This window comes from Anguilla anguilla, chromosome 2, assembly GCF_013347855.1.
Source record: "Anguilla anguilla isolate fAngAng1 chromosome 2, fAngAng1.pri, whole genome shotgun sequence".
Classification (NCBI taxonomy): Eukaryota; Metazoa; Chordata; class Actinopteri; order Anguilliformes; family Anguillidae; genus Anguilla; species Anguilla anguilla.
This window is the reverse complement of record NC_049202.1, coordinates 73081860-73224905: the sequence shown is the minus strand read 5'-3', so window position 1 is coordinate 73224905 and position 143046 is coordinate 73081860. Positions and strand designations below refer to the sequence as shown.

At 43.6% G+C, this 143046-nt stretch overlaps 6 protein-coding genes and 1 long non-coding RNA gene across 10 annotated transcripts in view; 5 read left to right on the top strand and 2 right to left on the bottom strand.

Annotated features, from left to right (window-relative positions):
- Positions 1–23441: 23441 nt before the first annotated feature.
- On the top strand, positions 23442–52567 carry LOC118218948 (deoxyribonuclease-2-beta-like). 2 transcript variants are annotated; one of them, XR_004763587.1, is made up of 7 exons: positions 23442–23601; positions 24230–24389; positions 28611–28689; positions 28832–28993; positions 29093–29290; positions 30995–32931; positions 52283–52567. XR_004763587.1 is itself a non-coding variant. In XM_035401731.1 (6 exons), exons 1-6 carry the CDS (start codon positions 23510–23512, stop codon positions 31489–31491), a joined length of 1188 nt encoding a protein of 395 aa, XP_035257622.1. In that variant the 5' UTR covers positions 23442–23509; the 3' UTR covers positions 31492–33206. The 2 variants fall into 2 exon arrangements, 1 of the variants encoding a protein (XP_035257622.1); XM_035401731.1 differs by lacking the exon at positions 52283–52567 and having other exon boundaries at positions 30995–33206.
- LOC118218944 (deoxyribonuclease-2-alpha-like) lies at positions 39459–51899 on the top strand. The gene is made up of 7 exons (XM_035401722.1): positions 39459–39513; positions 44849–44955; positions 45590–45749; positions 47574–47655; positions 47798–47959; positions 48058–48252; positions 49974–51899. Exons 2-7 carry the CDS (start codon positions 44855–44857, stop codon positions 51032–51034), a joined length of 1761 nt encoding a protein of 586 aa, XP_035257613.1. The 5' UTR covers positions 39459–39513; positions 44849–44854; the 3' UTR covers positions 51035–51899.
- Positions 52568–57394: 4827 nt separating the features above from the next.
- LOC118219920 (stonustoxin subunit alpha-like) lies at positions 57395–63332 on the top strand. Its single transcript, XM_035403412.1, has 3 exons — positions 57395–57447; positions 60741–60833; positions 61499–63332. Exons 2-3 carry the CDS (start codon positions 60743–60745, stop codon positions 62917–62919), a joined length of 1512 nt encoding a protein of 503 aa, XP_035259303.1. The 5' UTR covers positions 57395–57447; positions 60741–60742; the 3' UTR covers positions 62920–63332.
- Positions 63333–77672: 14340 nt separating this feature from the next.
- On the top strand, positions 77673–81759 carry LOC118221723 (stonustoxin subunit alpha-like). The gene is made up of 3 exons (XM_035407034.1): positions 77673–78061; positions 79238–79324; positions 80173–81759. The coding sequence occupies exons 2-3, from the start codon at positions 79240–79242 to the stop codon at positions 81600–81602; spliced, it is 1515 nt and encodes a 504-aa protein (XP_035262925.1). The 5' UTR covers positions 77673–78061; positions 79238–79239; the 3' UTR covers positions 81603–81759.
- Positions 81760–83624: 1865 nt separating this feature from the next.
- Positions 83625–92033, bottom strand: LOC118221722 (neoverrucotoxin subunit beta-like). Its single transcript, XM_035407033.1, has 3 exons — positions 91896–92033; positions 86794–86886; positions 83625–85735 (listed from the first exon to the last, which is right to left on the bottom strand). The coding sequence occupies exons 2-3, from the start codon at positions 86882–86884 to the stop codon at positions 84312–84314; spliced, it is 1515 nt and encodes a 504-aa protein (XP_035262924.1). The 5' UTR covers positions 86885–86886; positions 91896–92033; the 3' UTR covers positions 83625–84311.
- A 4622-nt stretch (positions 92034–96655) lies between these two features.
- LOC118221396 (E3 ubiquitin-protein ligase rnf213-alpha-like) overlaps positions 96656–143046 on the bottom strand; it is a 135884-nt gene continuing 89493 nt past the window's right edge. For all 3 annotated transcript variants that reach the window (XM_035406444.1, XM_035406442.1, XM_035406445.1), the window contains 45 exons: positions 142729–142866; positions 142211–142396; positions 139613–141068; positions 139342–139526; positions 138199–138354; positions 133116–136727; positions 132505–132635; positions 132261–132356; positions 132001–132125; positions 131380–131511; positions 130991–131040; positions 130583–130727; positions 129745–129880; positions 129388–129579; positions 126249–126379; positions 125494–125651; positions 124613–124816; positions 124014–124198; positions 123529–123649; positions 122931–123031; positions 122035–122217; positions 120753–120907; positions 120349–120451; positions 119546–119660; positions 118894–119095; positions 118174–118370; positions 117470–117595; positions 116842–116952; positions 115412–115654; positions 114199–114277; positions 113961–113995; positions 113737–113843; positions 113021–113174; positions 112002–112176; positions 111444–111538; positions 111027–111278; positions 109866–109998; positions 108179–108259; positions 107137–107317; positions 105562–105763; positions 104989–105066; positions 104160–104354; positions 103416–103505; positions 98202–98380; positions 96656–97305 (listed from right to left, as the gene is read on the bottom strand). In XM_035406444.1, the coding sequence (XP_035262335.1) occupies positions 97152–97305; positions 98202–98380; positions 103416–103505; positions 104160–104354; positions 104989–105066; positions 105562–105763; positions 107137–107317; positions 108179–108259; positions 109866–109998; positions 111027–111278; positions 111444–111538; positions 112002–112176; positions 113021–113174; positions 113737–113843; positions 113961–113995; positions 114199–114277; positions 115412–115654; positions 116842–116952; positions 117470–117595; positions 118174–118370; positions 118894–119095; positions 119546–119660; positions 120349–120451; positions 120753–120907; positions 122035–122217; positions 122931–123031; positions 123529–123649; positions 124014–124198; positions 124613–124816; positions 125494–125651; positions 126249–126379; positions 129388–129579; positions 129745–129880; positions 130583–130727; positions 130991–131040; positions 131380–131511; positions 132001–132125; positions 132261–132356; positions 132505–132635; positions 133116–136727; positions 138199–138354; positions 139342–139526; positions 139613–141068; positions 142211–142396; positions 142729–142866 (11265 nt within the window). In that variant the 3' untranslated portion in view covers positions 96656–97151. The remainder of the gene's footprint in view (positions 97306–98201; positions 98381–103415; positions 103506–104159; positions 104355–104988; positions 105067–105561; positions 105764–107136; positions 107318–108178; positions 108260–109865; positions 109999–111026; positions 111279–111443; positions 111539–112001; positions 112177–113020; positions 113175–113736; positions 113844–113960; positions 113996–114198; positions 114278–115411; positions 115655–116841; positions 116953–117469; positions 117596–118173; positions 118371–118893; positions 119096–119545; positions 119661–120348; positions 120452–120752; positions 120908–122034; positions 122218–122930; positions 123032–123528; positions 123650–124013; positions 124199–124612; positions 124817–125493; positions 125652–126248; positions 126380–129387; positions 129580–129744; positions 129881–130582; positions 130728–130990; positions 131041–131379; positions 131512–132000; positions 132126–132260; positions 132357–132504; positions 132636–133115; positions 136728–138198; positions 138355–139341; positions 139527–139612; positions 141069–142210; positions 142397–142728; positions 142867–143046) is intronic.
- On the top strand, positions 126961–142355 carry LOC118221399. The gene is made up of 3 exons (XR_004764102.1): positions 126961–127061; positions 128401–128657; positions 142268–142355. It is a non-coding gene; the product is annotated as an uncharacterized LOC118221399 (long non-coding RNA).

Below are 143046 nucleotides of genomic sequence, written 5' to 3'. Positions count from 1 at the left end.
CCTTATTAAACTCCTGCAGAGCGATCATAAGGCCTTATTAAACTCCTGCAGAGCGATCATAAGGCCTTATTAAACTCCTGCAGAGCGATCATAAGGCCTTATTAAACTCCTGCAGAGCGATCATAAGGCCTTATTAAACTCCTGCAGAGCGATCGTAAGGCCTTATTAAACTCCTGCAGAGTGATCATAAGGCCTTATTAAACTCCTGCAGAGCGATCATAAGGCCTTATTAAACTCCTGTAGAGCGATCATAAGGCCTTATTAAACTCCTGCAGAGCGATCATAAGGCATTATTAAACTCCTGCAGAGCGATCATAAGGCCTTATTAAACTCCTGCAGAGCGATCATAAGGCCTTATTAAACTCCTGCAGAGCGATCATAAGGCCTTATTAAACTCCTGCAGAGCGATCATAAGGCCTTATTAAACTCCTGTAGAGCGATCATAAGGCCTTATTAAACTCCTGCAGAGCGATCATAAGGCCTTATTAAACTCCTGCAGAGCGACCGTAAGGCCTTATTAAACTCCTGCAGAGCGATCATAAGGCCTTATTAAACTCCTGCAGAGTGATCATAAGGCCTTATTAACCCTCCTGTTCTGTTCATTTTTTACGTACAGCAAAAATGTTCCCGGGTCAATCCCCATGCAGGGGGGGTTTGCAAATACATGAAATGAACAATTTTCATTTAAAATGTTGATTACACTAATTAAGGCCAGTAGAAGAAGTTTCATACTGAAAAAATAATTTTAAGTATTTTTCCTAGATTTTCAAACTTTAAAAAGGGTCAATTTGACCCGCAACATAACAGGAGGGTTAAACTCCTGTAGAGCGATCATAAGGCCTTATTAAACTCCTGCAGAGCGATCATAAGGCCTTATTAAACTCCTGCAGAGCGATCATAAGGCCTTATTAAACTCCTGTAGAGCGATCATAAGGCCTTATTAAACTCCTGCAGAGCGATCATAAGGCCTTATTAAACTCCTGCAGAGTGATCATAAGGCCTTATTAAACACCTGCAGAGCGATCATAAGGCCTTATTAAACTCCTGCAGAGCGATCATAAGGCCTTATTAAACTCCTGCAGAGCGATCATAAGGCCTTATTAAACTCCCGCAGAGCGATCATAAGGCCTTATTAAACTCCTGCAGAGCGATCGTAAGGCCTTATTAAACTCCTGCAGAGCGATCATAAGGCCTTATTAAACTCCTGCAGAGCGATCATAAGGCCTTATTAAACTCCTGCAGAGCGATCGTAAGGCCTTATTAAACTCCTGCAGAGCGATCATAAGGCCTTATTAAACTCCTGCAGAGCGATCATAAGGCCTTATTAAACTCCTGCAGAGCGATCATAAGGCTTTATTAAACTCCTGCAGAGCGATCATAAGGCCTTATTTAACTCCTGCAGAGCGATCATAAGGCCTTATTAAACTCCTGCAGAGCGATCATAAGGCTTATTAAACTCCTGCAGAGCGATCATAAGGCCTTATTAAACTCCTGCAGAGCGATCATAAGGCCTTATTAAACTCCTGCAGAGCGATCATAAGGCCTTATTAAACTCCTGCAGAGCGATCATAAGGCATTATTAAACTCCTGCAGAGCGATCATAAGGCCTTATTAAACTCCTGCAGAGCGATCATAAGGCCTTATTAAACTCCTGCAGAGCGATCATAAGGCCTTATTAAACTCCTGCAGAGCGATCATAAGGCCTTATTAAACTCCTGCAGAGCGATCATAAGGCCTTATTAAACTCCCGCAGAGCGATCATAAGGCCTTATTAAACTCCTGCAGAGCGATCATAAGGCCTTATTAATCTCCTGCAGAGCGATCGTAAGGCTTTATTAAACACCTCGTTTTGGGATATCGGCATGTACCTCCAGTGAACCAGAAGTCTGCGGAGAAACAGGACTGGGCAGCATTTGGACACACGAGCATGAGAATGGAACTGGGTAGAGCTGGCCTGAAACAGGACTAATACAAATGAAGGCTGAGTATTATAATAAAACTGTGTCTGACTGGCCTAAAATTAAAATAAATAAATAGGGGGGTGATGTAAAATATGAATTGTTGGAATGTCTCCTCAAATGCATAATTTGCTCAACCTAAGTAGTTCTTTGAGTTAAATTATTTGGAGGGGCAAGCTTCCATCCCAGGAATGAAATCAACGCCGGCCACCAGTCAAACGCTGGTAAATTTTGATTGTTATTATAACACCCAGAAACACCCAGTTAGCCCCGCCCACTGAAAGCCTGGCGTTTAGCCAAGAGGGAAAGGAAGCCAATTTTTCCACAGGCCTCTCTCTCTCTCTTTTTTTTTTTTTTAATTTCGTGCAAGAATCGTTTTAAATTATTTCTCAGCTGTTTGTCAATGCAATAAAGCATTAAAACAACACATCACTGTACCGTACTCTTCGATGCGTGATCTGAACTGTGTTGGTAAATAGTCTGTCACATAAATGCAGTGTTTTGTGTTTTAAAGCAAAAATAAACAGTGAGAGTGATTCTGTTGGACTGCTGTTTTGTATTTTAGAGTCAGGTCTGAATCCACTGCAGTCACGTCCTGTCAGTCCCCCCCCCCCACCTTAAGGGACCCCCCTTTAGGATGCAGATGCTGGCACTCTGTAAAAATATATCCCAAGTTCCCTGCTAATTGGGCCTGGTGCTGTACTGATTAAAACACAATTAACAGGTGGCTTGACCCCCCCACCCCACCCCCCCAGATCCCTGCACAATTAGTCTCCCCTCTGATTTACAGCCTGGGGGGGCAGGCTGTAAATCTGAGGGGAGACTGCCCCCCCCCCCCCCCCCCCCCCCCAAAAAAAAAGAACACAACACAGCCAGTAACTTTCCTCACATGGTGAGGGAATATGGGGGGAGGGGGTGCACAGAGAGAAATGAATGAGAGTAGGAGAGAGAGAGGGAGTAAGATAGAGAGAAAGAAAGAGTGAGAGAGGCTTTTTGACTTAAAAAGAGAGATTGGAGAGAGAGAGAGGGAAGAGAACGAGGGAGAGACGCAGTGGCTAAGAATGAATGAATGAATAAATGGTTGGATGCTAACAGCAGCTCCAGGTTGTTGTTATTATTAGCAGCAGCAGTAGCAGTGCTGTACAGGCAGCTGCACTGTCAGTTTAACTGGCTGCCTGACAGCACACAGGCCTGGGCTGGCAGCAGGTGAAAGGTCACAGGTCAGGAGAGACCAATCAGGGCAGAGGCAGCGTAATGCAGGAGGGAAACGGCCAGTTTCACAACCGTAAATAAAACCAGGGGAAGTATCGCTGGTGTTCTTGTAAAATGCACGGATGTGGCTCTGGTCTTCGGGCTCTGGCCTCTGGGCTCTGGCCTTTGGGCTCTGGTTTCTGGGCTCTGGTGTTGAGTCGAGGTCAGTGGGTTAATTCCTCCCTGTAACAGCCAGGATACCGTTCCCACTGGTCATTATAGAGTATAATCATACAGCAGTGTGAGAGGGAAAAAGGATTTATTTTACTTGGATTTCTGAAACATTCAGTAGAGCCCATTAATTTTGTGGTTATAGAGGGCTCCTGTGATTGGTGGATGAGCTGAGAGCTTTGGCAAGTGGGTGTAGAGAGCTCCTGTGATTGGTTGATGAGTTCAGTGTTTTTTGGCGTGTGGATATGGAGAGCTCCTGTGATTGGTGGATGAGCTGAGAGCTTTGGCAAGTGGGTGAAGAGAGCTCCTGTGATTGGTTGATGAGTTCAGTGTTTTTTGGCATGTGGGTACGGAGAGCTCCTGTGACTGGTGGATGAGCTGAGAGCTTTGGCAAGTGGGTGTAGAGAGCTCCTGTGATTGGTGGATGAGCTGAGTCTTTTGACATATGGGTATAGAGAGCTCCTGTGATTGGTGGATGACCTGAGTGTTTTGACGTGGGTATGGAGAGCTCCTGTGATTGGTGGATGAGCTGCAAACAGACTTTTTTTTAAATCTTCTTTTTAATCCAGTTTCTTTTACCCATAATTATTTTATGCTCATTCGGAATCTGAGTATTCATGATCCCATCCCATTGCCGAGGAGTGTCCCTTGCGATTTGGGAGAAGGGCATCGCTTTGAGACGGAGGACATCTACGTACGACTTGAATCTCTGCTCAAGTCAGTTCTTTTAATCCTGGCCAGGATTACCAATTTTGCTTGTTTGAGATGGCAGGTATGCCATCCCGCCAAATTACGCCTTGGCGAGGCAGCATACCCTTTACGTGTGCAGCACCGAGAGTTCGGCACTTTTCAGGGTTTGTTATACTTCATGAATAGCTGCTCTTACATGAGCATGAAGCGGCATTTCTGATTTTAATTTGCAAAAAATGCAAATTAAGCTTGATCCAAATGTTAGTGTTTCAGAGTTTGCCTAGCTTTCATCTGTATTCGCAAATTGCCGATTTCCATTAATACCAGTCCCACCAACCTGGGAACCCACATTCTGAAGTTGTATTAATTCACACGAATGCGAATATAGCCTAGCAGGTGCTATTTAAGCTCCGCCCTTTTCCTCTCGCCGTTGCCTGGGGGCTGTAGCTTTAGGAATTAGTAATAATGCAGTAATTAAATTCAACTTTAATTGCACGGCCTGTTTTACAAACACAGTCACAAAGGTGCTTTGCCGGAAACGGAATGTGGGAAGACTTATGCGAAACCGAGCGTCTGCTTTCCCTTTCATTCTGTCACCATGGCAACCAGTCGACAATAAATATTTACCAGTGACAGCCCCTGAGTTTTACCAGTGAGGCAAAGTTACACATCAATATATATATATATATACTTTTTTTTTTTCCAAAGCCCTCGAGTTTCTACATTTCAGCAGAAGACCCTGGGGGGGGTTCTCAACTGCTTTCCCCAGAAACCTAAAAGTGAACAATGAATGAGATGCTTGTCCTGCAGTCCCACTGCAGAGGACCTACAGTCTCTACCTGCCTCCGCCCTCCCACACACTTTACGTTCCACAAAAACTGTAAACAAAAGATATACTGAAGCAATACGGGTTAAGTACCTTTGCACAAGGGTACAACAGCAGTGTCCTCCCTGGGAATCAAACCTGTGACCTTCCAGTTACAGGACCAACTCCTTGCCCATTATAGTATTGCTTATTATTAGATTGGGTTTGGTTAGTACTGAATCTAAGCAGGGCTGAGATTGTTTAGTACTGAATCTAAGCAGGGCTGGGCTTAATTAGTCCTGAAGCTAAGCAGGGCAGTGCTTGGTTAGTACTGAAGCTAAACAGGGCTGGGCTTGGTACTGAATCTAAGCAGGGCTGGGCTTAGTTAGTACTGAATCTAAGCAGGGCTGGGCTTGGTTAGTATTGAATCTAAGCAGGGCTGGGCTTGGTTAGTACTGAATCTAAGCAGGGCTGGGCTTGGTTAAATCTGAATATAAGCAGGTCTGGGGTTGGTTAAATCTGACAATAAACTGGGCTAAAAATTGGAAAGGGGTCCTGGTCAAGTTCCCCATAATGGCTGAGTATCTATATCTGGCAACCTAACTTTTATTTTCCCCTTCATGTGATTGGCTACACAGTGCCCTGGCAGACCTTACATTCATTGATTACGCAGGCCAATTTTTGGAGTGGTCAATCTGCTATTACTTTGACAAGACAGACCAACTCGTACAAAACTACTGTGCATCACTGGACCTCTGTGTCGGTTTGAGTGCATACGTAACTGTGTGTTTGTGTGCATGAGCATGTACAGTTTTAATGTGTGTAACTGTGCCCTGGGTGGGCGGGAATGTATATGGTCAGTTCTGTAATTAGGGCTAAATACCTTCACTCAGATTCTAACAGACAGCAGAAGTACATCTGGTGTCCATGCGTTTTAATTACTCCTTATGCTCTGCGCCCCCCCCCCCCCCCCACCCCCCGTTCCCACTTCCCTGCCCCGTGCACACATCTATATTAACACAGTGTGCTGGCGCTTCATTAGAATGGAGCCACAGTGCCCTCCGCAGGCCAAACTGAGAACTGCAGCCAGAGCTCTGGGATCAGGACATCGTTGATCCGCATGGCTACAGATCTCACGTTTGCACGTTTTTCTTAGTGAAAGGAGTACATTTTCGTAAGTTTGATTATTTATTTTTATTTATTTATTTTTTTGTTAGTCACTAATCCTACAGGAATCAGTAGGATTTCTTTCAGACAGGGTGTCGCGGGGACAGATGGTCTGTGTGCACAGATGTACTGTGTTTATGTACGTATGTGTTTATGTACGTATGTGTTTATGTGGAGCTCCAGGCTCTGTGCTCTTGCCCTTTGGAGAGTTTCAGGATGGCTGACTTTGGGCTTCACCTAAAAATCAGCAACCAGTACGCAGACCCAAGAACCCAGGTGAGGTGAGCTACCTGTGTAATCAGCTGCTTTAATGTCTCAATTAAGTGCTGAGTCCCAAAAAAAACCAGCAGACCCTGCGGCTCTCCGGGACCAGGGCTGGGGACCCCAGCAGACCCTGCCGCTCTCCGGGACCAGGGCCGGGGACCCCAGCAGACCCTGCGGCTGTCACGATTCCACCGCTATTTTTCCAACCGTTATTTCACTCCTCTCCTTTCCGTCAGACCGACTCGCAGTTGTATGGCGAGCGTGGAGGCTACAAAAAAAAAAAAAATCATCGGTGTATACTTAAAGAAAAAAAATCTGGCTGTCTGTTGTCTCGTCTCTCCCTTTCCTCTTTGAAAAGGTCACTCCAGAAGCTGGGAGCATTGCGACCGCTGAGGTGATGGAAATCCGTTGGTCTGTAAAGCAAGAGAGGCTCGAGGAGAGATCGGGAATCGGGAATATCGTTGGGAGCGGGTGGGCGGCTGCCTGACCAGCGAATCATATTCTATTTTTATTTTTTATTTTATTATTTTTTTATTATTATTGTGGACGTCGCGGAACGCTAATCCGGCAGAAAGCCGCCAGGGCTTCCGGAATTTAAAGAACAGAGTTCCGACAGGGCCACAGGGGAAGCCCCCGCAGCCCCTGACTGAGAAACAAGCGAGACAGGAAAAGGATATTGAGGTTTGTTTGTGCGCGAGCAGAGCGAGGTGCGCACGCGCTCAGTGGTGGTCTGAAGCACAGGAAGCGGTCGATCCTCGCTCGAGCAGCCGGTGTGGAAAGGCGGCAGGGACGCACCGGGTTTATTTGGGCTGCGCCAGGCTCCTGTGTGACAGGGAGAATAAAGGAGCTGGACTGTGTGACAGGGAGAATGTAGGCGCTGGACTGTGTGACAGGGAGAATGAAGGCGCTGGACTGTGTGACAGGGAGAATGAAGGCGCTGGACTGTGTGACAGGGAGAATGAAGGCGCTAGACTGTGTGACAGGGAGAATGAAGGCGCTGGACTGTGTGACAGGGAGAATGAAGGCGCTAGACTGTGTGACAGGGAGAATGAAGGCTCTGGGCTGTGTGACAGGGAGAATGAAGGCGCTGGACTGTGTGACAGGGAGAATGAAGGCGCTGGACTGTGTGACAGGGAGAATGAAGGCGCTGGACTGTGTGACAGGGAGAATGAAGGCGCTGGACTGTGTGACAGGGAGAATGAAGGCGCTGGACTGTGTGACAGGGAGAATGAAGGCGCTGGACTGTGTGACAGGGAGAATGAAGGCGCTGGACTGTGTGACAGGGAGAATGAAGGCGCTGGACTGTGTGACAGGGAGAATAACGGCGCTGGACTGTATGAGGTGCGAGGGGAGGGCATGTGTGTTTGAGCAAAGCTCTTGAAACCGCAAGTGCAGGTATGAGTGATATTTGATGACAGCTCTTTTTATTTTTATTATTATTATTATTATTATTATTATTATTATTATTATTATCATTTTATGATCAAGGGCAGAGAGAAAAGTGACCTTATTCTCTGGGGCGTGAGCAATCAAACTGCAACAGGGCGTTGTCTTTGACCATGAGGGATGAATTAGGCTTCTTTTGCTTCTTTGGCAGTCTTTCTCATTCATTCGGTGATTGCCGAACTTGGTGATGGCGGGGTGGCAGGGTTTTCACAAGGTCATTGCCGTGGTAACCTACCATGTTAGACCACAGAGACATTTCTGAGCCCAAGGAAAAAGGATGTGCCACTGTTTCGCAGGGCGGGGGGGGCACACTTCCCGTGACTCTCCAGGAACAGGGAACTGGGGGGTCACTGCGGCCGTAGAGGGAAAGTGGAGAAGGAGGGGTGCGTGATATTAAATAGGGGATCCAAGCTTGTGCAGGGGGAGATTCTGGATTTTGCACACAGAAAAAGTGCTGTAAACACACATGATTTTCCATTCACAATGCAAGAAAGCAAAGAAACACAGACTCCCATTATCTCCTCACCAGGTCCTTGTGCTGTCATTTTTTGCGGTAGCAACCATGTGAGAACCTTCCGGAATGTGTACAGACCAAGGCCAGGATCGCCCTTAGGCAGACAAGGGAAAACCGTATCCTGTGTGCAGGAAGGGTGAATGGATTAATGGATCTGTGAATGGGTATTCACCATAAACTGCAGGGAGGGAGAATGGCTTAATGGATCTATGAATGGGTATTCAGCATAACCTACAGATAGGGTGAATGGCTTAATGGATTTATAAATGGGTATTCAGCATAAACTGCAGATAGGGTGAATGGTTTAATGGATATATAAATGTGTATTCAGCAACCACAATTGCAAATTGCTCTGGTACTCCCATTAAATTCGAGCACCCTAATGTAAACTCAACCGTTTTAAAAACTCATTTGTGCCAACCTCAATTAAAATTTTAAATAATGTTGCTTGAGGGTGCAGGTGTTGTGCGATAGCTTCATGGTGTTCTTATCACTGGTTGTGTAATATGTGCAGTATGTGTAATTTGTAGTTGTGATTTGCTTATGTTGTTTGTTTTTTTATTATTACTTCTATGGAGGCAGCTATATGTGTGCAGCATTTGAGTCCAAGACAGATTTCCCCACGGGGACAATGAAGTATATTGTATTGTATTGTATTGTGTTGTGTTGTATTGTGTTGTGTTGTACTGTATTGTATTGTATTGTATTGTATTTGGAACTCTGGTGCCACCAGAGTTCCAGATCACCAGAGCCCCAGTGGTAACTACCCTATGCGTATGGTGGCCAGGTTTGGTCAAGTCTTCCCCCACAAGTTGTGTTGGTCGCTCTTTATAAGAGCGTCTGCTGAATGCCTGTAATGCCAAATATTTCTCAAGACTTGATGAAATAAATAGCTGTCATTGAAATAGCCCCAAAACATTTAGGCGAAACCCACAGGAAATCTTATTTTCTCTAAGCTCTGTTTTGCCAGGAAACGAATTTTGCCGACCGGCCAGGCTGCCAGGATCCACCCCCGTGCGTTTGCGTAGCGATGACTGTGGGCCAGAAGAACAGAACGCCGTTAACCTCAGGGCCCCGCCCTCGAGCGCCTGACGTCATCGAGAAGCCAACAAAGGTGCTTTCAGTGAGGGCTGGTGAAACCAGCCAGTCCCCCCCAAAAATAGACCTCTATCAGGGATTACGTTTTCCTTGGGTCTGCTTGTGCCAAAACCTCCGCCCACACTTCCTCCACCTCGACCCCCCCCCCCCCCCAAAACAAAATGAGCCCACGGCTGTAGAAAAGGCCGTGTCTTTGCTCTGGATGTCCTGTCCCCTTACTGTTCCCCAAAAATACACGGTCGTCCCTTCTGATTACCCTCGTTTCCTCAGTGCCACGAAGCTGTGCCAAGGGTCGAAGGTCACGGGGTCCTCAGCTCTCTGATTGGTGGAGAGGTGCAGGAGGGCGGGGCAGAGGTGAGTTTTCTGCTCAGATGCACCCTAAGGGCAGTAGAACAGGGTCGGTCCTGCCTGTCAATCATTACAATATTCGATATCTACGCCACTCAATAAAATCAAGCAAAACAACAGAAGAAGACAAAGTTTATTGTGTGATAACCGCTCACTGGGTTTTTTTTTTTTAACTCTCTCTTAACAGTCTGTTAAGATCCCCTCCAGGATCTTATTTTCTTTTAAAGATACATTATTTTAGACTCTTTTCTTTTTTTTTTTTTTTTTTAGAAATGAATGTACGTAATTATTTGCTCTGTTTTACCTTATTTCTTTCATTAATATACTGTACTGTATAAAATAAGTTATTCATTTGTCGATGGCATGGGTCCCCCACCCCATCCCCCTTAATGTACTAACTCTAAGGGGCTCGTTCTGGGTCTCCTACATTTTGGGAGCAGTTTGAATGCCCAGAGCTGGTCTGCCATTTGCATCCCACCCCCACCCTTGAATAAAAACACAAAAACACTTCATGATCACGAGGGCATTATGCCGGCCACCTAAAGTCTGTCTGTTAAAGCGGGTGTGTCGTGGCCACACCTACAAAACCTGAACACACTTCCGATAGAAGAAAAGAAAGACTCATTTTTTTTTTTTTTTTTTTTTTCTTCTGTCAGCTTCCTGGCAATCGTGCAGTAATGGCCATCTGAGTAAGCGTCCTTCGGCGACAGGCTGATTTTGGCCGGGATTCAATCCGACTGCAGAACTTCAGCCATGCTATAAACGTCCTTAACTTTGAGTGACAGGCATAAAAAAAAGGAAAAGTTCCACGTCCTTTTCTCAGGGGCGTTTACCCAATGCTGGGAGGTCAGAGTTCACCAAACTGTGTGATGAATGGGGAGAACTCCACCGGTGTTACCTGCCCCACTGTCACTGTGGCCCTGGCCACATTTAGTAAAACAAAACAAACAACTAAACTAAATAATTTGATTTCATAAATATATATATATATATATATTTATGAAATCAAATTATTTACGTTTAGTTGTTTGTTTGGTTTTACTAAATATATATATATATATATAAATCTGTACTTTTTTAAAAAGTTCTACCTACATTCCTGCATGTGCACATATGTACATACGCGAGCATACACACACGCACGCACACACACACACACACACACACACACTACACAAGCGCTTATTGCATGCACATGATTGTGTCATAATTACAGCCGAAGGGGATGTTATAACAGCACGCGTTCAGGGTCTTAACGCTCATTCCACGCGGAGTCAAACCCCTTGTTCTGCAGCTGTTTTTGGACGGCCTACAGACGCCGAGTAAAACCCGCAACCCCGTGACCTGAGGACACCGGAGAGACAGGCGGCCGCTTAGATGCCCGTGTAGAAGTCCCCCCCTGCAGGCTGTGAGGTGGCCACCCTCATGCCTTACTGACGTCCACAGCTCGGTTTATTGAGTGTGTGGAGGGGTCCTGACACAGATCTCCCATGAGCCTCTGCTGTGCTTTTCTTCTATCAAGCGATTGGCCGCTTGAGTGAATAACTGCGGGTGGACAATGGGGTGGGACTACATTACCCAAATGTCTCTGCTGTGCGTTTGTGGATGTCTGTGTGTGGAGGGGACCTGACACAGATCTCCCATGAGCCTCTGCTGTGCTTTTCTTCTATCAAGCGATTGGCCGCTTGAGTGAATAACTGCGGGTGGACAATGGGGTGGGACTACATTACCCAAATGTCTCTGCTGTGCGTTTGTGGATGTCTGTGTGTGGAGGGGACCTGACACAGATCTCCCATGAGCCCCTGCTGTGCTTTTCTTCTATCAAGCGATTGCTGCTTGAGTGAATAACTGCGGGTGGACAATGGGGTGGGACTACATCACCCAGATGTATTTACTGTGTGTCTGTGGATGTCTTCCTAATAAAAAAAACATTCTTAAATCAATAAAGTTTTATTTTAGTCAGATGAGTACATCATACAAATGAATTCAAGTGTTCGACTGGTTTCATTCCAAATGTGCTCCAAATGACATGTTCAGACATCTCCAAATAATTCTCCTCCAGGCTGCGTTCTTGAAGGAAAAACTAATTTCACTCGTTTTTATTTGTAAGTCAATGTTAAACACAAATTTCAGTTGACTCTAAGACTAAGCCTCTGCCCTTGACTCTGCCCCTTCTAAGCAGGCCTCAGCAGGTACTAAAAAGTACATAAGAATGCTTTAGTAGAAAGTAAATACTTTGAGGACACAGTAGTTAGGAGCAGTTAGGAACGGCCCAGGGTTCTGCATGACAAATAAAAAAATACGAGATGAAATATGTTGTCATGTAGACAAGGTAAAAAGCAGGAAAAATGAATAAGGGGCTGCCTGGTGCACCCTGGGAAGGTTTATCCGCTATGTTGCATTGCTGGAATGAGGCTTCGTCTTATAGAACGGGCCCACACATATGGAGGGTGTGTGTGTGTGTGTGTGTGTGTGTGTGTGTGCGTGCAGGTATGTGTTTGTGTGTGTGTGTGTGTCTGTGAGAGTGCATGTGTGTGTTTGTGTGCATGCGTGTAGGTGCGTGTGCTTGTGTGTGTGTGAGTGTGTGTACACATGTATGTGTGTGTGTGTGCGTGTGTATGTGCCGGCAGCCATACCACCATGCACTCTGCTCGTGCCGACTGGCTGAAGCTAAGCAAGTGTGGGCTTGGTTAGTACTTGGATGGGAGACTACCAGGGAATACTGAGTTGCTGCTAGAAGTGGTGTTGTTGGGCCAGCAGGGGGCAATCTTCCCTCTGGTCAAATAAACCCCAATGCCCCAGTGCAGTGATGAGGACACTGTGCTGTAGGAGATGCTGTCTTTCGGATGAGACGTTAAACCAAGGTCCTGACTCACTGTGGTCATTAAAGATCCCATGACACTATTTGCAAAGAGTAGGGGGTTCCCCGGCGTCCTGGCTAAATCCCAGATCTGGCTCTCGCAAAAACTCATCCCCTGATTTAATTGGCTAAAAAATGTTCTCTCCCTCCAGTGGGTTAGGTTTAGACTCCTCTGTTAAATCCAAGTGCATTACTCACACGCATTGGCACATAACTGCAGATTACACTCTGGTCAAATCCAAGGGCATTTCACTTATAGAACATTGTATTAACACAAGATACTCGACATGTGGATTTTAAAATTGCTGTTGCCTTTTTATTTTTGTTTTACATCAGACAGCCCATATTCATCTCAGTTTCTCTCTCCCCATCTTTCTCTATCACTGTCTCTCTCTCTGTCTCACTGTCTCGCTGTCTGTCTCTCTCTCTCTTCTTCGTCCTCTTCCACTCTTTTCTCTCTCCCTCTCTCCCTCTCTCTTCATGTCTCTCTTTCTCTCTTTCTCTCTCTCTCTCTTTCTCTATCTGTCTCTCTCTCCCTCCCTCCCTCTCTCTCTGTCTTTCTCTCTCTCCTTCCTATCTTCTTCTTTCTCTCTCTCTCCCTCCCTACCTCCCTCTCACTCTCTCTCTCTCTATCCCCCTCTCTCCCTATCTTCATCCCTCTCTCACTTCCCCCCCCCCCCCCCCCCTTCTCTCATACATATTCAGTTCAATTCAATCGTCCCTTACTGGCAGGACAACCTGGGTACCGTTGCCAAAGCAATATACAGAAATTGTAAATAACACAACACCAGGCTAGTCTGTCTTTCCCTGAAACACTCCAGCCCATCCTTTACAAGCATAATCAGCGAGAGGAAGAGGAACGACGTTCCCTGCGCGTTGGTACGCAGTCTGACAGGCACAAGCAGCGCTCATCCTAACCGGTGAAATGGTGGATTTCCTTTGCTGGAATATTACAGACGCCAAGTCCCCAGGGGCAGTTACCCTAATTCTCCTTCTGTGTGTCTGTCCAGACGGGATGCACTCCGAGGGGCTTAGCCCAGGCTGTCCCGGGCAGTATTGTCCACACGCTGACCGGTAATTCAATTCCTCTGCAATGGTGTCACAGGCTGTGTCTACTCACAGAGCAACTTTTCTGAGCTCTCCCTTAGCTTTCAGCCGTGGATGAATAGTTATTCCTTTACATTCATCCTTTTAAATAGCAGCATTTATACTGCGTATATGACACAAATAATAAGAAGCACGTGAGTTTTAGTCTGTCAGCCACCTAAATTAAGAAAGCAAATCCAAAGCCATTCTGGTGTTTGTTAGTTTGGTCTATGTATCTGTGCCCACATAGCTCAGTCTGACCGCGAAAATGTACATTCAAGGTCTCAAACTGTGTTTTTAAAACTGCGATCACCTGCTTCACTTTGGTACGCTTGAGCCGAAGGGACACTTTTTCCTTTCACGATCAAACGGAGCGCTCATCTACCAAAGTCACGCACGCGCTACGCAATGGCGCCATCTTCAGTCTGCTCATGGGAACAGCGGAACCGTGTTTCAGAGCTGAGGCCAATACCGTACAACAGGGGTCATCAAATCCGGCCCTTAAAAACCGGAATCCGCCCCGCCCCTGGTTTTCTTTCCTCCCGGTTAAGTAACTGACCAATTAGCGCTACCGATTGGCCAGACTGTCCTCCCACCTGTCTCCCGATTGGCCAGACTGTCCTCCCACCTGTCTCCCGATTGGCCAGACTGTCCTCCCATCTGTCTCCCAGGTAAAGGGAGTACAGTCAATTCAGGAATTAAAATTAAGTGCACTTATATTCAGTTCTCTAAACTGCACTATACTGTAACATACCATTTGGTGATCTGCCCTTTTTCTGCTACTCTGTAAAGCATCTTTGTGACAGTTTTCTGTAAAAATGCGCTAAACAAATAAAATTGATTTGATTTCATTTGATTTTAGGATTAACTGCAGTGACTCTCTTCCACCTTTACCTGGGAACTTCACAGTAAGCCTCCTGCTGCTCCCGCCTCCACTTTCAGACACAATAGCAGCTGCCCCGCCCTCTGACCCTAAGCTGGGAGTGTGATGTCATGCTTTAGAAACTAAACTTGTAGTTCTGGAATTGTAGGTTTGATTCTCTGCTGGATCTCTGCGGTTGTGTCTTTTGTTTGAGGTCCTTAACGAATTTCATGATTTTTCTTTTTGACACTGGCTGTATTGCTCCTGACTCAGACCTTGTGAATAGCTACTTTTTTGACTACTTTTACTTTAGACTCACCCCTGACTTAACCCTGGATTGGCTGTTTTTCAGACAACTTGGAAATAAATGTCTTATCTTGATTAGAAAAGCCAAATCCAGCTATTACATAACATCTTTATCCAGAAGTACAGGGGATCCATCACAATTCTGGAAAACCGTGAAATCATTCATTCATAGTATCCATAGGCTGGTAGATGTAGATTTATGGCTTTTGGATGTAGGGCTAAGGCTGAGGGATGTAGAGCTAGGAGTGATGGATGTTGAGCTAAGAGTGAGGGATGTAGAGCTAAGGCTGATGGATGTAGGGCTAAGAGTGATGGATGTAGGGCTAAAGCTGATGGATGTAGGGCTAAGGCTGATGGATGTAGAGCTAAGAGTGATGGATGTAGAGCTGAGACTGAGATGCTATCTCAGGGCCAATGTACTGGAGTTCTGTCTCTATAGTTCATACTATAGTAGCATAAGTGACTTTCTGTGAATGGAAGCATTATTCATTATTGTAGCTGAGCAGCACGTACTTGAATATTTACCAGAGATTCCAGAAAATCTGCATCAAGAGAGGTTTGAGTGCAAGAAGTCAAGGTGGGTGGTAGGGTTAGGCCGTAAAATATTAAGCCAAACACCGGACCGGACCGGCAATACCAAATTCTACCACTAGGCATCGAACGTGACTCAGCCGCTCCTGAGTGGAACAGAATGGGAGCCCATCAGAATCAGAATCAGAATCAGAATCGAATTTATTGCCAAGTACATTTACACATACGAGGAATTTGCTTTGGTCAACACACCGAGGCAGCCATCTGCGGCGCCAACTTATTAGATGAGAAATGAGAGAACAGGAGGAAGGAGGAGGAAGAAAAACAGTCCTTTCAATGAAACGAGAGGGCACTCGTTTCATTGAAACGAAGAAAAACCTCAGCACATAGCAACATCATAAAAACATTACAAACATTACAAACATTACAACAAAAACTCGAAGACTTGCACATGTGGCAGGGGGTAGGGTGTCGGGGAGGGGAAGTGTCGCAGCACAGACACTGGGGGGAGCGCGCAGCCGCTCAGGCGCAGCGCATCAACCCTCAGCCGACTGCACTGTAACGGGGGAGGGAGGGGGGGTGGGAGCCAAGAAGGCGTTGAGTAGGAGGTGGTGTGTGTGTTATCTTCATGTGCGTGTGTGTGTAAGTCCATGGACTTCATCTCCACCACAGTCTCAACATTGTCTCTGCCGTCTGATACTGATGACGAGGACACGGCCGTTGCCGTGGAGATGACCTCGAAGAGTCCTGATCCAGAGACAAAGTTCCATAGGAGCAGGGAGGTGGGGGTAGGGCCGAGCATCTGGCTGCATAACAATCCAGGAGAGTGGAGAGATATCAGCCTTCCAAGGCCGATGTGGGGGAGCCAATGAGGATAAGGATTGTTTTGGGTTCAGGCAGACTTCTGCATTTTTCGTCTACCTTTAGTCCTGTGGTTCTCTCAGCGTTGTTCCAATCATCCGAATTAGTGGCCCATTTCAGTGAGCCGAACCGACAACTTCTCCAAGTTGGTATCCGTCATGCGAATTTGCGATCCAATCGCATCCAGTTTGCGATTGAGCTCACAAATCGCTTGAGTCTGAGTGTTGACAGCCCTGCCCGTTCCCTCAATGGCGGGCAGCTTCCCAATTAGTGCTGCCAACGCCTTCGGCATTTTGCGATAAATCAGGATGCTGCCAGCTCCAAACAGCAGAAAGCCTGTTATCATAATTCCAATCAAGTAAACGTCTTCAACATCCTCAACGGAAAGGATCGACAGGCACACGACCCTCCACTCGTTCCAGGAGTCTATCGTGTATCCGGCTGCAAACGTTCCGTCAGGGCAAGAGGGCTCTCCCTGACCCGTTCTTCTCGTCGAGAAAATACTATCAATTGCGTTGAGAGACCAGTTGATCAGATCCATGCTTTTAGGTTTCGGAGAGAAATGCAGAGAGAGGCTCCGGATAGTTCAGACAGACGCAGCACAAGACAAGAGAGCAGCAAGCAGGGGCAGATAAGGGCAGGGAGGGAGCAGAGGAAAAAGCGTCCGCCTTCGTTGAGAGCAGGAATGAGAGTGTAGCGGCTTTACCGTTGTCAAGCAAAACTCTGGTTGGTAGTTCTATTTGGACCGTTGTTATGCAAAAACTCTGGTTGGTAGTTCTATTTGCACCGTTGTTAAACAAAAACCTCTGGTCGTTAATTCTATGAAAACAATGATGCTATCAAGAAAAATAGTTCCTTCTCGTTTTATACCATACAATTAGCACCAATTTTGGTCATTTTTGTCATTACATTATTTAATAAAACTGCATGAAACCATAAGTCAATCAAATTAATCTTCCTAGCACTGTCTTGCTTTTTAAATGGTGTGGCCGTGCAGTGTATACATAACGTCTTTCTAAGACCCTCTGAAACGGGTTTTGAATGCCAGCTAGCTTTATGATAGGTTCAACGTCACTTGTCACCTAGCCAATATTAAAATTCTTGGTTTTAGGTCAGAATGGTCTCACGGCATGCTTGTTATCCCGGCTAGCTAGCTAGCTAGCTAACTATTGAATTGTATTCAAAACAGCGATTACTATAAACGCTATCGTTCACAAACATACGAATGAAAATGCGTCCGTAGCCATGAGTTAAATGCGTAACGCGTATTCTACTGTCCAAATAAGGGACGGTTCCGATTTGTAAAGCTAGCAACAGTAACTAGAAATGTGATTCAACGTTGCCATCAATTTTTTTGATTTTATTTCAACATTAAATCAGATTATATGAAGTAACTCAGTACTTGAGTAGTCTTTTCACGAGATACTTTCTTACTCTTACTCAAGTAATTATTTGGATGACTACTTTTACTTCTACTTGAGTCATTATTATTTTAAAGTAACAATACTTTTACTTGAGTACAGGTTTTGGCTACCCTACCCACCTCTGAATACAAGTTTGATTTAGCGCCGTCAGCACAGGTTGCTGATGTAGGCTACTTTTTAATTTGCCAGTAGGCTACGTCTCATACTGACAAATGCCGATTCAGTCGGTTCGCATAAAATCAAACCGGTTTAAGCTCGTGCAGCAGACCGGACCGGCAAAACCAACCCAACCCTAGTGGGTGGGGCTTTATGCCCATGATAAAAACCAGTTAGGCTGGTTTAACATTATAGCTCAAGGAAATGTCTGCAAATTCCCCTTCCCAAAAGTTCTTCTGAAAAATGTTAAAATGCAACCGCCAGAAACTCATACGGGTGTCTTACGACACCACCCCCTCAGTCTTAAGCTTATTTAAACAGGCACCGATTCTTCTGTAAGTCAAAGCCATCCAGAGGAACAGACAATTTCATCTGAGGTCAGTCATCTGAGGACACAGGTCAGTTGTTTCAACTTCTGTCATATACTCACTGAAAATGCACTTTCATGTGCTTGTTCTTGTGTGCATGTGCTGGTTCGTGTGCTTTTGGTGTGTGTTTGTCTGCCCGTGTTCCATGGGTAACATTTCTGAATACAAATTTTTAATTACAGGGGAAGCTTACTTAAAAATGAAATTAACTATGTTTCCACTTACCCGGGGTGCTATCGATCTGTTCAGATAGGTTCACTGGGATTTGATGAGTTTTCTAGATATTCGCTGCAGGTGATTGTTATACAATGGACTTCAATGGGATGAGATTTTTGTGGCCTCAAAGGGCTACAACCTTATAAGCAATCTTTTCCATTAACATAAAGGTGGTTCATGTTATGCTACTCCGGCTCTGTTTGATCTTTTGACCAAGAGTCATGGTGAGTATCTGATACGGGTCAACTTATATCTATTTGTCTCTCTCTCTCTCTCTCCCTCCCAACCTCCCTCTCCCTTCCTCCTCTCTCTCTCTCTCTCTCTCCCATCCTTTATTATCAGTTGATGTCAGATAATAAACATCAAGAATGACAATCAAAAAATGACAATCAAAATGTATTAATTTCAACCATCTCAGGCAATGTAATTCATTCACAGTCTCTAGCCTTTAAAGGGGAATTGCACTTTAATAACTCTAATGCTTCTCATGACTGATATTGTTCTTATAATGAATGTGTCGCCCTTAATTTTTCGATTAGTTATTTCATTTTAAATATCTAATGTTAGAAAGAAAGACCTTTTTTTACAGCGCAAGTCCACATAGTAGTACGGTTTCCGTTTTTTTCTTCTTCAATTTTGTTTCGCGGCAAAATCGAGAAGAAGCGAAGCAAAACATTCTGTTAACTTAGCGTTGAAATTGAACAAACTAACGTTCTTTTGTTTGGTGCGATATTGGTGTAATAATGAGCTGCATTGTACCTGGTTACATTACATTACATTACATTACAGGCATTTGGCAGATGCTCTTATCCGGAGCGACGTACAGCAAAGTGTATAACCATAACCAGGAACAAGTATGACGAAAACCCTAGAGAGAAGTACCGGTCCAAGTGCAGGGAACTACCACATAGTTCAACTTGGACCCTGAAGGTTAAACTGATTAACACTAACACAACGAGAACGGCAACAACGTAATCTATGGAAAAAATACAAGCAGTAGTTAAGACCGTTAATGCACCTAAGTCACCTACAAAACAGCTGCCTAGTTACAACCCTAAGCTTACAGTCATTTACAGGGGGGTAGGGAGGGATGGGGAGAGGTGCAGCCTGAAGAGGTGAGTCTTCAGTCGTTGTTTGAAATGGGTCAGTGTCTCAGCTGTTCTGACCTCCACGGGGAGATCATTCCACCATCGTGGGGCCAGAACAGACAGGAGACGTGTTCTGGAAGTGCAGGTGCGAAGAGGGGGAGGTGCCAGGCGTCCTGAGGTAGCAGCGGAGGGATCTGGCTGGCACGTAGGGTTTGAATATCTTGTGGAGGTATGCTGGGGCTGATCCCTTGACTGCCTGGTATGCTAAGACCAATGTTTTAAATTTGATGCGAGCTATAACAGGCAGCCAGTGGAGGGTAGTGAGCAGGGGAGTGACGTGGGAGTGTCTGGGGAGGTTGAAGACCAGACGAGCCACAGCATTCTGAATGAGTTGCAGGGGTCTGGTGGCAGATGCCGGTAGTCCAGCCAGAAGAGAGTTGCAGTAGTCCAGGCAGGATAGAACCATTGCTTGGACCAGGAACTGGGTTGAGTAGGTGGTGAGAAAGGGGCGGATTCTCCGGATGTTATACAGGAAAAATCGGCATGCCCGGCTTACTGCTGCGATGTTCTTGGAGAGGGACAGCCTGTTGTCCATCACCACTCCGAGATTCTTGGCACACGGTGATGATGTCACTAAGGTGTCCCCTAAGGAAATGGAAAAGTCGAGGAGGGAAGAGGATAGAGCAGGAATAAAGATTAGCTCCGTCTTTCCCGGGTTGAGCTTCAGGTGGTGATTGTCCATCCAGCTCTGGATGTCCCTCAGGCAAGCGGAGATGCGGGCAGGGACCTGTGTGTCCGATGGGGAGAAGGAGAGAAAGAGTTGCGTGTCGTCGGCATAGGAGTGATGGGACAAGCCATGGGCGGATATTACAGGGCCAAGGGATCTGGTGTATAAGGAGAAGAGATGGGGACCGAGGACTGAGCCCTGGGGAACTCGAGGGGACGGGGTGGTGATACCTTACCCGCCCAGGCAACCTGGAAGGAACGGTCAGAGAGGTAAGACTCAATCCAGTCAAGGACTGTGCCGCAGATCCCTGTTGCTGCCAGGGAGGACAGGAGGATAGAGTGCTCCAAAGTGTCAAATGCAGCGGAGAGGTCTAGAAGAATCAGGACAGAGGAGAGGGAGGCTGCTCGTGTGGCATGGAGTGACTCACTGACCGAGAGGAGTGCAGTCTCGGTTGAGTGGCCAGGCCTGAAGTCAGACTGGTGGGGGTCAAGCAGGTTGTTCTGAGAGAAGAAAGCAGAGAGTTGGTTAGATGCAGCACGTTCAAGTGTTTTGGATAGGAAAGGGAGGAGAGATACAGGGCGGTAGTTCTGAATGACTGAAGGATCTAGTGTGGGTTTCTTCAGCAGCGGGGTGATGTGGGACCTCTTGAAGGATGAGGGGAAACATCCAGAAGATAGGGAGGAGTTCACGAGGGAGGTGACAAAAGGGAGGATGTCTGGTGTGATTGCCTGGAGGAGAGATGAGGGGATAGGGTCGAGGGCGCAGGTGGTAGGGCGGTGGGTGAGCAGAAGCTGGGAAACTTCAGTCTGAGAGGAGAGAAAATGTGGAAAAACAGGGGGCGGAGGGCACGGAGGGGGCAGTGGGGGCAGAGGGCGCGGAGGGCACAGAGGGGGCGGAGAGCACAGAGGGGGCAGAGAGCGCGGAGGGGACAAAGGAGCTGCGGATGTCTGCAATCTTTTCGTCAAAGAATGCTGCAAAGTCATCTGCAGTGAAGACTGGGGTGGAGGAGGTGGCACACTGAGGAGAGAAGAGAAAATAGAGAAAAGTTGATGAGGGTTAGAAATGGAGTTATGAGTTTTAGTTTGGTAGAATTTTTCCTTAGCAGCAGTGACAGCAGAAGAAAACTCTGTCAGGAGAGACTGATAGGCTGAGAGGTCAGATGGGTCCCTGGATTTGGCCCACTTCCTCTCAGCAGCACGGAGGCTGGCCCTGGAGGTGCGTAGGATGTCAGACATCCATGGACTGGGAGGGGATGAACGTGCTGGCCTAGGGACAAAGGGGCATAGGGAGTCGAGTGCTGAGGAGAGAGATGAAGTTAGGGTGGAGGATGCAGAGTTAGTGGGGAGCTTGGAAAATGATTGAAGAGGGGGGAGGGAAGCAGTCACTCTGGGAGCAAGAGAAGAGGGTGATAGGGAGCGGAGGTTACGGCGGACAGTGACAGTGGGGGTGGGAGGAGGAGAGGGAGGATGTTGAGAGAGGGGGAGGGAGAAGGAGATTAAGTGATGGTCAGACGTATGCAGGGGGGTAACCGTGAGATTGGAGCTGGAGCAGGTCCTCAGGAAGATCAGGTCTAGGAGGTTGCCTGCCTTGTGGGTTGGGGGAGAGTGTTGTAGGGAGAGGTCGAAGGAGTGGAGTAGTGGTAGGAAGGCAGCAGACTGGGAGGCCTCTAGGTGGATGTTAAAATCTCCCAGGGGGATCAGCGGGGTGCCGTCCTCAGGGAAGGAGCTGAGCAGGGTGTCTAGCTCATCCAGGAAGCTTCCCAGGGGCACCGGGGGACGATAAATAACAATAATATAGAGGTTAGCAGGGTAGGTGATAGAGACAGGATGGAATTCAAAAGTGGATATAGACAGGTCAGGGAGGGGGAGAACAGAGAATTTCCAGGTGGGGGAGATCAGTAGACCAGTACCACCACGGCCAGATCACCGGGGGGTGTGGGAGAAGGAGTAGGAGGACGAGAGGGCAGCAGGAGTGGCAGAGTTGTCTGGTGTGATCCAGGTTTCTGTGAGGGCAAGGCACTGCAGGGATAGGAGGGAGACATAGGCGGAGATGAAGTCTGCCTTGCGCGTAGCAGACTGGCAGTTCCATAACCCCCCTGTGACCGTGAAGTTCTCACAGGGGGTCAGCGGGGGTAGCAGAGGTTAGAGGGGTTCCGTTGTCGAGGGGGGCCACGTCGCTGGAAGCGCCTTCTGAGGGGGAGAGCACAGACTGGAATGGGGAGCTGGCTCATAAACTAGGAGGGAGCGAAGCTAGCGTCGCTCCGAGTGTACCTAATTAGCAACTGAAAACCTGAGTCAAATAACACGCTGATTACACAGGTTCACAGTCTGTAATAGTGCAATAATCGCAATCTATCAATTCTAAGAATCAAAGTGGTAGATAGAAGCCTAACACAACCTAAAAACAAAGAAACCTAACACAACCTAAAAACAAAGAACAGTTGCCACACAGGGAAAAGTTTAAATCTAACGCGGTATGTAATTAGCAAATGAACGCAGATACTAATCCAACTCTAGCAGGACGGATTTCGGCAGTTCTACGCACCTGGACGAATTATACACTTACTACCTAAACGGTTGTTATAATGCCCCTGTTAAACTTGCCTTGAAAGCACATTTTCATAGTTTTCCACGCGATGCAACTTTGTGCCAGACATGGCTGGATGTAATCAGACACCCCAACATAACAGCCGAAGAAGTTCCCAAACGAGGACTAATGCAGCGACCACTTGAAGCCACCGACTACCAAGGCGACCGTCTGAAGCCTGGAGCTGTACCCACCGTTTTCCCATCGTTGGTCGAACCGCTCGAGGTAGGTACTAAGCGGGCTGGCTAACGCTATCGCGTCTGTTTGTGATACATAGGGTGTCTACGGTAACAGTTAGACAGCTTGCTGGCTGTTGCCACCATCCATTTATTTTGTCCTCAGACATTTTCAGTTTCGCTAGCTAGTAATCATACAACACTATTTCTACGACCAACCTAATGTTATTGTCTGCAGGTACGCCCACATCAGAAGTCGCGCAATGATATGCATCCTCGAGTTCGACACTAAACTGCCTGGGTCTACTTCCTGCATTTGTAGGAAAACAACAAAACAGTAAAATATTAACAAAATGAAATAACTAATCGAAAAATTAAAGGCGACACATTCATTAGAAGGACAATATTAGTCGTGAGAAGCAGAAGTGTTATAAAGTGCAATTCCCCTTTAACTGAAAACTGTCTTTAATGGTCTAGTTTTAAATTGCAAAATGAAAATGAACCACATTGATGTGTTGCTGTTATTATTCCTGGTGTGTTTCAGGAAGTCATGTGGAGGGTGGTCCTCACAGTCAGTGTACTGTGCTGGGGTTCCGAGGGCCAAATCGTCTGCAGAGATGAAAATGGCGATGAGGTGGACTGGTTAGTGAGGTCTTTAAATTATGGCAACAGCAACAAAAAAAACCTTTATGAAGATTTGGTTAGACCTGTGGTGCAGTATTTCACATTTTGTCTACTGATTTTCCATGGATTCCAGTAATAGAGAGATGGTACTACAGCAGTGCCATCATATTTTAAAGGTTACTGCTATGGCACTTGTGTTTGATGAGCCAGTATACAGCAGAGACTGACAGGAGAGACTTGGGGGTGGGGGGGTGACAGGGTGCTCATGGTTCTGCTCCACCTCTGTCCCTCAGTTTCTCATGGGTTAATGATGAGTTTTCCTTTTTTGAAAAAAAAGAGGAGTGGGCAGTCTGCTTCTCTCAGTCTGTCAGAAAGCTGGGAGGAATGAGAGAGCAGAGGATGGATAGACCTGGAGGAATGAGAGAATAGAGGAGACACAGGAGAGATAGATCTGATTTTCAGTAAGATATGTCATCGTGGTGCGTTTTATCACTTTTTCAAAGGCAGAAACAGTTAGATAAAGTTAAAGGGAACTGAAAGTTTTACCTACGGGTTTTTTTTCCTTTGATGGGTGGTTTGCATATCAAGAATCGTCATGCTGTCTGATGAATGTTTTTTTTTTTCTAATCTGAATGTTCATCATCAGGTATATCTTATACAAAGTGCCCAATAAGACCAACACAGACCTTAATGGTTTAAAGTATGTCTACATTAATTCCACTACATCCAAATGGCTTGACCTCATCAATGATCGTGAAGGTGTCCTGGCAAACACCCTGCGGCCTCTCCTTACTCACCAAAATCATGTGAGAATAATTTTATGATTGTGTTTTCTCTGTCTGTTTTTCAGAAAATATTCACATTAACTGATTAACAGATATGATGGGCTGGTGCTACTAATGAGGCCTCACACACACACACACACTCACGCACACACACGCACACAAACACTCACGCACACACACGCGCATGCACACGCACACACACACAAACACTCACGCACACACACGCGCATGCACATGCACACACACACAAACACTCACGCACACACACGCGCATGCACATGCACACACACACAAACACTCACGCACACACACGCGCATGCACATGCACACACACACATACACACACACACACACGTGCATGCACATGCACACACACAAACACTCACGCACACACACGTGCATGCACATGCACCCACACACGCACGCTAGGGTTGGTACCAAATACAAATACCATATTCAGCAACACTCATATAATGTGTTCTCTCCGAATGTTTTCTCCTCCCGAATTTGCCCAATATTATTTGGATTCGGATCTTTTTCCCTATCTCTTTGATGCGATTCGCTCAGAAGTCAGAACCAAGTTTCTCAATTAGACACAATTACACCTGCAGAGAGTGAAAGTTTCCTTTAACACTGCATAGGCCAAAGCGAGGCCATCACTGCTTTGGGAACTTAAAATGACTCCCAACGTCATAAATGCTATATCTTCCTTCGCCCATGGCCGTTGGCATGCTGTTCAGAAACTGAATAACCAGTGCTTTGATACGAGTTTCCCATTCATCCCTTTAGGGTGGGGTTGAATAATTGTGGACGCTGTAGCAATATAAATAATAGGCTAAGAACTCGGCCACCGATATTCTTTTCAGGTTTTATCCGAAACTGAGATTTAATTGCGTTAAATGTAACTGCATGAAATGTAACCGATTTGCGTGCGTACAGTCCCAGCAAACCACCAAAGCTGCGCATTGTCTGTGGAATTGATAAGAAGAGAATGATGGTCAATTTGGCGTGTGAAAGCGCACGCCAAAGAGAAGGGAGGGAGAAATGTGCTGAATTCCTTACGACCAAAACATTTTTGTAATGTATTTCTTTAACTACTTGCCAATCGATTCCCATTTTGTGTTTTGCACATTTTAGCGGCTTTCTCAGTGATTCCATAATTTGCCTCAATACATTTCCCCTTAGCCTAAATAACAAAGCCACTATAATTTATAAATACAAACGTTGACATTTTTTTCCGCTTTTTATTTCAGACTCATCTAAAAAGAGGTCAATAGTAGTGTTCGCGAACGATTCTTTCAAAAGAACGATTCTTTTAAAAGAACGAAACTTTTGAGTGAACGAACTGAACTGAATCACTTCCTGAAACGATCCGTTCATTTCTCAGTCACTTCAGTTGAGCTCTCAGTAAATTGCGAGCAAACGTGTACTGGTCGTTCACTGACTGACTATCGTTCGCAGACTATAGGCTTGTTTGAGATTACCTTTCGGCTCGCTTCGAAAACAGGCGAGAGTAGCCGATTGCAGTCGGGGGAGGAGTCAAAAATCGGACACTTCTTGGTTGATTAGCCTGCTCGCCTCGTCTAGTAATGGTAGATATCGCGTTCGCGAAGAGCTAGAAATACTATAACACTCACTACAAATTGATGTGAATCAAGTCTTCATTTATTATTATTATTATTATTATTATTATTATTATTATTATTATTGGATACAGGAGTTTGTGTACCAAGAGCTTCTTCTAATTACTTTCTCGTTATATTTTATTCAGAGGGTTTTATACAGTTATTTCGATATAAACTCCATTGCAGAGATGTTTATTAAGACAGCATTTATGAGGAATGTGTAAAGCGTTCAATTGTGAGTGTCAGTATTCTGATAAAAAAAATCATTTGGTGTCTGTCTGATAGTTCGTGAAGTTTATCTTGGAATAATGATGGCTAAAATATATCTCATATACTTCCTTGTGGGTGGTGGCAGCTTTTCTGAGCCAATAGGCGCTTCGCGCAAACCAGAAGCAAGTCGTTTCCCATCATGCATGAAGTTGTGCAGTCGGTGGAGAGCAACTGCGTCGCCTAGCCCTGAAAACTCCGAGCGCCTCGCTCCCGTGAGATTTCCGCGGCTCGCGCAGTCGGATTTCCAGAGCAAATCGGACAACGTTCTAACCGTCATACAATGCGCTTGGCAAGGCGGTGGTCAAAACTGCGCATGCCTAGCTAATCTCAAACAAGCCTTATCAGTTCACTGATTCGTTCACTGAACGTACTAGGGATGTGACGGTACACTGAACTGATGGTACGGTTTTAACATATAGTTAACATGTATTAACATATAGTTCATTGTTTGTTAAACACAGCTTTAAAAAGCGAATGACCTGCTGTTAAACCGCATTATTATCGATGTCATTGTAAAACCATGACTTTAATGCTTTAATATATCAACAATAGCTGTGCCTGTGATTATAATGGTAAAAATGAGAGATTTTTTGGCATTTTATACGGCCTTGGGTTAAACCCTTCACACTTTCGACTTTAGCCATGCCCACTCTCGGTTTTATCTGAATACAAATAGAAATGCAAAATTTTTTGGTTGAACAAATACAGAAACAAATACAAATCATGGCATCTCCCTCCACCCCTAATGCACATACACACACACATGCATGCGCACACACACACACTACCAGTAACACAAAACAAATTCTCTCTTAAAACACATATACCCTGCCACTCTGTACCACACTCTCTCTTTCCCTGCATCAACACTATTTTTAGTTTAATTAGGGGTCCAACAGCAAAACCGCTGGAACCCTATTGTTTTTCTTAGGATTATTATTATTATTATTATTGTTATTATTATTGTTATTATTATTATTATTATTGCTTCCATTTCACCTCAAATAACCGTGATTTGGTATGAATTGCTCAAAATAACCAAAACAAACCTGGTAGGTTTGTTGGGATGGCTGAACTCTTCGATCCTTTAAAGTACAGAATGGGACGGATTGAGCAACTGGTGTCACTGAAGGGCGTGTGGAAATATTTTAGATGTTCAGGAGTCTGGCCCCTGTACCCCATTTGCCATAAAAGTTGGTGAACAGGCCTCTCTTCTTGTGAGGAACAAATTTGCCTCTAGGACCCATAAAGTCTTCATATTGGATTTTCTGTCATTTAGATGTGTTTTTGAAAACACAAAATACTTTTCCTCCTACAAAAATTGACCGATATGCACGAAATTTGGTATTGTGGCTCATATACTGTTATACATTAATAAATATTCGAGCACTTATGTCAAAATATGACTGAATGATAAAGGAAATTTCAGTGGGCATAGCTTTTCACAAAAATGCTAATAAATGCCAAAACCATTTGTCATAAAGTTTGAAACTTGATTTGTACACTGACAGTAATCTCAAGACTACAGTCATAAGGTTTTAGTCCAGTATAATCATATCATGGCACTATAGAGGTCCAAATATAAAAAAAATAAAATCTCTGCATAGATTTGCTACAATGACAAAAGCCCTCATTAAGAACATAGGTACCTGCGTATTGGATTTACTCATCTAAACTTCTGAGTTATTCCATAACCGCTTGGCTGATTCTTATGAAACTGAAACCATATTACTAGAAGGTGGCACCCAGTAACCCAATATCAAATTTTCTGGCAATTGGCCAATTTGTGATGCTATAATAGTCTGTAAAAACTGCGATTATTAAACAATCATAACTCCTGCAATTTTTTTACTTTGAGGCTTGACAATGTCAGAAGTCCCTCCTCGCAAAACTGCTAGTAGTTCCAAAACTGACATAAAGTTATGAAATGTGTTATGTGTAAACATGTTATGTGTATTGATAGTTTAAGACTCCAGCCCCAGAGGCTTAATCAAACCACATGGTGGCGTTATGCTGAGGATGCTGCTTGGATCTTGGGAATCACTGCTTGCAGCTGTATTTCTCTTCATTTTTCTTTTTCTATTTTTTAAGGCCCGTGAGGGTTTCCTTCCCAGTTTTTCAGTGTTTTATCATTTGTATCAAATCAGCTAAAGATAAACCTAATACAAAACACACAACACAAATATGCTAGATCTTATCTCCCACATACATAGCACAGGCTTCGCTGTCCTCTCTCTAAAGTTGATAATGAAAATATTTTGTCATTGGAAGTTGCTGGGAGACGGGATCCATTAAATTAATAAACTACTGTTATTTGGATTTTCTTTTCCTTCCAAATCATTCATAGACATCAGACTTTGGATTTATTTCCTATAACGATCAGCCTCCAAACAAGACCGCATCCCAGGATTTTGGCCACAGTAAAGGTAGGTAGAGAAAGCATCATCCTATTCGATTTTAAAACAGAATTCTCATAGTTTTCAAATGGAGAGGGTAGTCATTTGCATGAACCTGATTCAGAAGATCTGCTATTTGTTGAAATACTGGCTAACTGTTCATATTCCCTAGGGGTTGTGATGATGAATAAAGCAACTGGGGTCTGGCTGCTACACAGCACACCACAGTTCCCCAACAACACAAAACAAGGCATATTCTGGCCTACATCTGGAACAAGAAATGCGCAGATATTTATCTGTGTAACATTTAACTACAGCCAATTTAACAAAATAGGTAATGTGCTCAGTTAAGTCTTCATATGAAGAATGTATCATAAGTCTTTACACTGGTTGAATTGAATGTTAAATATCTCCCATGTTTTACTGTTTTCAGGTGAACACCTCCTGAACATCAAAGCTTTCCCATTTGATGCTTACATTCCAAATAACTTTCATAAAGTGCTCCAAGATGTTGCAAATAAAAACAAAACAAAACAAAGAGTCATCAAACCTTTCCTGGCCCAGGTGTTGACATCATTGGATGGCCAAGAGTTCATAAGTTTTGCTAAATACAGCTCAAAATCATACAATGGTGAGATTTCTGCATGTTGTTTAAAATGCCTAAAGTAGTCAATAAAATATTATTGTGCAAGGTTTAATATACACTACATGGCCAAATGGTATGTGGACACCTGACATCCAACATCTCATCCAAAGTTATAGGCATTAATATATAGTTGGCCCACCCTTTGCAGCTATAACAACCTTTACTCTTCTGAGATGGCTTTATCCTAGATCTTGGTGCACTGCAGGGATTTGCTTCCATTCAGCCTTTGTGAGCATTTGTGAGGTCAGGCACTGATTTGGCGATTTGGCCTGGCTCGCAGTTGGCTTTCCAATTGATCACAAAGGTGTTGAACGGGGGTTGAGGTCAGGGCTCCGCGCAGGCTAGACACGTTCTTCCACACCATTCTCAACAAAACCGTTTCTATATGGACCTCGCTGTGGGCCTGGGGGTATTGTCATGTTAAAACAGGAAAACTGAAAACAGGCCAACCCCAAACTGTTGGGGAAGCACGGAATCGTATAGAAGGTTACTGTATGCTGTATTTACCTCACTGGAACTAAGGGGTGGGTGTGGATACAGAGCCTGTGGGGTGGGATCAGGTTACAGCGCAACGTTTGTAACTAGCTAGCTACTGCGATGGTGGAGGTGAAGAAGCACAAGTACAATGAAGTGAAACAACAAGCCGACAGGGCTCCTTCAAAAACCAGAGTCAACCTTGGAATTGCTTTTCTGTGATGGTGACAGCTATCAAGAAATGAAAATGGTATAAAAATGCATATAAAATATGAAAACAGAGGTAGGTTGGTGATGTTGAGAATGGAGGAGGAGACATTCTTGGTTGTAAACACAGAACCACAGCAAGACTGAACATTCTGCATAGTATGCCTTTAAGGTTTAAAATGTTACAGTTACAATGTTGTTTTTTGTTCAGAAAGCTTTCCTTGGCTATGGCAATGCCAGAACAGCAATATCCCATGTGTTTAGGTGTGAGTGTCTGTGTACCTTCCTTTGATGAGTGCTCACATTTAAAATCGGCTGAAGATTCATTCTGTGATTGCTTTTGGGTGTTGTGAGGGTAACTGAAGTTAGATGTGTCTAGGATTCAACACTCTAATTTACTTTACTTTATTCCATTTATTTTTACAGGGACAGTGCACATTAATAAACATTTCTGTAAATGTGCCAGTTTAGCCAACAGGGCTAATTTTCAACTGTAGTCCCTGGGCAGGTACATTAAAAACAACAAATACTAAACACAAATTCAGACATAATACAGACACTTTGGTGTGTAATTAGGAGGTCTCTAGTCTCAACGTTGGCCTGCTGCACTTTCAGAGTTTCTCCACTGAAACCAAAGATGCTGATTTCAGTTACACACCCTGATCGTTTCTGACAAAGGTGCACTGAATAGGCTATGAATGAATAAGGTACCTACCACACTGTTAAGTCCAACCACGGAATAAAGAACTCTGTCTTAAAGGGGATGTATCCAACAAAACTCAGTCTTAAGTCCAAACACTTAAGAACTCATTGAGATACTAACCCATTCCAGATAGACAATATGGCACTGAAACAATGTCGTCAAAACTTTTTTTTCATCTTGCTTCCATTAATTTCTTCACTTCTTTCTGCTAATTTTCTGGATCTTTTTTTTTGCTGTTTGTTTGTTTGTTTGTTTTAGTCGATTGTAACTGTGCTCTGTATGTTGTGTTTTTACTCATGTTGCAGTCGAAGATCTTTATCCTCTTATTGCCAAGAACCTGAACAGTAACCTGACTGCCCAGACCTGGAGGGGAAACGCGGAAGATAAGGAGTCAGACTTCCCTGAAGAGGGGACGGGAGACTGTTCAGAGGGGACCGGTAACTGTATGGAAGAGGGGAGGAGGGAAGACAGTCTGGAGGAGGGGAGGGGAGACTGTTCAGTGGGGACAGGAGACTGTCCAGACAGATGGAGAGTCTCCACTATTCTTGAAATAAAGATGATGCGTAACATGGACCAGGAGGTTTCATGGAGCAGTGGCCGAGATCATTCCAAGTGGTGTGTGTCTGTGGATCAGAATAGGCCATGGACCTGTATTGCTGATTTGAACAGAGCAGAAACGCAACACAAGAGGCCGGGGGGCGCTCTATGTATTAACATGACAGGTTTATGGGAGAAGTTCACAGGTTTCATTAAGAATCAAACGGAAAAAAAAAGTGAATGTGAAATTCTGTCACATTTCTGAAGCTAACAGTTCAACCCAAGTGGGTATTATTATAATTTTATTGATACTACTGCCAGCAATACTTATCGTTTATGTACTTGATTGAAACTTTTATCAGTTATTTTTGATTTTTTAGAAGAAAAAAAGACAATAAATAATAATAATAACAATTGCTTTATTCTCTTATATAACTCTATTCTTTCTTCAGCAGCAACAGCAGCAATGTTTTAATTCACTATTCCAGGCTCTGTAATATCTCACTGACAAAAACAAATGTTGAATAAATGAATAAAGTAAACAATATTCTATGCAGCAGAAGACTAAAATAACTTCAAACAAATATAATGTAGGACCTATAAAACTGTCGTCCTGGACTGGAGTAAAAGGTGGCCGAACAGCACTCGAGAGCGTTTTTTTGTGTCTCGTGAAGTGGGGTTGTTCCCTAAATATGGAGGGCATTTGGACATTCCAAATTAGGGTGGGACAGAGAGAGTGATCTGTATCTGGATGTCTTGTCGGGATAATGAAAAATGCACGATGTATACGGGGTCAGACAGAGAAAGCGGCGAGAGTATTTTGGCCACATTTCTAGGAGCAAAATAATCTGATGGTGTTAGTATTCTGAGGTTAATAACTGTGGACTTGTTTTTCTGATAACGAGCGTAACGTTGGTGAGGTTGAGACGGCCATGTCATTTTGGTTCTGCACCTAGGGTGGTGGCGCTGCAGCCGATTTGCTCAAGCAGTTAAAACACAGCACTGCTTCGTGCTTATGACCTGCTTGTGAGTGTTTCATTAGAGAGCTGGTATTACCTCCCTAACGCGCGACAACCGTTTGACATAAATTGCATTCAGATTTATTTTCTTACACTTTTTTTTTTTTTTTTTTAAAGTGAGCACACTTTGGGGCGTTTTAACCAGTCCGTCAAGACTGGATCGCACAGAGTGTAAGGAGTAAACGAACAATGGAAATAGCTTAATCGAATGTCATCAGCAAGAAATGTATTATTGGCTAATTGCTGTTTTTTTTTAAAAAAAATAGAAATCTTTTTATGGAAATGTTTAGTTTTTATGATCAAATCTTTTTTTTACACCTTTCAGTTTATTTTAAAATAAATTAATATGGGCATAATGAATACTGTGGTGTAGATACCGATGGCAGCACTGTTTTTCCCAGGAACTTATTGGTAATTTGGTTTGAAACCTATTGCCACTCTTAGCCTGTTGTTTATGGGATATAATGAATGGGGATCTGTAAGTCATGTACTGTCACTGTTAGCCTGTTGTTTATGGGATATAATGAATGGGGATCTGTAAGTCCTGTACCGTGACCGTTAGCCATTTTTTTCAACTAAGTGAAGTCTTACTGTGAGAGGAACCAAATGTAAATATATACGATAAGGTTCCATTAGCTGACATGAGTTAATGTACTAACTAACCTGAACAAAAAGAACAAACTGAGGTATGTTTTTTAAACATGAACAAACGATTAATTTGCATTTTATCAAATCCTTTAGCATTCTCTGCCTTGTTTGCTCATTGTCATTGAAGTATGATTTCTTTGCCTTTTTCGCTTTCTGGTTCATTACAGGAAATACTCAAGGAACTGTTTCCTGTTCATTAGCCTTAGCCAGCATGTTATCTTGTTTATTGCTATAAGTATTAAATGTGTCCATATTTGTTCTCAGAGACTTATCCAATGATTGTTTATTAATAAACCATTAAGTTTTCACCTCATCTGAATCTTCCTTTCTAACTCTTTTGCAGCTTCACACATACAGTACTTATAGCTTGGCTTCTAAAAAACCACCATAGTTAGATTGTATTGACAGGACAGTGAGGATTGAGTAAAAATGTTTATGTTCTGAATCCAGCAGTTTTAATGGCTTACTTCTCACCTATCCAGCATGTAAAATATACTATTTTGATTTAAATTGGTCATTATTATTAAAGATATTAATTATCAATTAAATTGCCAAATTTTGCTGAAAGGCAGGGTAACCTGTTGGAACAACCTTCATCAAAATGTACAACTCTCAGATTAAAATGAAGAAATTTATTAGGTGCCGAGAAAAAATATTCAACACCTAATCTAAATGACAAATGAAACGGATAAAGGACAATACCACATAATAGCTTGCTTCTCCCAAATACTCCCAAGAAAAAAACAAATCAAAGTTGAAAAACCAAAAGACAGCTGAACGTTCCAAAATGTGAAGGATGAAAATTTGATTGGGCTGTTTTTCATGGTGGGCAGCATGGGTTTCCCTTGGGTACTCCGATTTCCTCCAAGTCCAAAGCTAAATGGAGACTCTAAATTGCCCATAGGTGTGAGTGTATGAGTGAATGATGGATGTGCCCTGCAATAGATTGGGGGCCTGTCCGGGGTGCAATCCTGCCTCTTGTCCAATGCACGCTGGGACAGGCTCCAGCACCCCCCCGCAACCCAGGATAAGCAGGTATAGATAATGGATGGATGGATGAATGTTTTATATGGTTTGGGTTTGGGTTTGGGTTAGTTCCAGTTACTCTGGATGAAACGTTAGATGTGAGGTGTCCACATACTTTTGGCCATGTAGTGCTTGTACGTATCAAGAAAGAGTCATCTCTTATAAATATGGCTTGATGAAAAGCATATGGCTGGATGGAAAGTTGGATTTTACTATTAGACTGTGGTTATGCATGCAGCTTCATCCCTTTTAAGAAAGTGGACTGGTGGACTGGACTATTGGAATTCTTTCAAATGTACCCAAGGTATACACCAAGCTTGGTAAATTGGGCAGCAGTGTAGTATAATGGGTTGCAGGTTCAATTCCCTCATAGGACACTGCTGTTGTATACTTGAGCACAGTACTTACGCTGAATTGCTTCAGTATATGCTTCAATTTTTATTTTTATTTTTTTTTAGTATCAATGACAGCGTTTGCTAAATTCCTGTAACATAATGCAATACTATTCTTTCTATGCAAGCACAGACATGCACCTTGGGCAAGGAATGACAGATGTAGATGTACTTCCTCATTTGAATACCCGTAAACCTTTCCCACACTTCTTTGAAGGAAACTTGTTGATTAAACACAGAAGTATTTGAAAAGAATCATTGGTATGGATTACATGCTTCTCTTATCAAATACTTCCCTGTGTTTAATTTTTTAAGTTTTACATGTATTTTATATCACCATGTGGAAATGTCTTTCTTTTCTTTTTAATGTGAAACTTTACTTCTGCTGGCATCTTGGCCAGGACTCCCTGGTGGAAGATATATGGCATCTCAAAGGGACCAAATAAAGGATACATTAAATAAAAACAAATAACTAAATAAACAAATAAACATGTCAGAGATACAAAAACTAGCATGTAGCACCACAGGGTTTGAACATGTGGAAAAGCAAGTACAAGACTGAAGTACTGCCAAGAAGAGAAGGGTATTGATGCAAGGTGCTGTACTGCTGATATACAGTGAACCTCCCTAAGACCCAGGAGGAAATGAGGCACTGGTTAAATTAGAGAGATTTAAATTAGAACGGCATGTTGGGAAGAGTGAGAGCAGTTTTTGAAAATATTTGTTTATGAAGACTAGATAAAGCCATTGATAAAACTGATTAGGTTTATTTTGCAGATGCTTTTATCCAAAGCGACAGTTTGACCTTATCTTTTCATCAAAATATGCTTAGTGTAGCACATGGAATTCCTTTTATAACCTGATGCATTAGGCTTTCCATTGTGATGGAGGTTTTTTGAGCACACTGTTACTGAAAAACCTGAATGAGAGTGAAAAGTTTGACAAGCACCCTAGTGCTGTCAAAAAATATTAGAAGTTCGAAAACTATTCGAAAATCTTTTTTTTTTTTTTTTTTTTAAGTTCGAACCTAAATTTGAGCATTCGAATATTAGTTTTGGCCCCGCGTTTTGGATTCCGCGTTTTGTAATTAACATAAATATACAGGCTTTAATTTCATGCGCGAATCATGTTCATGCACGCAAAGTTCATTTCCTGTGCTAACGTTACGTCCTCTGTCACATCAAAAATATTGAATACTAACGGTGGAAATGGCAGCAGCATCGGAGGAGTTGGTCCCACTAGCTGGTTGTAGAAGCCCTGTTTGGGAATTTTTCGGCTTCTTGGCCATAAATGGTGAGGTCAAGGACAAGGAAAGAGTTACGTGCAAGCTTTGCAGAGCAAGTCTGGTGTATCCGTTTGAATCGTTTTTGTGTTAAGAAATAAACAAGGATTTCCTATAAACAATCATTTCCCTATTATTGTGATTAATAAATGCCGAGTTGTAGCAAATTACATCCACGAGAAAGTGCTTTATTCATTTGCGCATTAGGCTACAGAAACTGCAGGGGGCTCATTTATAAAATGAACTTAAGTGCACGTCAAATGAAGACCTGACGTAGAGCCACAACCGTTTCCACCGTCAAATCGAGTCATGTTGAAATTTTATAAATCACTATTGCGACGTGATTTTCTACATTCACGCCACACAGTTGATCCAAAATACGTTTTATAAATGAGGCCCCAGATGTAGTAACCTAGTATGAAAGTTCCCCGATGTCCCCTATTCTACTGCCCGCTTCTGGAAAATAATGTGCAGGCCAGTTTAAAGGGAGCGTCACGTGCATATTGCGCCCGACAATAAACAGCTTGTTTTTGTGAAGTATAGGCAAATGATATTCGAATATATTTAAACGCTAACTAATTACAAAAGCTAATATTCGAACTCAATTTCGTGGCACTTTTGACAGCCTTAAAGCATCCACGTTAGCCACTATATCACCCCTTTCACAGTTATTGCTTCTCTGTCTATGCCAGACTTCACATCTTATCTTGCCAATCTTGCTGCAGCTGTAAAAAAAAAAAAAAGGCCAAAACGATGCTGGGATATATAGCCAAAAGTATTGAGTATAAATCTAAGGAAATTATGCTTATCTTATACATTTGTTAGACCACACTGTGTGTACAGTTCTGGGGACCGTACTACAAGAAAGATATAGAGGCTCTGGGAAAGGTTCAAAGAAGAGCAACCAAAGTGATTCCTGGTATGAAAGATAAAAGCTATGAGCAAAGACTTAAGATGCTTAACCTCTGCAAGCTTAGTAAAAGGAGTCTTAGGGGTGATTTGATTGAGGCTTTTAAATTAATAAAGGGGATCAACAAAGTGCACTACAAGAGATTTTTCAGGTTGAGTTCTGTTAATAAAATGGTAAATTCTGTACAGACATTAGGAAGAATTTATTCAGCATTATTGAGCATTGTTGGGATAAATGGTCTGTTCTTTTCATTATGTTGTTAAACCTGTCCAAATTGAAATATTGTGTGTCTTTTTCCCAGCTATATTCTACATCCAGATGCTAATTATACTGATGGTGGTACCCTCTGGAAATCCACAAAACAAATATTCTTCATTTACCAATTCTCTCTTTTTGACTAAGCCCTGTATTTCAGTCAAATGCTGTCCTTTTGGAGAGCTCCCTCATTCCCCATCTTCCACCATGGTCAGAAGACATCTCTTCAGACTATACAGTACCTGGACTAACTAACTATCACCACTCTGCAGGGCACTCCCAATCTGGGATCATTTTTTATCACTTAAATCCACCTCTTTCATGCTACACATGTACCTCCTGTCCCACGTTCATGTTATATGTACCTCCATCCAGCACTTACTGTACTTTGTATCATAAGCCGCGTTTCCACCGCAGGAACTTTACCCCGGAACTAGGAACCTTTTGAGGAACTCAGTGCGTTTCCACCGCAGGAACTAGGGTCTAAATTTAGTTCCGGAGGCTTAATTTTACCCCCCAAAAAGTTCCTGCTCGGGGGGTAGTACTTTCCGAAAGTACAGGAACCTTTTGGGTGGAGCTTGCAGCGCTGAACATTTCTTATTGATCGAGTACTCGCAGCATTTTTTGTGTTTGTTTTCAGCCACCATGTTTAAAAATATGCAGCTGCAAACCAATTTATTTTCATAATAACTTCAAATCAAACTTGTATGTTATGCGGCGCAGTAGCCTAGTTTTGGTTATAGCCTGCCAACATCTTGGAATTATAACGTGTGCTCTTCTGTTCTTTTTTTGCTTTAGTATTCGTTGTATAAAATGCTAAGCATTCGTGCTGGGACAGCATATTACGTAGGCTACCAAAACATTAAAATGGATTAATTCGGTTGCTGAATATTTTCTTCCGGATTTTCTTTGTTAGCCCGTTGTAATTGACTCAAAACGTTTGATACAGTTATGTGAGGTATGCGGTAGTTCTGCGTAATTAACATTGGTGATACAGTAAAAGCAAACTGGAAATCACCTTCCGCACTTTTTGTCAGGGTAAAATAACAGGTTAATTCTAGTAATCGTCCCTTTAGCTTTTTCAGACTGCCGTAATTTTACTCCATTTTACTGCCATTCTTCAATTCCACGAAAAGACCAGGAAGACTATGGACTAATTTATGGTGCATGGTTCGCATCTGGAGGGCACACTTCGCTGCTCGGTTAGCAGTAACTTCGAAGGAAAGCAAACGGTAGCTGTACCACTACTAATTAAAATTTTCACGCAAGTCCGAGTTTTCGTTCTATTCTTGTCATTTTGCGATTAGCCTATATGGAATTGACAATGAGAAAGTAATCAAACAGCAAATTGTTTACAACGTGTGCATGTTTTCTGCTGTTGTTGCCAGTTATATTGGAAATGTGAATGCATTCTGTCGCTTCGGATGTCAAGACATGAAAGCGAATGTTCGCATAAAAACAATATGCCCAAACGGCTGCAGAAGAATATTTCAATTCCAAATGATTAAATCGATAAAAATCAATAAGTACAAAAGTAACCATATACAGTCATTGTTGGTAGCCCGTTGTATATAAGTGGAATAAACCCCTCCGGGCTGTCCCGGTTATTAGAAAATAATGTAGGCTACTTCAGTGGTAGTATGGGGTTACAGAAAAAATCATAGGACAGATGGACCGACGACAACGTCGCTTTTTCATACGTCAGTGGGTTAATTTGCCTAATCTTCGCGGTACTTTAGACCGCGGTGGAAACGCAGACAACCATGGGCTGAAGGAACCTTTTAGTTCCTTGAAAAGTAGTTCCTGGGACTAAAAGTTCCGGGTAATTTTGGTGGAAACGCGGCTATAGTCTTGATGTTGTAGCTTGTCATGCCTCTTAGTTTGCTAAGCTTACAGTCAATTAGACTACAGGGAGGTAGGAAGGGATGGGGAGAGGTGCAGCCTGAAGTGGTGAGTCTTCAGTTGTCGCTTGAAGGTGGTCAGGGTCTCACAGCTGTTCTGCCCTCCACGGGAAGGTCATTCCACCATTGTGGGGCCAGAACAGACAGGAGACGTGATGTCTCAGCCAATGTCATTTAAAAATAAAACATGAATAAATGTTTCGTCAGGAAAGTGTTTATAATTTATTTCTCTGGATAAGACAAAAGTGAGCCTTATATGACATGCATATTTACTAAAACGGGATTTTAAGGACCTTGTCGGACAAGCAAGGATTAATTAGATAAGCATTAACATTCTTCAATAAACATTTCCATCAAACATGTCTATGAAACATATACATCCTGCTTCAACAAGCTATTTTCTTTTTGCAATCCTTTTCTGTTATCCTTACAGGCAGAGCCGGCCGGAGGCGGAAGCGAACTAAGCGGTATTAATTCCCTAATGAACTAATTCCCTATCGCAAAACCATCAGTAGTAATTTCAATCGGAACGACAACGGAATATTTCTTAAGAAAGTAATGCAATTTGACATCATGTTGTAAACCCCCCCCCCCCCCCCCCCTTTATGCCCATGGGAAAAACCGGTTAGGCTGGTTTAACATTATAGCTCAAGGAAATGTCTGAAAATTTCCAAAAGTTCTTATGAAAAATGTAAAAATGTAACCGCAGAATTTGGCCAGAAACTCATACGGGTGTCTTACGACACCACCCCCTCAGTCTTAAGACTATTTAAACAGGCACCGATTCTTCTGCAAATCAAAGCCATCCAGAGGAACAGAGAATTTCATCTGAGGTCAGTCATCTGAGGACACAGGTCAGTTGTTTCAACTTCTGTCATATACTCACTGAAAATGCACTTTCATGTGCTTGTTCTTGTGTGCATGTGCTGGTTCGTGTGCTTTTGGTGTGTTTTTGTCTGCCCGTGTTCCATGGGTAACATTTCTGAATACAAATTTTTAATTACAGGGGAAGCTTACTTAAAAATGAAATTAACTATGTTTCCACTTACCCGGGGTGCTATCGATCTGTTCAGATAGGTTCACTGGGATTTGATGAGTTTTCTAGATATTCGCTGCAGCTGATTGTTATACAATGGACTTCAATGGGATGAGATTTTTGTGGCCTCAAAGGGCTACAACCTTATAAGCAATCTTTTCCATTAACATAAAGGTGGTTCATGTTATGCTACTCCGGCTCTGTTTGATCACCAAGAGTCATGGTGAGTATCTGATACGGGTCAACTTATATCTATTTGTCTCTCTCTCTCTCTCTCTCTCCCTCCCAACCTCCCTCTCCCTTCCTCCTCTCTCTCTCTCTCTCTCCCATCCTTTATTATCAGTTGATGTCAGATAATAAACATCGAGAATGACAATCAAAAAATGACAATCAAAATGTATTAATTTCAACCATCTCAGGCAATGTAATTCATTCACAGTCTCTAGCCTTTAAAGGGGAATTGCACTTTAATAACTCTAATGCTTCTCATGACTGATATTGTTCTTATAATGAATGTGTCGCCCTTAATTTTTCGATTAGTTATTTCATTTTAAATATCTAATGTTAGAAAGAAAGACCTTTTTTTTACAGCGCAAGTCCACATAGTAGTACGGTTTCCGTTTTTTTCTTCTTCAATTTCGTTTCGCGGCAAAATCGAGAAGAAGCGAAGCAAAACATTCTAACTTAGTGTTGAAATTGAACAAACTAACGTTCTTTTGTTTGGTGCGATATTGGTGTAATAATGAGCTGCATTGTACCTGGTTACATTACATTACATTACATTACATTACGGGCATTTGGCAGATGCTCTTATCCGGAGCGACGTACAGCAAAGTGTATAACCATAACCAGGAACAAGTATGACGAAAACCCTAGAAAGAAGTACCGGTCCAAGTGCAGGGAACTACCGCATAGTTCAACTTGGACCCTGAAGGTTAAACTGATTAACACTAACACAACGAGAACGGCAACAACGCAATCTATGGAAAAAATACAAGCAGTAGTTAAGACCGTTAATGCACCTAAGTCACCTACAAAACAGCTGCCTAGTTACAACCCTAAGCTTACAGTCATTTACAGGGGGGTAGGGAGGGATGGGGAGAGGTGCAGCCTGAAGAGGTGAGTCTTCAGTCGTTGTTTGAAATGGGTCAGTGTCTCAGCTGTTCTGACCTCCACGGGGAGGTCATTCCACCATCGTGGGGCCAGAACAGACAGGAGACGTGTTCTGGAAGTGCAGGTGCGAAGAGGGGGAGGTGCCAGGCGTCCTGAGGTAGCAGAACGGAGGGATCTGGCTGGCATGTAGGGTTTGAATATCTTGTGGAGGTATGCTGGGGCTGATCCCTTGACTGCCTGGTATGCTAGGACCAATGTTTTAAATTTGATGCGAGCTATAACAGGCAGCCAGTGGAGGGTAGTGAGCAGGGGAGTGACGTGGGAGTGTCTGGGGAGGTTGAAGACCAGATGAGCCACAGCATTCTGAATGAGTTGCAGGGGTCTGGTGGCAGATGCCGGTAGTCCAGCCAGAAGAGAGTTGCAGTAGTCCAGGCAGGATAGAACCATTGCTTGGACCAGGAGCTGGGTTGAGTAGGTGGTGAGAAAGGGGCGGATTCTCCGGATGTTATACAGGAAAAATCGGCATGCCCGGCTTACTGCTGCAATGTTCTTGGAGAGGGACAGCCTGTTGTCCATCACCACTCCGAGATTCTTGGCACAGGGTGATGATGTCACTAAGGTGTCCCCTAGGGAAATGGAAAAGTCGAGGAGGGGAGAGGATAGAGCAGGAATAAAGATTAGCTCCGTCTTTCCCGGGTTGAGCTTCAGGTGGTGATTGTCCATCCAGCTCTGGATGTCCCTCAGGCAAGCGGAGATGCGGGCAGGGACCTGTGTGTCCGATGGGGAGAAGGAGAGAAAGAGTTGCGTGTCGTCGGCATAGGAGTGATGGCACAAGCCATGGGCAGATATTACAGGGCCAAGGGATCTGGTGTATAAGGAGAAGAGAAGGGGACCGAGGACTGAGCCCTGGGGAACTCGAGGGGACGGGGTGGTGATACCTTACCCGCCCAGGCAACCTGGAAGGAACGGTCAGAGAGGTAAGACTCAATCCAGTCAAGGACTGTGCCGCAGATCCCTGTTGCTGCCAGGGAGGACAGGAGGATAGAGTGCTCCAAAGTGTCAAATGCAGCGGAGAGGTCTAGAAGAATCAGGACAGAGGAGAGGGAGGCTGCTCGTGTGGCATGGAGTGACTCACTGACCGAGAGGAGTGCAGTCTCGGTCGAGTGGCCAGGCCTGAAGCCAGACTGGTGGGGGTCAAGCAGGTTGTTCTGAGAGAAGAAAGCAGAGAGTTGGTTAGATGCAGCACGTTCAAGTGTTTTGGATAGGAAAGGGAGGAGAGATACCGGGCGGTAGTTCTGAATGACTGAAGGATCTATTGTGGGTTTCTTCAGCAGCGGGGTGATGTGGGCCCTCTTGAAGGATGAGGGGAAACATCCAGAAGATAGGGAGGAGTTCATGAGGGAGGTGACAAAAGGGAGGATGTCTGGTGTGATTGCCTGGAGGAGAGATGAGGGGATAGGGTCGAGGGCGCAGGTGGTAGGGCGGTGGGTGAGCAGAAGCTGGGAAACTTCAGAGTCTGTGAGGAGAGAAAATGTGGAGAAACAGGGGGCGGAGGGCGCAGAGGGCGCGGAGGGGGCAGTGGGCGCAGAGGGCGCGGAGGGCGCAGAGGGCGCGGAGGGCACAGAGGGGGCGGAGAGCGCGGAGGGGGCAAAGGAGCTGCGGATGTCTGCAATCTTTTCGTCAAAGAATGCTGCAAAGTCATCTGCAGTGAAGGAAGACTGGGGTGGAGGAGGTGGCACGCTGAGGAGAGAAGAGAAAATAGAGAAAAGTTGATAAGGGTTAGAAATGGAGTTATGAATTTTAGTTTGGTAGAATTTTGCCTTAGCGGCAGTGACAGCAGAAGAAAACTCTGTCAGGAGAGACTGATAGGCTGAGAGGTCAGATGGGTCCCTGGATTTGGCCCACTTCCTCTCAGCAGCGCGGAGGCTGGCCCTGGAGGTGCATAGGATGTCAGACATCCATGGACTGGGAGGGGATGAACGTGCTGGCCTAGGGACAAAGGGGCATAGGGAGTCGAGTGCTGAGGAGAGAGATGAAGTTAGGGTGGAGGATGCAGAGTTAGTGGGGAGCTTGGAAAATGATTGAAGAGGGGGGAGGGAAGCAGTCACTCTGGGAGCAAGAGAAGAGGGTGATAGGGAGCGGAGGTTACGGCGGACAGTGACAGTGGGGGAGGGAGGAGGAAAGGGAGGATGTGGAGAGAGGGGGAGGGAGAAGGAGATTAAGTGATGGTCAGACGTATGCAGGGGGGTAACCGTGAGATTGGAGCTGGAGCAGGTCCTCAGGAAGATCAGGTCTAGGAGGTTGCCTGCCTTGTGGGTTGGGGGAGAGTGTTGTAGGGAGAGGTCGAAGGAGTGGAGTAGTGGTAGGAAGGCAGCAGACTGGGAGGCCTCTAGGTGGATGTTAAAATCTCCCAGGGGGATCAGCGGGGTGCCGTCCTCAGGGAAGGAGCTGAGCAGGGTGTCTAGCTCATCCAGGAAGCTTCCCAGGGGCCCCGGGGGACGATAAATAACAATAATATAGAGGTTAGCAGGGTAGGTGATAGAGACAGGATGGAATTCAAAAGTGGATATAGACAGGTCAGGGAGGGGGAGAACAGAGAATTTCCAGGTGTGGGAGATCAGTAGACTAGTACCACCACCACGGCCAGATCACCGGGGGGTGTGGGAGAAGGAGTAGGAGGACGAGAGGGCAGCAGGAGTGGCAGAGTTGTCTGGAGTGATCCAGGTTTCTGTGAGGGCAAGGCACTGCAGGGATAGGAGGGAGACATAGGCGGAGATGAAGTCTGCCTTGCGCGTAGCAGACTGGCAGTTCCATAACCCCCCTGTGACCGTGAAGTTCTCACAGGGGGTCAGCGGGGGGTAGCAGAGGTTAGAGGGGTTCCGTTGTCGAGGGGGGCCACGTCGCTGGAAGCGCCTTCTGAGGGGGAGAGCACAGACTGGAATGGGGAGCTGGCTCATAAACTAGGAGGGAGCGATGCTAGCGTTGCTCCGAGTGTACCTAATTAGCAACTGAAAACCTGAGTCAAATAACGCGCTGATTACACAGGTTCACAGCCTGTAATAGTGCAATAATCGCAATCTATCAATTCTACGAATCAAAAGTGGTAGATAGAAACCTAACACAACCTAAAAACAAAGAAACCTAACACAACCTAAAAACAAAGAACAGTTACCACACAGTTAAAAGTTTAAATCTAACGCGGTATGTAACTAGCAAATGAACGCAGATACTAATCCAACTCTAGCAGGACGGATTTCGGCAGCTCTACGCACCTGGACGAATTATACACTTACTACCTAAACGGTTGTTATAATGCCCCTGTTAAACTTGCCTTGAAAGCACATTTTCATAGTTTTCCACGCGATGCAACTTTGTGCCAGACATGGCTGGATGTAATCAGACACCCCAACATAACAGCCGAAGAAGTTCGCAAACGTAATGCAGCGACCACTTGAAGCCATCGGCTACCAAGGCGACCGTCTGAAGCCTGGAGCTGTACCCACCGTTTTCCCATCGTTGGTCGAACCGCTCGAGGTAGGTACTAAGCGGGCTGGCTCACGCTATCGCGTCTGTTTGTGATACATAGGATGTCTACGGTAACAGTTAAACACCTTGCTGGCTGTTGTTATAAGGTTGCCACCATCCATTTATTTCGTCCTCAGACATTTTCAGTTTCGCTAGCTAGTAATCATACAACACTATTTTTACGACCAACCTAATGTTATTGTCTGCAGGTACGCCCACATCAGAAGTCGCGCAATGATATGCATCCTCGAGTTCGACACTAAACTGCCTGGGTCTACTTCCTGCATTTGTAGGAAAACAACAAAACAGTAAAATATTAACAAAATGAAATAACTAATCGAAAAATTAAAGGCGACACATTCATTAGAAGGACAATATCAGTCGTGAGAAGCAGAAGTGTTATAAAGTGCAGTTCCCCTTTAACTGAAAACTGTCTTTAACGTTCTAGTTTTAAATTGCAAAATGAAAATGAACCACATTGATGTGTTGCTGTTATTATTCCTGGTGTGTTTCAGGAAGTCATGTGGAGGGTGGTCCTCACCGTCAGTGTCCTGTGCTGGGGCTCTGAGGGCCAAACTCTGCAGACTGTCTGCAGAGATAAAAAAGGCAATAAGGTGGACTGGTGAGTGAAGTCTTTAAATTATGGCAATAGCAACAAAAAAAAAACCTTTATGAAGATTTGGTTAGACCTGTGGTGCAGTATTTCACATTTTGTCTACTGATTTTCCATGGATTCCAGTAATAGAGAGATGGTACTACAGCAGTGCCATCATATTTTAAAGGTTACTGCTATGGCACTTGTGTTTGATGAGCCAGTATACAGTAGAGACTGACAGGAGAGACGGGGGGGGGGGGGGGGGGGGTGACAGGGTGCTCATGGTTCTGCTCCACCTCAGTCCCTCAGTTTCTCATGGGTTAATAATGAGTTTTCCTTTTTTGAAAAAAAAAGAGGAGTGGGCAGTCTGCTTCTCTCAGTCTGTCAGAAAGCTGGGAGGAATGAGAGAGCAGAGGATGGATAGATCTGGAGGAATGACAGAATAGAGGTGACACAGGAGAGATAGATCTGACTTTTCAGTAAGATATGTCATCGTGGTGCATTTTATCACTTTGTTCAAAGGCAGAAACAGTCAGATAAAGTTAAAGGGAACTGAAAGTTTTACCTACAGGTTTTTTTTTCCTTTGATGGGTGGTTTGCATATCAAGAAAATGCTCTTTGATGAATGTTTTTTTTCTAATCTCTGAATGTTCATCATCAGGTATGTCTTATACAATGTGCCCAAACTGAACAATGCAGGCCTTAGTGGTTTGGAGTATTTCTACATTGATTCTGCTAAATCTGAATGGCTTGACCCCATCAATGATCGTGAAGGTGTCCTGGCAAACACCCTGCAGCCTCTTCTTACTCACCAAACTCCTGTGAGAATAATTTTATGATTGTGTTTTTTCTGTCTGTTTTTCAGAAAAGATTCACATTAACTGATGAACAGATATGATGGGCTGGTACTACTAATGAGGATCACACACACACACACACACACACTACCAGTAACACAAAACAAATTCTCTCTTAAAACACATACACCCTGCCACTCTCTACCACACTCTCTCTTTCCCTGCATCAACACTATTTTTAGTTTAATTAGGGGTCCAACAGCAAAGCTGCTGGAACCATATTGTTTTTCTTAGGATTATTATTATTATTATTATTATTATTATTATTATTATTATTGCTTCTCTTTCACCTCAAATAACCGTGATTTGGTATGAATTGCTCAGAATAACCTAACCAAACCTAGTATGTTTGTTGGGATGGCTGAACTCTTTGATCCTTTAAAGTACAGAATAGGATTGATTGAGCAACTGGTGCCACTGAAGGGCATGTGGAAATATTTTAGATGTTCAGGAGTCTGGCCCCTGTACCCCATTTGCCATAAAAGTTGGTGAACAGGCCTCTCTTCTCATGAGGAGCAAATTTGCCTCTTGGACCCATAAAGTCTTCATATTGGATTTTCTGTCATTTAGATGTGTTTTTGAAAACACAAAAAACTTTTCCTCCTACTAAAATTGACCGATATTACCGAAATTTGGTATTGTGGCGCACATACTGTTATACATTAATAATTATTTAAGCACTTATGTCGAAATATGGCTGAATGATAAATTAAATTTCAGTGGGCATAGCTTTTCACAAAAATGCTAATAAATTCCAAAACTATTTGACATAAAGTTTAAAACTTGATATGTACACTGACAGTTATCTCAAGACTACAGTCATAAGGTTTTAGCCCAGTATAATCATATTATGGCACTATAGAGGTCCAAATATAAAAAAGAAATAAAATCTCTGCATAGATTTGCTACAATGACAAAAGCCCTCATTAAGAACATAGGTATCTGCGTATTGAATTTACTCATCTAAACTTCTATAACCGCTTGGCTGATTCTTATGAAACTGAAACCATATTACTAGAAGGTGGCACCCAATAACCCAATATCAAAATGTATGGCAATTGGCCAATTTGTGATGCTATAATAGTCTGTTAAAATTGCAATTATTAAACAATCATAACTCCTGCAATTTTTTTACCTTGAGGCTTGACAATGTCAGAAGTCCCTCCTCGCAAAACTGCTAGTAGTTCCTAAACTGGCATAAAGTTATGAAATGTGTTATGTGTAAACATGTTATGTGTATTGATAGTTAGGTCAAGACTCCAGCCCCAGAGGCTTAATCAAACCACATGGTGGAGTTATATAAATATAAATATGAATATTCCACAATTCATTGTTGCATCAGGCAGGTGCCTAAGTTGGTGCCATGGTCCACAATTGGAACATATATCTATATAATATTTGTCCAACATCATAGTCTTGGTGTTTGCCAACTGTTGCTGATGCTGCTTGGACCTTGGGAATCACTGCTTGCAGCTGCATTTCTCTTCATTTTTCTTTTGGGATGATATTTTTTAAGGCCTGTGAGGGTTTCCTTCCCAATTTTTCAGTGTTTTATCATTTGTATCAAATCAGCTAAAGATAAACCTAATCTAAAACACACAACACAAATATGCTAGATCTTATCTCCCACATACATAGCACAGGCTTCGCTGTTCTCTCTCTGAAGTTGATAATGAAAATATTTTGTCTTTGGAAGTTGTGAAAATGTTGTGAAAATGGGAAACGGGATCCATTAAATTAATAAACTACTGTTATTTGGATTTTCTTTTCCTTCCAAATTATTCGTAGACATCAGACTTTGGATTTATTTCCTATAATGATCAGCCTCCAGAGAAGACCGGGGTATCCCAGGCTTTTGGCCACAGTAAAGGTAGGTAGAGAAAGCGTCATCCTATTCTATTTTGAAACAGAATTCTCATAATTTTCAAATGGAGAAGGTAGTCATTTGCATGAACCTGATTCAGAAGATCTGCTGTTTGTGGAAATACTGGCTAACTGTTCATATTCCCTAGGGGTTGTGATGATGGATAAAACTACTGGAGTCTGGCTGCTACACAGCACACCAAAGTTCCCCTACGACAGAACAGAAGGCATATTCTGGCCTGAATCTGGAACAAGAAATGCTCAGATATTTATCTGTGTAACATTTGCCTACAGCCAATTTGACCAAATAGGTAATGTGTCAGTTAAGTCTTCATATGGAGAATGTATTATAAGTCTTTACACTGGTTGAATTGAATGTTAAATATCTCCCATGTTTTACTGTTTATAGGTGAACACCTCCTGTACATCAGAGCCTTCCCATTTGATGCTTACATTCCAAATAACTTTCATACAGTGCTCCACCGTGTTGTAAATAAAGAAGACATCAATCCAAACCAAAGACCTTTCCTGGCCCAGGTGTTGACATCATCAGCTGGTCAAACGTTCAGAAGTTTTGCTAAATACAGCTCAAGTTCATGCAATGGTGAGATTTCTGCATGTTATTTAAAATGCCTAACCTAAAGTAGTCCATAAAATATTATTGTGCAAGGTTAAATATACACTACATTGCCAAATGGTATGTGGACACCTGACATCCAACATCTCATCCAAAGTTATAGGCATTAATATGTGGTTGGTCCACCCTTTGCAGCTATAACAACCTCTACTCTTCTGAGATGGCTTTATACTAGATCTTGGTGCACTGCAGGGATTTGCTTCCATTCAGCCTTTGTGAGCATTTGTGAGGTCAGGCACTGATTTGGCGATTTGGCCTGGCTTGCAGTTGGCTTTCCAATTGATCACAAAGGTGTTGGATGGGGTTGGGGGTTGAGGTCAGGGCTGTGCGCAGGCTAGACACGTTCTTCCACACCACTCTCAACAAAACCGTTTCTATATGGACCTCGCTTTGGGCCTGGGGGTATTGTCATGTTAAAACAGGAAAACTGAAAGCAGGCCAACCCCAAACTGTTGGGGAAGCACGGAATTGTCTAGAAGGTTACTGTATGCTGTAGCATTAAGATTTACCTCACTGGAACTAAGGGGTGGGTGTGGCTACAGAGCCTGTGGGGTGGGATCAGGTTTCAGTGCAACGTTTGTAACTAGCTAGCTACTGCGATGGTGGAGGTGAAGAAGCACAAGTACAGTGAAGTGAAACAACAAGCCGACAGGGCTCCTTCAAAAACCAGAGTCAACCTTGGAATTGCTTTTCTGTGATGGTGACAGCTATCAAGAAATGAAAATGGTATGAAAATGCATATAAAATATGAAAACAGAGGTGGGTGGGTGATGTTGAGAATGGAGGTGGAGACAATCTTGGTTGTAAACACAGAACCACAGTAAGACTAAACATTCTGCACAGTATGCCTTTAAGGTTTAAAATGTTACAGTTACAATGTTGTTTTTTGTTCAGAAAGCTTTCCTTGGCTATGGCAATGCCAGAACAGCAATATCCCATGTGTTTAGGTGTGACTGTCTGTGTACCTTCCTTTGATGAGTGCTCACATTTAAAATCAGCCGAAGATTCATTCTGTGATTGCTTTTTGGTGTTGTGAGCGTAACTGAAGTTTGATGTGTCTAGGATTCAACACTTTAATTTACTTTACTTTATTCACTTTATTTTTACAGGGACAGTAATTAATAAACATTTCTGTAAATGTGCCAGTTTAGCCAGCATGGCTAATTTTCAACTGTAGTCCCTGGGCAGGTACATTAAAAACAACAAATACAAAATACAAATTCAGACATAATACAGACACTTTGGTGTGTAATTAGGAGGTCTCTAGTCTCAACGTTGGCCTGCTGCACTTTCAGAGTTTCTCCACTGAAACCAAAGATGCTGATTTCAGCTACACACCCTGATCGTTTCTGACAAAGTTGCACTGAATAGGCTATGAATGAATAAGGTACCTACCACGCAGTGTTAAGTCCACCCAGTGAATCAAAATCTCTGTCTTAAAGGGGATGTATCCAACCCAACTCAGTCTTAAGTCCAAACACTTAAGATTAAGATTGAGATACTAACCCATTCCAGACAGACAATATGGCACTCAAACAATGTTGTCAACTTTTTTTTCATCTTGCTTCCATTAATTTCTTCACTTCTTTCTGCTAATTTTCTGGATCTTTTTTTTTGTTGTTGTTTGTTTGTTTGTTTTAGTTGATTGTAACTGTGCTCTGTATGTTGTGTTTTTACTCATGTTGCAGTCGAAGATCTTTATCCTCTTATTGCCGAGAACCTGAACAGTGACCTGGCTGCCCAGACCTGGAGGGGAAAAGCAGAAGATAAGGAGTCAGACTTCCCTGAAGAGGGGAGTGTAGGCTGTTCAGAGGGGAGGGTAGGCTGTTCAGAGGGGAGGGTAGGCTGTTCAGAGGGGATGGGAGACTGTTCAGAGGGGAGGGTAGGCTGTTCAGAGGGGATGGGAGACTGTTCAGAGGGGATGGTAGGCTGTTCAGAGGGAAGGGTAGGCTGTTCAGAGGGAAGGGTAGGCTGTTCAGAGGGGACGGTAGGCTGTTCAGAGGGGAGGGTAGGCTGTTCAGAGGGGAGGGGAGGCTGTTCAGAGGGGAGGGTAGGCTGTTCAGAGGGGACGGGAGACTGTTCAGAGGGGAGGGTAGGCTGTTCAGAGGGGACGGTAGGCTGTTCAGAGGGGAGGGTAGGCTGTTCAGAGGGGAGGGTAGGCTGTTCAGAGGGGAGGGTAGGCTGTTCAGAGGGGAGGGTAGGCTGTTCAGAGGGGACGGGAGACTGTTCAGAGGGGAGGGTAGGCTGTTCAGAGGGGAGGGTAGGCTTTTCAGAGGGGACAGGAGACTGTTCAGAGGGGAGGGTAGGCTGTTCAGAGGGGACAGGAGACTGTCCAGACAGATGGAGAGTTTCCACTATTCTTGAAATAAAGATGATGCGTAACATGGACCAGGAGGTTTCATGGAGCAGTGGCCAAGATCATTCTAAGTGGTGTGTGACTGAGGATCAGAATAAGCCATGGACCTGTATTGCTGATTTGAACAGAGAAAAAACGCAGTACAAGAGGCCGGGGGGGGCTCTATGTATTGATAGCAGAGATTTATGGCAGACGTTTACGGATTTCATTAAGAATAAAAAAATTAAAAAAGTAGTTCAATTCTGTCACATTTCTGAAGCCAACAGTTCAACCCAAGTGGGTATTATTATAATTTTATTGATACTACTGCCATCAATACTTATCGTTTATGTACTTTATCGATACTTTTATCAGTTCTTTTTTATTTTTTTTAAGAAAAAAGACAATAAATAATAATAATAACAATTGCTTTATTCACTTGTATAACAATATTCTTTCCTCAGCAGCAACAGCAACAATGTTTTAATTCACTATTCCAGGCTCTGTAATATCTCACCGACAAAAAACAAATGTTAAATAAATGAATAAAGTAAACAATATTCTATACAGCAGAAGACTGTAATAACAAATATAATGTAGGACCTATAAAACTGTCGTCCTGGACTGGAGTAAAAGGTAGCCGAACAACACTTGAGAGCATTTTTGTGCGTTTCGTTCCCTAAACATGGAGGGCATTTGGACATTCCAAATTAGGGTGGGACAGAGAGAGTGATCTGTATCTGGATGTCTTGTCGGAATAATGAAAAATGCACGATGTATACGGGGTCAGACAGAGAAAGCGGCGAGAGTATGTTGGCCATATTTCTAGGAGCAAAATAATCTGATGGTGTTAGTATTCTGACGTTAATAACTGTGGACTTGTTTTTCCGATAACGAGCGTAACGTTAACGAGGTTGAGACGGCCATGTTATTTTGGTTCTGCACCTAGGGTGGTGGCGCTGCAGCCGATTTGCTCAAGCAGTTAAAACACAGCACTGCTTCGTGCTTATGACCTGCTTGTGAGTGTTTCATTAGAGAGCTGGTATTACCTCCCTAACACGCTACAACCGTTTGACATAAATTGCATTCAGCTTTATTTTCTTACACTTTTTTTTTTTTTTTTTTTTTTTTTTTTTTTTTTTAAGTGAGCACACTTTGGGGCGTTTTAACCAGTCCGTCAAGACTGGATCGCACAGAGTGTAAGGAGTGAACAAACAATGGAAATAGCTTAATCGAATGTCATCAGCAAGAAATGTATTATTGGCTAACTGCTGTTTTTTTTTTTTGTTTTGTTTTAATAGAAATCTCTTTATGGAAATATTTAGTTTTTACAATTAAATCTTTTTTTTTTACACCTTTCAGTTATGTTAAAATAAATTAATGTGGGCATAATGAATACTGTGGTGTAGATACCGATGGCAGCACTGTTTTTCCCAGGAACTTATTGGTATTTTGGTTTGAAACCTATTGCCACTGTTAGCCTGTTGTTTATGGGATATAATGAATGGGGATCTGTAAGTCATGTACTGTGACTGTTAGCCATTTCTTTAACTAAGTGAAGTCTTACTGTGAGAGGAACCAAAGGTAAATATATACGATAAGGTTCCATTAGCTAGCATGAGTTAATGTACTAACTAACCTGAACAAAAAGAACAAACTGAGGTATTGACAAGATGTTTTTTTAAACATGAACAAACTATTAATTTGTATTTTATCAAATCCTTTAGCATTCTCTGCCTTGTTTGCTCATTGTCATTGAAGTATGATTTGTTTGCTTTTTTCGCTTTTGGTTCATTCCAGGAAATACCCAAGGAACTGTTTCCTGTTCATTAGCCTTAGCCAGCATGTTATCTTGTTTAATGCTATAAGTATTAAATGTGTCCATATTTGTTCTCAGAGACTTATCCAATGATTGTTTTATTAATAAACCGTTAAGTTTTCACCTCATCTGAATCTTCCTTTCTAACTCCTTTGCAGCTTCACACATACAGTACTTATAACTTGGCTTCTAAGAAACCACCATAGCTAGTTTGTATTGACAGGACAGTGAGGATTGAGTAAAATATGTTTATGTTCTGAATCCAGCAGTTTTAATGGCTAACTTCTCACCTATCCAGCATGTAAAATATACTATTTTGATTAAAATTGGTCATTATTATTAAAGATATTAATTATCAATTAAATCACCAAATTTTGCTGAAAGGCAGGGTAACCTGTTGGAACAACCTTTATCAAAATGTACAACTCTCAGATTAAAGTGAAGAAATTTATTATGTGCCGAGAACAAATATTCAACATCTAATCTAAATGACAAATGAAACGGATAAAGGACAATACCACATAATAGCTTGCTTCTCCCAAATACTCCCAAGAAAAAAACAAATCAAAGTTGAAAAACCAAAAGACAGCTGAACGTTCCAAAATGTGAAGGATGAAAATTTGATTGGGCTGTTTTTCATGGTGGGCAGCATGGGTTTCCCTTGGGTACTCCGATTTCCTCCAAGTCCAAAGCTAAATGGAGACTCTAAATTGTTCATAGGTATGAGTGTGTGAGTGAATGGTGCGTGTGCCCTGCAATAGATTGGCGGCCTGTCCAGGGTGCAATCCTGCCTCTTGTCCAATGCACGCTGGGACAGGCTCCAGCACCCCCCGCAACCCAGGATAAGCGGGTATAGGTAATGGATGGATGGATGGATGTTTTATATGGTTTGGGTTAGGGTTTGGGTTAGTTCCAGTTACTCTGGATGAAACGTTAGATGTGAGGTGTCCACATACTTTTGGCCATGTAGTGCTTGTACGTATCAAGAAAGAGTCATCTCTTATAAATATGGCTTGATGAAAAGCATATGGCTGGATGGAAAGTTGGATTTTACTATTAGACTGTGGTGATGCATGCAGCTTCATCCCTTTTAAGAAAGTGGACTGGTGGACTGGACTAGTGGAATTCTTTCAAATGTACCCAAGGTATACACCAAGCTTGGTAAATTGGGCAGCAGTGTAGTATAATGGGTTGCAGGTTCAATTCCCTCATAGGACACTGCTGTTGTATACTTGAGCACAGTACTTACACTGAATTGCTTCAGTATATACTTCAATTTTTTATTTTTTTTAGTATCAATAACAGCGTATGCTAAATTCCTGTAACATAATGGAATACCATTCTTTCTATGTAAGCACAGACGTGGGATGTGGCAGGACAGGTGTGGGTGGTCTCTGGTATGGGTTACATGCTTCTCTTATCAAATACTTCCCTGTGTTTAATTTTTTAAGTTTTACATTATTTATTTTATATCACCATGTGAAAATGTCTTTCTTTTCTTTTTTAACGTGAAACTTTACTTCTGCTGGCATCTTGGCCAGGACTCCCTGGTGGAAGATATATGGCATCTCAAAGGGACAAAATAAAGGATACATTAAATAAAAACAAATAAACAAATAAACATGTCAGAGATACAAAAACTAGCATGTAGCACCACAGGGTTTGAACATGTGGAAAAGCAAGTACAAGACTGAAGTACTGCCAAGAAGAGAAGGGTATTGATGCAAGGTGCTGTACTGCTGATATACAGTGAACCTCCCTAAGACCCAGGAGGAAATGAGGCACAGGTTAAATTAGAGAGATTTAAATTAGAACGGCATGTTGGGAAGAGTGAGAGCAGTTTTTGAAAATATTTGTTTATGAAGACTAGATAAAGCCATTGATAAAACTGATTAGGTTTATTTTGCAGATGCTTTTATCCAAAGCGACAGTTTGACCTTATCTTTTCATCAAAATATGCTTAGTGTAGCACATGGAATTCCTTTTATAACCTGATGCATTAAGCTTTCCATTGTGATGGAAGTTTTTTGAGCACACTGTTACTGAAAAACCTGAATGAGAGTGAAAAGTTTGACAAGCACCCTAGTGCTGTCAAAAAATATTAGAAGTTCGAAAACTATTCGAAAATCTTTTTTTTTTTTTTTTTAAGTTCGAACCTAATTTTGAGCATTCGAATATTAGTTTTGGTCCCGCGTTTTGGATTCCGCGTTTTGTAATTAACATAAATATACAGGCTTTAATTTCATGCGCGAATCATGTTCATGCACGCAAAGTTCATTTCCTGTGCTAACGTTACGTCCTCTGTCACATCAAAAATATTGAAAACTAACGGTGGAAATGGCAGCAGCATCGGAGGAGTTGGTCCCACTAGCTGGTTGTAGAAGCCCTGTTTGGGAATTTTTCGGCTTCTTGGCCATAAATGGTGAGGTCAAGGACAAGGAAAGAGTTACGTGCAAGCTTTGCAGAGCAAGTCTGGTGTATCCGTTTGAATCGTTTTTGTGTTAAGAAATAAACAAGGATTTCCTATAAACAATCATTTCCCTATTATTGTGATTAATAAATGCCGAGTTGTAGCAAATTACATCCACGAGAAAGTGCTTTATTCATTTGCGCATTAGGCTACAGAAACTGCAGGGGGCTCATTTATAAAATGAACTTGCGTGCACGTCAAATGAAGACCTGACGTAGAGCCACAACCGTTTCCACCGTCAAGTCGAGTCATGTTGAAATTTTATAAATCACTATTGCGACGTGATTTTCTACATTCACGCCACACAGTTGATCCAAAATACGTTTTATAAATGAGGCCCCAGATGTAGTAACCTAGTATGAAAGTTCCCCGATGTCCCCTATTCTACTGCCCGCTTCTGGAAAATAATGTGCAGGCCAGTTTAAAGGGAGCGTCACGTGCATATTGCGCCCGACAATAAACAGCTTAATTTTGTGAATTATAGGCAAATGATATTCGAATATATTTAAACGCTAACTAATTACAAAAGCTAATATTCGAACTCAATTTCGTGGCACTTTTGACAGCCTTAAAGCATCCACGTTAGCCACTATATCACCCCTTTCACAGTTATTGCTTCTCTGTCTATGCCAGACTTCACATCTTATCTTGCCAATCTTGCTGCAGCTGTAAAAAATAAAAAATAAAAAAAAGGCCAAAACGATGCTGGGATATATAGCCAAAAGTATTGAGTATAAATCTAAGGAAATTATGCTTATCTTATACATTTGTTAGACCACACTGTGTGTACAGTAGGATAATATGATTATTATCCTACAGTTAGGATAATATGATTATGTTAGTGTATCTGGCAGGATTGTTTTTGTCTGATTAGATGTGATTAGATGTGATTCCAGTGCTAGTTTGTACTTGGTAGGATTCTTGCTTGCTGAACAAGCTTACTCTACAGGGTTGGAGTCCTGATCGATGTGGTCACTTCTGGCACTACGATCCTTACTTCACTCTAGTGTTTCTTTTGCACCTCTACATCATGAACCTATGCATTTGTTGTAAGTCGCTCTGGATAAGAGCGTCTGCTAAATGCCTATAATGTAATGTAATGTACAGTTCTGGGGACTGTACTACAAGAAAGATATAGAGGCTCTGGGAAAGGTTCAAAGAAGAGCAACCAAAGTGATTCCTGGTATGAAAGATAAAAGCTATGAGCAAAGACTTAAGATGCTTAACCTCTGCAAGCTTAGTAAAAGGAGTCTTAGGGGTGATTTGATTGAGGCTTTTAAATTAATAAAGGGGATCAACAAAGTGCACTACAAGAGATTTTTCAGGTTGAGTTCTGTTAATAAAATGGTAAATTCTGTACAGACATTAGGAAGAATTTATTCAGCATTATTGAGCATTGTTGGGATAAATGGTCTGTTCTTTTCATTATGTTGTTAAACCTATCCAAATTGAAATATTGTGTGTCTTTTTCCCAGCTATATTCTGCATCCAGATGCTAATTATACTGATGGTGGTACCCTCTGGAAATCCACAAAACAAATATTCTTCATTTACCAATTCTCTCTTTTTGACTAAGCCCTGTATTTCAAACAAATGCTGTCCTTTTGGAGAGCTCCCTCATTCCCCATCTTCCACCATCGTCAGAAGACATCTCTTCAGACAATACAGTACCTGGACTAACTAACTATCACCACTCTGCAGGGCACTCCCAATCTGGGATCATTTTTTATCATGCTACACATGTACCTCCTGTCCCATGTTCATGTTATATGTACCTCCATCCAGCACTTATTGTCCTTTGTATCATAGTCTTGATGTTGTATCTTGTCATGCCTCTTAGTTTTCTGAGCTTACAGTCAATTAGACTACAGGGAGGTAGGAAGGGATGGGGAGAGGTGCAGCCTGAAGTGGTGAGTCTTCAGTTGTCGCTTGAAGGTGGTCAGGGTCTCAGCTGTTCTGACCTCCACGGGAAGGTCATTCCATCATGGGGCCAGAACAGACAGGAGACCTGATGTCTCAGCCAATGTCATGTAAAAATAAATCATGAATAAATGTTTGGTCAGGAAAGTGTTTGTAATTTTTTTCTCTGGATAAGACAAAAGTGAGCCTTATAGGGCATGCATATTTACAAAAACAGGATTTTAAGGACCTTGTCGGACAAGCAAGGATTAATTAAGAATATGTTTATTTTCTGAATCCAGCAGTTCCAACAGTCAACGCTCTTGTTAAAATGTCAACAATATTGTCAACAGATTCAAACAAAGTTGAGGCGGTTGGGGCTTTATGCCCATTGGAAAAACCGGTTAGGCTGGTTTAACGTTATAGCTCAAGGAAATGTCTGAAAATTGCCCTTCCCAAAAGTTCTTATGAAAAATGTAAAAATGTAACCGCAGAATTTGGCCAGAAACTCATATGGGTGTCTTACGACACCACCCCCTCAGTCTTAAGACTATTTAAACAGGCACCGATTCTTCTGTAAACCAAAGCCATCCAGAGGAACAGACAATTTTATCTGAAGTCAGTCATCTGAGGACACAGGTCAGTTGTTTCAGCTTCTGTCATATATTGAAAATGCACTTTCATGCATATGTGTTTATGCGTGCACATGCACAAGTGCTATTGGTAACATTTATGAATATTGTTTATTGTTTATTTATTTGGATCCCCATTAGCTGCCACTAAGGTAAGAGGTACTCTTCCTGGGGTCCACACACAACAAAAACATAACATATAATATAGTGACAATAACTTTAACTAATCCATTATTATTACTCATTACTCATTAAAGGGGCAGTTCACTAGAAAATAAAATTAAGCTGTTTCAGCTTACATGGGGTGTTATCGATCCATTCAAGATTCTTTCGAATTTTATAGATATCCGTTGCAACTCATTCTGATACAATGGACCTCAAAGAGCCAAAAATATACATTTGAAAAACTCAACAGCAACATCGCTTTCAAAATATAATATCCAACAGTTCAAATTTAATATTTATTCAGTAAATTAATTTTATATTCATTCATATTCTTAAAGCATGTAATGCTCTCCGTTCCCTGCACGTAGCTTAAATTTCCGAAATGGATTTGCTGCTGTCCCATTCTGCAAATGCTCTTTTACTGTTGATGCCTCAGCTATTTCTGCCAAACAGTACAGCCCATCTGGCCTTAACCTCCATAAGGAGCATCTCCATTTCACACTCTGTGAAGTTTCTCTCTTTTGCTTTGCAGTCTGCCAGAATTTCCTGGTACACTGTTGAATTAATTGTGCCATTGATCTAAAATAGTGCCCCAGGACCACTGCCAGCAAAACATCTCCAAAATATCAATGACCCACCTTCATATTTGACCGTGGGTATGAGGTGCTTCTCCTGTATGCATTCCTCTTTTGCCACCAAACATGTTGATGGTGTGTATGGCCAAAACGTTCAATTTTGGTCTCATCTGACAATAGCACTCTCTTCCAGTCATAATTCCAATGAGGTTTGGCAAGCTCCAGATTCTTGGTTTTGTTTATTGTGCTCTGAAATGTTCTGAGTAAGGACCCACACGCAGACCAGGGAAATCCAAAAAACGTTGTCTTTAATCAGTCCGAGGTTCGAAGCCAGGTAATCAGAGAGAGGACGGTGCCGAATCGAGTTTCCAAAAGAATAGTGAAAAGACAGGCAAAAAATCAAAAACCAGGAGATCAGAATGGCAAAGGTACAAAGGGACAGGCAAAAGAGAAGTCAAGGCAAAGCGAAGGTCAAACCAGAAGCAAACAAAACCAAAAGGGGCAGGCAAACTCGAAGTCGGGCAAAGGGGTGTCGCAGGAATCTCGATAGACAAAGGCTTACTAACAATTGGCACAATGAATTCAATCAACGTTCTGACGCTGAACTGGTGGAAAAGACTGACATTTATACACTGGGGAAGGTAACAATCAAGGAGGGGTTAAGTGAGTGAGAGAGGAGTAACAAACAACATCCAGGTGAAGAACATTAGGATAACTAATAAAATGACAGGGGACTGACAAAACGCGGACTGGAATCACATAGACAACAATGATAATAGACGGCCTGGGTTAAGCAGGTAAAACGCGTGCAGAGAGAGAGGTGCAGTCAGAGCAAGAGACAGGTGCAGGCAATTGCAGAACTCAGCGTTAGAGCAGGCTAGAAAGAAAAGGGGCGGAGCTACAGTGCAGCATGGAAAAGGGGAGACTGGTTAATGTATTAGTATAGTGATCTAAACTATCAAAAACCCAAAACTAGTGTGTGTTAGTCCATTAGTAATATTCACATGTTAGTATATTAGTGAGGTTAGTACTTTACAATCTATAAGTTAGTAGGGATTAGTAGAAATGAGTAAAACTAGAAATAAGCAGGAAGCAAGTAAAGCGAGACTGGAAAGAAGGGGGGAAACCACGAAAACCCGGAACCACCCGAATAGTGAAATCACACAAGTACAGGGGAGTGAAGCAGCTCAGGGAACACAGACACAGAGACAGTACTGGGGAGACAAGTGACCGGGAATACAGACTACAACAGTGCTCAGTAAGGTGTGTCTTCCTGCCACCCTTCCAAAGAAGGGTGGCACATTGGTATGGAGGTGCCATTAATTAGTTGGTATGGAGGTGCCATTTTATGTTTTTTTTAGACTTGTTGACTGCAAGAAACAAACCAATCTTTGCAATTCTTAAACAGCGATCCTTGGGTTATTAATGGCCTCCCTCACCATCTTCCTCACCATCCGTGGGGACAACATGCACTTGCTTCCTCTTCCTGGCAAATTTGCAACCATTCCATATGTTTTACACCTTTTTATTATTGCCCTTACAGTGCTAAGTGGTATGTTTAACCGTTTATGTCTTTTTTGTACCCATTACCAGAGTTGTGACGGTAAATTACCATCGATCTCTTCTGAATTGACAGTTATTTGGCTTTTCCCATGCTGATGGATGACAAAGGGATTTTGTATGCTTGTTACCTCATTTTTATTCTCTACTGAAACTGGAAGTGATGGAATGACACAATATAGTTCCTTTAGACTGAGATGAACTAAATGAAGTAAAATTGTATTGCCAATTTCATTTTGTTTGGTTTTACTTACAATAATTGTTAGGGGTGCCAATAATTATGTTACCTATGGTTTTCAGAAAAAATTAGATTACTTAATAAAAAAACATTGAAGCATGAGAGTAAATGTATTTAAATAAAAGTATATAGTTTTCTCATATGTTTGAACATAACATATAGATTATTATCTGTGTCATTTAACCTGGCATACAATTAAAGATACCCTTTTCTACTCATTTTATTTATTTTATTTATTATTTTTTGTTTTGCTCATTGCAGCCTTTTTTCTTCATTTTTATTAAGGGTGCCAGTAATTCTGGAGCCCACTGTATAAAGCTAAGGTGAAGTGGTGAACTATTATTTATTATATTGTTAGTTAGTAAACTTAAGCATATTTAGAATATGTAGTTTGACACTGTTTTAAGTGCTGCTCGCTTCAATTAAAATATGAATGATTCATCATCATATTTGCTTATCTCTGTGGATGTATCATTGCACATGGAACTTGATGGAATAACCAAAACAAATTCTCAATCATTATTTTTAGATGCCACATTAGTTGTTTTATAGTTCAGAATATAATGAACAATGTTTGGCAATGTAGGAGTCTCAATGCTCTAGGCTACAACATGCATTTCTTTGCTCACAGTAATGTGTTGTAAGTCAAGTTTTCACATAGGGGGTGGTGGGAGGTTATGCCTAGGTCCAACAGTAATGCTTAGCTGTTCCTGCATTGCATAAAAAAGCCTCATTCTGAGAAGGTTGCATTCTTGTTGACAGCCATGAATTCTGAGGCTATTGAAACTGCAGCCCTCGGACGCCCCCTGCACCCTGGCATGCTGTATGACTGTCGCAGTGACACCTTTATCCCAGGTAATGTACCTGCTAAACACACCTGTATCACAGGTAATGTACCTGTTAAACACACCTTTATCACAGGTAATCTATCTGTTAAACACACCTTTATCCCAGGTAATGTACCTGTGAAACACACCTTTATCCCTGGTAATGTACACATTAAACACACCTTTATCACAGGTAATGTACCTGCTAAACACACCTTTATCACAGGTAATGTACCTGTTAAACACACCTTTATCACAGGTAATGTACCTGCTAAACACACCTTTATCACAGGTAATCTATCTGTTAAACACAACTTTATCACAGGTAATGTACCTGTTAAACACAAACCTATTCCCTGTAATGTACCTTTTAAGGACACCTTTATCACAGGTAATGTACAACTGAAATCAGGGTCAGCCTCACATTACCAAATACCTCCAATTTGACCATCCCAGGCTTGTTTATTAAAATATTAATATATACTGTACTCTGGATATTTATTATTCATTATTACTATTATTATTTATTATTAACCTTCGGTATGGACTTATTGTACATCGTTTGGATAAAAGTGTCTGGCAAATAAATGTAATGTAATGTAATGTACTATTATTCCTCTAAATATGTACTTCAGGTGCTTAAATAGTAATGAGAATGTTAATTATAAACTAAAGAACTTTCTTCTGGTTTAGGAGTCTCTCTGTGGGATCAAGCAGCTATCAAAAAAGATATGAATGTGGAACCACAGCCCAACACGTATTTTAATTATGTTGCGTCCGACTCGATCACTGAGAAGACCAACCTGATGGACGTGAGTGCCTCCCTCAAAGCCAGCTTCCTGTTGGGGCTGGTGGAGGTGGAAGGGTCAGCCACTTACCTGAAGGACACCAAGTCCTCCATGCGACAATGCAGGGTCACGATGCAATACAAACAGACGACTGAGCTCAGGCACCTGACTATGACCCAACTGGGACATGTGACGTACCCCAAAGTGTTTGACCAGAAGACTGCTACCCATGTGGTCACAGCGGTGCTGTACGGGGCTGAGGCCTTCATGGTCTTCGATCAGATGTCTTCTGATGAGAAAGACAAGCAAGATATTCAGGGGAACATGGACGTGATGATTAAGAAGATCCCTACTATTGAGATCAGTGGTAAAGGGAAAGTGGTCCTGACAGACGAGGAGAAGAAGAAGGTGGAGAATTTCAACTGCACGTTCCACGGTGATGTTACTCTGGAACAGAACCCCTCCAACTACGAGGAGGCCGTGCTGGTGTACAAAGAGCTTCCGAAGCTGCTGGGGGCGGATGGGAGTAAAGCTGTGCCTGTGAGGGTCTGGCTCTATCCTCTGAAGAACCTGAACTCCAAAGCAGCCCAGCTGGTGAGAGAGATCTGCACGGAGCTGGTGACACGTTTGGAAGCAGTGATGGGCCAGTTGCATGAAGCTGAAATGAGAGCCAACGACTCCATCAAACGGTGTCTGGCTATCAAGGCCACTGATGTAACAGACAAGCTGTACAAATTCCAAGACAAACGGACCGTTTACACTGAGACCCTTCTGCAGAATATAAGTAAGGTTCTGCCAGCTATCCGGGAGGGTACAGTGGAGGAACAGAAGCTGGTCAACATCCTGAAGTTCCATGAAGAATCATCTTTCACTCATGACAAAATGAAAAAATGGCTTGATGACAAAGAGTCTGAAATAGGGGTCTTGGAAAGTTACATCAGTCTTCTGGAAAACATTCCAATTGTGCTACCCGGGCCTGAGCTGAACAAAGTTCTCTTTGATCCCAGAAACAAAACTGTCTACATCTTCACCTTCACCTCACTGCAGTATGAGGAACCGTACCTCTCAAACCTCCACGAATGCCTGACTTCAACAAAGTTCAAGAAAATGGAGGAGATCTCTGTGGCTCGTGACCTCAGCTTCAAAGAGGAGGCCCTGCCGTGGTTCAGTGACCCAGCGATCTCTCAGAGAATGAGAACGTTTGTGACGGCATTTGTGGGGTGGAAGAAGCTACCCAACTTCTTCATTAGTTACGTTCCAGACACCTCATTCCATGGAGCTTCTCTTTTTACATATGACGAAGGGCAACTGGCAAAAAGGGTATGAAGGGGGAGCTTGCAGGGTGGGGCTGCAGAGGATGCACAAGAGAGGTGGAATGGAACATTCAAGACACACTGGCTACTCAGGAAGAGAAGAAGAAAAGTAACAGAAAATAAGAAAGCTGGCATGGATAGATTTGCCTCTCGCTCTCTCTCTCTCTCTCTCTCTCGCTGCTTGTTTGTTTCGTGCTCTCTCTTCCTCTCTCTCCCTCACACACACATTCCCTAACATGATTTTGTTGAATAATCAAAGATTAAATTTTGTAATCACAGTTAAGTTTGATAATCAGATCTTTCTCTGAACTGTGTTTAATGTCTGAATATTTTTATGTAATTTTTTGTTTTGATTATACATCATAATAATCATAATAACAATAGTTACCATAGTAATATATTGCTGAATGCTGATTTCTTTGATTGTTTCATGTTCAATATTGATTAATGTTTTGTGTTGAATATTGATTCATGTGATTGATTAATGTGTAAATCAGTTTATACTGATGTTGCAAAATGACAATAAAACTTTTAAACATTAATATTCATGTAATATCATTACTTTTAATGTCAATATTTAACACTTTAAGTCTCAGACTTGGGCTTCACATGTGATATTATAACTGTGCAGTCACTCAGCACTGCGTGAAAAACAGTTTCTGGAAGATATTTGACCCGTTAAATTTGGGTGTATCAGTCATGAGCCGTAGTCTCCCCCTGTCAACACGTGTATTCCCAGAAACCTCTGCGCGCTCCCGGACCATGTCTGATTGGCCCACACAGGAATTTCACGGCGTGTCCTGAGACGTTGGACGGTCACGTCTGGTCATTTATGTACGCCAAGTGTCTGGACAGTAACACCAACGTGCACAAAATGATCTCCCTTTCCTGCCATGGAACTGTGGTTTCCAACATTCACGCGTGCCGCACACAGCAGGGAATGAGTCTGCTTCCGGAATGGTGTCCAGCCCCGTAAATGCACCTTAAACCGTGCATCATGTGAAAACGTCAAGAGTATAAAAAGTTCCAATTCCCTGTTCAATTATTCCATTCAAAACATAAATGAGGGGCGGCACAGGCGGTGCAGTGTTGACAACACTGTCGCCTCACAGCAAGAAGGTCGAGGGTTCGAATCCCAGCTGGGGACTTTCTGTGTGGAGTTTGCACATTCTCCCCCATGTTCACGTGGGTCTCCTCCCACAGTCCAAAGACATGCAGGGTTAGGGTAATTGGAGAGCCTAACCTGCCCTTAGGTATGAGTGTATGAGTGAATGGTGTGTGTGCCCTGCGATGGAATTAGGGACCTGCCCATAGTGCATTCCTGCCTCTCACCCACTGCATGCTGGGATAGTCTCCAGCACCCCCCCACCCCCCCACCCAAAATAAGCAGGTTAGATAATGGATGGATGGATGGTTGATCAAATATGGGAAAAGTCAGGAAGGAAAGAGTACATGGATGGAAGTTTAAATGCTACGAAAAGCATGTCATTCAGCCAGTGGTCCTCAGTCCTGGCCTTGGCGAGAAATTGATCAAATAATTATGGCATAATTATGGTTTCACTGACCTGTGCAGCTGCTCTGGGACAGATGTTAGTTTCAGTGTCCAGATGTGTCCTAGTATTATTTCATAAAAATCATAATCGGGTGATAGTCCGGGATATTTACAGTAGCCTCACTCACCAGATGAAGTAACCTTAGTTAGGGCTCCATGATACTGCTGTTAGCTTTGGGACCCAGACAAACATAATTTCCAGTTGATTATTCTTAGCACAGAAACATTGTTTACAAGATTCCCAGATGAGTAGCACCTTTACCTACTAGGACAAGAAGGTCTTAGTGTCAGAGAACTATTACATGAATGTCTGGCATCAGTAGATAGTCTTTCTCTTCGCCTTGGTGCCCATTTCATTACATTACAGGCATTTAGCAGACGCTCTTGTCCAGAGCGACTTACACAACTTTTTTTTACATAGCACTTTACATTTGTATGGATATATACTGAAGCAATGCAGGTTAAGTACCTTGCTCAAGGGTACAACGGCAGTGTCCTTACCCGGGAATCGAACCTGCGACCTTTCGGTTACAAGCGCAGTTCCTTATCCACTGTGCCACACTCCGTCCTGCATATCCTGCATATTTCAGCATATCCTAGTCTATCAACATGTGTGCAAACCCGTGTTTGCGCAAACTGTTTTGAAGTTCATGGAATCAGATGAACTTGTCTTCTTCCCCCGAAAACAAATCTAAATAAACTTGCTTTCCTCCCTGCAACCATGTCTAAATCCTTACACAACCATATAAAGCAGGATTGTCCAATCTCATTCAAAAAGGGCCGATGTGGGTGCAGATGTTTGTTTTAGCCCAGCACTAAGACACCTGATCATACTTAAAGTCTTGATTGTAGGCCATGATTAGTTGAATCATAATTTTTTTTATTTAACTTTTTTGTGCAAGTTAAATAACTGCTCTCATTTTTAGTGTGGGCATTTCCCGTTGATTCAAACAAAACCTATTATGACCCTGTACAGCATTAAAAAATATTGCAACAAGTCCATGGTATTAAGCGATCAAACAGAATTTCACTTGCAACATCACTGTCAATCATCATCTGTGCTTAATCTGTGGCAATTACTTTATCAACTCAGTTTATTGAGGTTGTGCAAAATGGAATAATTGTTTGAAATGGGGCTTGACAAAGAGGCTATTGCAACCTCTATCTGGTGGAGGACTGAAGTACCATGTGAGAAAACAGAGGGGAGAGAAACTGGTGGCCCTGTTCATTCAATGCACCATATTGCAGTGAGGAAATCTGGCCAATAGGTGTCACTGTAAGCTCACATGCTGCACCGCGTATATGGCGCAACACTGCATATGGCACGGTCTCGTATTCTGTAGCTGATGTATACACGACATCATTTATGCAGGCTTTTAGATGTGTCTGCCATTTTTTTTCTATTCAGGGAAAAAAACAGACAAAAGTTTTTTTGTATAGAATGTGAACCTTCATCTGAGATGTTAGTTGAAAAGAGCAGAAAAGAACTGAAGAAACATACTTTCACTCTTCTACAATTTCTCCTTTTTTTACCAGCCACCCAGGCTACCAGTTATTTGGCAAAGAAATGCACTGGGATGAGAGACTCTAGATGACGTCACAGTGATGTCATAGCAAAAGACTGCAGAAATGGACTTGAGCCTCATCTCTGCTCACCTCTCGAACCCGTGAATCTTGGGATCAGGTGGACACGTCTCCGACGACGGGTGTTCTCTGGTCGGGCGCCTGTCACTGGTGAGGCCCAGACATTTTGGTTCCGCCTGTTTCTTTATTAAACAAACAGACGGGACCTCCGAGCCCAAATCTTCCATAAACCGCACGGATGGACGGGTGAGTGACATCTGCAGCACCACGGGGCCACACCTGCGCAAGAAAGGAAAAGCAGAAATGGAGGAAAGAAAAGCTCGAGGAGAAACTGTCCCGTCTGTCCCGTGTGGTTTAAAGGGCACGGAAAAACCCTGCAGACACCCAAAACGCAGATACCATAAAAGATAAGAGCCAAAACGCAGATACCCTAAAAGATAAGAGCCAAAACGCAGATACCCTAAAAGATAAGAGCCAAAACGCAGATACCCTAAAAGATAAGAGCCAAAATGCAGATACCCTAAAAGATAAGAGCCAAAACGCAGATACCCTAAAAGATAAGAGCCAAAACGCAGACACCCTAAAAGATAAGAGCCAAAACGCCCAGTAAAACACACATTATGAAAATTCAAACATTTGTCAGGTGTTTACGTTGTTCATTGATCATAATATTTACAAAGCCTTTGGTAACATTAGGAGATTGAAAGAGGAAGCACTTCATTTGAATGAAAAGTGGAAAACAACATGTCAAGCTCCCTTGCTAGATTTTTTAAGATAATGCGCCTGATTTGTTTTCCGTGTGTGTCATCATTGTTCTGTGGCCAATTGACACTCTGGAATATCAAAAAAGTTACTGTGCACGGTAAAAAAATAAATAAAACAAATGAATAAATAAATAAATAAATAAATAAAAAGTAGCACTGGCAGAAGCTGGTTATGTCGAGTCCCCCTCACCCTCAAGACGCATTCAAACGTGCACAATGCACCATTAGGCCCAGATATTTTACAGTTAGACTATGAACATGCGCACACTGCAACATTAGGCCTAGATATTTTACAGTTAGACTATGAACATGCGCACACTGCACCATTAGGCCTAGATATTTTACAGTTAGACTACGAACATGCGCACACTGCACCATTAGGCCTAGATATTTTACAGTTAGACTATGAACATGCGCACACTGCACCATTAGGCCTAGATATTTTACAGTTAGACTATGAACATGCGCACACTGCACCATTAGGCCTAGATATTTTACAGTTAGTCTACGAACATGCACACACTGCACCATTAGGCCTAGATATTTTACAGTTAGTCTATGAACATGCGCACACTGCACCATTAGGCCTAGATATTTTACAGTTAGACTACGAACATGCGCACACTGCACCATTAGGCCTAGATATTTTACAGTTAGACTACGAACATGCGCACACTGCACCATTAGGCCTAGATATTTTACAGTTAGACTACGAACATGCGCACACTGCACCATTAGGCCTAGATATTTTACAGTTAGTCTATGCCTTGGGTTGTACGGCTCAGCCCAGGCAGTGTTCAGCTGCAGCCGGGTCAAACCATTAACAAACAGTCACTGAAACAAAGAGCTTAGCTGGCTAGGCCGATACCATGCTTAGGCCTCCCCAACACATCAGACAGAAAAGAACAAAATAGAAGCATAATTGGGCACAGCATTGGGCACTCACTTGCAGCAGGCTAAGCTATGTGTAAGCCTATGTTGAGGGAATATATTGATCTAATATATTCTTTTATATAGCATTTCTTAGGCCAGGCATTTTATTCTGATCAAGTGTCAGGCCTGGCCTGAGGACCTCTCCTCACTCAAGGGCATACGTCACTCGTGGGTAATGTTCTTTTGCCAGTTAGATAAGACCTGACAGCCAGTCAAGAGGCGAAATAAAATACAAATCGTGTGCTAACTTACTGACACCTGAAGACCCATCACAACACCTGTTGTGTGTATCGAAAATCCAAACGTAGTATGTGCTAAGGAATGTGTATAGATTTAAACACCTAATTCCATTTAAATATATTTAGTTATTGATCCAATCATCTGTTTTTATAAGAGATTCTTTGTTATGCAAAGCAAGCATTGTGGAATGTAGAGAGTGTCAGCGCACCCCAAGATTGTTGTGCATATGACAGATTGTTATGTAAACACGGCACGATTATCAGTTGCTGTCTCTGAAACAATGGCCACTATAGCTGACTCTTAAACTACGTCAAAGGTAACTATCCATCTGCGCATGCACTTCCCGTCAGAACGGCAAAAGAACACGCCCTTATCCTTGAATGTATCAACTGTGAAATTCGGGGGGGACGGGTTTACAGCACTTCGGCAGAGAGGGGGGATCCATGTCTAGGATTCCACTCAGACTGTTTATTGTGGATCCATAATAAATGCTGTTGAACTTCGGAATGCCTTCCAAAAGTTCATTATCAATAAAAGTACGTTATTAATTTACAGATGTGTTAATCATTATCTTGTACACATTTATGCATAGTCATTATTGATGTATGTTTTTTAATGCCTTTTCATTCATTACACTTTGTGCAGTAGGCCTCACACCCTGTGCTGTGGGCCTTACACTCTGTGCGGCGGGCCTTTGGAGAATGCAGGATATAATGGTCTAAATGTTGCCTGAGGGCCTGGAGCTGCACCTGCCCTCAAGGCCAGTGTACAGCCTGGTACTGTTTACCTTGTCATAGGTCACCATGAAAGAAGATGTAGATCTTCAATGTCAATTTGGGAAAAACATGTTTTTGTCAGAAAGGTATGCGACAGGAGGGAGCCCGCTGTACGATGGTCAAGGTTGTTAGTGAAGACGTCTTTGTTAGAAAATTTGAAAATGTGGAAGGAGAAATGTGGAAGGAAGGCTGAGAGGAGTTCAGGGTCACTATATATCATTATCATTTATATTTATCATACCACTAATTACATTTCTGCACCAGGTAGTAAATTGTAGTATCAGTGCATGTCATGTGCAAGATAGGTAAAGTCAGATCAGAGTAAGTGGTGTAGTGGTGCCTGGAGAAGTGGGTATACTCTTAATTTATGCCCCAATTTTTTTTTTTTTTTTTAAAGCAGCCCGTCCAGCAAAGGATAAACGCCCTGTGTTATAAACAGTGACATGTAAGACTACTCTTGCATATTTATTTCACCCAAAAATTGGCCAGTAGTATTTGGACATTGTCACTTAACTTCTGCTGCTTGACTTCAGGGAGTATCATTATGAAATTAACATTAGCCGCAGAAGAGGTGCAATACTGGCCCACAAACTTTAGGGTGAGACAACTACATAATTATGCATTTTGAGTGAACTATTCCTTATTCCTTAGTCCATCCACACATGAAAATTGGACAACTATTCTCTCACCTTGCAAGTAGTCTATGGGCCAGTAGTTTCTTTCGTGAACTGTCTCTTGGAACAGTTGATTTGCAACAGATAGTGTAGGCCAGAGTGTGCCACCATTATAAAATTAACATTATTTGTCAAGGGGCAGTTTGCAAATACAGTCCCCTCCAGAAGTATTGGAACAGCAAGGCCAATTCCTTTGGGGTTGAGATAAAAAGATGAACATGAGACAAGAGTTTCAGCTTTTATTTCCTGGTATTTACACCTAGATGTGTTAAACTACTTAGAACATAGCACCTTTGGTATCAGACCACTCAATTTTTAGGTGAGCAAAAGTATTGGAACAGAGAGTATTTAAGTAAATGAAAGCAAATAACACTTAATATTTGGTACAGTTGGCATATCTCTTGCTTGTAATAAGTGCATCAAGCCTGCGACCCATTGACATCACCAAACTGTTGCATTCTTCTTTTGTGATGCTTTTCCTGGCTTTTACTGCAGCCTCTTTCAGTTGTTGTTTGTTTCGGGGGGTTTTTCCCTTCAATCTCCTCTTCAGGAGGTGAAATGCATGCTCAATTGGGTTAAGGTCTGGTGATTGACTTGGCCTGTCTAAAACCTTCCACTTTTTCTCCCTAATGAAGTCCTTTGTTGTGTTGGCAGTGTGTTTTGGGTCATTGTCTTGCTGCATGATGAAGTTCCTCCCAATTAGTTTGGACGCATTTCTTCCTAAGTTGGCAGACAGAATGTTTCTGTAGACTTCTGAATTCATCCTGCTGCTACCATCATGAGTTACATCATCAATAAAGATTAGTGAGCCCACTCCAGAAGCAGCCATGCAAGCCCAAGCCATGACACTTCCTCCACCGTGCTTCACAGATGAGCTTATATGTTTTGGATCATGAGCAGATCCCTTCTTTCTCCACACTTCTGTCTTTCCATCACTTTGGTAGAGGTTAATCTTGGTCTCAGCAGTCCATAAAACTTTGTTCCAGAACTTTTGTGGCTCATCTCTGTACTTCTTTGCAAATTGTAATCTTGTCTTCCGATTCTTACTACTGATGAGTGGTTTGCATCTTGTGGTATAGCCTCTATATTGCTGCTCTCTAAGTCTTCTTCGAACGGTTGATTGAGATACCTTCACCCCTGTCCTGTGGAGATTGTTTGTGATGTCACTGACTGATGTTTTGAGGTTTTTCTTCACAGCTTTCACAATGTTTCTGTCATCAACTGCTGTTGTTTTCCTTGGTCGACCTGTTCGATATCTGTTTCTCAGTACGCCAGCGGTATCTTTCTTTTTCAGGACATTCCAAGTTGTCGTACAAGCTATCCCCAATGCTTGTGCAATGGCTCTGATCGATTTCCCCTCTTTTCTAAGCTTGCTTTTCTCCCAAAGACTGCTCTCTGGTCTTGTGTTAGTATATCTTTTATAACACAAATGCAGTTTTCAGAGGCAAAACCCAAGACTAAAACCAAGAGTAGACATTCAGAACTATTTATTGTTTAACCAATCAATCTAACAGGACACATCGGAGCAACAAGAAACACCTGTCAGTCACATGTTCCAATACTTTTTCTCACCTAAAAATTGGGTTGTCTGATACAAAAGGTGATATGTTGTTTTACAAATCTAGATAAAAATACCAGGAAATAAAAGCTGAAATTCGGATCTGTCATCTCGTGTACATCTTTTGACCTCAAACTCAATTGTCTTCAGTGTATAGCAAAAACAAAGGAATTGACCTTGCTGTTCCAATACTTTTGGAGGGGACTGTATTACTGGTCCTACACAGGCCTAATGTATGAATGTAAGATCTATTCAAGATGAGGCAAACATGGTGTTTCAGTCAGAGATTAGTTTATTCTGTTGTAGTAGCTTGCTGGACTTTACAATGCGCATGTCTCCTTTTCACTCTATTTTCTCACACACACACACACACACACACTATCTGCTCACACACACACACACACACACACTATCTGCTCACACACACTCTCTATCTGCTCACACAATCTATCTGCTCACACACACACACACACACACACTATCTGCTCACACACACTCTCTATCTGCTCACACAATCTATCTGCTCACACACACACACACACACACACTATCTGCTCACACACACTCTCTATCTGCTCACACAATCTATCTGCTCACACACACACACACACACACACACTATCTGCTCACACACACTCTCTATCTGCTCACACAATCTATCTGCTCACACACACACACACACACACACACTATCTGCTCACACACACTCTCTATCTGCTCACACAATCTATCTGCTCACACACACACACACACACACACAATCTTCTCACACACTATCTGCTCACACACACACACTCTATCTGCTCACACACACACACTCTCTATCTGCTCTCACACACACTCTCTCTATCTGCTCTCACACACACTCTCTCTATCTGCTCACATACACACACTCTATCTGCTCACACACACACACACTATCTGCTCACACACACTCTCTATCTGCTCACACAATCTATCTGCTCACACACACACACACACACACACAATCTTCTCACACACTATCTGCTCACACACACACACTCTATCTGCTCACACACACACACTCTCTATCTGCTCTCACACACACTCTCTCTATCTGCTCTCACACACACTCTCTCTATCTGCTCACATACACACACTCTATCTGCTCACACTCTCTATCTGCTCACACACTTTAGCTGCTCACACTCTTGGCCGAAAGTAGCCTAAACCAGCCCATTCAATCTCGATGCTGCTCTTCAGGTAGTTCTCAATTCATTTTATTTAAAAAGTTATTTAATTTTAAACATCCCTCTGCTGTTGTGACAGGTAATATTATAATAGCCACAGTTACCACCTCACCGAAGGTTATTGGATGATGTTCCACAATAAGAATTTTCACAAGTTAGGAGACTGAGGTGTGTGTTGACAATCTCAGTTTTACAGTTTTTTCTATTGCTAAGACACATTTTATGAAACAATTCCCCCTTTTCTCAAAACTATTAACACAATCCCAAAACTACACATCAATCTGTACAAACCTCAAACATCCATGCCAAACTCAAATTCTCTTCTCAAAAACATATACTCTTTCATCAAAATTAAACTTTGACTTCTTATGGCACACTTAAGCCATCAAAATCACAATGTAGATTACCCGTAACACACCAGTGAATTAAATTCAAAGCACTACTGCAAAAACCTTTTATAGCAGTGAGTCTGGAGTTGCAACTTTCCAAATATTTTATTTGCAGTACTGAAAAGTGAAATATTGTACAGTATACAGTACACATCACAGTTTAAGGAACAAAAAATGTAGTAATTCAAAAAAGGAACTCAAAAGTATGTGCAGCACAAAAAAAAAAAAAAAAAAACAGCAATTTAGAGAAGTTCACACACTACTTAGCATTGCCAGCTTGATCGGCGTCTCGTCTCTGGGCTGGGTCAGGCCACAAAATTTCATCCACATCACACATGATGTTAGCTCGTGCAAGGCAGCGTGGGAAATATGCCCTGGTATGCCTAATCCACCCTTGGATGGATTCAAGTGCAATATCTCCACAGGCCTCCTCCGTGTCCTGCAGGAGATTTTCCCACACATAAGGGTTGCGATCGTACACCCTCCACCGCCATGCAGAGAAAACTTCCTCAATAGGGTTGAGGAATGGCGAATATGCAGGCAGAAATAAAACAGAAAATCTAGGGTGGTCAGTGAGCCAGGCACGAACCAGAGCAGCACGATGGAAACTGACATTGTCCCATATGACAACATAGTGGGACTGCTCTGGCCACCCTGGCTCCCCTTCCTGTTGATGTATGTTCTGTCAGGACCACTGTCATCAAGTATAACTTTATTGACAATAAAGGCAATACAGTTATGTTTGGCGGTATGGCTCTGTTCTGGAGCTCTCCCGCCAACCACGCAGCCCGCGTGGATAAGGCCGGGAGGCCAGCAGCCAAACCCCCCCTAGAGGGGTACACACAGAACAGATCCAGCAGCAAAGCAGTTTAACACATATGAATGGAGCAAATGCAATTTCTTAACACATAAGGATGGAGCAATACAACTTCTTAACACATAGGAATGGAGAATGCAAATTCGTGATGCATGGAGATGGAGCTGGGGTGGTGGAGGGGATTTACAAAGCCACGTGCAGCACTTGCATGCAGGAGGAGCAGCCGAATGAGTAGAGGGAGGCTGTTTAAGTAGACCGCCCTGTTAGTGAATGTACTGTGATAGGCTAACATCACTCAGCTGAGCCATCAGCTGATTCGGCCAGAGCGCTTGACTCTCGTGACCTGCCAGAACTATGCGATGCTCCATTTGTTTTCCATGTTATTTAGGAATGCAAGGAGGTGTGCCGTGTTGTAAGGCCCCAGGGTAGCATGGCGGTGGAGGACGCCCCGCTGGCTGATGGTGGCACATAGGGTCATGTTGTCCTGGCACCTCAACAATGGCGTGCTGGCCAAAGATATTTCTTCCTCTTCTCCGCCTTTTTGTCAGGTTGAACCTCGCCTCATCAACAAAGACGTATTCGTGAGGTTCGGCCAGAGCATCAAGCTCAAAAATTCTCCACAAAAAAAACATTGTATATATATTGTAAATACAGTAAGGTATGTACTAGAGTATTCAGTGTACACACACTTTGCCACAATGAAAGACATGCCTTGCGTACAGTAATTTACAGCAGGGCACTACAGTACACACATTACATTACCATACAGTACTGTTGTACTGGATAGGTAGACCATCATAGTATACTCTACAAATATAATACTGTACCTAAAAATAGTGTACCATATTGGGCTTACCTGCACATATTGAAAGCGTTGGTTCTTCACCCTGATTGCATTTCTTTCAAAAGGTACTCTGTAAACTTGCTTCATCCTCAGCCTATTGCGGTGAAGTATGCGCTGTATGGTTGATATGGCAATACGCTCAATCCCTCCAAAAACGCCCTGATCTTGAATGATCCTTGTCTGAATTTCACGCAGGCGAATGGTATTGTTTGCAATGACCATGTTCACTACTGCCGTCTCTTGGTCATCTGACAGTAGTCGTTGCTTGCCTCCAGCCGGTGGCCGCCTCTCAGTTGTGCAAAAACACAATGTGAGCAAACAATTACTGATGATTACTGAGTCATCCATTTGTACAATAAAATCTAAAGAACATATAGTCTGTACATACACTTCAACATTACATAAACAGTATATCCTCTCACAGTAGTACAGCAGATACAATATGTAACGGTACAGTAAATTACAGTACCTGTTTTCTTGTCTGAAAGTATGGACAATTGATGCCACCGTGAAACGGCTCAAGTTAAGGCTGAACTCTCTGTCCAGCTTCCCTCATCGTCATACCATGCACCAGCACATGGTCAATCAAGCTGGCACGTATTTCATCTGCGACAAATTGTCTCCTGTCTCCTGTTTCCTGTCTCCTGTCTCCTGCCTCTTCCTCTTCCTCTTTGTCTTCCTCTTTGTCTTTGTCTTCCTGCCATCCTTTGTCGTCCATGTTGAGGATCCATTGTTCATAAGCACACAGATGCAAACTGTGGCCCTATTTATCGGTCCTGAGAGGTCCAATCACCGGTGACTGGTGATTGGTGATTGGTGACTGGTGTGTTAACTATTTTGCTGCCAAGTGTTTGCACTTTGAGAAAGGTGTGCTACCTGAGTTTAGTGATGACTTGAGTTAAATGTTTTGACTGCTAGTGTTTGTTGCATGAGCACAGTGTGTAACCAGTGATCCATGAGGGCATTTGTTTGTAGAGATTTGCAGAAAAAGTTTGACAATTTGCAGCATGTGTTAAAACTGTTTTTAGTTTTGAGAGATGTGTTGGTCCTCTGAGAGCTGAAGTAATCATTTGGGAGTTTTTTCTAAAAGAACCAGTTTTAGTGTGTTAGCAATCAAGAAAAACTGTAAAACACGTCCAGAATGACAGCAGTTGAGCAGGGAAGGTTGTTGATACATCCATAGTCAGACAGACCTTTGGACACGGTTCAGTTTCGGGTTTTGCGATTGCTTTTGTTTAAAAGCCATCCAACTTTGGCAACTTGTCTACCTTTCTCTCCTGGTCTATTTTCCCTGTAGTTGTAGCAAGGAATTCTCTTTACTGTCTTCTTCTTCAGACTTCTTCGGCTAGCTAGCAAACATTATAATGAATGAATTATGAATTGCCAAAACTAGCTAACAGTCATGACAAATTGACACGACGTTGGACAAAAGCATACACAGGCATTTCACTGCAATCTTTGCCTTTCAACTAGTAACACTAGTACCAAAAAAATGACCACAAATCATTTCATTGAGTAGTTCAAACAATATGTTTTCTGTAGAATGGGCTATTTAATTTGGGGGACAATGCACCACCCTCCTCCCACACTAAAGATGGGCAGTGAATGAGTGGTTCGTAGAGGAGCAGGGAGTTTGTTCCACCACTAGGGAGTTAGGGTAGAGGACCCCCGTGGTTAGGACGAGCGAAAACCACCTGGATGGCAGAGAATGCAAGTTGCCCTGCTGCAGCAGAGCAGAGTGGTCAAGCTGGTGTGTGTAGGATTGCTCATCATACGAAAGAAATGTAAACAAGAAACATTGCCAGAGTTGGACCAGTTTTATTTTTTGAGGATATGGAGAAAATTATACATGCTCTTATTTCATCATGCCAGGGCTATTGTAATCCTGTGTCTACATGCCTGAACCACCAATATAATCAATAAAAGCAAACAAAATAGGACAGAAGATGCACAGTAAATACAAAGAGTTGCTAAACTAAAACTGGGCAGAGGCGAAAGGAAGCTTGTCATTTTTAACTGGAACTTTTACAGAATTTTTTTCAGTGCATGCTGTTGCAATAGAACATGACCTAAGAATGACCTTGTAAACAACCTTTTAAATAAACTGATACACTGCAGTGATTATAGCAGATTATATTATGGAGTTACAGGTTTCCACAGTTTTGTTTTCACTGCAGTATTTTAACAGGTATTTTGCATAATGGCATTAATTATTTAGCTTTATTTATCTATTTATTTATTTATTAATTCAATCTTTCCTTCCGAATTCTCTCCACTGATTCATGCCCCACACCCTGTCATGGTTGCGAAAGCAATTTTGGCAACTCAGCCAGCTCAAAAACGAGCAGGAAACACGGACACATAACCCCTAATTGCTCCTGACGAGCTGATCGGCACCTTGCATGGCAGCCTCTCGCCGTTGGTGTGTGAGTGTGTGTGGGTGAATGGGTGAATGAGAGGCATCAATTGTAAAGCGCTTTGGATAAAAGCGCTATGTAAATGCGGTCCATTTACCACGTAGCTGTGGCTGATTGCCTAACCACCGCAGACCCAATAAGAGGCCTGGTTCACAGGTCTAAAGGGGGGAGCTTTGAGGAGAGTGGTGGGGACACCACACCAGACTAGTGCAGCCTGTGCGGGTGTAAGTTTTTGGGGGTTCCTTATTACTTTTCTTCCTGAGTAGCATTTGGTTGCCAGATGGGCCCGTGTCTCTGTTCGGTGATGATTACTATTGTTTCAGTGTCTTTGGACCAATAAAAGGCGGTAATCCAAGACTTCTTTTCTGTCTTGACTGTGTGAACAGTGGTCACCCCCGGTATCACACCTGGTCTACACCCAAATTGAGCCAGTTCTGAAAAACAAAATGATCCAAGACAAGGCAAATGTGCAACGAGCCATGAAATTAAGCTGTCCAGGCAGAGAGTTTTCTGAAGACCGTTTTAGGACCGTGGAGTCAGTATGTCATTATTAGTAGAGCTGCTTTTGCTGCACCCCTTCCACATCAGTCGAAACCATGGCAGAGCTTTTGGCGAAACTTGATCTGAGTCAATCAGGATGATGAATCCGGTAGCCTAAGCAACCTAGACTAGTTTGTAAAACAGGGCTGCCCATCAGATTGCGATACCTTGGTTGAAACATTCTAAGAAGGTCATTGCAACGCATCATGTTGCATATGTAGCATATGCGGTTGTCCCCTGCACTTATTGTTCTCTTATTAAAAGCCTAACTAGGGACAGGAGTTGGAAACTAGCAATAGCTATAATCTCTGTATGCGGTACATCAGTTTCATCAACTTGTTTGTAACAAGTTGAAGTGGTACTATGTTAACTTGCATTGTCCCTATCAATTAAACTATATAAATAAATAAAATAACTTGGAACTGTTCTTCCCTCTAGGGTTTTCAACACACTTGTTCCTGGTTATGGTTATACACTTTGTTGTACATCGCTCTGGATAAGAGCGTCTGCCAAATGCCTGTAATGTAATGTAACGTAATCATGCTGAGACTGTTATTTATGAGTGAACTGAAATACATCTGCCACCAGCCTTGGAAATACAAGGACTGTATCGCGCCAAAAACACAATGACGTGGTCTATGACCAGAGGACCACAAAGTTCACATTGGTCTCATCCTCCTCAAAATGGAGAAGTAAGATTATCAGAGATGATGCAATATACTGTATCGTCCAGCCTCACAGGGTATAAATGATCTGTTAGAGAGTTAGACTTGGTTTTTCGCCTTCCTGAGCATCAGAGACCCGGACCCAGAGTTTGCACCAATTTTCTTCTCATCAGAAAAAAGACAATCTGAAGGTAGATATGGATCTCCATGTTCAATACTATGCCTGTTATGCCAGCATTAGATCAGTATATCAGTAGAATGGGTCCACTGTTTGGTTAACCATGACACATGATTCAACATGGGCCAAAGAATATCTTAGGAAACACCATTGACTTGTGGCATTCCACAGTTAATCGTGGTGTTATATTTGTGAGCTTGCTGAAACTGAACCTGCCGAAACTAATTCCCAGCTGGGTGCTGTTGTTTCGTCCTTGAGCAGGGCACTTAACCTAAAGTGCTTTCAGTAAAATATCCAGCCATACACAGTAGATGGATTGGCGTCTGCAACTTCCTTTGCCAAGATAGTCTCTCACCTGTGTGTGTAACTGACTCTATCTGCAAGCCATTGTTGTAGACTGCACACATATTGGAAACAAGAAGTACCGGTACCATGCTCACCACATGTCAATCAAAATTCGATATGGGCTGTAATAGAGACTTTGAGTGGTTGGAGAGTCCTCACAAGGTGTATTTTCTGTCTGCCAGAATGACAACATAGGTACGTAGAGTGCCGCAATGTGATCTGCTATGGAATGAAAAAAATAGAATAGCTTTGACAACATACATACTGTATTTACATCCTGCAGTATGTTTGGTCAAATCCTTCAAGATGACTCATATTTCAGTTAGACAAGCAGCGTCGAGTTCTTGAGGGAATTTCACCACATAGATTGGTTAAACAAGAAAAATTAGATGAAAGAGAATTTTGGATTGCTCCACCCCTAACCATAACCCCTCAACTGATTTTTTTTTAAATTGAATAATTTTGCTGGATGTCTCATTGTATTCATGCTAAGCAGCGTATTGTGTTATTCTCCAAATTAAAGACTAGGCTTTAATTTGTGCACTTTCTACGTGAACACATACAAGTTTTTGTATTGTGTACCTTCATAAAGGTACCTAATGAAAATTGTGGAATATAGAGCCAATTGCAAACTGCTCAAATATTTGGTGTTATACAATACAGAGACACAAACTGCATGGCTTGAAGTAGTCCTGAATAGTTCATAGTTCATTACAGCCCCAAAATCTTTATTAGTAACTTGCCAACAATACAAGCCAGGGGCCTCCGTACATTCAGAAAATTTCAGGGCAGGTTTAGCACAATATATGTATAACTGTATATATGCTGCATTTTTTATTCACAGTCATGGATACTCTTCAAATTGCAGCCCTTGGACGCCCCCTGCACCCTGGCATGCTGTATGACTGTCATGGTGACACCTTTATCCCAGGTAATGTACCTGCTAAACACACCTTTATCACAGGTAATGTATCTGTTAAACACACCTACATCCCAGGTAATGTACCTGTTAAACACACCTTTATCACAGGTAATCTATCGGTTAAACACACCTTTATCACAAGTAATGTACCTGTTAAACACACCTGTATCACAGGTAATGTACCTGTTAAACACACCTTTATCCCTGGTAATGTACCTGTTAAACAGGTGTGTTCTCAGCTACATTACCTGTGATAAAGGTAATGTAGCTGTGAAATACATTTTCATATCAGGTATGATGTCCATTAAACACCTTCATATCAGGTTCTATGCCTATTAACCATATCCCAGGTAAACTATCAGGTAAGGTAACCTTCATTCCAGGTGATGTACCCATTAAACACACTTTTATCACACGTAATTTACCTTTTAAACAGACTTTTATCCCAGGCGATCTACCTGTTAAACACCAAAACCTTCATCCATTATCATACTTTGGATACTGCATGGATATAAGGCCTTAAAACAAAATGGGACATTTAACAACTTTATGCTTTTAAACATGTTATGGTATTCATAACTTGTCTCTCAAAATGGTCAGTTATCAATAGGCATTTGCTCCAATCCAGTCATCTTAATTGTTTAAATTATTTTTCTATCACAACTGAGATAAGGGTCATATTGTCCGTTCACCAAATGCTGCCAGTCTGATCATCTCAGGTTTGTTTATTAAAGTATTTGTACGTACTGTACACTGAATATTAATAATTCATGAGAAATCTCTAAATATGTATTTCAGGTGCTTTAATAATAATGAGAATGTTAATAATAAATGAATAAACTTGTTTTCTGTGTTAGGAGTCTCACTGTGGGATCAAGCAGCTATCAAAAAAGATATGAATGTGGAACCACAGCCCCACACGTATCTTGATTTTGTCGCGTCCGACTCAATCACTGAGAAGAGCAAGCTGTTGGACGTGAGTGCCTCCCTGAAAGTCAGCTTTCTGGCAGGGCTGGTGGAGGTGGGAGGGTCGGGCAGTTACCTGAAGGACACCTTGTCCTCCATGCGACAATGCAGGGTCACAATGCAATACAAACAGACGACTGAGTTCAAGCAGCTGACCATGACCCAACTGGGACATGTGACGTACCCCGAAGTGTTTGACCAGAAGACTGCTACCCATTTGGTTACAGCGGTGCTGTACGGGGCTGAGGCCTTCATGGTCTTCGATCAGATGGCTGCCGATGAGAAGGACAAGCAAGAAATTAAGGGGAACATGGATGTGATGGTCAAGAAGCTCCCTAAAGTTGATGTCAGCGGTTCAGGGAAAGTGAACCTGACAGACGAGGAGAAGAAGAAGGTGGAGAATTTCAGCTGCACGTTCCATGGTGATGTTACTCTGGAACAGAACCCTTCGACTTACGAGGAGGCCGTGCTGGTGTACAAAGAGCTCCCGAAGCTGCTGGGGGCGGATGGGAGTAAAGCTGTGCCTGTGAGGGTCTGGCTCTATCCTCTGAAGAACCTGGACTCCAAAGCAGCCCAGCTGGTGACAGGGATCAGCTTGGAGCTGGTATCACGTGTGGAAGTCCTGATGGGCCAGTTGCATGAAGCTGAAATGAGAGCCAACGACTCCATCAGACGGGGTCAGGCCATTAAGGCCACCGACATAACAGACAAGCTGGACAAATTCCAGAACAAACGGACCGTTTACACGGAGACCCTCAAGCAGAATCTATGCAAGGTTCTGCCAGCTATCCGGGCGGGGACAGGGACGGAACAGAAGCTGATCGACATCCTGAAGTTCCATGAAGAATCATCTTTCACTCACGACAAGATGAAAAAATGGCTTGATGACAAAGAGTCTGAAATAGGGGTGCTGGAAGACTATATCAAGTCTCTGCGTTCTTTGCACTGGCGTGAAATTGTACCGCCTGGGCCTGAGCTGGACAAAGTTATCTTTGATCCAAAATATGAAAGTTCCTACATCTTCAGCTTCACCTCACTAAAGTACGAGGAACCGTACCTCTCGAACCTACACGAGTGCCTGGCTTCCACAAAGTTCAAGGAAATGGAGGAGATCTCCGTGGCTTGTTACCACAGATTCGCAGAGGAGGCCCTGCCTTGGTTCAGGAACCCAGAGATCTCTAAGAGAATGAGAGAAATGTTGGGTCATTTCGTGTTGTGGATCCCTGTGTACACAGTCATCATCAGCTACATTTCAGACACCTCCTTCCTCGGGGCTTCTATCTTTATTTATGAAAACGGGAAGCTAGTAAAACGGTATTGAGGAGAGTGGTGCAGGGCGAGGCTGCAGAGGAGGCGCAAGAACGGGTGTTACGGAAGGTCCAAGACACACTGGCCACTCAGGAAGAGAAGAAATAAAGTAATTGAAAATAAGAAAGCTGGCATGGATGGCCCCTCTGGAAAATCCCCCCCCCCCCCCCCCCCCCGCTTTCTCTCTTAAATTTTCACATTTCAAATTCAAATGCTTCATTGCATGACATATTTAAAAACACATATTTCCAAATCATAGTGACAACAAAAATCATCAACCATGCTAAAAAAAAAACAAACCAAAAAAACAACAAGAATAACAGCATAAATGACAGTAACTCTGTCTTTCTGTCTCTTGCTGTTTCTGTTTCTTTCACTCACTCTCTCTCTCTTTGTCTCTTTCTTTCTCTCTCTCTCTCTCACACACACACACACATACACAAGCACACATTCAATTAAATAAAATAAATTGCCTTTTGTTGTTTAATAATCAGACCTAAAGTTTTACAATCAGAGTTCAGTTTGATAATCAGATCTTTCTCTGAATTGTGTAAAGTGTCTGAAGATCTTTGTGATTTTTTTTTTTTTGTTTTTTTTTTTTGATCCTGGTCCCGGGCCCTCTCCCGCCCCTCAGACAAATTTTTGGACTAATCTCTTGTGCCCTTGAGCAAGCTACTTAACCTGCATTGCTTCAGTATATGTCCAGCTCCATGAATGGATGCATGAATGCTATGTAGAATGCTGTGTGCGTTAGTCACTCTGGATAAGAGCGTCTGCTAAATGCTTGTAATGTAATGTAATCAGTATCTCTGGAACTGCTGAATGTTTTGCCATTATTGCAGCTTCACATTCTGGGTTTCCCCAGTCTCATTTGACTGAATATTTAGTGAATAATTGAGTAATTTGAATAATATGTATAATCAATAGTGAGTAATTTTAATGATCTGTGCCTGACTACCCTGGATGCAATTGCACCATTCAAAACTAAGACTTACATTGTACTTGTATCGTTATCTTGATCTTGTAGCTTGTTGTCATGCCTCCTAGTTTGACTTAACATTACTCTCTGACCTAGCCTATGCTTACTGTGTGAACTGGACTTAATGTGTTCATGGCTTTGAATAACTGTTGCATAAAGAGTATTGTACCTAATTCGACCTGTGTTTTGTAGTTGTTCCAATGACCATCGGTATGCACTTATTGTACGTCGCTTTGGATAAAAGCATCTGGATTGCATTTAAGAGTAGTCCAAAGAAACATTCAGTAAGAATCTGCTTAACTGTTCTCCTGGTACTGTAGTTAGTTGGTACGGAATCATTTGGTTATGTACTTTGTTAGTGAACCTGTTTGTTTATTTGGCTTGGCCAGCATCCTGTGTTCAGCTACAGGTATTGAATGATTTCACATTTGCTCTTGCTGTCTAAACCGGTGACTATTCTTATTAATAAATCATCACACTTTCACCACATCTCGTTTTCAGCCCATCTGCAACTTCACAAATACCTAGAACAGTTATAAACCCCATGAGAGCTGGTGCATGTGTTCTTAGGTGCAACAGTGTCCCAGGCACTGTGGTATGTATGCTCGAATTTCAGAGTCAGCCCCACACCTCACTTATAGCTAGGTAAAAGTTGCAAGACAATTCTGTTTTAACACTAGATTCTAAGTCAAATACAGAATTAGGTAACACGCTTAAGGACCTCTGAGTTTCTGTTAGAAATAGATTTTAAGTCGTGAGACTGCTGAGTACCAGCCAGATAGCCCTGCTACAGCTGAGGTCAAAGGTGTACATGTACCTCGGCTAAAGATATTCAAACTCAGTTTGCCATCTCAGGACACGCCTGGGAATACCTGTGTAGACAGGGGGGAAACTACGACTCACAACTTATACACCCCAAATTTAACAGGTCAGGTGTCTTCCAGAAACTGTTTTTCATGCAGTGCTGAGTGACTGCAGTTATATCACATGTGAAGCCTAAGACTGAGACTTAAAGTGTTAAATATTCACATTGCAAGTAATAATATAACATTAATATTAATGTTTAAAAGTTTTATTGTCATTTTTGTAACATCAGTATCAAGCGATTTATACATTAATCAATCACATTAATCAATATTAAACAAAACATGAATCAATATTGAACATAAAACAATCAAAGAAATCAGCATGCATACAACAATACTATTATTGTGGTAACTATTGTTATTATGATTATTATGATGTAAAATCAAAACAAAAAATAACATGAAAATCTTTAGACATTAAACACAGTTGAGAGAAAGATCTGATTATCAAACTTAACTGTGATTACAAAATTTCATCTTCGATTATTCAACAAAATTATGCCAGGGAATGTGTATGTGAGAGAGAGAGAGATTGAGATTTAAAAACCCCTTTTATTGGGACATTGTTCAACCACAGAAATTACTGTACTTCAAAATAAAAATAATAGACAAGCAACATAGATAGAAAAACTATCAAAAAACTAACCACAGGCAGAAAAGAGAGAATAGATAAAGAGAGAGAGAGAGAGAGAGAGAGAGAGAGAGAGAGAGAGATAGCAAGAAACATAAAAGCAGCAAGAGAGAGGCAAATCCATCCATGCCACCTTTCTTATTTTCTGTTACTTTTCTTCTTCTCTTCCTGAGTAGCCAGTGTGTCTTGGACCTTCCTTCCACCCGTCTTATGCATCCTCTGCAGCCCTACCCTGCACCTCCCCCTTCATAACTTTTGTATCAGTTTCCCTTTGTCATACATAAAAATAGAAGCTCCGTGGAACGGGGTGTTTGATATGTAGCTAATGCATCTGTATGCAGGGTCCTTCATATACGACTTAAAATCCTCCAGTACATTTCTCATTCTCTCAGACACATCTGGGTCACTGAACCACGGCAGGGCCTCCTCTTTGAAGCTGAGGTCACGAGCCACACAGATCTCCTCCATTTTCTTGAACTTTGTTGAAGTCAGGCACTCGTGGAGGTTTGAGAGGTACGGTTCCTCATACTGCAGTGAGGTGAAGGTGAAGATGTAGACAGTTTCGTTTTGGGGATCAAAGAGAACATTGTTCAGCTCAGGCCCGGGTGGCACAATTGGAATTTTTTCCAGAAGACTGATGTAACGTTCCAAGACCCCTATTTCAGACTCTTTGTCATCAAGCCAATTTTTCATCTTGTCATAAGTGAAAGATGATTTTTCATGGAACTCCAGGATGTCGACCAGCTTCTGTTCCTCCGCTGTACCCTCCCGGATAGCTGGCATAACCTTACTTATATTCTGCAGAAGGGTCTCCGTGTAAACGGTCCGTGGGTTCTGGAATTTTTGTAGCTTGTCTGTTATGTCGGTGGCCTTAATGGGCCGACACCGTTCGATTGAGTCGTTGGCTCTCATTTCAGCTTCATGCAACTGGCCCATCACCGCTTCCAAACGTGTCACCTGATCCGTGCGGATCTCTCTCACCAGCTGGGCTGCTTTGGAGTCCAGGCTCTTCAGAGGATAGAGCCAGACCCTCACAGGCACAGCTTTACTCCCATCCACCCCCAGCAGCTTCGGGAGCTCTTTGTACACCAGCACGGCCTCCTCGTAAGTCGAAGGGTTCTGTTCCAGAGTAACATCACCATGGAACGTGCAGTTGAAATTCTCCACCTTCTTCTTCTCCTCGTCTGTCATGACCACTTTCCCTTTACCAATGATCTTAATAGTAGGGATCTTCTTAATCATCACGTCCATGTTCCCCTGAATATCTTGCTTGTCCTTCTCATCAGAAGACATCTGATTGAAGACCATGAAGGCCTCAGCCCCGTACAGCACCGCTGTGACCACATGGGTAGCAGTCTTCTGGTCAAACACTTCGGGGTACGTCACATGTCCTAGTTGGGCCATGGTCAGCTGCTTGAACTCAGTCGTCTGTTTGTATTGCATCGTGACCCTGCATTGTCGCATGGAGGACAAGGTGTCCTTCAGGTAACTGCCCGACCCTCCCACCTCCACCAGCCCTGCCAGAAAGCTGGCTTTCAGGGAGGCACTCACGTCCATCAGGTTGGTCTTCTCAGTGATCGAGTCGGACGCAACATAATTCAAATACGTGTGGGGCTGTGGTTTCACATTCATATCTTTATCGATAGCTGCTTGATCCCACAGTGTGACTCCTAACACAGAAGAAAATTCTGTCATTGATCATTATCACCATCATTATCCATAGATAAAAACAATTAAAACACTGCAAGTATAAAGGTTCTAATGAATAATACATATTCACTGTATATATAAATACTTTATTAACACACCACAGGTAGTCAGATTGGAAGGATTTAGTAAACTGAGGCAATATGACCTTGATCTCAGTTGTGATAGAAAAAAAAAATTGAGAAGATAAGATGACTGGATTGGAGCAAATGCCTAGTGATAACTTATCGTCTTGAGAGACAAGTTATGAATTCTATTACAGCATAACCTTGTTAAATTAACCATTTATTTTGAATGCCTTATATCCATGCTGATAAAAGTGTGACAATGGCTGAAGGTATTTGTGTTTATCGCCTGGGTAAAAAGTCTGTTTAAAACATACATTACTTGGGTTATAGGTGCATTTAACAGGTACATTACCTGGGACATACGTGTGTTTAACTGGTACATTACCTGTGATAAAGGCGTGTGTTTAACAGGTACATTACCTGGGATAAAGGTGTGTTTAACAGGTACATTACCTGGGATAAAGGTGTTTTAGCAGGTACATTACCTGGGATAAAGGTGTGTTTCACAGGTACATTACCTGTGATACAGGTGTGTTTAACAGGTACATTACCTGGGATAAAGGTGTGTTTAACGTGTACATTACCTGTGATAAAGGTGTGTGTTTAACAGGTACATTACCTGTGATAAAGGTGTTTTTAACAGGTACATTACCTGTGATAAAGGTGTGTTTAACAGGTACATTACCTGCGATAAAGGTGTGTTTAACAGGTACATTACCTGGGATAAAGGTGTGTGTTTAACAGGTACATTACCTGGGATGTAGGTGTTTTTAACAGGTACATTACCTGTGATAAAGGTGTGTTTAACAGGTACATTACCTGGGATAAAGGTGTGTTTAACAGGTACATTACCTGGGATAAAGGTGTGTGTTTAACAGGTACATTACCTGGGATGTAGGTGTTTTTAACAGGTACATTACCCGTGATAAAGGTGTGTTTAACAGGTACATTACCTGGGATAAAGGTGTCACTCCGACAGTCATACAGCATGCCAGGGTGCAGGGGGCGTCCGAGGGCTGCAGTCTCAATAGCCTCAGATTCCATGACTGTGAACAAGAACACAATCTGCTCAGTGTTGAACTGTAAATATTTTAAATGTATTTACAGCCCTTACATTTTTATAATTAACTTGCCATAATTCATACTAAGAGTCATGGTAAAGTATGACATTATCAGATGCAGTACATTTCAATGAAATTGTGTCACTGTCCCAATACTTTTGCATTAAACTGTACATACACTGCCCTCTGTAATATTTGGACAAAGACATGTTTTTTTATTGATCTGGCTCTGCACTCCCTAATTTTATATTTAAAATCAAGCAATACATTAAAGAGCAGATTCTTAGCTTTCATTAAAGGGCTTTATTTAATATACTGTACATTTTGTTCCCACCAACAAGAAATTACAGCATTTTTTTATACATGTTCTGATCTGGTCGTTGTGTTCTTGAGGCTCATCTGAAGTTGTGCTGGTGCAGTGTTCTTTTTATGGTAGGCATTGATTGGGGAAGGGTGGGGGCAGAGTGGAAGAATGGCACAAGCAATGGGGAAAAGGCAATGTTTGTTCTTAAAATCCATCCATCCATCTATTTTCGCCTGAACCAGACAACAGGGCAAGCAGAGCAGTCCAGACGTCCCTCCCCCCAGCGACTTCCGCCAAATCAGCTCGGTGGAACCCAGGCCAGCCGGTGGATGTAATCCCTCCAGCGTGTCCTAGGTCTGCCCCTGGGTCTCCTCCCTGGGTCTCCTCCCTGGTGGTCTTGTTGGAAACACCTCCAGAGGGAGGCGGCAAGGAGGCAACCTTATCAGATGCCCGGAGCACCTCAACTGCCTCCTTTCAGTGCCGAAGAGCAGTGGCTCTACTCTGAGGTCCTCCCGGATGGCTGAGCTCCTCACCGTAACAAGGAGAGTAAGCCCTGTTACTCTAGAGGGAAACCCCATTTCAGCCGCTGTATTCGCGATCCCACTCTTTCGGGCAGTACGCATAGCTTGTGACCACAGGTGAGAGTAGGGAAGAAGTGGTAAATCGGCAGAGTCTGTTATTGTTGTCAGTTTGAAATGACCTTTAAACATGTCACATTGTAACATGTTAACATCACCACCCACTCAGGGTCTTCAGTGCAACCCATCTCCCATTCTGATTGGTGGAACTGTGGCGAGCATGGTACTGGTGCTTCATTGTTTCCAGGATGTGCGCAGTCTACAGCAGTGGCTTGCAGAAGCAGTCAGTTACCAACACACAGGTGAGATATTACCTTGGAAGTCGCAGGTTCTAAGGGTCACCTGTAGCGTGCTTAGCTGGAGTATAAAACCTCAGATTTTAGCCACTGGACCACAGAACCGCATTACAACTGGAGCAGCTCTGTGAATATGTGAAATAAGTATTAGCTGCTGTAACGGTTGTAATGCAGAGCTGTGGCCTAGGTACTTAAACCCAAGGCTTAAACTCCAAACCAACGTCTAACTGGCTTTGTGGTCAAAAACACTGACATTACTGGTATTCCCTTAAATATCATTAGCTAGTAGACTGGCCAAGTCTAGAGGGTCCATTAATTTTATTTGTAAAGTGCACCATGAAAAAAAAACGGGTGGAAAAAGCTTGGTATTTATTTTATTTTATTTAATTAATGAATAGAATATTTGTGATGCAGCGGCACCTGCTATCTCCGGTAGCCTTGTAGCTTGCTCTGTTAGCTATAAAGGCAGCTAACAAGGCTATCTGCCTATCTACATACGTAGATGCTGTGAATATACACAATGGACCTTGTAGTTGTTACAGTTGCTGATCAGCTAAAGAAAGTGAACATTTCAATAGATGCTCACTTTGCTATCAAGCTACCCAGATAGGCAGTGACTCTAGGCTGGATCTTTGCCATTTCAGGCCCTGCTGACTTTATTTACAGTGGGCTCCAGAATTATTGGCACCCTTAATAAAAATGAAGAAAAAAGGCTGCATATAATAAATAATAATAATAATAATAATAACTTTATTTATATAGCACCTTTCATACAGAGCATGTAGCTCAAAGTGCTTTGACAGATCAACACAGCCATACCACAATATTAGAATAAAAACATATCACCAAATCACAATGAACCATATCACAACAATGAATAAAACAAAAAATAATAAATAAAATAAATAAATAAATAAATAAAAGGAGTAGAAAATGGTATCTTTAATTGTATTCCAAGTTAAATGACACAGATAATAATCTATATGTTATGTTAAAACATATGGGAAAACTATATACTTTTATTATAAATTTACTCTCATGCTTCAATGTTTTTTTATTCAGTAATCTAATTTTTTCTGAAAACCATTGGTGCCATAATTATTGGCACCCCTAACAATTATTGTAAGTAAAATCAAACAAAATGAAATTGGCAATACAATTTTACTCTATTTAGTTCATCTCAGTCTAAAGGAACTATATTGTGTCATTCCATCACTTCCAGTTTCACTAGAGAATAAAAATAACGTAACAAGCATACAAAATCCCTTTGTCATCCATCAGCATGGGAAAAGCCAAATAACCGTCAATTCAGAAGAGACCGATGGTAATTTACCGTTACAAGTCTGGTAATGGGTACAAAAGACATAAACTGTTATACATACCACTTAGCACTGTAAGGGCAATAATAAAAAGGTGTAAAACATATGGAATGGTTGCAAATTTTCCAGGAAGAGGAAGCAAGTGCATGGTGTCCCCACGGACGGTGAGGAAGATGGTGAGGGAGGCCATTAATAACCCAAGGATCGCTGTTTAAGTATTGCAGAGATTGGTTTGTTTCTTGCGGTCAACAAGTCTAAAAAAATCATAAAATGGCACCTCCATACCAACTAACTCTTTGGAAGTGTGGCACGAAGACAGCCTTACTGAGCACAATAAACAAAACCAAGAATCTGGAGCTTGCCAAACCTCATTGGAATTATGACTGGAAGAGAGTGCTATTGTCAGATGAGACCAAAATTGAACGTTTTGGCCATACACACCATCAACATGTTTGGCGGCAAAAGAGGAATGCATACATTACATTACATTTATTTTGCAGACGCTTTTATCCAAAGCGACAAAAAGTGCATATCATGGTCATAGACAACTGCTAAACACAGGTTCAGTAAGGTACAATACTTATTTTGTACAGCTATTTCTAGCCAAGAACACAGTTCACACAGTGAACACTATTCTGACCTAACCTCTGCAAAGCCAACTAGGCAGAAGAATAAGCTACAGTATTAGGACAAATACAAATTACCAAAAGGTGCTGGGATGGGGCAACATGTAACAAGTGTCATGAAAGGGGGGGGGGGGGGGGGGGGGGGTTTAAAGAGTGAAATATACAGCGTGGTGGTGGTTAGTCTAGGTCTAGTCTAGTCTTCAGTCCACGGCGGAAGGTGGGTAGTGAGGGGGAGGTTCGGAGAGGGACGGGGAGTTCGTTCCACCACTGGGGAGCTAGGGTGGAGAAGCTCTGTGATCCCTTTGGGCGGGTGGGAGGGGTTACAAGGCGCCCTGCTGCCGCAGAGCGGAGTGGTCGAGCAGGCACATAGAATCGAGTCATGTCCTGCAAGTAGATGGGGGCTGTCCTGTTAGCAGCAGTGTAGGCAAGGGTCAGGGCTTTGAGGAGAAGCACCTCATACCTACTGTCAGATATGGAGGTGGGTCATTGATATTTTGGAGATGTTTTGCTGGCAGTGGTCCCGGGTCACTATTTTAGATCAACGGCACAATGAATTCAACAAAGTACCAGGAAATTCTGGAAGAAAATTTGGTTGTCTCTGCTAAGAAGCTAGGACTTGATCATAGGTAGATTGTCCAGCAGGACAATGACTCCAATCATACATCAAAATCTAAACAGAAATGCTTAAGTGAAATGAACATCCATGTTTTCCAATGGCCATCTCAGTCTCCAGATTTAAATTCTATAAAAAACCTGTGGTCTGAACTAAAGAGGGGGGGTCCATAAGCGCAAACCCAAAAGTATCAATGATTCTGAAAAGTTCTACATGGAGCAATGGTCAAAGATCCTTCCAAATGTGCTCTCTAACCTTATCACAAATTATAGGAAAAGACTCATGGCTGTCATCTTTGCCAGGGGTGTTTTCACAAAGTATTAAACCAGGGGTGCCAATAATTGTGGAACCTGTTTTTTGAGGAAATATTTTTTTTATTTAAAAAATGTAAGACTTTGGTTGATTCCAATGAATCATTAATCAAGCACACTAGTTTACACGTGTTGGAAAATAAAGCTTATGTCAATAACTATATTATTTTTTAGTTTAGCATTTTTTTTTTTTAGCATTTTTTGTGCATATTTATCAAGGGTGCCAATAATTCTGGAGCCCGCTGTAGCTACAAAGTGTGACGTTTCCACCATATGCACTGAGCCATATTTAATGTGGCTTTGTCATCTGGCAAGTTCCCAGCTAGCTAGCTGTGTTACTATCATCCGACCAACAAGAAGCAAAGCAAAATAATATTATTTTAAAACTGAATATTATACTTTGATTACAGGACTGTCGATATGTGTTAAATATTTGACCCTCATCCATTGTCTTTAACAATTTTTCTGAAGTCAGTTTGCTTGTTTGTCCTCAAAAGTGTTTTCACCAACGTAATTGCATTAGATTATAGCATTGAGCAGACTTATCCAGAAGGATTTACATAGATTACATTCAATCCATATGCTCCATATGGCTGGATATTTTATTGAAGCAATTCCGTTGAAGCACTAGTCAGCTGGAATTCAAGCCCACAATCCTAAGAGCTGAAGACCCAGTTCCCACACCAATATACTACACTAGTGATGTGGTCAAGAAGGTTTAATTTCAGCAAGCTCACAAATAGAACATCACAAGAAAGTCTGGAATGCAATGAGACAGTGGTTTTCCTAAAATAAGCTTTGGTCTATGTTTCCTAAGCTTTGGTCTATGTTGAATCATGTGCCATGTCTAACCAAACAAGAAGGTCCACTGTTCAGCAGTTCTATTGATAAACAGCACTGAAGGTGGCCCGACAGGCATGGTATTAAATGTGGAGATTCATATCTACCTTCAAATCGTCTTCTTTTTTCTGACTAGAAGAAAATTGGTGCAAACTCTGTGTCCAGGTCTGAGATCCTCAGGAAAGTGAAGAACTCTCAGATCATTTATACCCTGTGCGGCCGGCACATGTGCTATATTGCATCATCTCTGGTAATCTTAGTTCTCCTTTCTGAGGAAGATGAGATGAGCTTCAGCAACTCACAGCCTGTTCTCTTGCATACTTACTATTCTTCTTATTCTTATTCTTTTTAGTGTGGTTGCTTCAGCAACCCACAGCCTGTTCTCTTGCATATTTATTATTCTTCTTATTCTTATTCTTATTAGTGTGGTTGCTTCAGCAACCCACAGCCTGTTCTCTTGCATACTTATTATTACTATTCTTATTCTTATTCTTATTATTCTTCTTATTCTTATTAGTGTGGTTGCTTCAGCAACCCACAGCCTGTTCTCTTGCATACTAATTATTCTTGAATGACTGAATGAATGAATTTATTTGACAGTTTAAAATGGTTGAGAATAACACATGAAAGCCAGCAGGCTTATTTCCATTGCGGTCTTCTAACATTTGAACATAGATATGACAAAACATCCAATACAACACAGTTAATGCAATACAAACAGATTGACCCAACAATACATTCACCACAGGACATACAGCATACTGGATGACTGGCAGATTCTATTATAAAAACAATTATGGTTACACAGTATTTAACAGCCATCTTTTTATGGATAATCTATAAGTATACTCTGATGCACATGATTTAACTTCAGAGGGAGGTCTATTTCACAGAACTGCAGTCCTGTACAAAAAGTCATTCTTCCCCATTAGGCTCTTGAATATACAGGGGAGGCTGCCTCTGGTTGCATTACCATAGATCATTACCATAGATCATTACCATAGATCATTACCATAGATGTTTCTGATGCGAGTAAAATAATTTACTAAATAACTTGGTGCAGAGCTATCAAGCTGGAAATCCCAATATTCAGCTTGGTTCAGAGCACTGTGCTTGTTCAAATCTTTTTGAAATTCCGAATAGTTTTGCAAATATTTAAAGTTTTTTGGGAAACAAGTCCCATAGAGAATGAATGGGGAATGAAAAGTACGTTGCTACAATGGCACATGTTGAACCATAGTACATGAGGGAGGAGGAGGAGGAGGAGGAGGAGGAGGAGGAGGAGGAGGAGGAGGAGGAGGAGGAGGAGGAGGAGGAGAAGGAGAAGAAGAAGAAGAAGAAGAAGAAGAAGAAGAAGAAGAAGAAGAAGAAGAAGAAGAAGAAGAAGAAGAAGAAGAAGAAGAAGAAGAAGAAGAAGAAGAAGAAGAAGAAGAAGAAGAAGAAGAAGAAGAAGAAGAAGAAGAAGAAGAAGAAGAAGAAGAAGAAGAAGGGGCAGCAGCAGCCCCTTAAGCCGCGTTTCCACCAAAATTACCCAGAACTAAAAGGTTCCTTCAGCCAATGGTTGTCTGCGTTTCCACCGGGGTCTAAAGTCCCGCGAAGATTAGGCAAATTAGCCCACTGACGTATGAAAAAGCGACGTTGTCGTCGGTCCATCTGTCATATGATTTCTTCTGTAACCCCATACTACCACCGAAGTAGCCTACATTATTTTCTAATAACTGGGACAGCCCGGAGGGGTTTATTCCACTTATATACAACGGGTTACCAACAATGACTATATATGGTTACTTTTGTATTTATTGATTTTTATCGATTTAATCACATGGATTTGAAATATTCTTCTGCAGCCGTTTGGGCATATTTTACCGCTGTCAAGCAAAACTGTCGTTGGTAGTTGAACTTGGACCGTTATGCAACAAATAGGATATAACAGACCAATAGTCAGATTGTAACTGTTTTATATATCCTCTCAAACACATTCATTATGTTTTTATGCGAACATTCACTTTCATGTCTTGACATCCGAAGCGACAGAATACATTCATATTTCCAATATAGGCTAACTGGCAACAACAGCAGAAAACATGCACACGTTGTAAACAATTTGCTGTTTGATTACTTTCTCATCGTCAATTCCATATAGGCTAATCGCAAAATGACAAGAATAGAACGAAAACTCGGACTTGCGTGAAAATTTTAATTAGTAGTGGTACAGCCACCGTTTGTTTTCCTTCGAAGTTACTGCTAGCCGAGCAGCGAAGTGTGCCCTCCAGATGCGAACCATGCACCATAAATTAGTCCATAGTCTTCCTGGTCTTTTTGTGGAATTGAAGAATGGCAGAGTAAAATTACGGCAGTCTGAAAAAGCTAAAGGTACGATTACTAGAATTAACCTGTTATTTTACCCTGACAAAAAGTGCGGAAGGTGATTTCCAGTTTGCTTTTACTGTATCACCAATGTGAATTACGCAGAACTACCGCATACCTCACATAACTGTATCAAACGTTTTGAGTCAATTACAACGGGCTAAGAAAATCCGGAAGAAAATATTCAGCAACCGAATTAATCTGTTTGAATGTTTTAGTACGTAATATGCTGTCCCAGCACGAATGCTTAGCATTTTATAAAACGAATACTAAAGCAAGAAAAGAACAGAAGAGCACACGTTATAATTCCAAGACGTTGGCAGGCTATAACCAAAAGTAGGCTACTTCGCCGCATAACATACAAGTTTGATTTGAAGTTATTATGAAAATAAATTGGTTTGCGCCTGCATATTTTCAAACATGGCGCCTGAAAATAGACACAAAAAAATCCCGTGAGTACTCGACCAATCAGAAATGTTCAGCGCTGCAAGCTCCACCCAAAAGGTTCCTGTACTTTCGGAAAGTACTACCCCCCCCGCAGGAACCTTTTGGGGGGTAAAACAAAGCCCCCAGAACTAAATTTAGACCCTAGTTCCTGCGGTGGAAATGCACTGAGTTCCTCAAAAGGTTCCTAGTTCCGGGGTATAGTTCCTGCGGTGGAAACGCGGCTATAGTTTGGGGCTTTATTGTGTGGACATGTGAAGTTGTTTATGAAATCTGTCTGTTGAAATGGGGTCAGAATGTACAGAATTTAATGTTTTTAAGGGCTAAGTGTCTGTGGCTGTTGTGGTTATTTCTGTGGGGAACCCTGAAAAGTGCCAAACTCTCGGTGCTGTATAGGTATGGGCCATGCCCCCGCCAAGGCGTAACTTGGCGGGATGGCATACCTGCCATCCCAATAACAATCTTAGCCAGCCCGATAACACAGGCTCCCGCTCTTTGTGTCGAGACACTCAGCATTGACGTAAAGCCACGTTTGCTTACTTGCTAGGGCAGAGACTAGCAGTGCCTTGCTAAAAATTTACAAAGAAGTACTCATCTTCAGCATCCCCATACTCCTCCTCTTCCTCAGTAAGAGTAAGAGTGAAACTAAAAACACACAAGAAGGAGGAAGTGGAAGAAGAAGCTGAAGGGGAAGAAGGGGAAAAAAGAGAAGGTGAGAGGGAACGAAAGAACATTCTGGTAAAGAGGTAAATATAGGCTGTGGAATTTTTTTTTTATTATTTCCTTTGCACTTGTGGCCATTTAGCCATTTACTGTCTTTAAATATTATTTTTGTATAAAGCCATACACTCTGTGGAACACCTAGCCTCCAGGTTTGTATGCCTGTGGTGAAAAAATACACCGTGTCTGTGTTTGGTGGAAATAAACCCAGAGTTACATTAACAAGTAAAGCGTAGTGTTGCTGTTTGCTGGGGTTCAGTTTGTAACAATATGATTTTGTAATTCATTTATTGTTGTTTTCCTTGTCAGTTGTTGTGGTAAATCTGCAGCAAGTCTTGAAAAGGCTTTTCCTCCTGTCTGTTTAGGATGTAGCTCACTTTTCATTGGACGGAAAGGCTGAGTTGGCTAAATCAATTTCACAACCATGACAGGGTGTTGGGCATGAATCAGTGGAGATAATTCAGAACAAAAAGACTGAATAAATAAATAAATTTATAAATAAATACATAATGCCGTTATGCTAAATACTAGATAAAATACTACAATTAAAACTGTGTAAAGTGTAACTATAATATAATCTGCTCTAATAACCCCAGTGTATCCGGTTATTTAAAAGGACGTGTAAAAGGCTATTCTTAGGCCTTTGTTCTATAGCTGAAAACTTACAAGCTTCCTTCATTTCTGTAGCTTCGATGATGCTTCTCATTTCAGTTCTTCTTTTTTTCCAACTCTGCCCTGTTTTACCTTCCTCATTTTTACAACTTTTTGCATTTATTGTGTATCTCATGTTCCGGTTTCTTTGCGTTTATTTTTTAGATTGGTGGTTCTTTTTTTATTTTTTTTTTCAGGTATGACTTGGCAGGATGGCATATGTGATAGAACAATTATGCTTAGCCACAGCAATAAGAAACAGTAAACGGAAAATTACAAATGTACCTCTCACCCCTCCCTTAAAAGATGTGTTGTGCTGAAGGATGTAAGGGAGGGGGAGAAGATTATACTTTATGCGAGACACCTGTGAAGTGTAAGCTTATAAAAGAGAATTGGTGGTTCATGCATGTAAACACAGCATTACCATAGTCCTGGCATGATAAAAACAAAAGCATGTGTAATGTTCTCTGTATCCTCAAAAGATAAAACTGCTCTAACTTTGGCAATGTTTGTGAGTTTATCAGTTTATAAAAAAAAGTTCATATTTTTTTCATGTGATGAGCAAAGCTTAGATTGCATCATAAATCACTCCAAGGTTTCTCACAACTGGCTTTATATAATCTGCCAGTTGTCCAATTGCCAACCGACCTTAGCTTGGTCAGAAAAAGACTCCCAGAGCCAGATCTATATTTAATTGGTACATGTTTAATACATACGCTTATAGTAAGATTTAATTACATAAGTGATTGCCTTTGTCTAGTCATATAACATGAATACTGAATAAGCACCTGATGACCGTCTAAACAAGCTTCAAATCTGAAATAATTGTTTAGTATTTATCTATCAGTTGCTTTCAGAGTCCTGGGCAGCATAGCCGCTCCTCCCTGGCAGAATGGCAGGAGAAGGATAAGGAGGAAGCCCAAGCTCACCAGTTTGGACTTGTAGAAATACATAAGAGACAGAAAGAAAACACACAATACTATACTAAATGGAATCCAAATTTTCTTTTCCCTCCCAGGTAATTCACTGAACAATTAGCACTACCGATTGGCCACATGTATTCACACCTGACTCCCAGTTAAAGGGAAAACCTTGAGGGCTATATTTTGAGTGACAGGCTGCTCTGCCAATCACAGTAAGGCTCTGACCGTTGGCCTTAAAAATGAGAGGCTCCAGATTGGCTACCTCAGGCTCCGCCCCTGTTTAAAGGCCACAGTGAACTTCCAGGCAGCGACGGCCTGAGAGAGGCGGATCTCCAGGGGAAACAGCTCCTCCACGTCAGGTGGGAGGTCCAGGTCCTTGCTCTCCACATATGACTGCAGCGTCTCCTTCAGACTGAAGAGAGAGAGAGGAAATTAAACCACTGCCAACACTGCAAAGCTGACATTACAGTATATTACACTACATTACGTTAGAGTACTGTACCTTACTTTACAATAAATTATATTACATTACATTATAATACCTTACTTTACAATATATTATATTACATTACATTATAATACCTTACTTAGCCCTGTAACCTCACCCTCAGTCTGGCCTGTAACCTCACCCTCACCCAGTACAGCCCTGTAACCTCACCCTGAGTCCAGTCCTGTAACCTCACCCCCAGTCCAGCCCTGTAACCCCACCCCCAGTCTGGCCTGTAACCTCACCCCCAGTCCAGCCCTGTAACCTCACCCTCACCCAGTACAGCCCTGTAACCTCACCCCCAGTACAGCCCTGTAACCCCACCCCCAGTACAGCCCTGTAACCCCACCCCCAGTACAGTCCTGTAACCTCACCCCCAGTCCAGTCCTGTAACCTCACCCCCAGTACAGTCCTGTAACCTCACCCCCAGTCCAGCCCTGTAACCTCACCCAGTCCAGTCCTGTAACCTCACCCAGTCCAGTCCTGTAACCTCACCCCCAGTACAGCCCTGTAACCTCACCCCCAGTACAGCCCTGTAAACCCACCCCCAGTACAGCCCTGTAAACCTCACCCTCACCCAGTCCTGTAACCCCACCCCCAGTCTGGCCTGTAACCTCACCCTCACCCAGTCCAGTCCTGTAACCTCACCCCCAGTCCAGTCCTGTAACCTCACTCCCAGTCCAGCCCTGTAACCTCACCCCCAGTCTGGCCTGTAACCTCACCCCCAGTCCAGTCCTGTAACCTCACCCCCAGTCTGGCCTGTAACCTCACCCCCAGTCCAGCCCTGTAACCCCACCCCCAGTACAGCCCTGTAACCTCACCCCCAGGCTGGCCTGTACAGCTCAGGGTCACGGTTGGTGTTCAGGTGTAGCAGCAGGAACTGGTGCATCTCCAGCCGGACGGCCTGCACACTTCCCCTGCTGCAGAAGCCCATCAGCAGCCTGCGGGCCTCCTCATCCAGGGGCTTCCTGTACTGATCCCCAATCCCCACAAATGGGTCCTGTGAGAGAGAGAGGGGGGGGGGGGGGGGGGGGGGGGAGAGAGAGAAAGAGAGAGAGAGAGAGAGAGAGAGAGAGGGTGGGGGAAGAGAGAGAGAGGGACAGGGAGAGAGAGACAAACAGACAGACAGACAAAGAGAACGATGATGAGAATGAAAGAATGAGAATGATAGAGAACAAGAGAGAATGAGAGACAGCAAACAAGAGTGAGTGTGAGGTGTGGTGGGCAGGTTCTGGCATGGTTAAGAAGGTGTGTTAAGCAAGTGACTGGTGTGTGGTCACGTGTGGTTTGGTGTGGGCGTCTGGTTATGTATGTGGATTGGTTTGAAAGGTGTGTGTGGTTAAGTGTTTGGTTCGGAAGGTGTATATGGTTAAGTGTGCGGTTAAGTGTGTGGTGAGGACGGTGTATATGGTTAAGTGTGTGGTTAAGTGTGTGGTGTGGAGGGTGTATAAGGTTAAGTGTGTGGTGTGGAAGGTGTATATGGTTGAGTGTGTGGTTAGGTGTGTGGTGTAGAAGGTGTATACAGTTAAGTTTGAGGTGTGGAAGGTGTATATGGTTAAGTGTGTGGTGTGGAAGGTGTATATGTTTAAGTGTGTGGTGTGGAAGGTGTATATGGTTATGTGTGTGGTGTGTAAGGTGTATATGGTTATGTGTGTGGTTAAGTGTGTGGTGTAGAAGGTGTATATGGTTAAGTGTGTGGTGTGGAAGGTGTATAAGGTTAAGTGTGAGGTGTCGATGGTGTATATGTTTAAGTGTGTGTTTAAGTGTGTGGTGTGGAAGGTGTATATGGTTAAGTGTGTGGTGTGGAAGGTGTATATGGTTAAGTGTGTGGTGTAGAAGGTGTATATATAAGTGTGTGGTGGTTAAGTGTGTGGTTTGGAAGGTGTATAAGGTTAAGTGTGAGGTGTCGAAGGTGTATATGTAAGTGTGTGGTTAAGTGTGTGGTGTCGAAGGTGTATATGTAAGTGTGTGGTTAAGTGTGAGGTGTCGAAGGTGTATATGTAAGTGTGTGGTGTAGAAGGTGTATAAGGTTAAGTGTGTGGTGTAGAAGGTATATATGGTTAAGTGTGTGGTGTAGAAGGTGTATATGTAAGTGTGTGGTTAAGTGTGAAGTGTGGAAGGTGTATATGGTTAAGTGTGTGGTGTGGAAGGTGTATAAGGTTACGTGTGAGGTGTAGAAGATGTATATGTAAGGGTGTGGTTAAGTGTGTGGTGTAGAAGGTGTATATGTAAGTGTGTGGTGTAGAAGGTGTATAAGGTTAAGTGTGTGGTGTAGAAGGTGTATATGTAAGTGTGTGGTGTAGAAGGTGTATAAGGTTAAGTGTGTGGTGTAGAAGGTGTATATGTAAATGTGTGGTTAAGTGTGTGGTGTAGAAGGTGTATATGTAAGTGTGTGGTTAAGTGTGTGATGTCAAAGGTGTATATGTAAGTGTGTGGTTAAGTGTGTGGTGTCGAAGGTGTATATGTAAGTGTGTGGTTAAGTATGTGGTGTCGAAGGTGTATATGTAAATGTGTGGTTAAGTGTGTGGTGTAGAAGGTGTATATGTAAGTGTGTGGTTAAGTGTGTGGTGTAGAAGGTGTATATGTAAGTGTGTGGTTAAGTGTGTGGTGTCGAAGGTGTATATGTAAGTGTGTGGTTAAGTATGTGGTGTCGAAGGTGTATATGAAAGTGTGTGGTTAAGTATGTGGTGTAGAAGGTGTATATGGTTAAGTGTGTGGTGTGGAAGGTGTATAAGGTTAACTGTGAGGTGTAGAAGATGTATATGTAAGTGTGTGGTTAAGTGTGTGGTGTAGAAGGTGTATATGTAAGTGTGTGGTGTAGAAGGTGTATATGGTTAAGTGTGTGGTGTGGAAGGTGTATAAGGTTAAGTGTGAGGTGTAGAAGATGTATATGTAAGTGTGTGGTTAAGTGTGTGGTGTAGAAGGTGTATATGTAAGTGTGTGGTGTAGAAGGTGTATAAGGTTAAGTGTGTGGTGTAGAAGGTGTATATGTAAGTGTGTGGTTAAGTGTGTGGTGTAGAAGGTGTATATGTAAGTGTGTGGTGTAGAAGGTGTATATGTAAATGTGTGGTTAAGTGTGTGGTGTAGAAGGTGTATATGTAAGTGTGTGGTTAAGTGTGTGGTGTCAAAGGTGTATATGTAAGTGTTTGGTTAAGTGTGTGGTGTCAAAGGTGTATATGTAAGTGTGTGGTTAAGTATGTGGTGTCGAAGGTGTATATGTAAATGTGTGGTTAAGTGTGTGGTGTAGAAGGTGTATATGTAAGTGTGTGGTTAAGTGTGTGGTGTAGAAGGTGTATATGTAAGTGTGTGGTGTAGAAGGTGTATATGTAAATGTGTGGTTAAGTGTGTGGTGTAGAAGGTGTATATGTAAGTGTGTGGTTAAGTGTGTGGTGTCAAAGGTGTATATGTAAGTGTTTGGTTAAGTGTGTGGTGTCAAAGGTGTATATGTAAGTGTGTGGTTAAGTATGTGGTGTCGAAGGTGTATATGTAAATGTGTGGTTAAGTGTGTGGTGTAGAAGGTGTATATGTAAGTGTGTGGTTAAGTGTGTGGTGTAGAAGGTGTATATGTAAGTGTGTGGTTAAGTGTGTGATGTCAAAGGTGTATATGTAAGTGTGTGGTTAAGTGTGTGGTGTCGAAGGTGTATATGTAAGTGTGTGGTTAAGTATGTGGTGTCGAAGGTGTATATGTAAATGTGTGGTTAAGTGTGTGGTGTAGAAGGTGTATATGTAAGTGTGTGGTTAAGTGTGTGGTGTAGAAGGTGTATATGTAAGTGTGTGGTTAAGTGTGTGGTGTCGAAGGTGTATATGTAAGTGTGTGGTTAAGTATGTGGTGTCGAAGGTGTATATGAAAGTGTGTGGTTAAGTATGTGGTGTAGAAGGTGTATATGGTTAAGTGTGTGGTGTGGAAGGTGTATAAGGTTAACTGTGAGGTGTAGAAGATGTATATGTAAGTGTGTGGTTAAGTGTGTGGTGTAGAAGGTGTATATGTAAGTGTGTGGTGTAGAAGGTGTATAAGGTTAAGTGTGTGGTGTAGAAGGTGTATATGTAAGTGTGTGGTTAAGTATGTGGTGTAGAAGGTGTATATGGTTAAGTGTGTGGTGTGGAAGGTGTATAAGGTTAAGTGTGAGGTGTAGAAGATGTATATGTAAGTGTGTGGTTAAGTGTGTGGTGTAGAAGGTGTATATGTAAGTGTGTGGTGTAGAAGGTGTATAAGGTTAAGTGTGTGGTGTAGAAGGTGTATATGTAAGTGTGTGGTTAAGTGTGTGGTGTAGAAGGTGTATATGTAAGTGTGTGGTGTAGAAGGTGTATATGTAAATGTGTGGTTAAGTGTGTGGTGTAGAAGGTGTATATGTAAGTGTGTGGTTAAGTGTGTGGTGTCAAAGGTGTATATGTAAGTGTTTGGTTAAGTGTGTGGTGTCGAAGGTGTATATGTAAGTGTGTGGTTAAGTATGTGGTGTCGAAGGTGTATATGTAAATGTGTGGTTAAGTGTGTGGTGTCGAAGGTGTATATGTAAGTGTGTGGTTAAGTATGTGGTGTCGAAGGTGTATATGAAAGTGTGTGGTTAAGTATGTGGTGTAGAAGGTGTATAAGGTTAAGTGTGTGGTGTAGAAGGTGTATATGGTTAAGTGTGTGGTTTAGAAGGTGTATATGTAAGTGTGTGGTGTAGAAGGTGTATAAGGTTAAGTGTGTGGTGTAGAAGTTGTATATGGTTAAGTGTGTGGTGTAGAAGGTGTATATGTAAGTGTGTGGTTAAGTGTGAGGTGTGGAAGGTGTATATGTAAGTGTGTGGTGTAGAAGGTGTATAAGGTTAAGTGTGTGGTGTAGAAGTTGTATATGGTTAAGTGTGTGGTGTAGAAGGTGTATATGTAAGTGTGTGGTTAAGTGTGAGGTGTGGAAGGTGTATATGTAAGTGTGTGGTGTAGAAGGTGTATAAGGTTAAGTGTGTGGTGTAGAAGGTGTATATGGTTAAGTGTGTGGTGTAGAAGGTGTATATGTAAGTGTGTGGTTAAGTGTGAGGTGTGGAAGGTGTATATGTAAGTGTGTGGTGTAGAAGGTGTATAAGGTTAAGTGTGTGGTGTAGAAGGTGTATATGGTTAAGTGTGTGGTGTAGAAGGTGTATATGTAAGTGTGTGGTTAAGTGTGTGGTGTAGAAGATGTATATGTAAGTGTGTGGTTAAGTGTGAGGTGTGGAAGGTGCATATGTAAGTGTGTGGTGTAGAAGGTGTATAAGGTTAAGTGTGTGGTGTAGAAGGTATATATGGTTAAGTGTGTGGTGTAGAAGGTGTATATGTAAGTGTGTGGTTAAGTGTGAAGTGTGGAAGGTGTATAAGGTTACGTGTGAGGTGTAGAAGATGTATATGTAAGTGTGTGGTTAAGTGTGAGGTGTAGAAGGTGTATATGTAAGTGTGTGGTGTAGAAGGTGTATAAGGTTAAGTGTGTGGTGTAGAAGATGTATATGTAAGTGTGTGGTTAAGTGTGTGGTGTAGAAGGTGTATATGTAAGTGTGTGGTGTAGAAGGTGTATATGTAAATGTGTGGTTAAGTGTGTGGTGTATTAGGTGTATATGTAAGCGTGTGGTTAAGTGTGTGGTGTCGAAGATGTATACGTAAGTGTGTGGTTAAGTGTGAGGTGTGGAAGGTGTATATGTAAGTGTGTGGTGTAGAAGGTGTATAAGGTTAAGTGTGTGGTGTAGAAGGTATATATGGTTAAGTGTGTGGTGTAGAAGGTGTATATGTAAGTGTGTGGTTAAGTGTGAGGTGTAGAAGGTGTATATGTAAGTGTGTGGTGTAGAAGGTGTATAAGGTTAAGTGTGTGGTGTAGAAGGTGTATATGTAAGTGTGTGGTTAAGTGTGTGGTGTAGAAGGTGTATATGTAAGTGTGTGGTGTAGAAGGTGTATATGTAAATGTGTGGTTAAGTGTGTGGTGTAGAAGGTGTATATGTAAGTGTGTGGTTAAGTGTGTGGTGTCGAAGGTGTATATGTAAGTGTGTGGTGTTGAAGGTGTATATGTAAGTGTGTGGTTAAAGTAAGTTTACCCTCTTTAGGCGCAGCATGCTCTCTGATCGGAGTGAGGAGAGGAACTGCCACAGAGCCACACAGTGCTTCAGACTGCACCTACTCAGGGCCTGCAGAGCACAGGGCACAGTTATACCAGCACAGTATAATTACAGACCACAGTTCTACCAGCACAGTCTAATTACAGACCACAGTTATACCAGCACAGTCTAAATACAGACCACAGTTCTACCAGCACAGTCTAATTACAGACCACAGTTATACCAGCACAGTGTAATTACAGACCACAGTTCTACCAGCACAGTCTAATTACAGAACAGTTATACCAGCACAGTCTAATTACAGACCACAGTTCTACCAGCACAGTCTAATTACAGAACAGTTATACCAGCACAGTCTAATTACAGACCACAGTTCTACCAGCACAGTCTAATTACAGACCACAGTTTAATCAGCACAGTCTAATTACAGACCACAGTTATATCAGCACCGTCCAATTACAGACCACAGTGATATCAGCACAGTCCGATTACAGACCAGTTATATCAGTACAGTCGAATTACAGACTGTAATTTGACTGTACTGACACAGTTCTACCAGTCATATCAGCACAGTCTACCCACAGCACTGCCTAATCAGCACAATCTAAATACAGACCATGGTCATATCAGCACAGTCTAATCACAGCACTATCAAAGACAAACAAAGCTGGAGGTCTGTGGGTGTGGCCCCAAAGTGGGCGGGGCCCCAACATGGGGGCTGACCTTGAGGACATGGGGGGCCAGCCGCTCCATCCGCAGGACGTCCTCCAGGTACGAGACCAGCTCCATGTGGGCGTGGCCCCCGGCGGCAGACAGGAAGTCCAGCACCAGCTCCACCACGCCCAGCGTGTCGCACACGTCGCTGTGCGTCTGCAGCTGACCAGCCAGAGACGCCGCCTTCAGGGCCGGCAAGGGCTCCTGGGAACCAAGGGTCAAGGGTCAAAGGGCACCGCAGGTCAACCCCAGCACTCATCCCCAGGCACAGACTTTACATTCACAGCAGCTACAATATACAGTTCCACGTACAGACAAACAGTTACTAACATAAGAGGAGGCAGTGGGCTGCATGTGAGTATAGTTGTGTAGGGAAATGTATAAAATCTGTGGTTTTTTCCTAAATTCAGTGTTAATTTTTTCCTGAATATCACATGTTTATCTATATCATATATCTATATCACGTAAACCTGAAATTTATATAATAAATATGTTACTATATAATTTTATATGTATGCAATCACATTTATGCAATCAAAATCTGACACACAGGTGGAGTGGGCTTTATGTACTGCATGTGCAGTACTGACACACAGGTGGAGTGGGCAGTATGTACTGCACGTGCAGTACTGACACACAGGTGGAGTGGGCAGGATGTACTGCACCTGCAGTACTGACACACAGGTGGAGTGGCAGTATGTACTCCACGTGCAGTACTGACACACAGGTGGAGTGGGCAGTATGTACTGCATGTGCAGTACTTACACAGGTGGAGTGGCAGTATGTAATGCACGTGCAGTACTGACACACAGGTGGGGAAACGGACGCAGTCACTGACCTGCCCAACCTTGGCCTTCACGTCCGTGAAAACGCGTTCGTAATGGCGGCTTTGCCGGCTGAACAGCGTGGGAATTCCCTGCAATGTAATGAAAATGGCGGATGAGTCCCAGGGGCCGCTGCCTGTCCACTGCAGCCTGGAACACATTCCAGCAGGTCTGTATGTCAGCTTCTCCTGCTGACCTACCTACCTCCCACCTACACTGCCCCGCCCACCCTCACAGCCCCTCCCACTTACACTGCCCCGCCCACTCTCACAGCCCCCACCACCCACACTGTCCCACCCACCAACACAGCCCCAGCCCCTCTCACAGCCCCACCCACCGCCCTACCCTGTCCACCCACACTGCCCTGCCCATCCAAACTGCCCCACCGTTCTGCTCTGCCCACCCGTCTCCAACCCAGATTGGGTGAAAATAATCGTGCAAGGGGCCTGTTCTGGACGTCATAAGCAGGCAAAAAAACCATCGGGGCTAAAGGTGCAAGGCCTAGGTGCGCGTCTCTCCTCGCTCGTACTTAAGCTTGTGAAAGGCTGATCTGGGGTCAGTGTGTGAGTCGAGTCTCTGGAACTCACAGACAGGGCGATGAGAGGCTTCCCCTGCAGGATCCGGCTCAGGATCAGCTGCTGGATTTTGGGGAGGTCGTACTGGGACAGGGTCTCCTGGCCGCGTTCCAGGCTGTACTGGCAGTTGGACAGGACCAGAGGGATGAGGTCCCTCTCCGGCTCATACCCAATCACGTGCAGCTCAGACAGGTCTGTAACACTCACTGTGTAACTGCAGGAGGGAACAGAGAGTCATATCTGTAACGCTCACTGTGTAACTACAGGAGGGAACAGAGAGTCAGATCTGTAACGCTCACTGTGTAACTGCAGGAGGGAACAGAGGGTCAGATCTGTAACGCTCACTGTGTAACTACAGGAGGGAACAGAGAGTCAGATCTGTAACGCTCACTGTGTAACTGCAGGAGGGAACAGAGAGTCAGATCTGTAATTCTCACTGTAACTACAGGAGGGAACAGAGAGTCAGATCTGTAACGCTCACTGTGTAACTACAGGAGGGAACACAGAGTCAGATCTGTAACGCTCACTGTGTAACTGCAGGAGGGAACAGAGAGTCAGATCTGTAACACTCACTGTGTAACTGCAGGAGGGAACAGAGAGTCAGATCTGTAATTCTCACTGTAACTACAGGAGGGAACAGAGAGTCAGATCTGTAACGCTCACTGTGTAACTGCAGGAGCGAACAGAGAGTCAGATCTGTAATGCTCACTGTAACTACAGGAGGGAACAGAGAGTCAGATCTGTAATTCTCACTGTAACTACAGGAGGGAACAGAGAGTCAGATCTGTAACGCTCACTGTGTAACTACAGGAGGGAACACAGAGTCAGATCTGTAACGCTCACTGTGTAACTACAGGAGCGAACAGAGAGTCAGATCTGTAATGCTCACTGTAACTACAGGAGGGAACAGAGAGTCAGATCTGTAATTCTCACTGTAACTACAGGAGGGAACAGAGAGTCAGATCTGTAACGCTCACTGTGTAACTACAGGAGGGAACAGAGAGTCAGATCTGTAACACTCACTGTGTAACTACAGGAGGGAACAGAGAGTCAGATCTGTAACGCTCACTGTGTAACTGCAGGAGGGAACAGAGAGTCAGATCTGTAACGCTCACTGTGTAACTACAGGAGGGAACAGAGAGTCAGATCTGTAACGCTCACTGTGTAACTACAGGAGCGAACAGAGAGTCAGATCTGTAATGCTCACTGTGTAACTACAGGAGCGAACAGAGAGTCAGATCTGTAATGCTCACTGTAACTACAGGAGCGAACAGAGAGTCAGATCTGTAACACTCACTGTGTAACTACAGATATCTCCCCTTATCTCCTCTCTATTCTTATTTTCTCTCTCAATCTCTCTTAATCTTTTTTTTATCTCTCATTCTCTTTTCTCCTCACTCTCCTTTTCCTGTGCCGTCTTGTTCTCTGAGCCTTAAAGCTCAATAGCAGGAGGAAGAGGAGAATTTCTGCAAAGCAGTCAGAAAAGACTGAGCTGGACTGACTCTTCTGAACTGGGCCGGACATGAAGGCTGTGCGGCTCCTGCTCCGGTGAACCTTCACCTGTGCCCGTCTCCACGGTTACCGTACCTGGTCTGCTCTCCCGTGTGTCTGTCTGTGGCGTAGACCAGCTGGTTGTGCAGGGCGATGAGGTAGCTGACCAGCGCGGTGGAGCACAGGCCCACGCCCTGTCGCTGCGGCAACAGAACCTGGAAATCACTGCTGAGGGCCAGGTCCTCCTCACAGAGCTCTGCTGGAATCTTTATCTCACCTGCAGGTCCACACACACACACATAGAGGCACACATACACATACACACACACACACACACACACATACACACACACAGACACACAGGTACACACACACACACACAGAGACACACATACACACACACAGACACACAGAGGCACACACACACACACACACACAGACAGAGAGGCACACATACACATACACACACACAGACACACATACACACACACAGACACATAGAGGCACACATACACATACACACACACACAGACAAACAGAGGCACACACACACACACACACAGACAGAGAGGCACACATACACATACACACACACAGACACACAGGTACACACACACATACACATAGAGGCGCACACACGCACACAGGAACACACACACATACACATAGAGGCACACATGCACACACACACACACACAGACACACAAACACACACACATAGAGGCACACATACACATACACACACACACAGACACACACACACACAGGTACACATACACATACACACACACACATACATACACATAGAGGAACACATACATACACATACACACACACACACACACACACATAGAGGCACACATACACACACACACAGACACACAGGTACACACACACACACATACACATAGAGGCACACATACACACACACACACAGACACACACACACACACATACACACACACACATAGGCACACACATATGCATCATACACATCACACACACACATGCATATATCACAGACAAATCACAATCACATGTACACACACCCACAAACAAACACGCACTGTTGGTGACCAGTGGCACGTAGAGGATTGGCTAGTTTCATTATTACTGAGATGTCATTGGCTGGTCTTACCGTTAGTGGCCAATGACAGGCGCAGCTGATTCCACACACTCAGGAAGGTTCTGATGCGTTTCTCCCAGGTCATCCGTGCAGCTGGTTGGAAACACAGAAAAAGATCCTCTAAGACACAGCTGTCAAATTACAGCCCTGGAGGGCAGCAGTGTCTGCAGGTTTAACTCCAGTCCTGGAGGGCCGCAGCATCTGCAGGTTTAACTCCAGTCCTGGAGGGCCGCAGCATCTGCAGGTTTAACTCCAGTCCTGGAGGGCCGCAGTGTCTGCAGGTTTAACTCCAGACCTGGAGGGCCGCAGCGTCTGCTGGTTTAACTCCAGTCCTGGAGGGCCGCAGCGTCTGCGGGTTTAACTCCAGTCCTGGAGGGCCACAGTGTCTGCGGGTTTAACTCCACTTCTGGTTCAATTAAGTCATCGATTGGCTAAGGAATCCACACACTTTGTTCTCAGGCCTTAATTGGCAGCTGATTGAAAGGGAGCCACAAAATCCTGCAGACACTGCGGGCCCCTGGGGATTTAGTTTGATGCCCGTTCAAACTCAGGTCCTTGGACTGCTTTTGTTGAAACTGATTATGTTTAGATTTTTTTTTCCATCGGTTTTGATAGAAAAAAAACATATTTAAGATCACTTCAAGGGCTAGAAATTGGATTTGAGGTTAGCATGATGGCTAGAGTTAGGGCTTGGGTTAGGAATTCGGTAAATTCTCGCGATGAGGAAAGATTAGGGTTATGTTCGGCAGCTAAGGAAGGGGATAGCACAAAGGTTGGTCTGTTTTTGGATTATCCAAATTTTTCACTGTCGGGACTTCACACTATTGCTTTATATATTTTTATATATTTCAGTTACATTTATTATTCACAATGAATGACTTCAAAAACATGTAATTGTATTTTTTGTCAAATTTATGATATTTAAATAGTTTTCCATTCATCTTAATAAAAAAATCACATATTTAAGATAACTTCAGGGGCACTAAATAGGGTTTGTATAATTTTGGATTATCCAAATTTTGTATTTTTCAGCAAAACTCATTTTGTATTTCTCACACATTTGTATTACTTTTCAAGACATTGATGATGTTGTCTTAAAAGTGTTGTCTTAAAAGTGGAAAATGAAAAAAAAAAAACTCTAAATGGAATTTTTTTAATTCAGATGGATGTAGGTACATTGATAAACCAGAGCAAATCAATGAAAATTACATTACATTACATTACAGGCATTTAGCAGACGCTCTTATCCAGAGCGACTTACACAACTTTTTACATAGCACTTTACATTGTATCCATTTATACAACTGGATATATACTGAAGCAATGCAGGTTAAGTACCTTGCTCAAGGGTACAACGGCAGTGTCCTTACCCGGGAATCGAACCTGCGACCTTTCGGTTACAAGCGCAGTTCCTTACCCACTGTGCCACACTCCGTCCTATGCATCTGAAGACATTTATAATGATCTTTGTTTCAGTAGAAAAACATAAAATTAATACAAAAATAAAAGGTAACACTGGAACTGAATCATGAGTCAAAGCTAATAACTAATAATGGCTGACCTCAGGCTGCACTGTTGGTATAGTACGTTTGGTCCTGATAAAACACTGCTCTGTGAAGTGCCTAATTCATGTGCATTGTGGGGACCCAGCTAATGTGAGCCCTGTTAGCAGTGTATAGGAACGGTGGGCCACCGTTACCTTCTCTCTGGTTCTGGATCAGCTCCCCGATGGTCCCATATGTCAGGTCTGTCCGATTCTGGAACCTTCTCACCAGATCCCTCTGCAGAGCCACGATGTCCGGCAGGAACTTCACCAGCCGTAACTCCGCCTCCTGATGCACACATCACACACCATCAACCAATCGTATGCCTCAGAACATCACCAAACAGCCAATGATGTGGCCAGTACCAGATGCTCATTGGGTACACTGTCTTTGAGGTCCTACTGTAGACATGTCCATCACACTGACTAATATCCCTTTTACACTGGCACATTTTAGCCGAGCTGTATTAAACCCGAGGAGTTCTGAGCACAAATCCGATTGGCTTTGGCGTTAGACTCCTTTGGCCTCTTGCAACCCAGGGCATATCAAATGCCGTCATCAACACTGCAATGCGTTTAGCTGGCTTTTTAGATGGATTCATACATGATGGGTTGTGAGGAGCAGATTTTATTTCTGATTCTGGTGTTTTGTTTTTTCCTGTAAAAAAGAAAGCATACATTTCTTGACACAGACACAGTGTTGATGGATGTAGGCTGTGTTGGTGCTAAATGATCACCAGACAAAATAAAGCATGGATTTTACTGCTATAACATTATGCCCTGTTTGTGTTCAGCAATATTGCGGTTGTGTATTCTACAGTACCTAACTATAGCCTAATCTCGCAAAATAAATTATCAGTTCAATTCAAGATAAATCAGGAGTAAATATTACAATACATTTTTTAAAAATGCTAAATTTTGAGTCACAATATATTTTTCCAGCTGCAATGGAACCAGTACTTATTGTTTTCCAGTTCGAGCCCTGAACAGCACTACGTCTGCTACACTCAACACTACACCCCCAAACCCATTTTGCCACTCAAAGCACAACATTATATCCTCAATCTCCCACTTGCACCCAGCATAGAACTTGCTGAGTTCTTTTTATAATGGTGAATACTCCTGGTTTTGGTACCTTGCTCTCTATACCTCTATGTACGCACTCCTGTAAGTCGCTCCGCATAAGAGCCTTTGATATATGACTATCCAAGCATAGCTATTCACATCACGTCCTCACAGAACCCCTCGATCAGCCAATCCCATCACGGCTGTGAATCACATGACTAAGAATCACTAAGAATGCCGAAGGCCAGCTACCTTCTGCAGGAAGGTCCAGAGAAGGGGAAAGGCGTCTTTTCCGCCGTTCTGCCCCAGGACGTGGGCCAGGTGGGGCAGGGACACCCTCTCCCTGCAGCTCCACACTGCCCCCCGGTGGACCAGGCTGTCCCTGGGCAGTGTGGACAGAAAGAGGCGCGGATCTCCGAACACCACCTTCATGACGGGGTTAGAGTTCACGCGAGAGTCACATCTGATGGCTACGTTCACCTCCTTCAACCGCTGCTCCAGGTTCTGAGGGAGAGGGGGGACAAAGAGAGAGGAAAAGACAAGGTAGTTCTCAGGAGAAATATATACACATATATTTATGTAGTGCTTATGAAGCTCTCATGAGGGAACGTCCAAAGAAAACGTTACCCAATGAACAGTGTTAAGCAGAGTTGGGGGCATGACTCAAACCTTGAGCTGGGGGGTGATGATGTCAGTGATGACAGTGGTCTCCCAGCCATGCCTGGCTTCCTTTGTGGAGAGGGAACCACCAAAAGGACCATGCCCTGGCAGGAACACAAGACAATTATCTATCTAATGATCTTTTTTTTGTTCCTAAATTTCAGCTTAAGTGATTTTTTTTCCCCCAATGGAGTGCTTGCCATTGGTTTACAGAGATCAGCTAGCCTACATTGTCTTAGCATCCAGGTCTAGGCAGTGTAGTCACTTCCCATGGATTACAGCTGTCGACGTAAAAATGTACCGAAGAATTAAGCCAGAAAAGGGAATAATATGCCATCATTCGCTTAGTTTTATGAGTAAACAAGGTTTCTGAACTATTAAAAGAGCTATATTTTAATGAAATCCCATTGGGCAACCTCATGGAAAAGTCACATGACAAACAGCCAATTGGGAGTAGCACTGACAGGAAACACAGCTTTGTTCACTCGTTTTAAATCAAGGAGGAATGGTCCCCTGGCCTGTCGCTCTTCGTGATTTTGATTGGCAGCTGTGAAGGAGTGGCCTTACCTGAGCGGGGCAGGTGAGGCTCCAGCAGGCTACTGAGCAGCAGGTGGATGGCGGTGACCGTGTCATCCGCACCCAACCCCAGGGTCTGGGTCAGCTGTTCCAGATCCTTCCGCAGATGTTGCATCAGGAAGGCACCGGGATCCTGGACTGAAGGTCTGATGATCTGGCTCACACACTGGGAAACACAGGTGTAGAACAGGTGCCGTCAGGTAACACTCAAAACATGGTCAAGGTTACACCATCTGACCAGACCATCCCTGTTTCCTACACTGAAAAGGGCGAACGCAGATGTAGAACAGGTATGGTCAGGTGACCACGGTCATGTTCTCATGGTCTTGCAAGGTAATTAAATCATAAGAACCTACAAACATTGACGATGAGAACGGGTCATTCAGCCCATAAGAAATTTGGCACCCAAAGTAGGGTTGAGCATGTCCAATTCCCATCCTACTTTGGAATGTCCGCTTAGCTATTTGTAACCGTGTTCATGCACAATCCCCGCTGCTGATTCAGCAGAGCGAAGACATCCGCGGTTCCCCTCCACAACACAAGGTGTCACCAGCTGCTTCTTTACACACCACAGCCCACAGCCAAGCTTGCATGGAGTTGATTCAAAGAAGACTTTTCAAATGCGGCTTTGGCATGCAGTCCACGGGCACCCGGGGGACCAGCAGGGGTCGCTAGAGAGCAGTGAGTTGTGTTTCCATAACCGGCTGAACCCTCCCGTACCCTGAGAGCTGTCGGCCACAGTCGGCGCTAGACGCAGCTGGTACTCGTACCAGTGGACCAGCAGGGGTCGCTAGAGAGCAGTGAGTTGCGGATAACCATAACCGGCTGAACCCTCCCGTACCCTGAGACCTGTCGGCCATAGTCGGCGCTAGACGTAGCTGGTACTCGTACCTGTGGACCAGCAGGGGTCGCTAGAGAGCAGTGAGTTGTGTTTCCATAACCGGCTGAACCCTTCCGTACCCTGGGAGCTGCCGGCCACAGTCGGAGCTGGACCCAGTCAGTACTCGTACCTGTGGATCGGCTGCAGCCCCCAGCAGCAGGGCCAGGTGAGTGAGCAGTCTGAGGACGGCGAAGGCCACGGGGGGCAGGTTCCTGGTGTCCAGCGCGTCTCCGTCACCCCGCCTGCTGGGGTCCCCCAGAATGTGGCCCGGCTGGGTGCGATCCCTGTGCAGACACGGTCACATGGAGAGCGTTAATGCCATGGCGACCCCACAAAGCAGGAAACTGAGCTCTTTGTAACACGGGGACCCTAAAAAAACATGAACCTAGAGCATATATAGTTGGAAAGGCCTTTTGGAGGCCTAAAAGCTACACCTGCTAGCACCTAGATAGCAGCAAAAAGACCATGATTAAAGCACAGAACCACATGTTTGGACCTCACAAATCTTCAGCATGAAACATTTCTGCAATCTGTAGATCTGACGGTTTCCAAATACAGTACGCTTCTTCCAATCTTACATTTATCCATTCACGTCTGAGCACCTTGACCTGGGTCTCTCCGTGTCCACCGACCCATCAATCACATCACATTAACCCTTTATGGTGTCAGATCACAAATACGCGATTAGAATGTTCTCAACTCAACATTCCAATGCTGATGGAGCAATGGAGTACTGGAACACTGACTTAGAATTCTGAAAAAAAACTAAAAACCTTAACTGCTCTGGATAAGGGCGTCTGCTGAATGAACGTGGCGTAGCATAAAGGCGGTCAGTGGAGGACTTACTGTGTCTGAGCCGCAGTTGCAGTGAAGCCTGTCACAGGCACGTGATTCACACCTCCGATTTCTGCCCCGCAGTCCAAACACTGGCCTGTCTGAGCAGGCCGACCGCACTGCAAAAAGACAGGGCTGGATGTCATTCACAAACAAACCACAAGGGGGCCACAGCTCCACGGGTGGACAGAAGCGTGCCTCCCCCACCACCACCATGCAAAATAAACTACACCTACCTCACCGATGGCACAGGGGTGGCCATTTCGACAGGCTGTGGAGAGAAGGAATTCAAAATATTACAAATCTCAACTCTGGATTAAAGCGTCAATGCAGCAAAGCTACGGTTCTTCCTGGGGTTGTGTCACTCTTTAAAAAAAATTTTTTTTTATTGGGACTGAACTGGAGTACAGTGTGTGTAACTGTACATACTGCATGTTCTTCTTCAGTTTGCATCACTTGGTATGATGTACTTACTGTACCACTCCAGCTTTTCTGTACAAGCTTTGACCGCCATATATTGCATGTCCTCAGGCATTGTGGGTAAGAAAGAATTCTGTAAGGAGACAAGAACATATTTCCTGCATTAGCTGTACACCCCACACACATCAGTGTGTGATCTGTTCTGCATACGATTTTATGTGAGCAAGTAAACCAGTAAATAATAAAGCTACATAACCCAATGCTATATGAATAATAATGAGTTTATTATTATTATTATTATTATTATGTAAATTAACAGCAATCAAGCATAGCGTATTAAAGCATTAATTGTTCCTCAAGTGAAGCACTTAACACAGGAGGTTTCATAATGCGTAACACAAAAACCACGTATAATACCTGAAATAGACGGTTGATTATAAGCTAACAAGACAGTTTAAGCTTACAGTTCCCATCTACGCATGTATACCTTGGTCATTTCATCCCAAAGGAATGTTATACTTGTCTTTTTGAAATAGATCAACTGGTCGTTTCAGCAATAACCTTAGACCCTTGAACCCATAAAAGGCAGCATAACACCCAGTCTCTTCAGTGTCACGGCAGGTACTGAGCTGTTTCAGAAATAACCTTAGACCCTTGTATCACGCATGGTATACAATGGGAGCAGAGTGAACATGTAGCAAACATAGTGCAGCGTCTGCTTACCTTTTGGTGCCCATACTAGTGGATTAGCACCCATGCTAGTGGATTAGCACCCATGCTAGTGGATTAGCATCCATGCTAGTGGATTAGCATCCATTCTAGTAGATTAGCGCCCATGCTAGTGGATTAGCGCCGATGCTAGTGGATTAGCCCCCATGCTAGTGGATTAGCGCCGATGCTAGTAGATTAGTCCCCATGCTAGTGGATTGCAGCCTATGCTAGTGGATCAGAGCCCATGCTGGTGGATTAGCACCCATTAGCATGGGTGCTAATCTTCTAACACGGGCACTGAAAGCAAACGAACACTGAACAACATCCATTACGCATCCCCTCCACACCTGGCGTAATTCAGGCATTATAATTAAGATGTTTGCTGTGTATGTATGATGGATACGTGCATGATGAGGTGCATGTATGATGTAGAACTTGTATTGTATTGTCCATATACAATGCTTAACACCCACGATTTTGCACATGTTTTGTCCATGTCTGATGTTGGGGGTAGTTCCAGGGCTGTGTTTTGGAGGAACTGGGGTCAGGGGCTCACCCGCATATTGGAGGGGGACATGGCCAGCTGTCTGAGGGGTGCCAGCACCCCACCTTCCCCACAGCGCAGCACAGCGGACAGGTGGACGGCCAGCTCAGTGAGGGTGTGCTCAACGCCGGGCCGATCCGCCCGCACGCGCAGGGGACCCAGGCTGTTCCGCAGCAGCGCCGTGGCAAAGGTCCGAGCCCCCTGGCTCTCCAGAACCCCGGAGTTCTGTATGAAACCCTCCAGAGCCTGGCACAGCTGAGAGAGACATAAAGAGCAGTCCACTCATTAGATACGTTACAGGAAACAGTTCACTCATTAGAGAGCGTTACAGGGAACAGTTCACTCATTAGAGAGCATTACAGGGAACAGTTTACTCATTAGAGAGCATTACAGGGAGCAGTTCACTCATTAGAGAGCCTTACAGGGAACAGTTCACTCATTAAAGAGCATTACAGGGAACAGTTCACTCATAAGAGAGCCTTACAGGGAGCAGTTCACTCATTAGGGAGCATTACAGGGAACAGTTCACTCATTAGAGAGCCTTACAGGGAACAGTTTACTCATTAGAGAGCGTTACAGGGAACAGTTCACTCATTAGAGAGCCTTACAGGGAGCAGTTCACTCATTAGAGAGCCTTACAGGGAACAGTTTACTCATTAGAGAGAATTACAGGGAACAGTTCACTCATTAGAGAGTGTTACAGGAAACAGTTCACTCATTAGAGTGTTACAGGGAACAGTTCACTCATTAGAGTGTGTTACAGGGAACAGTTCACTCATTAGAGAGCGTTACAGGGAACAGTTTACTCATTAGAGAGTGTTACAGGAAACAGTTTACTCATTACAGAGTGTTACAGGGAACAGTTCACTCATTAGAGAGCGTTACAGGGAACAGTTCACTAATTTAAGAGTGCTATGGGGAACAGTTCACTCATTAGAGAGAATTACAGGGAACAGTTAAGTTTTAAATGAAATTGAGTGAGCAGAAGTAATAGCAGTCAAATTCAAATCCATATTCATCAAACAGCTCAATTAAAAGTAAAAAAACTGAGCTGCTCAGTTGAAATTAAATCATGTGACACACTTCTGACACCATGAAACTAATTACATGATCATACACCTGGAAACTTACTAAACTGTGACTCTGAGCCAGTAGTGATTCTACCTCAGGTGTGGGATGGAGTGGATTTGTAACTCTTTACAGAGTGGTACCTCTATAGTAACTCTGGAGCGACACTGTAGTGACTCTGTATCGACTCCGTATCGACTCTGCAGCGACTCCGTAGCGACTTTGTGTGACTCTGTAGTGACTCTGTATCGACCGTATTGACTCGGTAGTTCACTCTACAGCAACTCTTTAATAACTCTGCATCGAGTCTAGCGACTGTATTGACTCTATAGTGAGTCTGCATTGACTCTATAGAGACTCTATAGTAACTCTACCTCAGGTTTGGGGAGAAGGACAGGATTGGTAGATCTGTACAGTGTGGTCACTTCTCTGAATACAGCTAGGAGCAGGTAGACCGTTCTCTCTGCTGGGGAACCTCCACAGCCCTACAAACACACACAAGTTCCCCGATTAAACACATATGCACATACACTACATATAATCACACTGATTGAGCACATACACATACTACACACACCACATAAATACCCCATATTAAACACATAAACACATACACTACTGTACATACAATCACACTGATTGAGCACATACTACACACACCACACAAATACCCCATATTAAATACATAAACACATACACTACTGTACAGTACATACAAACACACTGATTGTAGTCCATACACATACCACACACACACACCACAAAATACCCCCGAATTAAACACATATACACACACCACACACAAATATCACAGATTAACCACACACACACACACCATACACAATAACACAGATTAAACACATACACACACACATTACATGCAATCACTAGCTTAAACACATTCTGCATACACGCACAACACAATCACAACAAAGCTTAAAAACCAAAGCAAAATCACGCGACACAAGAACGAAGAAACGAAGAAGCACATCGCAGCAGTACCTCACACGCTGCCTTTATGTCCTCCATTGGGCATCCCGCCGTTGCCTTGGCAACTGCCTCCCGGACAGCCCCGTAGCCCTCCCCGCAGACGAGGTACTGATCCATCTGGCCGCCATCTTGGTTTTTCTGCGAGACAGAGTGATGTCACAGTCGTCGCTGGCGTCGGAGCGAGGAGCACGGCTGGGGCGTTTGCACACGGGATCTGACTCCTCCCCCCATCGCTAGGGTTGCCGCTACGCTAGCTCCGCCCAACGACATGCCAGGCGCCCACAGACAACCAATGGGAGACCAGCCTCTCCCTCCATAGCAGCAGGACGCTCACTTTAAGCCACTAACCGAGCACCGAATCTCATCCTGTCTGCACACCCAGTGCCTCCCCGTCCCGCACACAGGATACGCACTGAGCGTACAGCCCCGCCTCCCACAAAACCCTCACTAACTAGGGTTCAAAATACCACCCCCACCCTCCCGGTCACAACCAGCCCCCCCCTTCCACCATCACCACCAACCAGCCTCTCCCATTCCTCAATCACAACCCGCCCCAGTCCACTACCTCCAACTCCCCCGCTGCATCACCCCACGCCGCCACCCCCCACCCCCCCCCCGATCCATAATCTCACTGAAGGAAAAAAAGGGAGGCCACCCCCCCCCAAAAAAACCAGCTTGGTGCCCCCCAAAAAACCCGGAGACGCCCCTGAGCGCACCTGCACGAGGATCTCCTGGGGAAAGAGCCAGGGGAGCGCCTCCTCCTTCAGAAGGTTCTGGACGAACTCCACGCCCCGCCGGCTGCACAGCAGGCGGATCAGGTACACGCGGTACCAGTCGTTCCCGCCGCGGACGCACAGGTTCCGCACGCTGTCCAGGAAGCAGGAAGCCCCGGCCTGAGGTTCCGCAGGTGTGTCTGAGGCACAGCAGGTGCGCAGGTGAGCTTTCCATTAAAAAATTTACATTTAACTGATTTTTCCAGACAGTCTAATGACTGTAAGCTGTGTAAAAAAAAAAAAGTCTAAGTGGAGCTGGCCTTTTGGCATAGTAATTTAAAACACGTACGATCCATAAAATATACTTTCTCTCTCTCTCTCTCTACATGCACACACAGGCATATACACACACACACTGCATGCTATAATGTACAGTTTACCCTAACACTAATCCAGTCATGTCACTACACTCTTAGCCCTTAAACTGACCTAGGGTCAGTGTTTGAGTGTTCATGTCAAAGCTTATTCTCACAGGACAGTTATATTTACCCAGCAGGCTGTGGGTGAGCAATGTGAAAGCTTGTTTTCATCGGACAGTTATATTTACCCAGCAGGCTGTGGGTGAACAGAGTGAAAGCTTGTTCTCATAGGACAGCTATATTTACCCAGCAGGCTTTGGGTGAGCAGTGTCAAAGCTTGTTTTCATCGTACAGTTAAATTTACCCAGCAGGCCTTGGGTGAGCAGCTCAGCAGCCACGTCCAGACACAGCCGAACCCTGGCGACCTGCTGCAACTGCTCCACGGTGACCGTCCGCACAGACGTTGGGTCGCAGGACAGGAAGTAGTTCAGGAAGTCCCGCTCCACTTGCAGGAAGGACCTCCTCTCTGTGGCCGTGTGGCACTGCAGCCTCTCGAACAAGGAGTCCTGCGCACATGGAGATGGGTCATGTGACACGAGTGCCACACTGCACAGACGCAGGGCAGCCGAGCGAGATTCGGGATCCTGGAGGTCACGGGTTTGAATCTGGAGCGCATCTCCCAATGCTGTGCCACGCTCTATAGCATGCGGCTGTTTTTATCACGGGTGTGCATATTAACCTAACACCATTCAGCTAAGGACAAAACACTGCCCCCTACTGGCTGAAACAAACAAATACTACCGTTGAAATGTTGACAGGCGACAAAGGCTGCAGTCTTATTATCCACCCGCACAAACGCAGCAACCATGGTTACAGTGTAATGGTTAAAGAACTGCATGCGTAACTGAAAGGCTTCCCTTTAGTCCCCGCTGGGGTGCAGCTGTTATACCCTAAAACAGCAGAACAGGCAGCTGTAATAAGTGTAAATAGTAAGCCCCGCATGAGCCCCATCCCACCTCCAGGCAGTTGATGTAAAGGGCGTAAAGGTTGCATTTATCCCCTTCCTCCACGATGATGCTCTGCTCCACCGAAGACAGGTGCTGCTGCAGGTACTCTCTGACATTGCTGAAGCTTTAAAAACCACAGACACACTTTAAACACCGCTCAGGATGAGCCAGAAACGGTTACAGCAACGTTAGAGAGACAATAGGGCAATTTTACAGCAATACTACAGTAAGAGTAGGCTATATTTACAATAACAATACAGCAAAGTTACAGCAATGCTACAGTTAGATTAGGCTATTTTACAGTAACAATAGGACAATGTTAAAGTAACATAAGGGCAATATCACAACAACATCCGAATAAAGTTATAGTAACATATTAATTAGATTAACCAACGAATCATCATTAGCGCTGGAAAATGTTACATCACACTAGCGTGCACATAATAAGCAGCCTGATACCCTTCTCAGGGCGAATGGCTGATATTAAGTAACCATGACACCCTGGTGCAGGAATGGTTAGTATTTGGATGGGAGACTTGAGGAAATTGTGTTGCAACTGAAAATCTTGTTGGTGAGCCAGCAGATGGCGCTCTTTCCACTGGACCAAACCAAACCCCAGCGATGGGGACACTGTGCATCTGTGATACTTCAGTGTTACTCTGCTATTGCTCTAATGTTACATCACTGACACTCAGAGCATGTGAAAATCACAATATTACAGAAAGTTAGTAAACCCCACTTTGGGAAATGGCCACCATGCGTGGATGACGCAGGTGAGTTTTAATTTTCTGGTGACATCCTGGCAAACTCACCTGTACTTGAGCAGCAGTTTGAGCACCACGGAGCGCACCACAGGGCTTCTGTCCACTGACTCGTGGAAAGGCGAGAGAGCTTTGGTCAGGATCTGACTCCGACCTTCCAGAAGGAAGAGGAGGAGGAAACAACACGTGAGAAAAAAATCACCAAAATCATCAGGAAAAAAAAATCACTAAAATCATCAGGAAAAAAAAAATCACTAAAATCATCAGGGAGGAAAATCAGCTGAAACAACCAAAATCAGCAGAGAAAGAAAATCACCTGAAAGAAATCACCAAATCAAAAGCCAGAAAATAAACCATTACATGAACAAATGAAAAAATGGAACAAAAAAAACACGAAAGGAAGTGTAAAATCCACCGCTTGCTTTTGCCCAAGATGTTTTCGGCTTGTTTAGTACCTCGAATAAGCGGGACGGGCTCAGCCTCCACCATCAGGTAGGACAACAGGTGATGGATGACCCCCTGTGAGGGGGGGCAGTTTCCCCGAAAACACACGCTGGAGACCAGCTCGATGAAGAAGGAGTGGCACTGCTTGCTGAACTTGATCAGGCCACTGCAAAACATACAAACCAAAAAAAACCCGTAGGAAAACAAGAGTGAGTGGTTTGGTTTTCTTTTATTGCTTTTTATTTTGTAAAATCTCCAAGCATTTTCATTTTGAGGTTGAGGTTTACATAGAGTCAGGGAGAGGAAACAGCTGATCATACAGAGGCACCAGGCTGGAAGTGGAGACTGCACTGAGTAGGAGGTCTTTGGCAGTTTTTGCACACACAACCGGAGCCTCCCATTCTTAACCTTGAAGATCACAAATGTGCGATTAGAATGTTCAAAACTGAACATTCCAATGGTGATGTAACAATCACTGCTGGTATCAGCAGGGTTCTAGAACACCTTCCCAAGCCAGCAGCTCAGTGGTGACCGCTGCTGTGTGGTGCTGAGCTGTGCTGTTCACTGCTGTGTGGTACTGTGCTGAGCTGTGCTGTTCACTGCTGTGTGGTACTGTGCTGAGCTGTGCTGTTCACTGCTGTGTGGTACTGTGCTGAGCTGTGCTGTTCACTGCTGTGTGGTACTGTGCTAGGCTGCGCTGTTCACTGCTGTGTGGACTGTGCTGAGCTGTGCTGTTCACTGCTGTGTAGTACTGTGCTGAGCTGTGTTGCGCTGTGCTGTTCTGTGCTCTGTGGAGCTGTGCTTTGCTGAGGTGTGGTGTGTTGTGTTGTGTTCTACACTACTGTGTTTGTGCTGTGTTGCGTTGTGCTGTGCTGTGCTGTGCTGAGTGGTGCTGCGCTGAGCTGTGCTGTGCTGTGTTGTTCTGTGCTTTGCTGAGGTGTGGTGTGTTGTGCTGTGTTCTACTCTACTGTGTCTGTGCTGTGTTGTGTTGTGTTCTACTCTACTGTGTCTGTGCTGTGTTGTGTTGTGCTGTGTTGTGTTCTACTCTACTGTGTCTGTGCTGTGTTGTGTTCTACTCTACTGTGTCTGTGCTGTGCTGTGTTGTGCTGTGTTCTACTCTACTGTGTCTGTGGTGTGTTGTGTTGTGTTGTGCTGTTCTACTCTACTGTGTCTGTGGTGTGTTGTGCTGTGTTGTGCTGGTTTACTCTACTGTGTCTGTGCTGTGTTGTGCTGTGCTGTGCTGTACTGAGTTGTGTTGTCCAGCATTTTTGGGCATAGCCCACGCTCCCCTACCTCACATCTTCTGACACGCTTAGGGGGAAGTCGTCAGGGACAGGAGACATGCACTTGGGGCAAAACATCTGCCCCGGGACCAGCCACTGTCTGCCACAGCCCAGGCAGAAGACATCACCACAGGGCAGCACCAGGGGCTCCTGGGGGTCCCCACAACACATGGGGCAGGGACCCAGTCCATACCTGGGACAGACAGACACACAGAGGCACAGATGGACAAACAGAGGCACAGACAGATACACAGACACACAGAGGCACAGACAGACACACAGACACACAGAGGCACAGACAGACACATAGAGACACAGACACACAGAGGCACAGACAGACACACAGACACACAGAGGCACAGCCAGACATACAGACACACAGAAACAAAGACAGACACACAGACACACAGAGGTACAGATGGACACACAGATGCACAGACAGACACACACACATGCAGAGGCACAAACAGACAAACAGAGGCACAGATGGACACACAGACACACAGAGGCACAGACAGACACACAGAGGTACAGACAGACACACAGAGGCACAGCCAGACATACAGAGGTACAGACAGATATGCAGAGGTACAGACAGTCAGACATACCTTAGATCTGGGTCTAATTAACAATACAGTAGAATTTTGCATCCTGTATGTAATTTTGTGAACTTTAGTAAACTTCAAAGAGATAATGTGCAATATTTAACAAAATACAGAAAATGAATTTTAATGGATTGCAGACTAATTCCACAATACTGCCTTATTTAATTAATTATTAAATCATTATTTTCCATATGCAAGTATGCATCCCTATATCTCTTGAAGCTTAAATACCACTCTAAATGAAAAGAGGAAAAGATTACAGAGTCATTAGAGAGGAGAGGAAAAACCAAACAGGCCTTACTCGAAAACACAGCGGCTCGCTCTGTCCTTGCAGGACTTGAGTACTTCCACCACCGCCACGAACGACGTCTCCAGCTTCAGGTCAAAGTTTTTCTCCAGAACCTGAATTGTTGGAATCATCTTTAGTGAACTGCATGTTATCCAGAGTGACTTCCAAATTCCAAAACGAGGCTTAATTAAAAGTGCTAGGCCATGGAAATACGTTATATTAAAGATAGATGTGAATCAACTGTAGAGTTAGTGCTAAAACAGGGCAGTGCTGATATTTGCCATTCATTAATTTCAACACTAGAGAGTGTGGTTGATCAGAAGGTCAACCAAAAAACGCAGTTCTCATTTGCAGTGACCTTGGGCTGTGTACCCAATCAGGTGCAGGGAGGACGTTTGGGTGGCCAAACATAGAGAGCTGGACTCAGCTGGAATTTGACCAGGACACCAGGGTTAACACCCCTACTCTTTCAAAGTGCAATGGGATCTTTACTGGCTACAGCAAGTCAGCAATCACTTTCTGTCTTGTACCCAGGGGAGAGTGCCCCCTAGTGGCCCACAAGCAGGTTTTATGTGGTCCTTCATTGCTGGGGTGGGGGGGCTGTACTCACTCTCCCCAGCCTGAGGGTGTGGTCCAGCAACAGGGCCGTCAGCTTTTCATCCATAGACTCCACCCCCAGGAGCAGGTGCTCCACAAACAGCGACAGGACAAAGATACGGTTCCAGCCATTCCTGAAAACAACGAACACAAGCACATGCACACGCACACAAGCACACGCACACACACGCACACACCATTTAGATCAGTGGTACACAACAAAAGCCAGCTTTATGATTTTGTTCATAATATACTGCTCATTATCAATTAATTAGCTCGGCCATTCACTTTATTTGACTTTATTGCTGTTAAATCAAAAATCTACAGCTGAAGACTGAAAATTTACCCCTTGGTAAAAATGCTTTACGATGGTCCAAACCAAGAGCAAGCACACAGCTGTCTAATAAATAAAAAATAAAAAAAGGCAAAGTAATTGGTCAGAACACCAATCGGGATGGGAGCTATGAACCCCGGCACTAAATCACTCCGCCTACTCACCGAACGCGACCAATCACAGCCCGGCTCCTCTGTCCCCAGTGTTCTGGAACGGGCTGGGCGCAGACCAGCTGGAGGGGCACCTGCAGGCTCTTCACCTGCCGCAGCCAGGCCAGGTGCTGCGCATCTGACTGCAACTGCGGCTCTAGCTGCTCCACGCATGCCACCGCGGCAAGCACATCCAGAACCTGAGGGGTCAGAACCAGAACCTGAGCCTGAGCCTGAGCCTGATCCTGAGGGGTCAGAAACTGAGGGGTCAGAACCAGGCCACTGAGGGGTCAGAACCAGGACCTGAGGGGTCAGAACCAGGCCACTGAGGGGTCAGAACCAGGACCTGAGGGGTCAGAACCAGAACCTGAACCTGAGGGGTCAGAACCAGAACCTGAGCCTGAGGGGCCAGAACCTGGGGGGTCAGAACCAGAACCTGAGCCTGAGCCTGAGGGGTCAGAACCTGGGGGGTCAGAACCAGGCCACTGAGGGGTCAGAACCAGAACCTGAGGGGTCAGAACCAGGACCTGAGGGGTCAGAGCCAAGCCACTGAGGGCTCAGAATCAGAACCTGAAGTGGATAAAATATAAATAAAAAGTAGGAATGCTCTTTACCATCTCTCCCGTTTCTCCAGTGGGTGTGGTGCCCAGGAGGGGCGGGGCCAGGTGAGGCAGGAGGGTGAGCATCCTGTGGAGGTTGTGCAGACGCGTGCGGAACTGCTGGTACGCGATGTGGACCCAGGGCAGGGAGGGGGGTGACGCGGCGGGACGGCGGACGCTCAGTTCGTTGATGCAGGAGGTCAGGGCGCGACACAGGAGCTGAGGAAAAAAGACACCGCCGTGCGTTTACTCCCGCGCACACACTCACGCGCACACATTCACACACACAAACACACACACACTCACACACACACAAACACACACACACACACACACGCTCACTCACACACACACACATTCACACACACACTCGCTCGCTCACTCACACACACACACACACACGCTCACTCACTCACACACACACACACGTTCACTCACACTCCAGCACCCTCACTTGCACATGCTCACTCCCACACACTTGCACACACAAAAACACAGTCACACACGCACACTCACACTTCAATATCCTCTATTAGGACTCATTTGTGTGAGAGAATTATATATATCTTTCATGAGAGAGAAGTGTATCTCACACTCACAAGAGAATCATATCTCTAACTGATGAGAGAGCAGATCTATCACTCACTGATGGTAACTGGTCTCCAACGAGCACCTGCTGTTATTGGGAGGAGTTAATGGAGCAGTTTGAAGAAACCTGGCCAAATGAAACCCACCTTGATCACCCCCCACCCCTGCTGGGACTAGGCCAACTGTGTCCAAATAGTATGGGCTCCTGGTCACAGTCAGCGGGTGACATAGTCAGGGCTCAAACATGCAACTCAGGGACTCATTCAGCCCTGTTCATTTACAACACATGCGTGAGCTTGAACACGTACCTGCAGCTCATCCTCCGATGTCACTTTCATTGCCATGGAGACAAAATCCTGAAGATACCTCTGGAACAGCTCTTTGTGTGTTTCTCTGTCTGTGTGGGAGATGAGCTGGCCCAAGGGGGTCTTCCTAAAAATCTCTTCAAACTTCTGCTGGGTGCGATCTTTGGAGAGAGACAGTCACCTTTTCAGTCAAATAATGTTATGCATGTAATAAACCTCATATACAAACTTTACGGACTAGTTACGGACTAAACAGTCAAGAAAACACAAGTACAGACAGAAATATTTATACACTACTGTAGCAACTGACACTAAAGGAATAAGGACACTGGCAGTCCCTATCTTAAGACAATCCCTTAACCACTAAGAAAACCTGTTACCTGGGTAACTTAAAAAAATGGCCTTCCTCATTTTGGGATTGCGTGTTCTTTTGTGTGTGGCTTCATCAGGGCCTGGTTAATCGCCTAATTTGCCAAATGCTTTTGAATTAGAGGCAGCCGAATTCGCATACAGCTAAGACATAAGTCCTTATATTGCTATGCACCCTGGGACTAATAACAGCCTCAAGCAGGAAAAAAACCTCTGGCAGCTTTACCTCCCAGGTGAGGTGAGTTAACCTGGTGCTGACCAAGACCGTTTACTGTTGGGACGTTTCCACGGTAATGACAGCGATGTTCAGGGAATTTAAAAAGCATTTTTCCTCACAGTAACGTCAGTGATGTTCAGGGAATTTTAAAACAGGGAATGTTTTTCCTCACCGTCTCGATGCTGCACCTGAGTCCACACCTCCTCCAGGTGCTCCCTGACCCTCCAGCTGAAGGGCATGGCACACCCCACACCGTGCCCCGTCTGAATGTGGCTGTGCACCAGGACAGTCTGTGATTCAGTACTATAGGAGAGTGGACATTATTACAACTCACCCTGCAATCTGTCAACATCAAAACACACAAAAAAAATTGTATTTTGAACCTTATATACAATAATTCTCAAAAGTCAAAAGGCAATTTATTCTGAATATTAAAGCGTGAAATATTATTGGCATACAAACTTAGGTATTTTAAGGTTACTGTGTTTCTTATCTGTAAAATCTGGCTTCAGCTGAGAAATCGATCAAACCTGAACGACCATCTTCAGTCTTATGAATTACTGTCTGGCACCCCTAAACAGATTAGGGGGGAAAGCACAGCGCAACCTGTCTGTAACCTTCATGAATTATGCTACTGGACTACTCATACAAATCCTCCACGTCAAAATATTTTTGTATATTCTAAACAATCGTACAAGCAATGGCGTTCACAAGGCCGGTGCTACATAAACTGCAGCATCCTCGCTTTTGTCTAAAGGAGCCATTTTGACTCGAAACCTTTCGAAAACTTTTTATCGAGTGTTTCAGTGCCTAACGAACAGCGTAGTTCTGATTGGTGCTTGGTCCCAGTGGCTCTCTCGCACGCAGGGAGTACAGACGAAATTGGTGCGTGCCAGATTCAAAAAGTTAACGTTACAAGACGAGCAACGCGCTAAAATTATTATTATTATTATTATTGTTGAATTGTAGCTATTCGTTGTCGCAGGTACAGTAATATTAATAGAACACCACTGACAGTTTACGTACAATCATATGAGTTGTGTGTATTTTGAATTTCGTGGTTAAATATGCTATTAGTGTATGCTAGAGCTCGCCAGTGAATCTAGCTTGCAGCTAACTTAGCAATTAGCAAGCACTATCTCCTGGTTGCTAATGCTAGCTAGCTGTGTTTAATGTGTGCTGTCTGTTGACATAATGTAATAATAACGACATAGGAGCTATAGGTATAAGTGTACCATGGGGCAGTTTAATGGACTGAAAGTTTTTTAATTCCCAACTGACTAGCTAGTTGCAAGCATACTCAAATAACGTCCCGCTGTTAGAACAAGCATAGTGTTGTCATGGTAGCGTAGGGCACATAACGGTGCTCATGAGCATAAACAGACCGTGTAGCAGCTAAACAAGGGTGTATTAGCAAATGTATTTGTGAATGTGTTCACGTATTTGTATGTTTATGTATATGTTGATTTTCACAGTAATAGTGTAACAAGATGTGTTCTCAGCGTGAGAATGTGTAATTTCATTAAATGTATTGAATGAGTTTTATAATAGTAAAAGCACCAGTGTAAGTATTACAGTATTTAGGTTCATGAGAATTCCAAACTACAAAATATGGCTGCCTCTTAATGCAACAGATCTTATGTGCAACACAACCTCCAGTTCTATAATCAGATAAACAGCTAGCTAGCAACAACAAAAAATAAGAATAATAATCATGTCCTTGTGGTGGCAACTTTTAGACTGGCTGCACAAAAACAAATTTGCCGTGCACACTTCACACATCAGAACAAGTTTCTGACAAAAATCCAGCACATTTTGATAGGCAACAGAATTACATGAAACTAAAGCCAGTGAAATTTGGGTTTCCTCTGCACTGAACATCTTTCTTGTGACCCTAAGGCCCTGCAACAGGTGCTCATTAATTTTATTAATGTTACTGAAGCTTGAAGTTTTAGCCTGTCTAGAGAAAGACGATTTATCATTTTGGGTACAGTCTGGACAAAGAGAACAGTATGTTTGCTCATAAGTGAATTTGCTAATCTAGCAAAGTGCACACAGGGAATATTGCAAAGAACTTCAGTAACATTAATAGTTATGAATGTCTGAGAACTGCAGCAGTTGAAGTTGTTGAAGGCTGTATGGGCACAATCACAAGTATACACTTAATGCGAAGGAAAACTGGATTTCACTGGTTGTTCGATTCCATTGGCTGCCAAAAGTAAGGGGCTGGGGGTTTTCTGTCAGAGTGCACCCAAGGCAAATTTCTAGTTAGCGCCTTGCATTTAGGCATTTGTGTTATATTTCCTTGTCTTGACATCTTATAGAATGGCAAGAAAAGAGGATTTGAAGAGAGAGAGAGAGACAGAAAGATGGAGCTGCAAACGCAGCTGGTCACTGGCCGCTAAGCCAGACACAGGATGAGGAGATGAAGCTAAGCCTGATGAAGGAAAGCAAGCGCTGCCAGGCGGCTCCCCTGCTAGCGCCAGCGTCGCGTTCAGGAGATATTTTACCAGCTCCACAGAGCACGCTGTTCAAAAAAACATCGGTACTTTTCCATCTGTGTGATCTTCAACAATTATGCGTAAGTACATACAGCCAAATAACTATAACCAGGCTCTGCAAAGAGACTACCCAGAGAAAACGCTGGAGCACTCGTAGAATTAAGCATGTTGCACAGCGTTCACGTGATCATGTGATGTTTTTTGTTAATCGCGTGGACGCTGGCCGATTGGCTGTCTTATCCGCACCCAATAGGTAACAGTGATGACATATTTTCTCAGAGACGTTTCACGTGGCCTCTGAAGCTTGGATGTCTACTACCACACCAGGTATAATTAAAGAGAACAAGACAAAAAGGAAAAATAACACATGGCGACAATGGCCGTTATTGCGTTTGATAATTATTGCTGTGGTAAATCACGCAGCCCAACATTAGACCCCTTTTCTACTGTTAAGTCAGTTGACAATAATAGGGCTTCAGTGCAGTGGGGTCACGTATAGAAAAGCTCATATTGGGAAAACAGCCAACCCAATAAGCGCATTCATATGATCGGGTCAAATGAACAAATAGGAAGTAGGGCTATTGATACAACATCTCACATTTCGTCTGAAGTGCCATTTCTGCAGCTTGGCAGCACCTGGCCTTGTGATAGTCTGTGTATGTTGCTGAGTACAAGACTGTATTAACCCTAGGCAGGACAACTCTTTGAAATCTCATTGGAAAGATCATTTAAAAAACGAAATGTCATTAAACATCCCGTGGTTCGTGAAATATGTATTTATTTAACGCGCATTCAGGGCGCGTCACTCACCCGTAGTTGGGTCTAGCGTAGGGAATTTCCAGCAGTGACTCATCCCCGAACATGTCCAGCCATAACTTCTTGACCGACTCCCCAGACTTGCAGTCCAGCAGGAGGTCCAGGTTACAGTCGCGGTCGAGGACTGAGACTAAGCGGGCAAGCAGGGGAGTGACCGCTACTTGGACGCGCTTCCACAGTGTGTGTCTGTGAGGGCAAAACCACAGATACTCTGTTTAACGACCAGACGGTCAGCTTTCTACACTTAACGCTGTAGAATTGCATCTCTGCTGCTGTTAAAGACACTTAAGTGTTCTGATTCGCCGCCACATATTTAACTGAAGGAAGAGAGAACATTCATAGCTCACTCACTTGAATGTCCCTCCTTCCTGCAGAGCGTTGACATTGGATGCCTCCTTAAACACCCAGTTTTTGGAAGTAAGGGTATGGCTGTCTTGGGCCACCAGCAGGTAGTGAATACGTCTTTTCACCGTCTTCAGGAACATAGCTGTGGATGCCAGGAAAATGCAAATAAATAAATATATAAAGTCTGTATTGATTGACATTTGAGGCAGTTCAGAAAGTTAGGCTAACTGAAATTAAAATGAATCAGTTACTCACAGAAGGTTATGGGCAGTTTTTACAATTATTCATTAATTGAATGTCCTTTAATTGACTGAAATTAAATGGAATTGACCTCAAACTGGTGTGGAACTAAAAATAAGACCAATGTCATCTGAGAGGCATCTAAGGCCAGTCTAAACCAGGGTGGGTCGGTATGTGGCAGGCTTGTTTCCAGCGCTCAACGTGGCAAATTAGCTAATTAGCTATGCACACCAACGTTGGTTCTCCCATAGATCTTATCAAGACATTTTCCCAGACGATTGAGATAAATGAATAATAGAAGAAGCTGGCATGAAATTGAGAAACAGATGCACCCCTCCTTGCCAAACTCTGATTTAAACACCAGGGTATTAAACCTGAGTTCACTTCTCCAGTGCCAACATTTGTCCTTAACATTACCCTACAACAAAATTTTCACTTAGAATACAATACAATACAATCACCAACATAGTTTAGCGTCTTCAGGCACCATCAATTTTAACTCGCAAATGTTGGTTTGAATCCAGGCCTGACCTCTGTTTAATTCCACTGGCGGGGTACGCAATACACACACACAGATATATTTAATGGAGAAATATTTAATTACCACTCGTTTCATCGTTGTCGGCCAACAGCGTGAGCAGGATCTCCACTCTCCTGGTACAGCGGGTCCCGCCCTCGGCCTGATCTCTGAGCATGCTCACTGCGCTCTGCACACAGCTGCGTACCAGTTCCGTGGTGTCCAGTACCTCCTGAAGGCCCCCGTAACAGGCAAACAACACTCACAAACAACGTTCAGCCGTTTCAGCCAACTTCCCTTCCACACTTAAACAGTAGCATAATGACCTTTTAACCCTTTGAAGAGCAAAGCCAGTGTTCTAGAACCCAGTTGCTTTCAATTACAAGTCGTGATTGTTACATCAGCATTAGAAGGTAGAGTTAAGAACATTCCGATCGCATGTTTGTGATCGCACACCTGAGAGGGTTGGCTTTAGGCTTCGACAGTTTTACTCACCAACAATGCTCCCTCAACCTGCTCTGGAAAGGCCTCCTCCACTTCCATCGCTAGGAGAAATGCACACAGTACTTTAACACACCGAAGCTAGTTTAATGTTATGCTGATGAAGTCTACTGAACATGTGAAACTTGTTAAAATGTTCGTATAATCGTAGCATCATTTCTATAGCACAACACACTAACTTAGCATTTATTATGACCAGATTGAGGTGGTGAATTCAGTAAAACAGCATAATTATATATCCAATTAAAAACTTTCAGAATTTTTTATTTTTTTTCCACTAATAGGATTCTGCATACAGTGTAGATTGAGCCAAAGTGGGTCCCGTGTTTCTAAAAAAACATTTCCCAGCATTCCTCACTGCTGAAGGTAATCAATTCTGTTACCATCCATTGGATCCTTCTGATCGGTCTTATCCTGAAAGAGCTGGCTGATCGAGATGTTCCTCAAGGCTTTGATGTCCGAGACAATGTCTGTTGATCTTCTGAGGTCGTCGATGTGAACTGAGCTCCAGTTACCTATATATAAGACAAGTATTTGAGCAGTAATTTCTAAACCAGGTTAGTCAATATCAGTGTCCCCAGATGGTCAAATCTTAAGAGAACTCAGGACACTCTTGCCTCACCAGCTGGGAACAGCATATACTGTAGCAGCGATTGGCCAACCCAGGGATGTGGCAGCTTAGCCATTGGTCAGATTCTTTGAGAGGAGGTTTGAGGAAATGTGACATATTTGACACACCTCCTCTTGCAACAGAACCACTTCACTGTGTCATGGAGGTGTTGTATGAATTCTACGTTTGAAAATGTGCTGTCACCTTAGACAGCTTTGTTGAGTTGGTTAGAAAATATTGGCTGCATCCGAAAAACTGGGCAGGTTTAAGAATCTGACCCGCACAGCTTTTGCCAGGCTTACAGCGGGGATGCGTAAGCCTGATATATGAGGCTATACTAGTGTATATATTAGCCTGGGATTTTTATTTTTAAATGTTCACAGCTCATCTTCACCTCCGTGAAATCCAACATAGAATGTCCCGCCTTCCACTCTGGGTAGTTTTGTGATGAAGTACACGAATACCTTCCCTGTCATCTCCGCCTCTCCCACTTTATTAATTTCATTTATGGCTGAATACCTAAACCAAATAAAGAACAAATCAAAAACAAACAACCAAAAATATTAACGTTAGTTTACAGTTAGACAGTGACTTTTGAATTCTGATAAAACGTTACAACAAGTAGCATTTTAGCCGCTCTACATCATAGCTTACTTTGCTGATGCTAGGATACATGCACTCTGGGTGCCATCATCAAAGTCCGTCTGAATGATGAGCATTTTATCATCAGGTGTGGAATCTAGAAAATTCCTATGGAAAACATAAATCAATAAGTTAAATGTCCTGAGTTCAGAATAAAACTCAAATACCTCAGAATCAGAGGAAATGTAGGCTAAAAACATAAAGACATCTATATGCCTGAGCATGAAAAAATGTGAGATTATTGTGGAGTTATGACCTGATTGTTTTGAGGAAGGACTGCTCCGTATCAAACTGCTGCAGAGACAACAGCTCAGTGGTGGGAATCTTCACTACGTCCCTCAGCTGTGCCACATCTGACGCAGTCAGGAGTCGGGAGAAGGTTGTAACCTGAGGGGGAGGAAAAAACGTGATAAAGACAGACAAGTGAGGAATTTCATAATATGCACAGATAACACATCATACATAAAAGAGAGAGACAGTCATACAGGCAAAGAGATAGACTGATAAGATAAATATACAGGCCAATAGACTGACTCCTGGAGAGGACATTTTTCAGTTGTGACAGGTGACTTGACTAACGCAGATTCACATAACTTTTTCAAAAATACATGTAATTCACAATAATAAAATTGACCTACAATAGCTTACTGACCAACCAGTCAAGAACCTCGTCTTCGCCTGTGTGAAGTAGCGTTAGCAAAGCTGACTTTGTAAAGCAGCATTAGTAATGCAGCGTGTGAAGCTATATTAGCAAATCAGCTTGTGAAGAAATATTAGTGAACCAGCATTAGTGAAACAGCATTAGCCAAGCTGCATTAGAACTGCAGCATTAGTATAACAGGATTAGCTAAGCAGCACCACAAGTACCTCGGTGATGTGGGAGTGGTGCCATCCTTCCATGTGCATGTGGGACAGGATGAATTCAGCCAGGCTGCTGTGCTGCTGCTCCTGGAAGTACACCTGGGTCAGGAACTCGGCCTCAGTGCTGGGGAGGGTCGTATCCTGCAAACGGACCACAGAGTCCGGGGTGGCGCAGTTGAGCAGCATCAGTTTGGCCTGCTGCAGGACCCTCCGCCGGAATTCAGGCATCTCTTTCTCTTGTTTCAGCTTTTCAGTCACCTGCAGGACCACTGAGGAGCAGGCATCAGAGTGGTACCCGATGAAAACATCAGGTGGCTGGTATTTTTGCCTCTGGACTGCCATTGAGTTCTGATTTGTTGTGATGAACTGTTCCACCCATCCCTCAAGCTCTTTCACCATCTCCTTTTGGTCGCTTCTGAGGACAGCGTTGATGTCCAGGTAGTGCTTCTCCAGCCTGTTGATGAGGGGCACAGGAAACTGCCTGTAGACCACCTCCTTTTCCTCAATGACGATAAGCCTGAAGTTGGGGTGCACTCTGCACTTCACTCGATGGGTACCCAGGCCCAGGTCCACATAGTTCTGGCCCCCAAGACAGACGTAGTACTGGTTGAGTGCATCATAGAGGCTTTCGTAGAGGTTCTGCAAGTTCAGCAGGATGACAGTCTGACCAGTCTCCATGCAGATCTTCACACGGTTGATGTTGCGGCAGATCTGAGTGTATTCTTGGTCTTTGGGGAAGCTGGAGCCAAAGATAATTTCAGGTTGGCGCTGGTCAGAGAAGAACATCTGCTGCAGTATCTGGAGGGCAGCATAGTTTTTAGTCAGGACCAGTAGGTACCGGCACTCATTGTCTGAGCCAATGGCTAAGATGTTCTTCTTCACAAGCTCAATAGTGCTGACGGCACTCTCTGGGTTTGGGCTGATGTGCATGCTGTCAGTGAAGATGCTCACTACATCCATATCATCCCTGCCACTGAAGTTCCTCAGCACGGCCTCCACAATCTGCTCTGAGCTGGGCTTCTCCTTCGAGGCCTTAGAGAACCCAAACACCATTTTTATCAGGCTATAGTAATCCCGCAGGCCGAAAAATCCTTTGCCCTCACCGGTCCTCAGGTAAGCCCGGGCAAAGGGTTGAAATACATCATGGACCTTCTCCAGAACCATCCTGTCTGACGAACATATGCCCCTGGCACTCTTGATCAGTTCCTTTTCGTCTGGGTCCCCACGTGAAACAAAAACACCCCTGTTCATTTTCGCCGGGTCCAGGGCCCAGTTGGATATACCAATGAAGCCTACCTTCTTGTGAGGCAGCGGCTCATCATCAATGCACCCTTCCTCTAGCAGAGGGTGCAAGGTCTTCAGGGGCATTTTGGGGGAATCCTCTGCCAGACCGATCTCATCCAGCACCACCACGGAGACATACTCCTCCAGGTTCTTGCCCTCCTGGAAGCGGGCACACTGCTTGAAGGTATTGATGATGCCCTCTGGCGTGGAATGGGGGCTGCATTGGAAGGACACCATGTGTACCTGCTTCAGCCACCTGAACAGTTCAGAGTGAGCGGCCTGGCCCTGCATGGCATCTGCCACCAGTGTCTTTGACAGAGACTTGGAGCTCCCGGGCTTGCCCACCAGGAAGAGGGGAATGCGCAGCTGAATACAGACTACCATCATGAAGACATTTTCCTTCAGTGCAGTGTTCCTGGCGATTGTTCTGCCTAGGGGAACACCACTTAGCAGGAGGTCCTGCACCAGGGTGATTTCACGGAGCACTTTCTGTGGGGTATAAGCCTCAGGGAGACTCTTGCACATTTCTTTCCTGTAGCCCTCCTTGTTCTCTAGGCAAGCATGGTAGCACACTCCCATAGCCATCACCAGTGCCCAAACTACAGGGTCTCTCCTTTCATCCTCCATGGATGAGGTAGTCAGGTTACACTGTTTTTTCTTTTCCCGATTTAGGTTCTGCCGGAGATATTTATTCAGCTCGCTGATTAACAAAGCACTGTTCCTGTGAAACCAAACGAACACCTGAACACAGCGCTCCACATCCCTGAGGCTGACAAAGCTGCACTCATCTTGCCTTGATCTCATGTACCTCTGCGACAATGACAAGGCATTAACCATCATTGCAGAATATTTGAAGTTGATGGAGCTGGCCTGCACCACTCTTTGAACTATCTGCTGGATGTATATTTTTTCAGTCTGGTCATCGAGCTGTCCAAAGTCCCACACCAGTGGGATCATGCTAGGAGGAAGCACCTGCACCCTGTACACTAGCTGCCGGAGAGGAATGGAGCCCAGCTTTTCTTCAGTCTTCTCAGCTCTGACCCTATACCCAAGGCCAGCGGATTCCAGTCTCTGGATCATCTCGTCTGAGTGTTTCCTATACGGATTGCAGGCAGCAATAATCTGCAGACCCGTGCCCACAGCAAGGCGTTTGCCTTCCACTGCCCCATCACAGAGCACCTCCTTGATGCTGCTCACAGCCTCTGTGGTGTTTGCTTCATCAAAGAAGAGGACAGAATCGAGCTTGTGCTCCCGCTTGTTAGTAGCTGCCTTCACCTCCGCCTCTCTTACCTTGCTGTAGATCATCTCCGAGGTGGTCCCCCCATGTACCTTGACCAGGGTCATGTTCTGGGTGTCGGCCCCAGCCCTCCGCAGCTCACAAAGGAATCTGATGAGTCTAGTTTTCCCACAGCCAGTCTCCCCCATGACCACAACAGGGATGTCACAGCGGAACCGCATGTGAATCGCCAGCATCTTCAGCATGTTGTCGGTGGTGAGTTCATAGGTCTTGTCAGGGTCAACGGTCTGCTGGACACCCAGCACATTGCAGAGCTGCTTGATCTTCTCACCCCTGGGCAGTGTGTCAAAGTCCACATTGAAAGGCACCCCCTGGAGACAGAGGCCATCATAAAGCCGCTCAGTCATTATGTTTCGCCTAATCACTGCCCCTGAGATCGGATGGACTGCATCCAAATTGCTCTGCCCATTCTTTCGCAGATGAAAGCCAATGAACGTCATGGACATGTGGTCCCCGTTGAAGAAGATGTATGGATGTGGCTCCACCTCCCACCGCTTGCGGATGCGAAAGGGGGCTAGGTCTTCCTCATTCACCTCAGACAGGTCCATCTGCGGCCTTCCAGCGCTCTGGTCTGAAATGCTGAGTGAGGGTGTGGCAAAGTCCTTGGCCATCAGGATCATGAAGTCCACCACAAAGTTTCTGAAGCCCTGGAGGGTGTCTCCCACAAATTCCATATCACAGAAGATGGATGTCTCACAGTCCCTGAGCTGCACATTTAAGAACCAGCAAAAGTTCCTCAGCTCTGCCCAGGAGGGATCCGCAACTCCACAGTAGACGAACAGAATCTGCAGGCATTCCATGTGGGTCCCCTCCACGCCCTTGTACACAAACCTGTCCAGATTTTGACCCTTGTGGAAGCGGGTCAGATACTGGTAGGGTCTTTGGAAAGCTTCGCTTCTGAACTCCTGATCGTCCATGAGAGGGTCTTGCGTAACGGCACCGTCCTCGTGCCTCATTTCCTGCTCCAGGACCTCTTTTGGGGGGCGGCATATGACCGTAGGGAAGACATCCAGGAAAGAAAAGCTTTCATGTGCACCCTATCAAAGACAGAAAATGGGTCAAATGTAATTAGCCGAGAACTGAATAGTCTGCCCCAGCTTAGCAAAATCCATTTTTTTATGATTTTAATTGATTTAATCATACTTTCTTGTGTTTTCTCCACATTTTCACTTGTGATTTGTAATTTATTTAATGCTGTGACCACTATTTATTCAAACATGCATGTAGTGTCCTCAGACATGAGCTAAAAGCCTCAGACAAAACTAAATATGCAGCTAAACAGGCATAATAATAATAACAATAATAATAACCAATATAGCTGCGAGCAGCAATGAGGGGGCCAAGCACTACTGGGGCACCAGGCAGACAAGCAACCAGAACAACCCCTGAACAAGACACCAGTCCATCGCAGGGTGAACAGCACAATCCTCTACCATTTTGCAAAGTTTTGTAAAAACCGACCATTCGGTTACAGTTGCTGCCATAGACTTCCATGGCAGAAAGCATTTGAAGCATTTTTCAAAATTATTGTTCAAAATTATCTAAGAAAAACACCTTTTTGCTCATGACAGCGCCACCTTTTGGCCAATCGACTTCATATTTCCTCCCTGTCCATAAAGAGTACCCCAATACATGTCTGCCGAGTTTCGAAAACATCGGCACAGCGGTTATGCCTAAACATAAAATGAGCTCTCTAGCGCCACCACTTTGCTTGATCGGGCCGAAAATGGAGGGTTAGCCTCCACTTATGTCTGCTGATATGCCTACCTAAGTTTCATAGTGGTAGGTGAAACCGTTCAGAATGTACACACCTTCATGTTACAAGCCACGCCCTCCTCAATATTCATTGGCTCATTGTGGCAATATAAATAGCTTTAGCAAAATTCTGTGAATAACTTTTGGTCAGAACCATCTGTAGATCATACATACCGAATTTGGTGGTGATCGGATCAACGCCCTAGGACTAGTTTGCAAAAGTAGGTTCTTCGAATAATGAAAATGGTGGAAAATCTATTATGACACAATCTATTTAACGGCAATGCAGTGCATTAGACTCGGCATGACCCAAGGATTCAGGGGAAACAACCCCCACAACTCTAGGACAAACGGTTCAAAAGTTATAACCAAAAATGTATCTTGAAGTTTGGCCTGTTGGTGGTGCTAAAGAGATGGACAGATTGACCCCAAGATGCCTGGATACATTGGACTGTCCTTTATCAATGTGCCAAATTTCATAAAAAAACACCAATGGGTTCTATGGGCTGCCATAGACTCGCATTGCAGAAAGTATAATAATAATACTAACGATTACAATAGGTGCCCTGCACCTTCGGTGCTTGGCCCCTAATTATAGCACTTCAGCTGCATAGCCATTCTAGAAATTGGTAGAAGTATGAATTGAAGCTGTCTGCTGGTGACACTTTCTAGTAAACCCTGCTGAATGACTATTTACAGGGAAAGCTATTTTTAGCCCTGATTATGACAGCACACAAAATGGCGGACACTCACAGCTCTTGGAAGGTTTTGGTGCAAATCTTGAGGGGACTGAAGGATCTCAATGACATACAGCTGCCCTTCACTGCACTTCCACATCCGGCCCTCAGAGTCCATCAGGTACCGGAGGATCAGCAGTCGGAACAGAAACTCATGCAAACCTTTCTGCACCTGACAAACAAAACATTTCTCACTGCACTTTAATATTATTATTTATAAAGGGAAAGCTCTTTCCAACAATACACAATAATAGGATATGGTAATAAACATATATGCGTGCAATACCAGGCAGCGTTCAGGCATGAATAAAAATGAAAAACTATAAAATGAAAACAGGACTGTACTAATATTTAGTGAACATCTGAAGTTATAAGTAAAAATAAATAATCCATTTAGATACATGCACTAGTATAAAATGCCTTTGCATTTTTGTGTTGTGCATATTCTCTTGTTTGACTATATGTAAAATAATAATGAAAAGTTTATTAATACTCCCTTTACAGATTTGTAGGCATTTAACAGATGCTCTTATCCAGACCATATTACACAACTTTTTTGACATGGTACCCATTTGCACCACAGGATATATACTGAAGCAATTCAGGTTAAGTCCCTTGCTCAAGGGAACAAAGGCAGTGTTCTACCTGGGAATCGAACCTGCAAGCCGTAGGTTACAAGGCGAGTTCCTCCCAAAAATCAAGGTACTACAGGTCATCTCACCTCTGATTTATATCTCCTTTTTTAGATATTTGACACCCGACATGTCACTTATGTACTTATCCAAGTCCCACCCTAATTTGGAATGCCCAATTATCTGTAACTTCAGCCATGTTCATGATTGAATCCCACCGTCAGCTTGAGAGAGTGTGGCTTTCCAAAACATGGTGTCACCAGCCTGCTTCTTTTCACACCAGAAACTAGAGCTAAGCTCGGGGGTTACTAGAGAGCGTCTCTCCCATACCCTGGGTGACACAATCACCATTTGCAAATCACCCCAAGGAGCTACTAGCCAAAGTCGGCACTGGTGCAGTCTGGATTTGATCCGAGACTATGGACCTTGGTTTATCTTTTATGTTTGAGTTTGACATTTTTCTGAAATACATGGAGCAACCTACATCTTCACAATTTTGATATCATAAATGCACAGAAAATTCTTACCGATGACATAACATCAAAATGAAAAATAGTCAGGTCCTTCCCTTCAGCAGTATTGAGCAGGGACTTGAGGATGATATTTTCGTCAACTTGCGGTTCGATCAATCGAATGCACTTCAGCGAGGCGACTTCTTCATTAGCTGATTCTTGTAGCTTCTTGTACAGCCTTTGAATGTACAGGGATTTACCTGAAAACAAGATGTTTATAGTTCTGTTTGAAAAAACAATGTGGGTTTACTAGGAGAGGGTAGCAGACACGTTTATTTCCACTCACCGACTCCTGCCCGTTTGGATGATACGACCCCAACAAACTGCCGCCCTTTGAAGACATCTGCTGCGCTAGGCTGATCTGGCGGGACAGTGTAGTGGTGGGAGAGGTACCTCTGCACCCTTTCCAGGGGCTCCTGAGGGATTGCGAGGAGGCGGTACTGGCTGAAGGCAGAGGGAAGGTAGGCATGCTCCCTGCTGGAGCTGCAGATGATCACCAGCCTGTAGTCATGAGTGCACCGAAGGCTCAGGGCCTGGAACAGCTGCTCTGCCTTGAAGCTCACGTCATAGCCCAGCCGATCGGCATGGAGGAGGGTGTAGATCTTCTGGCCCCTGTAGCCAGCCGTGAGGCAACGATGGAGGAAGAGCTCCACCTGCTGGTAGGGGGTATCGGGGTCACATAGGAGCACCTCGTCATAGGAGGGCAGCGGCTCTAACTCGCTGGCCATGTAGATGCAGAGGCAGGAGGTCAGGATCTCAGCTGGAGGGCAGACCACTAGGTTTGGTCGGCTGCTGGAGAATCCACCTGGTAGGCTCCTCATCACCACCTTTTTCTCCTCTTCCTTACACTCTTCTTCTCCCTTGTAAGCCAGCTGTCCCAGCAGTCTCCCCAGGCTTGGGACATCCAGAGTGTGGGGGAGGAAACCCCTCATGTCCCTCATGTAAGCGTCCCACAGCTGATCCAGCTGTCCTGAGCCGCCAGTCTGACCCAGGGGACCCTGAAGGCCGTTGTCTGAGTACATGTTCCCCCCTTCTCTGAATGCAGGTTCTAATGTTACCCCCATGCTCCAGGGCCCTTCCTCCTCCCCCTTCTCTTTCTCTTTCAACTTCTCCTCTTCCTTCTCCTCTTCCTCCTCCCACATCTCCTCTTCCTCCTCCAACACCCCCTGCTCTTCCTCCTCCAATGGGTTCTCTTCCTCCTCCCACACCTCCTCCTCTTCCTCCTCCCACATCTCCTCCTCCGCAAACGTTTGAAAGTCAACCTCATCTCGTTGGTCCTGCAATGCATCTCTGCCATGGAAATCACCCCAGAACACACGCAGCATCTCCCTCAAACCCTGAGCGTCGCAGCCGGGTCTGATGAAGGAGAGCATGGTCACCACCTGACCATCCAACGTTGGAGTCTGCGTCCCTGAGCTCAGCCGATCGCACAGGTACACTACCTGCTCTGCTGTGTAGTAGTTGAGATAATAATGCATGGACCTCTGCTCGTTCATGAAGTCCTTCCAGGTAGACAGATATTGCTCCATCTTCCTGCACAGTTCTGGCAGCTGCTCCAGCATGTCACCCTCCACCACAACCTTGCCCACGCCCTGGCCACTGCCAAGGTGAAAGTCCATGACAATGCTGGCCTCGCTGTTTGGTTGGCAGCTGATTTTAGCTTCCCAGCGCTGGAACAGGGGGTTTCCTGCAGCATGAAGTTCGATAAAAGCTAGTGCCATCCTCTGGACACTGGAGAAGACCTGAGAGAAAACATGACCAAACATGCTTTACATTTGAAAGACCTCTGTCTAAACTTTCTGACATAGTGTTAGGAAGGCGCCAGTCAGACGGTCATTTTGACCAGCACTAGAAAGGCTCCTTTTCCCTGTATGGGTCAAAATGACCAGGTCACAAGTCAAATTGCTCAAATGCATTTACTTATCATATGTTAAATATTAGCAGTTTATTGCTTAAGAGGATCAGCGCGTGTCAATAGTAAGTTGCTGCTTAGTCGATTAAGCCACTAAATAGCATATTGTTTTGTGGGTGTTATTGGAAACCTCGTCTTTCCTGCACAATTTAACAATGCATTATTGTTTATGTTTATTGATGATTCTGAATTTTAGGGCTTTAGTTCATATTTACCTGACAATTATTAGAATTTCATATTCATATGGTAAACAATTTAAATGTTTGTTTCATTTAGGTTGCTTTCCTTTCTCTCTCTCTCTCTCTTATTGTCACTTTCAAAATAATATGTATTTCATATTTTCCCAAGCGCGAATATATTTTCCCAAGCACTATTTTATAGTATTTTATAGGATTTGAAATAGAAATATTGTCCCATTAAAATGTAAAAGAGTAATGTAAACATCATATTAGCAAGGGTTCAAGCATTTGTGACCTATCAGTAATTGTGTCAGTTCTTTTCTTTATGTTAAGTTAGTGTGAGATTGGCAATCCAGGAGATTCATGAGTCCAGTGTCAGTGCTGACCCTCCGTGACTGCAGACAGATATCTCAAACTCCTTCCCTCAGACAGCAGTGTAATGCGTGCTTGTTTGATATTTTTTACTGAAAGAGAGTTTCAGTTCTGTGTCTTCACAGTACAAATATTTGCACGTGTTTTTTGTGTCCAGTGATAATGCTGCTCATCTTATACGATGATGAAACCTCCAGAAAGTGGTTGGTCTCTTCCCTGGAGAACTATATTTCAAAAACCAACTGACCTCTAACATTGAGAACTGAACTTCAGAAATCTATTTGACCTCTCCCCACCAGAACTGTACCTCAGAAAGTGGTCAACCTCTCCCTTCCAGAACCATACCACAGCAAATGGTTGACCTTTCCCCACCTGAACTGTACTACAGAAAGTAGTTCACCTCTCCCCACCAGAACCATACCTCAGAAAAGTGGTCAACCTCTTCTTTCTGCCCTTGGTCTCCTCTCCCTGAAATCAGCATCAGCTTGTTCAGAAGCTCCTGAAGGTCCTCCAGGGAGTAGGAGCGCATCCCCCGCACCTCCTGCTGCTGTGACTGCTCCGTGTGCCCCTCCAAGATCTCCAGCTTCAGGGTCGTGTCCAAGGTCAGCTACCAGAGTGACAGTGGCAAGTAAGCAGGTGATCCCAGGTGATTCACTTTATCCGCATTTCCAGAGGGTTTAACTAACAATCTTATATGACAGACAGACTGTAGACCTGGCATCTGAAAGTCCAGTCCAGTAGGAGTTAAACCTGCAAACACTGCAGCCCTCCAGGACTGGAGTTAAACCTGCAGACACTTTGACCCTCCAGGACTGGAGTTAAACCTGCAGACACTGCAGCTCTTCAGTACTGGAGTTAAACCTGCAGACACTGCAGCTCTTCAGTATTGGAGTTAAACCTGCAGATTGAATTGACTCCAACTGTACTATGCACCCTTACCTTTTTCTGGTTTTGCGCACGGATAATGTAGAGGCCTTTCTTGTTGATGGCAGAGGCGAGGGAGAGAGAAGACAGCTCCACTGAGCCGTGGCTCTCTTTCACTGTCTTCAGCCACTCCAGGTGACGTGCTGTGTCTCGCTGAAACACAGGTGATCAAACACATTTCAGGAGGCAAAATAAATAGAATAAAAAACTAAAATCTTCAAAAGTTTTTAAAAAATAATAAAATTCTCAGTATTTTTCTTTCTTTCTTGCACTGTTTTTTAATCGTCTGGATGTTTTTTCTTCTTTTTGGTTCCAGTCTTATTTCCCATGTAG

What these genes read in the sequence shown, in the direction of transcription:
- LOC118221722 (XM_035407033.1), bottom strand. Translation starts at nt 86,884, where the DNA reads ATGGAATCTGAGGCTATTGAGACTGCAGCCCTCGGACGCCCCCTGCAC. An exon ending in GAGTGACACCTTTATCCCAG is followed by an intron (nt 85,736 to 86,793) that starts GTAATGTACCTG and finishes CTTCTGTGTTAG; the next exon opens with GAGTCACACTGTGGGATCAA.
- LOC118218948 (XM_035401731.1), top strand. Translation starts at nt 23,510, where the DNA reads ATGTGGAGGGTGGTCCTCACAGTCAGTGTACTGTGCTGGGGTTCCGAG. An exon ending in TCCTTACTCACCAAAATCAT is followed by an intron (nt 24,390 to 28,610) that starts GTGAGAATAATT and finishes AATCATTCATAG; the next exon opens with ACATCAGACTTTGGATTTAT. An exon ending in CAGCTCAAAATCATACAATG is followed by an intron (nt 29,291 to 30,994) that starts GTGAGATTTCTG and finishes CTCATGTTGCAG; the next exon opens with TCGAAGATCTTTATCCTCTT.
- LOC118219920 (XM_035403412.1), top strand. Translation starts at nt 60,743, where the DNA reads ATGAATTCTGAGGCTATTGAAACTGCAGCCCTCGGACGCCCCCTGCAC. An exon ending in CAGTGACACCTTTATCCCAG is followed by an intron (nt 60,834 to 61,498) that starts GTAATGTACCTG and finishes CTTCTGGTTTAG; the next exon opens with GAGTCTCTCTGTGGGATCAA.
- LOC118221723 (XM_035407034.1), top strand. Translation starts at nt 79,240, where the DNA reads ATGGATACTCTTCAAATTGCAGCCCTTGGACGCCCCCTGCACCCTGGC. An exon ending in TGGTGACACCTTTATCCCAG is followed by an intron (nt 79,325 to 80,172) that starts GTAATGTACCTG and finishes TTTCTGTGTTAG; the next exon opens with GAGTCTCACTGTGGGATCAA.
- LOC118218944 (XM_035401722.1), top strand. Translation starts at nt 44,855, where the DNA reads ATGTGGAGGGTGGTCCTCACCGTCAGTGTCCTGTGCTGGGGCTCTGAG. An exon ending in AAAGGCAATAAGGTGGACTG is followed by an intron (nt 44,956 to 45,589) that starts GTGAGTGAAGTC and finishes GTTCATCATCAG; the next exon opens with GTATGTCTTATACAATGTGC. An exon ending in TTCTTACTCACCAAACTCCT is followed by an intron (nt 45,750 to 47,573) that starts GTGAGAATAATT and finishes AATTATTCGTAG; the next exon opens with ACATCAGACTTTGGATTTAT.